Source organism: Centruroides vittatus, unplaced genomic scaffold (genome assembly GCF_030686945.1).
Source record: "Centruroides vittatus isolate TY-2023 unplaced genomic scaffold, ASM3068694v2 scaffold_996, whole genome shotgun sequence".
NCBI classification, from domain to species: domain Eukaryota; kingdom Metazoa; phylum Arthropoda; class Arachnida; order Scorpiones; family Buthidae; genus Centruroides; species Centruroides vittatus.
The window spans coordinates 207,329-351,507 of NW_027122724.1; the positions used below are offsets into that span (position 1 = coordinate 207,329).

Here is a 144,179-nt window from a genome sequence, read left to right on the forward strand (position 1 = left end):
GCAAAAGAAGGCTATGGCTATATGGATTTGTTTACAGAAGAGAGAGGTACTGCATTCGAAACAGAGGGCTTCGCGCTAAACAGCTGTCTGTCGCTGGCATTTGGTGCACGCGTACTTCTTCTGTAGCAGCGTCAGTCTCGTTATTTAATAGCCACACCTCGTATACTCAAAATCCCGAAATTCTATAGGAAGTAATCTATAGTATATCCTTTTCTGTTCATAATAATTTACAGAAATTACAATGTTTATATTTAATTTTAGATAAATTCTTTTTTTCGAGCAGCACACAAAAGAAAGAAATTATCAATAAATATCTTTACAGTTTAATCTACTATTTCAAACGGATATTAATTCATGAAGTATTTTTGAGAATACACAGAATAATGATAAATACACATATTGGGTTATAATAAATTGTTTTTACAGTACTAAATAAAACAGTTGTTTTTTTTAATTTATGGTTTGTTATTTCATTACATTTATGATTACTATAAATTTATTTAGTATATTTATAAACTTGTCTTGCTGGAAAACGCTTAATTTCAAGTCTATACTTCTATTGTCATGCTAACTCTCATCTTTTAGTCACGATCCTCAGGGGGAAAACGCCACATATCAGTTATCAATTACATATTTGAAATTTTATTTTAATTACAGAAATAAAACTGCTTTATTAAAAGTAATTAAGTGAATTTATCATTAAACATCCTACACACTTCATTATTGTATTTAATACAAGCGTTACTTTATTTTTGAACATTTACAAATAAAGTCCAGAATTATAATTTTTATAAACTACTAAAATTTATTTATTCGGGAAATACTTTATACAATCACTTAAATTTTATATTATATAAAATGAACCATGCAATAAAAAAGTTTTACTTCGTGATACAAAACAATAATATAAAAGATAATGATTTCAGGTAATGGTAAAATATATTTTCTTCTAAAAACTATGCAAATAAAATCTATAGAACGGTGAGGAAGGAGGACGTGTGTATTTAAACTATATTATTGCACACGAACCAATAATGTTGATTGCAAACGCGTGAAATTAAAAATGCACAAAAAGTTGATTGATCCAATCTAAATCCACAGCACTCTATCTGCAGCCACCCAGATTTATTAAACTGCGTGTGTCATTAGAAAAAGTCATTCTGTAAAAATCATTCTGTAACATCCTTCTATTCAAAAAATCGCATTGAACAAGTTGTTATCATGTGTAAATTTGTTTATGTATATTACTAAAAAAACCACGCTGAAAATACATATCAAACTGTTTTATTTGTAATAAACATTTTCTTTGCTATCCAGCTCATTTTCTAATGAAAGTATGGTTTGTTTAGCTTCTTCGAAAAGAAATTCATAAGAACACATACAGAAAAGTAAAATTGTAGCGTGTACTCGTGTCTGTAATCATAATCACGTTACGTACTAAAGAACAAACCTTGTCTAATTAATGCTGCTAGTATTGTGAAATGGTAATAATGCATTTCCTGAAATGCAATGCGAACGTTTTTCCTTCATTATATCTCGAATTTGTAACATCATGTTGAAAATAGTATACAAACCATTATACACCTGAAAAATTAAAATAGAAAACATATTTAAAATTTCGCAATGTTTTTAAAATATAAAGATTTGAGGCTCTGGATTAGGTCCGAACCTCACTGAAATTCGCGTTAAAATCATTTATTTTTAGAAAAAAAATTATTTTTTTTAGAGGAAAAAAAAATAGAAGTTAGAAATAGTTTTTCTTAAGGAAAACGACGCGAACTGTTAAACAATAGAACAATGGGGAAACGTAGATCGTCTATCTCCGAGTGGGAATCGAATTTAACTTCGATTTTGACCTCTCCCGCGCCCCCGAAAGGTTTCGAATTGTCACCAGGTGACGAGAAGAGACCAATCGGAAAGCGGAATCGGAGGAAAACAGATAAAACCTGAGAATTCAAGGACGCGAGGGCTTCTTCTCCCGAAAGTTCCAAGTGACGGATCTATTGTTGTGTGTGTGTCTGGTGCCCATCTTCGTCTCCGTCTCCCGACCTCGGATCGACATCTTTCCATCAACGGAAGTCGACCGCATCGTCCTGGAGTCGCGGAGTCGTCGAGGGAACTGGCTATTCGCGACCTAGGGACACTCCTTCAAAATGAGACTATATTCGAAAGGAGAGGAAGACCCAGAGGCTGCTGCCGACCTAGAACTTCCAAGATCGCGGAAATCTTGTAAGCTTCTTTCGTGTCAAATAAACGGTTTCTTGTAACCGTAGAGTCTGTCTCAGTGCCGATCGCCCACATACGACCCTTCGCGACTGCTCGACCTTCTTGACATAGTCGGCACCCTGTCGGCAAACTCACAAAGATAACTTCAACATCCATAAATTAATACAGGAAATGCTTAACCTGAACAGGAGTTTCTTTGGACATTAAGAAACAACCTCCAATACTGGCACCGATAGAGTTCTCTCGAAATCTCTTCATGAAATCTAATATCTGTTTATAAAAAATATAATTAAATTAATTTATCTCGAAAAATTAGAAAATATTTATCAAAACAAAATATAATTTTGTTGTAATACTTTGAGCTTTTCTGTTATTGAGAGTGGTGGTAACGCATATGACGAGATGCAAGAAAACTGACATATCAGGAAATACAGTGTTGTAGATAAAGAAACATACCAAATACAGCAAAATGCCGTAAATAAAAAAACCATATTCGCTCCACTTATCGTTGACCTGGTTGATAAAATCGCACAATTCGACATGCTTGCCAATTAAATTGTGGATATCTCGCTTCGAACATTTAACGAAAAGCCGTTGCAATCGACGTGACAAAACGTTGAATCTTTCGATAATTGCAAATGCCGCCACAAGAACAGTCGACATCATCCATATGAATATAGCAAATTCGTAAATGAGGCAGACATTAATACAAACGGCGCAGAACACAGCTCTTGCGAAACTCGATTTTTCTTCCACGCGATTGCTAATTACAATTGTGAATAGGATTACAAAGAAAACTAAAACAAAGCAATACATTATTAAGATGAAGTTTCGCATTGTGATTTGATTCTTGCAGATTTTTTCTTTTTCTCCGACGTAACCAGAATTTCGGAGATCGAATATAACTTTATCTTTTCTTCATTTCGTGCCATTAATGCTATACTCAAAGACAAGCAGGCAAATATTCCCTTCACGAATAGTGCGTTGTCTTTTCCACTTACATCTCCAATAGGACTACATGCGATGATTTCGTCATCGGGAGAAAATGTGTGAATACATACCATTGCCGTATGACTGAAGAAAATTGCTTCTATTATTCTCGCATAAACAGACATAATTTTGGTTTCTCTGGGAGATAATCGATGATCTTCGCATCGTTCGGCAAAAATATCTCCGAAAATTAGCCCAATTCTGTAAGACAGATAAAGCATACAATACAAGCGCTCTTCCTCCATTTTCTATGATCAAAATGGCTTAAAATAGCATGTGTTATATAAATGAAGTAATCACTAAAAATTTATATAATATGCATCACTTATATAATGCAGATAACTATTAAGATTATACGATCGTTTTAGTGTTTATAAATTGAAATGATTTCTCTTGGAATTCAGAATGAAACATTTATATTTCAATAAGTTTGGCTGTAAAGTTCTACGTGCAGAATAATACTTAATCGATAAGCAATAAAATTTATTCAGCCCTATACATCGAAATAAAATGGTGCATAACTCATTGAAACATCAAAATATGTTTACTGAAAGACATATTTCTCATTCGTGCATTAAATTATATTATAAATTATAAATCTGGCTCGTGCAGTAAATCGTAATTTTGTTTATTATTTAAATTAGAGCGTATGAATATTAGCGTATGAATATTACGTATTAGCGTATGAATATATATTGTCGTTAATTTCATTTGCATTATTATTATGAAATGAAATAAAAAACATGTAATTGTATCGAGAAAATTTACGAATTGTCGTCGATTTTGCATTCGATATTATTAGCCAAAAATGTTAAATTGTTTATTATTATTCTTTAGATGAAACAATTATAAATTATTAAATAATTTTGCATACACATCAGTACAACACATGTTTTTGTTTACAATGTATTTTGTTTTTTTTTCTTATATGCAATATATTCAAATATAATTTCGAAATGAATATTTAATAGAACAATTAGCACTTGCATTCAATTCAGTACACGAATTAAAGACAGCGACCATACGTAAAGTGTATAAGATGAAGAATAATAAGAGTGAGTAATCTAATTTAAAAATGTAGTTAGAAAAAGATAAGTTTAATGTTATAAATTAATATCTCGCCGTTTATCTCTATTGTTTATCATTTATACAATTATGTAAGTATTTCGTTACTGTTTTTACTTTTCCGGCTGTTATATATAACAGAGGGAACATATGGCAATCGGTCAGAAAATAACCCCCTTTTTAAGACTTTTGCATTTTTAGACTTAAATCCCTTGTAAGGTCAGAAAATACAAAATATTCGAGGGTATGTATGTGTGTGATAGGCGCCATTTTATTCACGCTCTTCGAAGCTTAATAACTCCTGTGCTTTTTGTGAAAAATATCTGAAATTTTGCAGGGCGGTTTGTTTGTTAAAGAAGATTGAGGCTGTTAATATGAAAAAATGCAGATTTTCGAAGTGATTTTGATAAGTACAGACGTGTTCGTTTTGTTAGGAAGTGTGTTACTTGATACCATCTTTTTAATATTTTTGTTGTAATACAACAGAAATTAACTAAAACCTGACAGAACTATGTACACCAAGTGTAAGATGAAGCAGTAACAGACGAACAATCAGGGTGAATCCCTCTCCCTTTTGATCGAATTCGAAGTAAACACTCCTATAATTTTTTTCGAGCTGTCGAATATAAATTGTCGTCATAGTCTTCACCATTTGACCGCGCTATTGTGAGCCTGACTTACTTATATAAAGGAGTGCGAAAAAAATCTTTCGCGTTCCTAAAATACTGAAGGTATTTAAAAACGCTCAGTTATTCCCATTTTACTAGAGGATTTTACCCAGTAATTAGTGCGATATGTACAACTTTTTTTAAAACAATTTTAAACTAATACATAAAATACAGTAGAGAGTCGGAAATTGGCATCAATTGGGGACTGGGGTTGTTCAGATTAGGGATTTGTGCCGTTTACGGTCTATGTACGAAAAAATATATTAACCTGTCCGATGTTCAAATTTTTCTCTGTTGCGTGTCGCTTCGTGTTGAATTTTTCTCCGTTGCGTGTCGCTTCGCGTTGAATTTTCGTCGATTTTAAGCCTAACGAAAATTTTTATAATAATAATCGAGGCTATCGTATCGTTAAAAATTATTTCTTTATTTTGGACAAACGAAAATAAATATATTGAAGAATATAAAAACATGAAAATTATACTTTAGAAGTAAATTTAGTATCAAAAACGTTCGATTCAGCACGACACAGTCCGACTGAAAATCGTGACGATTATCGGGCGATTCCGATTACCAGGGTGCCGATTTTCGACTCTCTACTGTAAATAGATAACAGCTATTTAATATATTATTCACTCATTATAATGCAATTTCAAATTATATTAAAAACACACTGGCCAAAAAAAATTAAACGACTAAACAGTGCTTCTTGTGAGCAGGATCGTTTCTAATTAACAAAGGACATGCATTAGGTTTTCCAGTTTTTCACATATCTAACAACTATATAAAGACAACTTTTCTGTAAAAGTCTCAAAGAGGAACGAGACATTTCCGTCACAAACTTGTGAAAGTTGACGATTTACAAAAAATGCACGAAAAAAAAAACAAAAAACACGCGATTATTTTTATTTGTTTCATACCGGAGATTATTGATGTAATGAATGTGGCTCAATGTCCGCTTCATTGTAACACTTAAAAAAATAAGCAATTAATTTTTCTCGTAATTTTTAATATAAGAAATAAAAATGTGACGCAAGATTAGTCTTTACCATTTACTATGTTTTGTTTCGTGTACTTTCGTATTATAAACGAGAGCATTACATTCTATGTGCTTTTATTATACTTTTTTCGCATTTTTCGCTTAGTCGGTATTTTTGTATCAATTCTCATACCGGTTATACTTACAGAATGCTCAGAATACCAAAACTTTAACTATGGCAACACTATTTAAATTTTTATACATATCTATGTGTAAATGTTGCCTACAGAAATACAACAGAAAACATACATTAAAGTAAAATGTTAGCTTCATTAATGTTATTAATCATAATTACATCAATCACTAAGAAATAAAGCTTGTCTAATCGGTGCTGCTGGCAGTGGCGTGCCGAGACATTTGATGACAGGGAAGCTGTGTTTCTGTAAGAAGCCGACTTCCAGGGGCAATCAGTTAATTGCGCGTCAGTGATGGTCTAGGGCAGTGGTTCTTAACCTTTTTATACTCGCGGCTCACCAAATATTTCATAATTTTTTTGTTACCCCCATTTTTTAATAATAATTTATATTTGATAATTTGATAATTTATCTATAATAAATTGATTTTTTTATTATTGCTTTATTTTTTATATAATAAATGTAAATCATAACTTTATTATTTCATTATCTATTTAAATAACATTCAAACTTCACAATTAAACACGAAAACTCATTAATTTTTAACAGAAAATAAAATAAGAAACACGTCGATAAATCGATCCAATGTCGATGCTAAAACTAAACTAAAACTAAAACGCCCAGTTGTCGTAAGGATTTTGCATAACTTTTGCAAAAATATTTAAATTTTCAAAGCCTACTATTTTTCCTAATTATTTTTAAAATTCCAAGCATTAATAGTTTCTTAAAATTGCTTTAGAATAAAAGAAGTAAATACTGCGGTGTAAGTAGCATATTTACATTCATTTCTTCTGTACTAACAAAGTTGTATGTAGGAAGAAATACAAAAATAAAGTTTTCCTATTTAGTTTTTATTTATTTATCTTTCTTATTTCACTTTTCAATACGATATTCGGATTACACATCAATTTTCTTTTTATTATATTCTGAAGGAAATTTTGCATAATTTGGCGGCCCCCGGCAAACTTCTTATGGACCCCCAGGGGCCGCGGCCCCCCTGTTAAGAATCACTGGTCTAGGGTCCATTCGGACGGCCGGATGGCCGAGCGGTCAAGGTGGCAGCCTACCGCTCTGGGGGACCCGGGATCGAATCCGAACGGGTCGAAAATCCCCAGGAATTTTTTCGGGGGGTGGTCCGTTCGGATATGTCAGGCCCCGTCCCTCACCACCCGGTCGCCCCATTGTGGGCCTGGCCGAACCCATAATGGGCCTTCTGAAAGAGGCCCTCTTAGTGCCCACAGGGCGGAAAGAGTTAAAAAAAAAAAAAAAAGGGTCCATTCGTATTCATTTGTTCGATAAGCCAGTAAAAACTGTACACTTCTCTAAATGTATTTTTAATATCACAATTACATTCCGAATCGCTAGCCACGATATAAAAGCTAAAATTAAAAATAAATTATAAAAACTTACTCGGTGAAATAAAATGTGCGGTGGATATACATACCTGGTACAATGTATTGTTCGATTGTATTAATATACTTTTAAAGAAAATTATAATTAAAATATAGCTTTGTAAAGAAACGTACATAAAAATAACATAAAATATTCTTTACTTTTTAAATCTTAAAACAATCCACTTAGTCAAATATCTTGATACGAGTAGCTAATGGATGGAACTAGTGACGGTCCAGGTAGGTGTGTAGTGAGTGTGTGCGTGCCAAATCCCGAGGGTGCCGATACCGGTCAATGTCAAATGCCTCTTTTGTCGCATCACTAGTATATCTGAAAGGACGCCACAGGGCTGTTGTAAATTTTAAACGTTTCTCACCGTAGCTGTAAAAATCTAACTATGTTAAACTTAATAGTCATTCGTTTTCTAACTAATTCGTTTTAATACCAGGTGTACACGGAAATCAGTTTCCCACTGTACTGAGCGAATGATTGGTTCTGTTAAGCTTTTGTTGAAGTAAAATTCTGGCTCTTTCAACAGGGTTTTATTTATGTCCCCATTCCCTAATCTCTTAATTATTTAGTCACTTCTTAAGTAGAAATAAATCGAAACCGGTTACTTTGTACCTGAATATCTGTAGTCTTGGGAAAACAGTGGAAAGACAAATTTTTATGACAACGGATATATAAATCTTAAATTTAAGGAAAATAAATTCTAGAGCTTTTTTTGTACCATTGTATGTACTGTACATTTCATTCATTAAATTTGGTTGTAAGTGATGCTGCCAAAGTAACAGTTAATTTTTAACACTGTACTAGAATTGTACACGTTTTTTTCTGCATCCCCTTACAGATGGGACGTACTTAATCGTAATATCACCGGTTTAACATTGAAATCCGTAAGTAATATAAGATGGGAGAGCGGAATAAACGCAGAATAAGTATATCAAATATTTTCATGGAGTTTTTTTAAACTCCTGTCAACTATACAGAACTATCATAAAAACGTGCCAGTAAACTCCTATCGGTTGGGTTGTTATAAATCTAGTCTAGGGTGGGCAACCCTTTTCATAACGTGGGCCAGGATAAATTTTACGTTTTTTTCCTCGCCGTAGTAGTTAATTGACGCCTTCTTGTAACTCGTAATTTTTTTAGTCTGCAAATATGAAATAAATAAATAAAAAGTTAATTACTACATTTATTTCTCTTATCGTTTTCGAAAATTACAAAGAATTGGAAAAATAACTATTAATTAGTTATTTTTCCAATTTAATAATCATTAAAGATCTCGCGGGCCGGATAGAAACTTTTCGCCAGCCGTAGCTGGCCCGCGGGTTGTCCGCCGTTGATCTAGTCTCGTCGTTATTCACATAATCGGGCGAGGGTGGCCGAATATCTAGCAGGCGGCTAACAGCCCACAACCGCTCCGGGATATAAAGTCGCGTACTCTTTACGAGTGTGTCGCTTCTACCAGCTAAACCGGGTGAGGTTGGTGCACTGTAAACCGCATGTGCTAATGCCTATTTAATCTGGCTGATTGGAGACTGACCCGGTTTTGACATTCCTTCCGCCACCGAATTATTCGAATATACAATAGCAATCTTATCGTTTTTTTCACATGTTGTATAGAAATTTGATAAAAGATACATAATGCAGTTATAATAAAATATTAATTTTAATTAATTCAAAGTACGTTAAAATATGAAAATTTATATTTTATAAAATTCAAGGGAAGGTCATTGAAAGGTGGAATCGGCGCTTCCATCGCTTCCAATAACGGCACGCCACTGGCTGCTGGTATTGTCAGGTTGTAATGATGTATTTCTTGGAATGCAATATGTACTTTTTCCATTCATTAAATCTCGGATTTGTAACATCATGTTGAAAATGATATACAATCCACTATACACCTGAAAAATTAGAATGGAAAACAAATTGAAAATTAAGCGGTTAGACAGAAATTCATAAGCATTCTTGAAAATTTCATTCTTTGTAATTTGTCACTAAATTTTAAATTTTAATTTCGATCGCATTTAACCAAACTTTATAATATTAATATTATTTCAACATCTAATAATTAATATGCAAATTTTAAACCTCAACAGGAGTTTTTTTGGACATTATGAAGCAGTCTCCAATACTTCCACCGATAGAGTTTTCTCGAAATCACTTCATAAAATCTAATATCTGTTTATAAAAATATAGTAAAGTAAATTTATCTCGAAAGATGAGAAAACACTTAAAAAAATATAATTTTGTTAAAATACTTTAAGCTTTTCTGTTATCGAGAGTGGTAATGCACTCATAATTCTTATTTCTTGAAACGAGTCATAAGCCTATAAAATACAAATGAACACATACATTAAAAATAATTAACAAATAGCTATGTTTAAGAAATTAATATTGGTAAAGCACATGACGGCATACAAGAGAACTGGTATATCAGGAAATACGGTGTTGTAGATGAAAAAACATACCAAACACAGCAGAACGCCGTAAACGAAAAACACATATTCGCTCCACTTATCGTTGACCTGGTTGATCAAATCGCACAATTCGACATGCTTACAAATTAAATTGCGAATATCTCGCTTCAAACATTTAACGAAAAGCCATTGCCATCGCCGTGACAAAACGTTGAATTTGTCGATAATCACAAATGCCCCTACATGAAGAAACGACAACATCCACATGAATAGAGCAAATTCGTAAATGAAGCAGACATTGAAATAAACGGCGCCGAAAAGAGCTCTTTTATAACTCGATTTATCTTCTACGATATTGCTAATTACAATAGTGAATAACATTACAAAGAAAGTCAAAAAGAAGCAATACATTATTAAGAGGATTTTTCGCATTATGATTTGATTCTTGCAGATTTTATTTTTTCTCCGCGATAACCGGAAATTCGGAGATCGAGTACAAGTTTAGCTTTTCTTCCATTTCGTGCCATTAATGCCATACTCAAGGAAAAGCAGGCAAATATTCCCTTCATGAATACGGCGTTGTTTGTTCCACCCAAATCATTAATAGGACTACATGCGATGATTTCGTCATTAGGAGAAAATGCATGAATACATACCATTGCCGTATGACTGAAGAAAATTGCTTTTATTACTTTTGCATAAATCGATATAATTTTGGTTTTTCTGGGTGTTAGTCGATGACTTTCGCATCGTTCGGTAAAATTATCACCGAAAATTAGCCCAAATCTGTAAGACAAATAAGACATACAATATAAGAACTCTTCCTCCATTTTCTATGATAAAATTGCTTATGTAACAGAAATTAGAAGAACAATAAAAATTGATAGAATATCCGTCACTTATATAATGCAAATATATATTAATATTATACGATCGTTTTAGTGTTTATAAATTGAAATGATTTCTCCTGGAATCCAGAATGAGACTTCATATCATATTAAGTTTGGTTTTATAACCGAACTTAATATGATAAAGAGTTTTATATGCAAGATAATAGTTAATCGATAAGCAATAAAATTTTATTACGGCCGGAACATTCAAATGAAATGATGCATAAATCATTGAAACATCAAAGTATATCTATTGAAAGACATATTTTTCTTTTACGTGATATCGTAAATGATAAAATCGGTTCCTACAAGAATTTGAAACTCTGTTGTTAGATTTAAATTGGTATTATTAATGTATAAATATATATTGTCGTTAATTTACGTTGTATCATTATTACGAAACGAAATGACAAGGATCTTATTTTAAATAAAAATTTATGATTAAGTACCATTTTGTTTTTTATTTACGTAGAAATCATGTATTGAGATTAATTTTGCTTACGACGTTAGAAACCGAAAATGTTGATTTGCTCATCGTTATTCTTCAGATAAAAAATTATAAACCATTAATTTACCATACATGTCACTACAACACAAGCTGTTTTTTTACTGTATTTTCTTCTTATTTCTTTTATGCAACATACCCAAATATGATTTCTAAATCAATATTTAGTAGCACTATTAGCACTTGATTTTCGCGTTTTGACTTACGACACCTTGAATCATCGTAAAATGCAAAAAATTCGACAGCTGTTTCTGTATGTACGGATGTTAGTATGTTTTAATATGTATGTTTATGGGGGGCGTGGTTTTGTAAGCTCTTTAAAGCATAATAACTACTCTTTCCTGTTTTTGTCGAAAATATCTGAAATTTTGTAGGGCGGTCTATTTGTTTGGGAAGTTGGTGCTCTTAATGGCAAAAATGTAAATGTCTGAAGTGATATTGATAAATTCAGATGTGTTTGTTTGGTTAGGAAGTTTGTTAATCTGACATTATTCTTAAAATCTTTTTATTGTAAAACAACAGAAATTAACTTAAACTGACAGAATTATATGTACCAAGTACAAGTTGAAGCGAGTGACAGACGACCAATTAGGATGACTTTCTTACTTTTTTTAGGACGCTTGATTGAATATGGTGTAAAGACTGTAGGAAATTCTCGGGTCATCATTCATAAATTTGTCGTAATATCCTCTCCATTTCACTGAGGCATTGTGACATTGGCTTATTTTATAAGGGTTTGAAAAAAATAATTTACATTTCTCTCACACGACAAAACTAACATTTGAAAACGCTCAAATAACTCTATTGGATCTAGGGATGGTGATCAGTCCGATATTTGCGACTTTTGTCTGAACAATATTTAATCCAATACAAAAAATAAATAGATAACAGCTTATAATGTGATTTGAAATTTCAATGGAGACGTACTGTGGCCAAAAAAGATGAAACCATTAAACAGTGGTAGTCCTCGCAAGGATCGATTTTGATTGACAATATACCCGCATAAGGTTGTCCAGTTTTTCACATGTCTAACATCTAAATAAGAGCCACTTCTCTGTATGTGTTTCAAAGACTAACGTCTGTTCTGTGTTGGCTAGTGTAGCGAGGCACACACGGATGAATCCGTAAAAAAATGAGTTATTCCCAATAGTGACTGCTTCAATTCCAGGACTAGAAGGATTTGTGTTCTTACCCTTCTATTGAGAGAAATACATTTTTAATGTGAAAAAATAAGACTGTTCATTATAAAAACAGTTTCGGGACAATACCAGATAACAGACACCTCTGTCAGTCTAACTTTTGGAGCATTGCCTACTGTCGCATCGTCTTATTTTATCAATTGTCTTAATGCAAATTGGAACAAAAGCTTATTAGTTCTGTATTAATTATATAACACGTAATCTTTACTTTTTTTGTAATTTTAATATTTCTTTAGAAGTGTACTTATATATATGCCTACTATATTTTAAGTGTTGGCACAAAATCTGTTCTAACGAGTAAACAACGACATGTTTGTCATGTTCTGTTTAAAGGTATTGTTATAGATACGGTATTTTTTAACAATTCGGTCACATCGTTTTTATTTTCTTAGAACACCACTTATTTCAATTAACGAAGAAAACACGGAATATAGTTTGCTTGACACTTAAAAATAGAAACGTATTTAATCTCCCTTCATAATTCTGTATTTTAAATAATTCAGTTACCTTTATGACGAAATGTTTCTTAATGTACAGGTCGCCCACTGATATTCCTACAGTGGCGTGCTGTAACATTTGATGATAGGGAAGCTGTGTTTCTGTAAGAAGCCGACTTCCAGGGGCAATCAGTTAAGTGCGCGTCAGTATGGTCTAGGGTCCATTCGTACATGGGTGGTGGCTGTAGAGTCAAAGACGACAAGTATTTGACAAAAACCGTTTATTGTAACATAAAATAAACATATACTATGTAGAAAATAGTTTGCGTTAGGACAATCATCCGTTCAGACGTTTTGAGAGTCGATGTGCTTCTTCGATGGTCGATCGATGGTGGCTCCGGGACAGTGGCGTTGACGAATCTGTAAGAGACAGGGAGACTTCGTCCGTTGGAGTCAGGGACACGGTCTAAGTCCGAAGTGGCACGGGCTACAGGTTGGCACAATAGACGAAGAACTGTTTTTTTTTTTTTTTTTTTTTTTGCGCGTTGACACGCGGCGTTTTGGTTATTCGGAACGTTAACCGAGTGCCAGGTGTCTTCGATTGTCGGAGATTATATCAATCTCCGTTCTTACTTTCATCCATTTTGATTGATCCCTCTCCCTCAATCACGCTTCTCGAGTGGTTGATTTTTCGTTACTGAACGTAACGAGACTCTTACCCGGAGAGTGAGAAAAATCAAAATCGAAGACGAATTCGATCTTCCGCCGATCATAGGACGACTTCCTTCCGCGATTTATGGTTTCTGCCTGGCAGTTTGATATAAACAACGGGTGTCCGACTACAAACGACTTTTACCTATGTTTTTTTAAACTAATAAATTTTTCTCTAAATTAACCGTTTTTTCGCGTCTTTCGTGACGGGTCAGACCTGTTCAATACATGACATTTCCATAAAAGTTTTAAACAAATAGTGAAAATGAAAAAATAAACAATTTGTGTATTTTAATTCTAAAATAAAAATAATACATACATAATACAAATTGATATGATACAAAAATGATAGAAAAACTTGTTTTTTTAATTTTTTATAAACTAATTCTAATCGGCGATTTTTTCCGCAAAGTCGTTAATTACTTTATCGTAAAAGTCGCTGGTCGTCGACTGCATCGACGTATTTAAAATCTTTTTCCTGCTGTTTAAAAGCAACGCTAGCGACGACAATCTTTCCTTCGACCGAGTGTTCCTGGCCAATGTACGAATTCGCTCCGTGGTCGAAAAGCTGCGCTCGACAGACCGACAGGTAGATGGTACCGTAAAAATTAACGATATTAAATCATATAATTCTTTTATGACGTCTTCGTTCGGATCGACATGAATTATAATACTACTCTCTATGTCTAAGAGTTACTTGTCAATATACTCCTGACACGAATATAAATATTGCGATTCGCTACGTAATTTAGATAAATCAAAAAATTAACCATAAAATTTACTTAATTTAAAGAATTAAAAACACGCTTTGAAAAATTGTTAATAATTTTAATATTATGAAAAACATCTAAAAGTGAAACTTAAATTATAATTTTCTTTTAATTATACAGTAATTAAATATAACTTTTCAAAAAGACGTACATAAAAATACAATTTAATACTCTTTACTTTTTAAATCTTAAACAATTCACTTAGTCAGATAGCTCCCTACCAGTCGCTAAGGGATAAAATCGTTGGAAGCGTTTCGCGTGTGTAGTTTCCACCAGCTAAACCGGCTGAAGTTGGTGCTCTGTAAAGCATATGCGCCAATGCCCTCTGGCTGCTTTACACCATTCAGTTATTCTCGCCGTGAAAGCTGTCTGGTAAGCGCTTCCATTCCGCCACTGACATTCGAATATACAATAGCAATCTTATCAAATATACTAGTTACATCTAATACACCTTATTGCTGAGAACATACATTTATTACGTATAACTAACGTTTTCGGCCCACTTTATGGGCCATCCTAAGGTTACAGTTGTTCGACTCTAATACAAAATCGAACACGTTCAAAATTAAACTAAATTAGAACATACATTTTAAATTTAAACAAATAGAACAAGTATAACACCAAATAATAAATAAGAAAATCCAAATAAAACACAAATGTAAATGAAAATAAAATACGGTGACTGGCCGTAAACATTAAGGAAAAATCTTATCGTTTTTTTCACATATAGTATAGAACTTTTTAATAAGATACATAATGCGGTTATAATAAAATATTAATTTTAATTAATTGAAAGTACGTTAAAATATGAAAATTTATATTTTAGAAAATACAAGGGAAGGTCATTGGAAGGTGGAAGCGGCGATTCCACCGTTTCCAATGACGGCACGCCACTGTATTTCTAATAAAATTCTTCCAAACCTGTTCATAAAGTCGATTATCTAATAATATAAATATTCCATTAGTATTTAAAATTCTAGTATATAATGAAAAAAATACGTTAAAAACACAATTGCAGCTGTAAACAAAGGCCACTTACTGGAACATAAAATAATGTTGTTTGGATGTGGCCGCTGTTATGTTTTCAATTGCATTTACCTTGAACTTAAATTCTAGAGATAGGTCCGCACTAGAAAGTTTTCTAATAGAAGTGAAATTGTCATACATCTGGAATCAGAAAGAAATCTGCTTTCATCGATAGAAATAAAATCAAAATGAAGCAATAAAATTTACTTTTTAAAGAAACTAAAAACACTTTTCAGACTTATGAAATTATTACAAATGACTATTATTTCTAATTCTAGTGGCGAATCTGCAATTTACAGACCGTATTCGGCGTTTATGTTGCAGATTTACCACTCATAGCTTAAACATAAGTAACTCTAATTATAGTCAAGCCTCTGTACAACGGCTACTAATAACAACGAAAAAACCCGCTGTTGGCAAATGGCCATTGTTTGGTTGTTATGTTGTACACATTTTATAAGAAACATCCATAAACCAATAGCTGCGGTTTATAGCTGGTTGTTACTGAAAGTTCGACTACATACAGATTTTGTCTAATTATTTAAACATTTGCTTACTAATGACGTGAATGAAGCTACCCTCCAGCATACGAGTATTAGCACAGTCAAGGAAAATGCCGACATAACACAAATAGCCGTTTTTAAGGCAGACTGCATTTTCACGAACAAACCAGCATACAGAGCAAAACATATGATGTATACCGAGCGAGAGCATGCCAAAGTAAGAAAATTGCCCCAGTTTCCATTAATGTCTTCAAAGAACTGCGAAAGTTCAGTATCTTTCTCTAGTGTATTTACTACGTCATATTTTAACCAATGACTTTTCAATTTTAATTGGTCAATTTCTTCGGACAGTTTAATTAATTTTCTGGCTAAAACAACAAATGTGACCGTAACTATTACAATTAAATACTGGATCTGGCCAATTTGGTAGATGAACAGTATTGTGCGAAACACGGAAGAAATGAATGCCTCTGTATCTGTTCCATGTAATTTCTTTATTTCCGTAAAATACGAGTAACTCGGAATGATCGGAATTGTCGAAAATATTACTAAACTTGCAAAAATACACGACTTTATGTATTTATGTATTTTATCGCACAACTTGAATTCCCCATTATACGCGCTTTTCACACAGTGAAAGGAGATTTTATTTCTATTCAATATACTAAACTGCGTAGCAACATACTCCGATGAGAAAAACGTAAAAACTGCTGCTGATATTGAATGATCGTTATATGCTTTGAGCTCGCGGAAAGCGTAAATATTAGGCTCGAATATTCTGTACAGGCAGAGAACAGCCGCGGTCCAGAGAAAAATTTCAACGAAATGTTCATATATCTTAAACAAAAATGAAATTTTATCTCTTCGGTTCTGCTGAATGATGCATTCACAAGGGATGTATATATCCAATTCGAATACTTTTATAGAATTTAATAATGGAATTAACATGTAGGATAAACAAGAATATTTGTAGTGTAATGGTTGCATCTTTAGTAAATTCTTTAACTGTACTTTTTTCTTCTAAAGTGATTATAATACAAATAATATTTTAAATTAAGGTGTAACGGATTAAGAAATAATAAAGACTGTTTCGTACAAGCATACAGGCTGAGGAATGAATTTTCTCTGTTTACATATTTATACGAATGTTTTATCCGAATGTTAACGACTATATCATGTACAAATGTAATATGATTCTATTTTCGTAATATACAAAACACCTTTTTAAAACGTAAATATACAATTAACTGTATATTCTATTCTGCTATGTTTTAGCTGAAGAACAAATTGTAGTTTCGTTTCTTTTCACACACTCAGTCAAACAGAGAGAAATTGGCAGCAAGAACTGAGATGAAACTTTTCTAATTCTCGAAAGATTTTGGAAATAATGCAATAAAAATCCTATATATACATTTTTTTAGTGGATCCTACGTTTATATAAGTATTATTATTACAGTTTAGATTTATCTTCGAACAATATTTGATTTTTACGTAAAAATTGTCTTGCTTCTTCACCGAGCGAAATGTTCTAAATTTCTAATGAAATGCCTGCGCGTGCAGTATTGCAGTTGTAGTAAACTATGGAATTTTCATGCATTTTAAACATTTTCGAACACGTATTCAGAATAAAATAAGGAGCTAATTTACATAGCTTTGTGTAATTAATTTGTAAACCGTCATAAATTTACTAGGTTAACATAATAATAATCATTAAAATTTATTTTAAGCTTTTAATTTTATTTATTTTAAGCGTTTTGTTTAATATTTTAGCGTTAAAAAATAAAATCTTATTATATCTGGAGAGGAGATAAATAATTTATATAAAGTACGTTTAATAGCTATTTACTTTGTCGATATGGACACGTGGAGTCTTTCTCCGCGTGTCCAATGCTTCATATCAGCAGAGAAAGATATCTAGTGCTGGCTACGTGGACTTTCATGTGACTGCATCGGGTTTTTTCACCTGTTCAACAACCTAAAGGGCCAGTTTCCCCGTACAAAATAATCTGCGAATGCATCTCCTTAGCAGATGGCCGACAGGTTACGTCACTGCAAGTTATTTCCCTCCTGGAGACGTTTCCAAACATAAATAACTTATGCATTACCGACACTTACATAAATGCATCAACTAAGAATGTGAAGTGCATGCATTTATGTTATTTATAGTGGTGCATTAAGTCGTCAATTTTAATTATAAGTGATCAATAAAAACATAAATTAAGCAATATTAAATAGTTTAATTTATTAATAGCATGATGTCTTGGAAACATAAAAATGCTCCTAGCCATAATGCTGCTACTTAATTAGTTAAGAGTGTAAAAAATTTTATTCCTTGCATTTGGTATCACACGCAGACTCGTTAATTGTAAGGGATTATAGTTTGTACAGAGCGATTCAAAAGTCTTTAAACATTTAAAAAATCGATGTATCTAGTGAATTTTGGAGCGAAGTAACGAGATTAGCATGGAAATGTACAGAATCGCGTAGGGTTTTCTTCCAAAAAAAAGTGAAAATTAGTTTCAATTATTCTTATCAGGTGGCGGTTTACAACGAATGACCTCATGCATAGGCTTACCAGACGTCCCGTTTTGAACGGAATTGTCCCGGTTTGATGATATGGTCCCTGCTTCCCGGTCCGTTTTCATTTTGTCCCGGTTATTTGGTAAAATTTCAAAACTACCGAATATACAAGAGGGAAAAACAGTGCAGCCTCGGGTAAAATGGCGATTTGGCAACTAAATAATCTCCTCTGTTACACTCACCGTTGCCAATCTAAATATTTTGTATCTAGATCTAAGTACTTTTAACGTTGTCTAGATGAACAGACCACCCATCTAAACCTTAAGTTGCTGAGACAATTTATTTAAACGTAACTAACCTTTTCAGCTTATTTAATAGGTCAGATTAGAAAATAACGGTGTTCTAAAATAGTATATAAATTCAAATACATAAATAATGAAATATAAAAATATAACGAACTTAAATACAAAAAAACGGGAGATTACAACAAAATATATGCAGTAAAACCCGTCTATTGCGACCACCAACGGTTCCTTCAAAAAATGGTCTTTTAGACAGGTGGTCGCCCAATACAGGTAGTGCAGCAATACCGTATTTCCGTACGTACTTTGAGCACTTTTTAGTCATTTCTACTAAACAAAACTCGAGGTGAGCATTTATAAGTGATTATTTTAACGAAAGAGCTATATTGGTATTGTATTTTATTCTTATCGGATAACTCGATATACAGGAGTCGTCGTGATTTTAGGACAGATTTAATACCAATATTTTAAAGATTAATATAGTACTTGCATTTTCTCAATTGTAATGCACATTTTCTTTTTTCCGAGATAATTAATTCAAGTTGTTTCTCTTCGTTTGCTCCTCAGTTACGTGTATTACGTCATCGATATAAAAGCGCGTAGTATCTCTCTATCACTTTTGTATTTATCACACATATACTGTATATGAGCGTAAAAAATAAATAAAATAAAATTTTTTAAACGATCAGATCAGCCGATTAATTGTATCGTATACAATATTTTATACGTCAAGACAAATACTGTAGGTCTACAGTACGATAAATTGACAGTAAGGATACACTATGTACTCTTGTATGTAAGTGCATGTACTGTACATGTATTTACATTTGTGTAAAATACGTCACCGTTTTAAAGCAAATTAAAGCAGAAAATTTAATAAATTAAATTTACATGTACAGGCTAGACAAGACATATTTACATGGGCATATTAAAAAATTCCGTTACCTTAGTCTGTCTAACCTGTTTTAACTTTTGCTTTAGGATAACTTTCCGAAGCTCGTTTTCAATTAAATCTGTGCTTTCCAAAAGACGTGGTCTTTCATGATTGACGAACGTTGCTTTCAAACTTGAAATTGTGAAAAGCATCTCTGATAGTGGAAAAGGTTCTATACGAACATCACTTTGTTCTTCATTATCATCGTCGTGGCCATTGTCTTTTGTTGTTTGTAACGGTCGTTAATTAGTTTTTCCCCAACCATAAGTTGATCCTTTCAGTCCTCATCCAAATCTAAAAAAAATTGAATATCTTCAATAGCTACAATGTCGTTAATTTGTGCAGCAGTACATAGCTCTTAAAGTTCCGCTTCTAAACTATTTTCAGCATCCGGAGCATCTGCAACACCGGGAAAAAAGCCACACCTTCTAAAACATTTGCTCATCGTTTGAGAATTTACTTCCTACCAGGCATTTTTAATCCATTTGACTGCATCCAAAACAGTCAATTGTTTAGCAAGTTGTGTTGCGCTTTCAACAGTTTCCATCCGAGCAAACGAAAATTTTACAAGTTCTTTTCTGTATAGTATCTTAAACTCCCGGATTATACCCTGATCTAATGGTTGAAGATGGCTCGTAGTGTTGGGTGGAAGAAATTTCAATTCAACATTCTAAAGAGAAATCTTGGGGATGACAGGCGGCATTGTCCAGAAAAAGAAAAATTTTCCTGTTTTGGTTCCTCATATTTTTCATTTAATTTTTCTATCCGTTCTTAAAAAATGTCTGCTGTCATCCAAGCTCTGGAGTTGGCTTTGCAGGTCAGGCCCAAAGTTGCGATGTCAATACCTTTAAAGCATCTTGATCGAACTGACTTAGAAATGACCAACGCTGGTTCTTTCTCTTCGAATGTATTACAGCAAAATATTATATTCCGGCGTTCTTTCGCCATCTTGCCTCGTGAACACTTCTTTTACTTTTCGATTAAAGTTTTATCCGGAATGGCACAAAAAAGTCCTGTTTCGTCTATGTTATAGACATCGCGAAAATCATATTCATCTTTCATCGAAAGAACGTGTTCTTTCGATGATAGATGTTTCCAATTTTCTACACTAACTTGATTATTGATGTAACCAGTGTAACGAATTACACCTAAACAATGGAGCACAACATTGAGCCTGGTGGCTCAATGTGTGCTCCATTGTTCACGTGTAAAATTTAAAGAAAATGAGCTATCGATTTTTCTCGTAATGGTTAATGTAACAAATTAAATTGTAAGATAAATCAGTCATTACCATTTACTATGTTTTGTTTCGTATATTTTCGTATGTTAGACACACTAGCAGAAATTTTAAACTAAATTTTTTATGCAAAATCTCTTACCGCATTATTCGCATAGTCTGTATTCAAATTTCTGTGTTAATCCGCAACTGGTTACAGTTACAGAATATTCTGAATATCAAAACTTTAATTAAGGCAACATTGCTTAAATTTTTTATGTATCTCTATGTATAGATGTTGCCTACAGAAATCGAACAAAACACATACATTAAAGTGAAATTTAAGCATGTACTAATGTCACTAATCATAATGACATTAATCACTTAAAAGTACACCTTGTGTAATCTGTGATGCTGGTATTTTAAGCCAGTAATAATGCATTTCCTGAAGTGCTATGTGAACTTTTTCTCTTCATTATATCTCGAATTTATAACATTATGTTGAAAATAGTTCAGGTGTGTAATGGATTCATTATACACCTGAAAAGTTAAAATAGAAAACAAACTCAAAATTACGCAATTAGATTTACATGTTTAAAATGCTTTAAAATATAAAAATAACTTCAACATCCATAAATTAATATGGAAATGCTTAACCTCAACGGGAGTTTCTTTGGACATTTATGAAACAACCTCCAATAAACGGATAATAGATTTTAAGAAGAGATTTCAAGAGAACTCTATTGGTGCCAGTCACCGATCGAGTTCAAATTCTCTTGAAATCTCTTCTTAAAATCTATTATCTGTTTATAAAATGTAAAGAAGTAAATTTAACTAGAAAATTTATAACAATATTTATGAAAACAAAATATAATTTTTTGTAATACTTTAAGCTTTTCTAGTAGACAGACAGGCAATGCACTCACACGCCTTATTTCTTGAATCGAGTCATAAGCCTGAAGAATAAAAATAAAAGCATTTATTAAAAAATAATTAATACATATACAGGGTGTTTTTTTAAAACTGACGGTACTCAGAGACATCTGTAGAGCAATCTAACAGCCGGACTGTCGCCAAATTTGAGAGAGTGACTAAGGACGACATGGGAAAGAAATTCCGCGAACAAAAAAGTAGTACCCAAAATTGCCGGTAGGGTGGATTTGGCGCTGTTGTAGCGAAACAGCTAAGAATTTCTTGAAGGTTCACAGGGGACCGTTGTTGGTAGTTAGCAGTGCCTGGGGAGTGGCACGACAATCGGAAATGACGCCTTCGACAGTATGGCAAGTTCTGCGAAAAGTTTTCAAGTTCTATCCATACAAGATAAGCCACCTGCAAGAATTAAAACCAAACGACCATGCTACACGGTTGACATTTGCTCTGACATTTCTTGCTGTTTCACTGCAACAGCGTTAAATTCACCCCTACCGGCGAATTTGGGTACTAATTTTTTTCTTCGCGAAATCTCTTTTCCATGTTGTCCTTAGTCACTCTCTTAAATTTGGCGACAGTCCGGCTGTTCGATTGCTCTACAGATGTCTCTGAGTACCGTCTGTTTAAAAAAAACACCCTCTATATGTTGATGTAATAAATATCATTAAGTTACGGATCCAGAAACGTCAGAAGTAGAAAAAGAAGCAACAATAGTGACAACAAGAATGGTGGAAATGTAAAGTACATGACCTCATACAAGAGAACTGACTCATCAGGAAATTCAGTGTTGTAGATGAAAAAGCATACCAAGCACAGAAAAATACCGTAAACCAGTGTTTCTCAAACTTTTTGAACCGCGACCCCCCTTCTGCACTTAAAAATTTCAAAGGACCCCCGAAGAATAAGTATGTGTCAAAAAACATCCCGGAGGGAAGGGGTTAGGTTCGTATTTAAATATTTATATTATTTTTATTATTTATATGCGCAATTTATTTAAGTAAAAATTATTTTATATATTTTTTATTTCTATTATTTCTAAACGTGAATCCATAGTAAATTTATAAGATATTTGAAAAAATTGATCTGGCATCAATTTTTCAGCGACCCCCCAAATATTTTTCACGACCCCCTTGGGGGTCGCGACCCCTACTTTGAGAATCACTGCCGTAAACGACAAAAATATATTTGTTCCACTTATCGTTGACCTGGTTGATAAAATCACACAATTCGACACGCTTATAAATTAAATTGTGGATATCTTACTTCGAACAATTAAAGAAAAGCCATTGCATTCGATGTGACAAAACGTTGAATCTGTCGATAATCGCAAATGCCGCCACATGGAAAGTCGACAACATCCACATGCATAGAGCAAATTCGTAAATGAAGCAGACATTGAAATAAACGGCGCAGAAAAGAGCTCTTTTATAACTCGATTTATGTTCCACGATATTGCTAATATGCAATATCGTGGAACATGCATATTGTGGATAAATGAATGATGCATAAATCATTGAAACATCAAAATATTTTTACTAAAAGACATTTAAATTATAAATACACACTCGTACAGTAAATTATAAATACCGACTCGTACTGTACATTAAATTGAAATCTTGTTGATAGTTTTAAATTAGTGTTATTAATGTATAAATATATATTGTCTTTAATTTATTTGCATCATTATTATGAAACGAAATGAGAAGGATGTAATTTAAATTAGAAATTTATGATTAAAATGCATTGGACATGGATGTGAAAAATGTTTATTTGTATTAACTGTGCATTCATTCACTAATTATAGAAAAAACATATTGCATACATTAATAAATCAAATGTTCTACATAACAACCAACAGTATATCGAATTTTATTATTTGAAAACAAATTAAATAGGTTTAATTACCTTTAAATTTTAGAAGTTATACAAAGTAAAATTAAATTCACAATGATGTTATTGTAAAATTTAAGCAAATAAAGAAAATAATTGCTCTCATAATTAAAAGATCATATATATTTAGGGACCATTTTTATATGTGCCCGAAGGTTCTAAAGTTGTTTCTATGCATAATATTTCACTTTCCAGACTATTTTAGAATATAACATAGAATGTATGATGATCGGGAAAATTTTGATTCACTAATTTTGCATTTCTGGACGTTTTGTTATTCTTCGAACCCAAAGATATAAAATAAATCCTTACAAAAATCTGCGGTTTGTGTCGGTCGTCATCTAATTTGCATTACCTTTCAAGACTAGAAAATCCAAAATTTGTGAAACAAGATGATATTATATTATTTCTATATATAAACAAATGACGCCATTAAATTTATGTAATGTAAAATCAAGAGAGTTGATTTTACATTACACCAACACGTTACCCCGTATTTATAATTGTAATATGATATGAAATTACTTTTGATTTCTATTGATAACAGCCACTACTAATACTGGTTTGATGTCTGTATTCATAACTAAAAACAATAAATTTCAGTTAAAGAAAAATAATGATAAACGTATGTAAAAACCCATTTTTAATAGATGAATGTTTGCTTGAATTTGCGTGTATTACTGAATGTGATGTACAGTACGTAATTATATTATTTTTCAAAGTTATGTTTCATTCATGCCCATAAGTCAGCATTTAACGTAGGTCTAAAGATCTAAAATTCTCTATAAGTTCGTTTAGATTTGTATTGCGTGATTCAGTACGCAATTTCTCTATAAATTTTGAATCTAACGTTTTCAATTGAAAGCAAGTCGATGGAATTTGTTGTACAGTAATATCTTCATAAAGACCACACAAAAAGAGCAATGCATAATTTGATAACTTCGGAGATAAATCGGAACACTCCCTGTAAGAAAGAGCACAAAGAAATTCGTGAAAAGTTTCGTGAATGATATCGTAATACGCTGAACACTTGTACAGAAGTTGAATACTTTCGATGAATTTTAATTTATCTTCATCCTCTAGACATTCTTTTAAACTCTGTTCTGTGATTCTGTTGTTATAATTAAGCGGATAAGGGAATTTGTTCGCTAATTTAATTAGTAAATCGATTATTTCTTCGGGAATGTTTGTATCTAGTATGTCGTGTGTGCCATATTTCACTTGAAAATCTTTAGTAATTTGAAACATCATTCGATAATATAAATCAGTCAATCTTTCGATCAATCTGATACCTTCAACTTGATATAAGCCGCATATTATGTTTAACATAAGAGGGCATTCGGCAATACCTTTTAAAAAAGAATTATGATTGATGTGATTTATGAGATTGGCACAACATGAATTCTGACCTTCGAAAATCGTACGTATGTAAATTTCTTGTTTATCTTCAGGAAATCCTTCAATTGAAATTCGTAAATCCATGTTTCGCGTTATGGATTTCACATTGTGTGGGCGACTTGTGATTAATATAGTGATATACTCTGAAATTTCTACTGATTCCTCGTTGAGGAGCTTTTCGATGACTTTGTTATCTGCAAATTCATCGTAGCCGTCTATCATTATAAGAATATTCATTTTGTAGTCAAATAAGTCTGGTCTTTCCTCAGTTTGAACATTTTGAAATATGGTGTCCATGATTGAGTCCGACAATGTCCTCTCATCCACTTCGTGTAAGTCAATGATGACAACGAAATAAAAGTGATTTAGATAACCTGTACATTCATTCGATGCCCAGTCGAAGGCTATTTTCTTGCAAAGCGAAGTTTTACCATATCCAGCATCTCCTATGAGGAGAATTGTCTGATTTTCATCTTTTTTTGCAAATACCTGGTCAAGACGAAGGATTTCTCCTAATTTTTTTCTTGAAGCATATTCTTCTCTTAATTTCAATTCTAGAAAGTATTCCTTAATGAAAAGATCATTATCCTTGCAATTGTTATTTCTCACTAAAGATCTCATATAAGCATTCGGTCTCTTGTAATGATTTCGCAGTCTGGTCCTTGATTTCCGAAGAATTTCTGTAAGAATAATATTATAAACATAGAATGTGATAATGTATACTTAAATTAGAATGTCTACATTTCAATGACTTGCAGTAGCTCAGAAAGAAAAGCTATTAATTTATTATTAAGGGGAAATGGGAATAGTTTCGACATTCAAGCTGCTTTTATAGATGTATTTATACATCATAATTACATCAAAATACTGGTTTGTATTTAGATATTAGACCTGAAGAGGACATAGAAAACTCCACGTGGCCCGACTTCTAGGCGCGAACCTATATCATATACCAATGACTAGTTGGTTGATCCACTAGGCCATCTGTGAGCGTATCCTGAGTATCCAACTGAAAAGATGAAAAGACAGAAAAGTATACTATGATACAACAGTTAGGTATGCGTGTCAGTAGCTCAACTACAACTGATATTGAGGGATCCGAATTAGAACGTGCAAAGTCCTGTATCACTGTAGACGTACCACTAGCGTTGTGGATAAAGAATAAATTCTTAGCTGCTGTATTTTCATATGTATAAGAGCATTTGTCACATTCAAATTCCCCACCAGTGGCCGATTGGATGAAATAACTGAACACTGGTAGTAGGTCGAAGATTTCCGCGCCTAATCAACGGGCTGTATACTTTAAGTTTTTCGCGTTTACTTTACGTGATTAAGCTCGTACTTTCCTTCCTTCCTGCTCCAGAATTTTGTAACTCTATTTTTTCACCATCATTTACTATAATTCAATACTACATATTAATATATTTGTGTTTTCCATTAAATTACCATGAGTTATTTATTATTGATAAAGTGTTTAACACATCAATAATTTCCTTGCAAAGAATCGGTTTATGTTCAGCTTGTAGTTAATGGTCTTCAGCATGTCATTTTCCATACACATAAGTGAAAACCAGTAAAAACATTGCCCGTGTTAAAAATGAGTTCTCCTGCACGGATGGACATTATTGTGAAACGGGGGGTCCGAAAGAGTCGAAACCCCACTCGAGTGACACCAATTTGTAAGGTCGGGGGGGAGGTAGGAGGAAGTCGTAGCTCCCCTTTCCGGTAACTGGTTGTTGACCTTTATATGAATATCCTCGATATCCTCGATGTGTAGATTAGTATTCGAAATAGGCACAGTTTTATATAGTCGCGACTGAGCGCGGAGATGTTTGGACAGTAGGTCCGAGTCGGTGACGACGAGCAACGGCGTTTTGTCGGCAGATGATAGGAGACTCCCCCGAGGGGGTGGAAAGAGTGGCTTTTATAGTTTTTGCCTGGGAAATCGGTCACGTGATCATAGGTGGATGACGATTTGTGTCATAGGTGTTCCCGGGATTCAAAATACATGACGAATTCGAACGTTAATTGTAAACTACGGTTGCAAGATGATCTGTTTAAAGCTTAAGAACAAAGGATTGTTGACAGTTATATGGCCGGGGACGCATATTTTCTCGTCCAGGGCCGTTTTTCGACAGGATGTTTATATTAGGGGAAAATTCCTAAAACTAATTATTACAAGTTAAATTGTGAGGGAAAGCCAGATCTCACATTATCATTTACGTGAACACATTGAGTATAATTTTAAAATTGAGAATCGCAGATTTCAAGTAGTCCGAAGTTATTTTTGTGTACAATATACGGAATGTCTCCCAATGTTTGTGAAGTAGATGAGCACGTGGCTTCTATGCTCGTGGACCCCCAAGCCAACTGCCCGGAGTGCCCATGTGTTAAGATTGCCTGATGCTAGTTTGTAAACACGATAAAGCATTCACTTTCATGTTCAGCAATATTTTTTTACTGTCATGTTTATAGAATGATAAATGTTTTGAGGTTTATATGAAATTTTTGAGTTTAAATTTCCATCTCGGAATATCTTTCGATATTGCTGTAAATTTTCAAAGGCTTATTGCTGAAAAATAATTCAAGAACTTACTGTTTGTTTCAGGATCGCATATTGTCGTGAAGTTTCGGGTTCCAATATGTAATCCCCGAGGATTGTTCACTGTAATTTGGTACGTTTCTGTAGCCATACCTATAAAAGTAATGCTAATTTTTATACAGAATTATCAAGTCTAACGAAAATTACATATACATAGTGTAAATGATAAGACACAGTATAAAAATTTTAGTTCTTTATGAAAAAATCAAACTTTAAGGTTACTAAACCTTCTTATATGTGGATAAATATCTTTTTGGTTTCTCCGTTCTTGTATAGCAGTTTGGCATCTCATGAACAGTGTTGAATTTTCAGAGAGTTGATGTCAGATGTAGGCGGTAAGGAGGGTGAGGATAAGCAATAAGCTTTTTAGTAAAAATGAGAAAAAAGAGAGGACCTAAATGTATGGGATATGCCTCAAAGATCTAGGAATAACTAAAATGTTTTTTCAAACACCGAATTCGAATATTTCTAAATTCACTAAACCGGATAATAATTCGGCACTCGCAAATATTATTATTTGATTTTAATAATCCAGCAAGGAGGGGCAATTAGCTACAGTATCTCTTTTTATTTTTATTTTTTCTCAACAGGTGATGATAACACGTAATCACTTTTTCAATTGTTAGTTATCAGTTAAGTTTTTTTAGTTATTTTATCAGCTGTCGTTGCTATTCTTGATTACTTCCTTAAACACTAAAATATTCTATCGCTATTTGCTTGCCTTATAGTTGTTTAAATTATCATTTTCCTTATTTCATTTATAAATTATCCGTTTTTTTAAAAACGTTACTGGGTAATACAGCGTATGTTCAACACTGGAAGGATTACTAATAATTATGATTAAGCCTTGAAATCCTACGTGCCTTTTTAATATCTCAGTCAATAAGCTAAAATTTTCATTATTATAGTTTTACCCCACTCACAGCCTTATTCACGAATAGAGGTAGTACGTCTAGGCCCTGAAAGTCATATAAGATATAATTTATGTAAGTGTTTATATGACTTTTAGTACTAAGATGCTCTAGCTCAACCAAGGATAAAAACTTACACTGCGTTCAGACAGACACAAGTAACGTAATCCGCCACTTTCTGGCTTATAACAGCGTGAATTATTACACGTAAAAGTAGCCATTTTAAAGAAGCAACGTCATTACGTCGATTTTGAATCAGAAAGTGTTACGTTCAGCCAATCAAAATTATCCCATCATTCCGTTCGCGCTAGGGAAGGACGGGAGGAGAAAACATGGCGGAAAAGCAAGTTATGGGAGGATAATTTAAGTAGAAAAATATCCCGTTTTCATAAAATCTTAAAAAGCAACGTATAGAGTGAAAAAGTATGTTTACAGCTCTCTCAATATACTGTACGCTATGTTAAATATTTAAAATACGTTCAATACTTAATTCTAAAACTTAAATTATAATCTTTAAAGTAAAGCTTAACAATGTATTTAAAGTATTAAGACTGTAATATCCACTCACCGTTAGATTTTATTCATTTCGTTTAGTGAAAATGTACGAAATTTAATCGTAACATCAAGGGAGGATATCACGTGGCTAAATTAATCATCGATGTTTTCCATACTCTCGTATCAGCTGTGTTTAAAAACACGCGATTGCACAACATTTTGAAATTAAAACAGGAGATTTTATATGTAAATTTGCTTTCATTTTCCTGGACAACGAATGCTTATATTTTAGTTATTACTTCATAAATCCCTTTCGTTGTGTGTTGCGCATTGTTCTTTACATTACGATTAAAAAAATGACCTAAATTAAAGGAGGTTTACGACTCGTCTACTCACGTGATTATCCTGTCCCCTTGCTACTTTACGCTTCCTTATGATAAAGTTTTCACTCGAAATATGAAGGTACTATGGAAAAATGCGTTTCGTATAACGGACGTTTCACTTAACGGACGTGCACCTGGAACGGATTAAGTACGTTATATGAGGCACCACTGTATATTAATGTAATTTTTGAAACTTTATTCTATTTTGATTAATGTATGAATATTAATTATTATGATAAATATATTATGGCGAAAGAATTTGTTAATGGTATGTGAATTTGATTAACAATAAAAAGTTCGAAGTGACCTTCAAAGTGACAAGCAACAAACACCCAAACAGAGTACTGTGTATCAAGGGCGTCGCCAGCCAATGGGCCAGGGGGGGCGAGATGATATAAATTGATAGAGGATATGAATTGTATGTAGGTAAAATAAAAACGATTCATAAATTTTAAGAAGCTTAAGAAGATTATTTTAATTAAAACAATCTTCTTGGGTTTTTCGCGCGGGAATTATAAATCGGGCAATAAATGACTTAGCATTTAAATAATTTTTTTCGCATGTCTAGGGAGGGGCAACTGCCCCTCTGCCCCCCTCTGGCGACGCCCTTGCTGTGTATTAATTTAGGATACTTCCTGTGTTATACAAGCTTTCGACAGCCACGCTTATACCCATGTATTTACGTATGTAATTCTTATTTCACTTAAGTAGTATCTAAAGCTATTATAAAGCACTATTGCCTATATTTAGGGTGAATTTAAGTTTAACATTACTTACGCTATTGTATCTGGCCAAGATAATTCGATTCAAACATGTTTTGAATTTATTACTTATATTTTATACATCGTCTTATCAACCTTTACCAGTAGAATAAGAAAATGTGCTACTAATTTATTTTTGTTACGCATTAAGTTGTATTGTGTCTGTAAAGTACGTCAACTAACTCATTTTATAAATAAAATATTATAAATGTGTTGATACTCGATTATCTAACCACAACGTAACGTAACGGAGTAAGTAACGTTATGTGACGTAACCTAACAAGTGCCCCTCTGAATGCATATTTTACACATTAATTACTATTCACTTTACGTTTTTAGTACGCGAACGATTATTAGTTAAAGAAATAAAACCATGATATACACTCACCATTAGATTTATTCATTTCGCTTGGTGAAAGCGTAAGAAATGTAAACGTAACACCACGCGATATCAAGTGGTGAAGTTAGTCATGGCCCGATTTGCGCATACTCTTTAGTTCAGTTTTTTTTCTCAATGTTAATATATGTGATTACACGACAATGCGAAATTAACAGAAGTTTATTCTATAGAAATTTACTGTCAATTTGAACGTGGATATAGATTTACGAATTCGGACGGTAAGGAGCCAAATCGTAGTATTTACTTCACAAATGTCCTTGGTTGTATTTTGTGTAATGTTTTTTACACGTGTGACGTCAAGCATGAAAGATATTGTGCGGTTCATGATACTCTACTGACGTGATTATCCTGCCTAGTTGCTAATTTACTCCGCTTTACGATAAATGTCTAATTATTACGGCGACAGAATCTATTAATGGTGAGTTAATTTGGTTAAGGATTTAAGACATGTTCTTGTTCTCTTGGTTTGTATGCAAACTAATACAATATTGTTATTGTTATAATTTTAATACGCTTATTGAAACATATAATGGAAATAATAGGATTTTACAAGTCACTACGGTCTTGACTAGAACTATGTTGCTATTGTTTTAGTATGCTAAAACAACAGTAACATAGTTCAAAGTGTGCTTCTAAGTGAGAAGAAGCTAAGAGAACTAGTGACATCGTGTATTTTATATGAAACAAACTATAATATTAATTTTTACATTTCTGTGTAATACTTGATTATGTATGTGTAAATAATCTGTCTGTGCCAAGAGCTTGCCTAGTTTCTGGCATGACGTGACATTTTCTGCATTTGCCATTTGTGAGTGTTGCATCTTTGAGTATGTGTTTTCTGTAGTTTGTAGTATTTATGACCTGATCCTGATATGACGATCATGAATCCTTCCGTTTCCCCAAAGAGGCATCCCCGAGCTAACCAGCTGTTTGACGCAGTTTTGTCAACAATATCCTGGGCCAGATCATAAGGATGCCTGCCATGGAGTGCCTGTCAAGCCCACGATTGCTTAATGGTGTCTATGCTTTTATATGTTGCGTTGTGTCTATATTAGTGAGTGTAAGTTTAACGGTGTGTTATTCGAGTCTGCTAGAGTTACTGCTTTATGTAATTGTGATGTTTCTTGTTTTTTGTAGAAAAACTCTCGCAGTGACTGAATTTGTTTGTAGTGAAGGTTAACTATGTCAATCAGGCCACGTCCGCCATCTTTACGTGGAAGAGTTAATCTTTCTGTGGCGGATTTAGGATGATGTTGTTTATGCTTAGTAAGTGTTGTTCTTGTTTTCCTTTGGAGTTGCTCAAGATCTGTGTGAGTCCAATGTATAACTCCAAAAGAATATGTGAGTACTGGGATGACATATGTGTTTATTGCTTTAACTGTGTGTTTTGCATTTAACTGTGTTCTGAGAATAGCATTTAACCTACTTTGGTATTCTTTAATTAATCTTTGCTTTATTTGTGTATGTTCTGTTAGTTTGGCCTGTTGGAATCCTAAATACTTGTAGAACTCGCCCTCTTCTATAGATTCAATAACGTCTCCATTTCCAAGTGCTTTTATTATTATGTTATGTTATTATTATTATTATAAACTCGTCTCTATTATATATATAGATTTGCAGAACTTGGAATCTCGATTATCAAATTATCGATTATGCATGGAATTTTAAGTAATTTTTTAATGGACAAGCAAATATTTGAAGAAACAGAAAATGCTGCTTCATAAATTTGATTATTCATTAACATAATTTCTCTAAAAATCTATTATCCACAGACTTTACACGATTGTAATTTATTGTATAAGATTTTTGAATTATTTAAAATATGTTTAAGGTGGACCAAGCATTCAAAACACAAGCATACAGACACAAAAAAATGTGTTCAAGTAAAACAGATAAAAATAAAGAATCGCTGTTTAAATGTTGACTAATGCTTCCTCTTTATGTTCAGTTCATCACACTACTATATTTTCTACTACACGGAAGTACAAGTGGAAAATAATAATTTATAAATAAATTTATAAATAAATTATTATGAAGGTATTAATATATATATGACATTTTATGTATTTAAACAATCTTTGTTGTTTTCATTTCCGTATCTTATAATATAATCGAGTTGGGTTGATAATAATAATGATGATAATAATAAGCGCAGAGCCCAGATGGTTAGAAGTTGAAAGTTGAAATTTGGTACACAGGGTACGTCACGAGAATGTACACTAAGAAGGAATTTTTCAAAATTCCCCTCACGGGGGAGAGGGAGAGGATTAAAGCTTACCGTGAAGAACTCCACTTCTATTATACTGTTTTAGATGCGTTTTTGATTGAGTTTTAATAGGGTATGCCATGAGAATGCACATTAAGAAGGGATTTTTCGAAATTCTCACCGTGGGGGGAGATTTAAGGATTACCTTAAGAACTCGGCTTTTACTGTACTATTGTAAATGTTTTTTCTGCGTTTATGCGGGAAATCGAACATATTTTTAGATCATTCCAAAAATTCTCAACGATATTTAGTGTTCCATCATATATAAAGTTGATACGGGAAACGCACGCTCATAAGTTCGCTTTATTCGAACTCTTCGTCTTAATGTTCGATTTTATGTTCGAATTCATATTTATGAATGATTCGGGAAGATTCAGCTAATTTTTTGAATTTACCCGAATCTGAAGAAGAACGCAGAAAGAGTTACTAGGTCTTCTTTATCACTTTATTATTCTTAACTTAGTGGTACTGCTCACCTATTAGCGATTGCTGGGAATCTTAATTTTCGTTATCCCGGTGTGGTAACCAGATATCTAAAAATTTTCTAATTAGTCTCGGAAGAGAGGGGACCTAATTCTTACACTCGGTGTAAACGGGTAAAATCGGCTATAATCTAATAATCTTAATCTTCGTTATCGTTACTTTTTGCCCGAGCAATGCCGGGCTCATCTGCTAGTATATTACATTTTTCTTTATGTTATGTGATTGTTCTGGCATTATGATTATGTTATGTTTCAATACTTTTAATATTTCAACTTAACAAATTTCAGTTGTTCTACAGTTTCTTTTTGACTTATGTCGTCACCTATAAATTCCCACTGCTGTGCGTCTGTCCTCCTGTCCTTTCTAAATCTCGAGAAAGGAGTTAGATAGATGAACGTCGAGACAAGAGGCAGAAAGATTAGGGACAGGAAACCCCTATTATCTATATACGGATTTCTGCTACTAACCGGAAGTCACGTTATTTCAATTCAAATTTTCGCGTGAAAAGAATTAGATAGATGATCGGCACAACTCAGTTGCTAACGAAAGAGTATGATGAACAAGCGCATGACACCTAATTTGAGATGGAGAAAGTGAAGATCCTTAGGTAATCCATTACGATCTTTACGATGATTCGTCTCGAGTTTGGTTTTATGACTCGAGAATGTCCGTATGATGGTTCGAGGAAAGCTACACCTCCACACTCAGTCCAGTGAATATTTACACTTTATTTACAAAACAAATATTTACAGGATGTACAAGTTCGACAACATTACATACACTATGCAACAATGATGTGGTATCTCACATCGGCTTGTCTATTGGGGACTGTTATACTCCGGGGAACTCAGGTCGCTTTTCGGAGATGGCTCAACTGCGTGGCCGTCCTGTCTCTGCACTAACCCTTCTCAGAGGACTTTCTAAGAGGAGAACGCTCTCTCTACACCTCAAAGGCTTACCTAGTGTCAGAGACTACCACGTATCCGGTCTCTCGCCCTTTCTCACCGTTTCTCTCGCCACCCTTACCTTTTAAGGGATTCTACGGCGACCACTTGCGCCCAATCAGGTTCTTCTTTTCCCCTGGGGGCTTCCAAAGACGTCCGCCCTCCTCCGAACGACGTAGCTTACAAACGCGTCCGTCCCTTGTTTACGTTTTACAAGTCGACCAACACGTGGCAAACACATTTACATGTACCATAAACGGAGACGCTACTCCCTTTGTTGTTCCCGGCCGTTTATAGCTCCAAACCCCAGGTGGGGCTAATTATCTCGGTCGCGTGGCTTTTCGACCTACGACGCTAAAAGCGGACCTTTTAAGGCCGCCACACACGTTCAGGAAATCCTTTGAGGAATAACTGTGCAGGCCTGGCCTTGAGGAAATTCAGAATTTCCTGTCGCCCACATACGAGGAGGATAATCTCTCAGTTAAATTGTTTTATTGCCCTGTAAACAAAAGCTCTCTCCCCGATTTTAAAAGTCGGTGTTGTCATTTTATTGCACTTAGAAGGTTCGATTCGTGGAAACAGTGCACGTGTTCAAATCAAACTGCCACTTTGTATTCTTTCAATTTGTCGTTCGACATCCGTTTGGTTTCTCCTGTATAAATCTTTTTTACATTATCGCAAGTACAATTTAATCCTCTTAACAGTGGAACAGTCAGCCGTAGCACTTTCACTTAGTTGTGGAGCTAAAGCGTGGGAAATTTTTTAAGAATTTTCCCACGCGTTTTTCTCGTTTCCGTTTAGGAAAAAAAATTTTTAAACAGTTACGTCTTGTAAAGAAAAAATCGTTCTTTATTGTCACATAATTTTTTTATATATGAATTTTTTTCGCGATAATTTTTTGCTAAAAATTTTTTTTTCAAATTTATATTAAATTCTTTTTTGATTTTTTATCCGATACGATTTTTTCAAAACTTTTGAATTTATTTTCAATTTTATAAAATTTTTTAAAGTTTTAGGCATTTAAGTAATGACGATTTTTTCCAACCTGCGAATCAAATTCAAGAAAATGTAATTGACAGTTAACGAATTTCATCCACAACAATAGAAGACGTAAAGGTTGTTATGACTACAACTGGCGGCCTTTCCCCCCAGACTGAAATGTGGGTGAAGGTCGTCTCGTGTTCTACTTTCTGTAGAAGTGACGTAATCATTGTAAATAAAAGAAAATTTCAGTATATCTTTTATTTAAAATTTTAAAATTCCTTGTTCAAATTTACGCCGAAATATTAAAGCGAATTAAAATATTAGCATTTTGTAAATAAACTTACTTGACATATAATAAATTTAAATAAATTAATCTTTAAGAAACAACAAAACAATAAAAAAATGTAGAAATATTTTTATATTCATCTTCACATTTATAACATATGTTATCGTCATTGACCGATATTTAATTTTAAAAACAATTTTCATCATTGGCATGCATCAGAAATGAAAGCATAACTTCCCTAAAACACTTCACTGAGTGGGTTCGCTTCACTCTGAAAAAGCTGACAGTTTTATCTCAGAAATCCAATGTGTGACCTACTTTCTCGAACATAGTAAAACAAACTAAGTTACAGTACAACAATACACATAAACACAAATAAATTAGTAGCCCAATAATACATACTTTCATGTAAATCCATATGTTATATCCAAAAGTCAGTTTTCCCAAATTGTCGAAAAATAAATTATTTTCAACTTTTCTTTCTGAATTTAGAAGTAATTCACAGTAAACTTTATGCCTTAAAATATCCATTGCAATCAACGCAAAATGTATGAATCCACGTAATAAAAAATTATCGCAGTGAACTTCGAATAAACGAGAAACACAGAATTATCGAACCGCACTTTACGAAATCTGGCGCGAACTGTCGTATACAATAAACAAAACGAAAATGCTCTTGTCCAATGTCATCACGTGACAAAAAGTTTCTAAATAAACGCTAAAAGTTTTAAAGAATTCTTTCACAAAAACCGATGAATTTAATTAATACACAATAACTAAATCTGCTTAATAAAGGTTAATAATTTTCCATTATAATTATGCAAATTAGATATAAAAAAGATCATCGCGCAAATTCTCCCGCGAACCATGGATGACTCTTACGTCATCTGGATTGAAGTTTCCTGCAAAATACTGAAAATTTTTATATAATTATTTTACTAATCCAGCCAAATTTAAATAATATAAAATGTCTAGATCTGTTTAATAAAGATTAGTAATGTACTATCATTAATATGGAAATTAGATATGACAAAGATCACTGTGGAAAAATTCCCGCCAAGATAAAAATAGCTTTCGGTCACGTGATCACCAAGAAATACGCCTTAAATTTAATGTTTGTGTACAAATTAATAGATTTTAACTAATGTCATCGTTTAAAATTTGATGTTTCTGTAAAAATTAGTAAATTGTAACAAATTTCATCAAAGACAACAGAATAATTTTCAGCTTATAAAAACTCTACAATAAATGATTATTTCTTCGAAAGACGTCGATATGCACGAATAAATAATAAATATACAATAATGCTTTTATCCATTTTAAGTGGATATTGTAAACATTAAGCTATTTAATTTGTTTGGCTTTTATAATTTAGTTTCCGAATATTTTACTGTGAAATTCCATTTAGTAAACAGAAACAAAGACAAGCTATTAGTTATAAACAGGACAATAGAATAATTTTTACGTAAATTGAGTGTAAATACAGAAAAAAACGAATTATATCAAAGATGGAGACAAACAAGCTTACATCCCCAGAACAGAGCTTATAATTTGTTGTCAATTTCAGCCTGTTCCTACTTCGACTGTTTTTTGTTGGTAAAAAGTTAATGTTTTAAGATGTTCTTAGTGAAGAAACATAAAAGTATCGAAATATAATATTCACACACACAAAAATATTCATGTATGTTGACATTAGAAATTTAAAATCAATTATAGAATGTCCTGGATAGAGATATCGTGTGATTGTTTCTTCTGTCTTATTTTGTTTTTCTACGTGAAAATAAGATATCTTTTATAACTATTGATAATATAAACATTTTGTTTCTTTATATATTACTTCAATTACAGCTGCAAACTTTAACACATGGAGCATGTGAGAAAGTATTATTGTATAGATTATTATATTTTTATGAATACAACTGAGACTCGTGACAATATATATTAACCTACTTTAAGTGTCAATATTTTATTTAGAATCATTTTAAACGTTATTATTACATCAAATTATGAAATGGAATGTTCCAAGTATAGGATTAAGAGGGAGGAGAAAGAAGCCATGCGTGGGGAAAAAATGAGTTTTTATCTAAATTATAATAAAATTTACTTATATTTACGAGAAATATCGATAATTTTCTTCTGGAGAAATGTATCTTGATAAAATTAATTATCTATATGAATGAAACTTTCAATAATACATTAGTTACAATGGCTGACATTCCTTTCTTACCCTTTCTGTAGTATGTCTTGTGTATTAAACATAGTTTCCTAGATTATAGCATAATAATGTGTATAAAAACGGAAAATTCTGTTAATTTGTAAACGCAGATAACTATCACATAACAAGCATACTGTAACCTCTGTATATTTAAAGTCAGGTATTCGCGATTGAATGTTTCTAAATAAGCCTGTTTAATCCGTAATTTATTTGACAGAAAGAAATTGTTTATGGCCGTATTTCATTTATATAATGTTTTTCTCGTGATATTATTTCTAATATCGGAAAACATTTCTAATATGGACATACATCAATATTTTTAATTCTGAATATTATATTTCGATACTTTTATCTTTATTCACTAACAACAAAGTACTTTTATTTTAAAAAAATAAGTGTTTACCAACAGAAAACAGTCAAAGTAGGAACAGGCTGAAATTGACAACAAATTATAAGCTCTGTTCTGGGGATGTAAGCTTGTTTGTTTCCATCTTTGATATAATTCGTTTTTTTCTGTATTTACACTCAATTTACGTAAAAATTATTCTATTGTCCTGTTTATAACTAATAGCTTGTCTTTGTTTATGTTTACTAAATGGAATTTCACAGTAAAATATTCGGAAACTAAATTATAAAAGCCAAACAAATTAAATAGCTTAATGTTTACAATATCCACTTAAAATGGATAAAAGCATTATTGTATATTTATTATTTATTCGTGCATATCGACGTCTTTCGAAGAAATAATCATTTATTGTAGAGTTTTTATGAGCTGAAAATTATTCTGTTGTCTTTGATGAAATTTGTTACAATTTACTAATTTTTACAGAAACATCAAATTTTAAACGATGACATTAGTTAAAATCTATTAATTTGTACACAAACATTAAATTTAAGGCGTATTTCTTGGTGATCACGTGACCGAAAGCTATTTTTATCTTGGCGGGAATTTTTCCACAGTGATCTTTGTCATATCTAATTTCCATATTAATGATAGTACATTACTAATCTTTATTAAACAGATCTAGACATTTTATATTATTTAAATTTGGCTGGATTAGTAAAATAATTATATAAAAATTTTCAGTATTTTGCAGGAAACTTCAATCCAGATGACGTAAGAGTCATCCATGGTTCGCGGGAGAATTTGCGCGATGATCTTTTTTATATCTAATTTGCATAATTATAATGGAAAATTATTAACCTTTATTAAGCAGATTTAGTTATTGTGTATTAATTAAATTCATCGGTTTTTGTGAAAGAATTCTTTAAAACTTTTAGCGTTTATTTAGAAACTTTTTGTCACGTGATGACATTGGACAAGAGCATTTTCGTTTTGTTTATTGTATACGACAGTTCGCGCCAGATTTCGTAAAGTGCGGTTCGATAATTCTGTGTTTCTCGTTTATTCGAAGTTCACTGCGATAATTTTTTATTACGTGGATTCATACATTTTGCGTTGATTGCAATGGATATTTTAAGGCATAAAGTTTACTGTGAATTACTTCTAAATTCAGAAAGAAAAGTTGAAAATAATTTATTTTTCGACAATTTGGGAGAACTGATCTTTGTTTGGATGTAAATGAAGGCATGTAAATTTATTTGTGCATATAATTATCTAGTTCTAATTTCGAAACATTTATGGCATTTAGTGTTTATAAGCGTGTTATTTAGACATGTCTACCAATTTAGTGCTAAAACGTAGAACTACGTCAAAGAAGAATACAAACTTTAATTAGCAAGTAGTATCTTTATTAGAAAACTTATTTGTTGGTAGATTTTTTTACATTTAAAGTGTAATTAGATGAAACTAAATGGATGTGAACATAGAAAGTTGAATATGGCAAGAGTAATAGATAAAACTATTATTACATATTACTCGATCAGAAAAATTTACACTTGAAGAATTTTGTTTTGATAATTATTGCCTAGGGTTTATGTCGAAAATATTTTTCAGTTATATTTGTAATTACAGTTAATTCGAATAGTAATGGCGCTTAAATATTTATAGAATTAATTGAAGTTTTCGAGTTTTGTTTTGAGGAAACTGAGGAAGGCAAGAGTATCTACAGTTGTATAATGAACTGAATTTAAGTAAATTAGGTGACTTTGTATGTTTCGATGTAGTTTTTTATAATATTACGATATACGAACTTTCGATTTTGTAAATTGTATTATACTAAAAAATAAAGTTTTTCGTTATTCTCCTACTTAATGATGTATTTATAATGTTTCTGAACTAAATAATACTTATTAAATTGAAATCCGAGCTTTACAAAGTACTATGAATATTAGAGAAGACCGTTTTACTATAAACTACTACGCTTTTACTACAGCTTACTCCAATGTTGATTCTACGAAAAGTAGGTCAGACAAGGACCGTTAGACTAATGACGTAGGCTGTTTACTTTTTCCGGTCGCATCGGTGCACTCCCGATAGCGTCATTTACAGAAGTCACACCTACTTTTTTCTGACGCGAGCCAATTAGGAATATTAATTTTTTTAACCAATCAGATGACGGCGGGAGATTTAAATTCGATTTATGTCGATAGATGGCCGTCTAAAATTTCATATTTATTTTAATTTTCTTTCTTTTATTGTAAATTCTCGAGAACTAAAGGATATTCCAAAACAAAGTTGGAGAACCCAACTACTCGTGAAAATTCTACGACTTCACGAAATGGTCCAGGTATTTTATAAGAATTTTTGAACGGCTATTTCCGTCCTTCACCACTGCCACTCGATCGCCTTGGACGGCTATTTCCGTCCTTCACTGTTAAGAGGTTAATCATCTCTCAGTTCGTCAGTCGGCCATGGCATCTGATGACGACGTACTGGCTATTCTTGGGTGCTTATTGGCAACGAATTCTATTAAAACTCGCAAGAAAAAACATGTGCGTAGGAGTCTATGGTGTAAAGAGTGGCTTAAAAAAAGAGGATCGTATTCTCATGTGAACCTGATCTCAGAATTGAAGTTAGTACCTAAAGATTGGCACAACTATTTAAGAATGGACGAAGAAACGTATTTAAATCTATTATCATTGGTTACACCAATTATAAAAAAACAAGATACTGTAATGCGAGCAGCAATTTCACCACACGAGAGGCTCACGGCGACCTTAAGATATTTGGCAACTGGCAGAAGTTTTGAAGATCTCAAATTTTCAACAGTAATATCACCTCAAGCTCTTGGCTACATCATACCTGAAACATGTGAAGCTATTTACAAAGTCCTTCATAAAGATTATTTAAAGGTAAGAACAAACTTTTCTTTTTAATAGATATTTATTATCATAACGTACAAAAATGCCAAATTACACATTAACATATACAAATTACATATATTAATTATTAATTAAGGTTATCATGATGAATTTGGACGGAAGTGCTGGAAGGGGGACGACTAGTAATACCGAAACCGGTAGAAATTGGTGGATGATAACGAAAAAATTGATGTGGCAAGTGTTGCTGTTCATACACCAATTTATGCGATAAACTTAAAGTTCCCAACTCCGCTTGAAATAAAGTTTCGTTTATTAACTTTTCGGCAATCAGCATTTGTTGCTTTGGGAGTTCACGCAATTTGATTGCAACATTCTTGCCGAAAATATCGAAACGATCATCTTGAACGTGTGGTTTGTTAAAATGATCTTTCACGGTTAATAAAACTTCGTTCGTCAACGATTCTTGGTCTACTCGACTTCGTTTAGGGGGACGGCTGCGTCGCGTCTGTACTGGTGTACTATCCGAAAGTTCTATTAAATCCTGTGTTGCGATTATTGATGGAGTAATAATATCGTCGCTGCTATGATTCTCCTCCGTTGTATTATCCATAGCGTTATCCTAAAATAACAATTTTATTAATGTAGTAAAGGAAATTGATTATCTTTTAACACGGTTCGTCACACAAAATTAAAAACAGTCAGATATTTATTTATTTATTTATATTTTTTTGCTTTTTAGTTTCCACGAACAGAAAGAGAATGGATGGATATAGCGAAACTTTTTGAAGAAAAATGGAATTTCCCGCATTGCCTTGGAGCAATGGATGGAAAGCATATCAACATTATTCCTCCAAGTGGAAGTGGATCAGAATTTTATAATTACAAAGGAAGACACAGCATGGTTTTATTGGCTATTGTGGATGCGAAATATCAATTCATCATGTGTGATTTTGGTACCAATGGTAGAGTTTCAGACGGAGGTGTTCTAAAAAACACCAAGCTTTTTGAAAAACTTGAAAACAATAAGTTAAATATTCCTGTTGAAAGTAAAGTCAGAAACAGTAGTAGAAGTATGCCCTACGTATTTGTAGTTGACGATGCCTTTCCTTTGAGGGTAGATATGATGAAACCGTTTAGACAAGGAAATCTAATTTCCAAAGATAGAAAAATATATAATTATCGCGTATCACGAGCAAGACGCATTGTCGAGAATGCGTTTGGTATCTTGGCATCGAGGTTTCGAATATTTCATACGGCAATTAATTTACAACCTCGTAAAATCGAATCAATTGTGATGGCTACTTGTGTTTTGCACAACTTTTTAATGAAATCGGTGCCAAGTTTTTATTCTCCTCCAGAATGTTTTGATCACGAAAATACTGATGTCGGAACTACTATTTTAGGTTATAACACAGACGACTCAAAAATGACGCAACTGGCTCGAAAAAATCCAGGAAACACAAGTTTTTTAGCAAAAAAAGTGAGAGAAGACTTTATGGATTACTTTGTAAATGAAGGCCAAATTCCGTGGCAATTGAACTTCATTTAAACATTATCAACGTTGTAATTGTAACCAAATATTGTATTGCCATTAAAATAATAAAAATTTTGTACTTTTAACTCAGCATATATACTTAAATGAACAATGACATATTAATTTATTTAACAATATTTATATTTCAATTTTTTTCTTATGACACAAAAGACACAAATATAAGTATTATATTAAAAAAACAAATTTTACAATACCCCAATGTCGATATCATCGTCACTATCTATGTTGGAGCGACTGCTTCGAGGCGTATCTTGGTCATCTAAAAACCTAATTTAAAATACAAACAACTAAATAAATTGCTTAATTTTTCGTCGTATTTTATTGTTAAAAATTTAAGCTTACCTTAATAATTCGAAGTACCACAACTTTGGTTTGTATATATCTTCAGTTCCTGCTCCTGATTTAATTGACGCTTTAATTTTTTTAATTTCTTTTCTGTATGCGCTTCTGATGTTGTTTATTTTTTTTACAACGCTTTCTTTATTAGCGTTTGGCTCTATTTCTTTTAGTTTTTCAATTAAACGTAAATAAGCAGCTTCTTTCTTGCTTCTATCGTGGTACTCTTTATTTTTTACATGCCAAAGGCATGGTTCGCTCTCGTAAATTTTTAAAAATTCCTCCAAAAATTCACGGGACATTGTTCTCACTACTCAGCGGCCTCACAACTGAACGACACGACTCCACACACGTTCCGGTCGGCCTGCGCAGTCCAAAACTGTGCAGGAAAATCAAATGGTTTTTCGTTTCTACTTCGGTGGACTGTACAGGCCGCCGAAACTGTACAGTTTTCCCCCACACACATTCAGGAATTCCTCAAGGTCAGGCCTGCACAGACAGGAGAAACCAAACGGATGTCGAACGACAAATTGAAAGAATACAAAGTGGCAGTTTGATTTGAACACGTGCACTGTTTCCACGAATCGAACACTTCTAAATGCAATAAAATGACAACACCGACTTTTAAAATCGGGGAGAAAGCTTTTGTTTACAGGGCAATAAAACAATTTAACTGAGAGATTATCCTCCTCGTATGTGGGTGACAGGAAATTCTGAATTTCCTCAAGGCCAGGCCTGCACAGTTATTCCTCAAGGATTTCCTGAACGTGTTTCGCCTACGACGCTAAAAGCGGACCTTTACAGGGAACATATCTGTTAAGTTAAATAAATTACAAATATGATTGAAAATTGTAGCCCAGCATTGCGATGATGTCACAATAAATAATTGTTTCTTTGTATTTACATGTTCTTTTTCACATGTCATTTTTGCCAACTTTTTTGCCAACTTAGGTGCATTTTCTTGGTACACGCGTTAATTAACAATACATTTTTACTAAATTTTACAGAACAAAGCCAATAAGTTTTAACCGGTAAATTTCTTTTTTTAAACACGTATTTATCGACACGATAAATTTGATTTGGTCAGTATTTTTTTCTGTGAAACTTGAAAATCAAAAAAGAGAAAACTTCGAGAAGTAATAGAACAAACCAATTAATGTCTTTAAGGGAAAAGTAAAATTTTCAATAGAGTCGGTTTTTTTTTAACTCTTTCCGCCCTGTGGGCACTAAGAAGGCCTCTTTTAGTAGGCCTATTATGGGTTCGGCCAGGCCCACAATGGGGCGACCGGGTGGTGAGGGACGGGGCCCGACATATCCGAACGGACCACCCCCCGAAAAATTCCTGGGGATTTCTCGACCCGTTCGGATTTGATTCGGGTCCCCCGAGCAGTAGGCTGCGACCTTGACCGCTCGGCCATCCGGCCCTCAGTGGAGTCGGTTAACGATTAATTTGAAAAACTTCGTTCAAGAACCTGTGGCTAACAATTAAACGATAAACTTTAATTTAAACAATAAGTGAAATGGTTTTGATGTTTAAACTAACAATTTTATTTACGTTCAAATGGCAAGGTTTTTTAAAACTTACCTCTAAAATTCGAATTTCCTTCAACACGTACAGTACTTTATATTTAATGTTTTCCGGTTGCATGTTTTAAAATACTTGCTTAATTTATAACTTTTTTAAAAATTAAACTGAATTATTACGAAAATTTCGTGTTTTAATTATTTCGATTTGGTTTAAAAATGGTAACAAAAACGTCGTTATTTGTTATTCGTAATGCTATTAAACGAGAGTTGTGATGCTTATAAAAATGTATTGTAAAATATAGATTTGTGGTCTGTATGACAAATAATTTATGCTATTCTATATTTATATATTTATTTGTAAATATTTAAAATTTGGATAATCATAAATATCAAATCAGCTTTTTAAGATGTTATGTAACGTGCAAATTTTCAGGAAACAAAAGATAAGAATTTCGCCAGAAGTGGTTAATGGTATAATATGTAATCACAGAAAAATTAATTTAAATATTTTCGTAAAATTTCCTCGAGTTTAAAATGATAGAATTGATTGAAATCATAGAATGCATCAATTTAAAATTTAAGTGAACATGATGCATTTTTCCTTACATTAGTCCATTAACTCGGAATTTTTCATATAGTGTATTTTCGAATTTTTGATATCAAATTATGTTGTGAAATAATAAAAATTTTTACTAAAGTTAAAATTTACAAAACGAACTGATAAAAAGTACTTCTAAAACGTAAGGCAATTGCCAAGTAATATTTTAATACGTCGGTGATTAATATTTTAATTAATAATCATCGCTCATAAAGTAAAGTAACGTTATAAAATTAACATATTTAATGTTTAAATCTTACATTACAAGTTGGGCTAATTTGAAAACAATAAAAAAAGTTCTTTTAAATATATTTCACAAACGATAGAAATTAAAGAAATTGAATGTGTCTAAGAGTGATATTTATAAAGGCGTATAAACTATAATAAATTCAATATACTTTAAGTTTAACATAATTAAATTTAGCAGACATTTGTATTAAACCTACTAAACTATTGTCAATAATATATAGTAAGATATTTAAAGCTTATTAAAGTAATTTTTTGGTAATAAACCCTCTGATTAACTGTTCGTAATGTGAGGTTGCCGACAGGGTGCCGACTATGTCAAGAAGGTCGAGCGGTCGCGAAGGGTCGTATGTGGGCGATCGGCACTGAGACAGACTCTACGGTTACAAGAAACCGTTTATTTGACACGAAAGAAGCTTACAAGATTTCCGCGATCTTGGAAGTTCTAGGTCGGCAGCAGCCTCTGGGTCTTCCTCTCCTTTCGAATATAGTCTCATTTTGAAGGAGTGTCCCTAGGTCGCGAATGGCCAGTTCCCTCGACGACTCCGCGACTCCAGGACGATGCGGTCGACTTCCGTTGATGGAAAGATGTCGATCCGAGGTCGGGAGACGGAGACGAAGATGGGCACCAGACACACACACAACAATAGATCCGTCACTTGGAACTTTCGGGAGAAGAAGCCCTCGCGTCCTTGAATTCTCAGGTTTTATCTGTTTTCCTCCGATTCCGCTTTCCGATTGGTCTCTTCTCGTCACCTGGTGACAATTCGAAACCTTTCGGGGGCGCGGGAGAGGTCAAAATCGAAGTTAAATTCGATTCCCACTCGGAGATAGACGATCTACGTTTCCCCATTGTTCTATTGTTTAAAAGTTCGCGTCGTTTTCTTTAAGAAAAACTATTTCTACCTTCTATTTTTTTTTCCTCTAAAAAAATAATTTTTTTCTAAAAACAAATGATTTTAACGCGAATTTCAGTGAGGTTCGGACTATCCAGACCCTCTGATTAACTGTTCGTAATAATAATCAGAAGTTTTTTTTTATTATTATTCAAAATTGCTTAAGAAGCCTCATTATAATATAACTGCAACTATTTTTCCATGTCGTTCATAGACATCTGCACTGTTAAACTGCATAAACATTTCCTTACAGTAGTAAATTAAAAGAAACAAGTAAAACGGCAAAACCGTATTTGGGACAAGGTGAGTCCCAGATATAAGGCTATGTCTGGGACTCACTACTAAGCGAGGTCACTTTGACGCTCAAGGCGGATCTCGTTTTCATTCTCCAGTCTTCTTTGATATCTCTGGTTTTGATCGCGATCGTTCAAACTTCGCCCACGATGCATTTTCGGTGAAATTAACCTATCCAATGCAGAAATTTCTTTCCGTTGCGTATCGGCACGTGTTGAATTTTGGTAAAAGATTATTTTTTATTTTGCACAAACACTACTGGGTTGCATCCTACCTTGTCTGTTGACCTCGACCACGTGTTCTGCGTCTTTTGTTCTGCCGGTAAAAATTAATTGAAAAACCGATAATTTCCTTAATTTGGATTGGTTACGCGATATTTATAATAGTGTCGAGATATAATATAAATCGAAGATCGGCACGGCTGTCGGTAATTCCAAACTTTGGTGTGTTACTTTACCACCTGACATTTAACATATTTTTGATGTTGATGTTTATAATTATTAGAATTTTATAAGTGTGAGATTTTACAAATTGAATACGAAACCGGTTGGAAATGTCGTACTATGTTAATTTATTATTAGCCTAAACGTAGGTTATGTAGTTATATTGTCATTATATTGTTGATGTCATATTTATTAAAAAGTATGAAGAGTAACTATTTATTTCAATAGAAACGTCGCCAGATTGTCGCTTTTTGAGTCGTGACGATTCTAGTAAAAGAGCCTCAGTAGGGCCATGCTGTCTACTTGGACCTTGTTCGTTAATAGAACTTGTTATACTGGTGTAGTTTCTAGTTGCTAATCAGAAACTACACCAGTATAATAAGTCTTATTAATAAACGAAGTCCAAGTAGGCAGCATATACACAGAAATGTAAAAACAATAAGGTTATAGAGGGAAAAAAAATATAATATTAATTCCATCTACCACCAGACCCCATACAAACCTCGACGGTTCTGTTTTATACCTGTATATACAATATGTAAGAAGCCACTCTTCATCTCAAGCTCTAGTGCAAACATCTCAAATTTTGCAGTGACTTATCAACGTTTCCCTTATTTAATGACACCAGAGTGAATATTTCTATTTAATTCTTGTTTATTTATTTAATTTACTTATTGTTTACTAAATTGAAGTAAAATTTTATGGAGTAAATTTACATAAAATCGAAATATTAACTTATTTATAAGAAACGATAAAGTAAACAAATTTATATTTCAGATACGAATGTATATATACTTGGATAAATAAGTAAATGTATTAAGTACAATTTCATTAGTTAAAAGTAAAAATTTATATGAAAACATGGAGGAAAATCAGGAAGAAGTAAGTTCTCTTATTTTAATAAATTATTAAAACTAATTTTTACTTTAATTATAAATTTACTTAAATTAAATAAATTTAAATTAAAATTCAGAATGCATTTTCTTAAGTCGAATTGAAATTTCAAATCGAAAGCAAGACGGAATTTTCTCTGTAAAAAGTGGGCTCGAATTAATTAACTATATAGGAACTTCCGGTTTTAACCGGAAGTGACGTTATTTCAATTAAATAAATTTCTCCTGAAAGCAGTTTATGGATGACCTGACGACTATATTGCTAACGGAAAAGTATGATGTATAGGGTCAAAACACTACTAATTTAAGCTGGATAGCATAATTTTAAACTGCAGTTCGGCATTGTGACTAAGTCACAATAAATAATTGTTCGTCTATAGTATAAATATTTCAGCTATTTGATACTCTGCTGCAGTATTTAGCGAAAAGATTTCAGGAAAGAATATAAGCATTTCACGAAAATTTTACGATTGACGAAGGAAATTTCACGAATTCTCAAACTACCTTCAATTGTTTTTACGAAACACGTGACATTATGCAGAATACAGGTGACAGATTTAATAAATTAAAGAACACTTTTTAAAAATCTGACACTACCACCTTTGTTTAAATAATATCATATTTCTAATATTACGCCAATTGTTTGGCCTTTTTTCGTTGTTTTTCTTACTTTGCGTATTTTTCATGTGTTTTCATACCGCAGTTGACACAACAAATACAATAGCGTACGATAATCTTGAACCTGCTGGTGTTATACGTGTACGGACAAGCAGATTTTTAAAAGTAAATATTATAAAATGTAGTTTAAACCCACAATAACGAGAACCATTTTTAACTACCGTTAATCCTGTATACATGAGCATGAGGAATATTCTACAAAAAAAATATAATGGCTAGCATCTGTTGTAATCTGTCAGAATGAAATTATTTATTACTTCAGAAAAATGCAGTTTAGTGAAATAATTTCTAGCTTATTCTTTATACCGTATACACAACGTAGTTTATTACAGTGTATTATTATATATAACAGCCATTTTCTTTCATTGTTGTAATACGTTCACCAATTCGTGAACTGTTCACGTGAAATCAATGTATGAACAATTCCAAAGGTCTTGTTACTTTCCCAGCTGTTATCCACTGCATAAGAGAAAAAAGGTAAAAAGTGATCCCCGAAGAAATTTACATTTTTGGACTCGGACGTTGAAACGTAGAGAAATGCAAAAAAATTTCGGGGTTTCTTCTGTATGTGTGGATGTTCGTGTGGGAAACACGATTTTGTACACCCAATTTAAACCTTAATAACTCCTATTTCTTTTCTCGAAAATTTCCGAAATTTTGCACGAAGTTTAGTGTATTAGATGATTTATGCTATTAGATTTTGGTGGTTATAGGTCAAGGGGTGGGAGTTAGAGGGGGAGGGTCATTTGTCATATTTCGAGTGTACCAGGACTTAATGAAAATTTTACTACATTTGCATTTTTATAAAATTTATCTCTACCCTCAAAATTAAGTTTATGCCATTTTATAATAATAAATAATAATAAAAGTTTTTAAGTAATACAATATATCATAACAGGTGATGCCATCGAAACTTCATATTTTTTGCCTGGAAAGTTATGCAACTTGTTGGATTTTTTGAAATGCATTTTTTTATTTTTTATTTTTTGTGAAATATTTTTGCTAAATACTGCAACAGTGTATATTACGAATATATTAAAATTAATATTATTACATTTTAATTAGTTTATAATAATTAAGTGTTAATTATTGAAATATTACAGGCGGTATCACAATTAAAAGCTCCAGAAAATAAAGCAATAACAGCAGTACCACAAAGTGGTAAGTATTTTTAGATTTAATTATTAAAGTTTTATATTAAATTAAAAATAGCATTTTTTAAATTTTTTATTACACGTAGCGATATTTGTAACACTCGAAACACTCGAGACGTCAACGTGGAATGTCTGTTAGACGTTCTCAAAGCAAATAAATCGCTTTGGAGTTCAACTGTTAGAAGTAACACAGGCAATTTAAATGAATACAAATTAAAATATCACTTTTAGTATAACATTAAAATATAGGAGTGTATATGAACCTCATGTAACCGCATATAATCTTAAGTTTAGCTATATGTATCGTAGGTTAGTGTATAATAAACGTTCTTTTGTTAATTGTTCCAGTAGTCCACCTGTCTTAGCCATCAAAAGGACTCCTGTCGACTTGCTCACGACCTCCCCACTCACTTTTTGCCCTCCTAGCCATCCGAAAAGACAAGGAGATCGGGTTTTACCAACCTGTGCAGTGTAAGTGGTCAGGTAGGATTAACTCCTGACCCTCTGCTTATCTCACACACGTATCCATGTATATCATGACTTTCTAAACGCTAGAAACTAAGTATTACTACAAAATAACGTCTGATTTAGTTGTGATATTACTTTATAATTTAACAAAATGTTCAAATTATATTAATGTGTAAAAAATTTCTGTTATGATTTGCCCAATTTTTTGAAAGTAAAAAATGTGCACACTTGAACATGAAAAGTGACAAACTTTGCATTTATTTCATTTCAGAGAAATCAAAGCTCTTTCGTGACATGCTGATGAACAGATACAGGACAAATTCCACATGTAACAAGTCTTTCCTTTGCAATAAGGAAGATCAAGATTTCTCAATAGAAAAATATTTCGTGGATGTAAGACTCATAAACTACGATGATTTTGAGCAAGGAAAAGAAAAATTTATTGAAATTAAAGATATTTTCGGTAAAAAGCGTTGGAAGCATCGAACGATTCTGATTACTGGAGATCCAGGATATGGTAAAACGACAATTTGTACAAAAATCGGCTATGATTGGGCAATGCATGAAAGATCAGATTTTAATGTCGTAGTTATAATTGAATTACGTAATTTAGGAAACAGAGATCTAATTCAGGTCGTCCACGAATATATTTTTACGCGTGGACACAGCTCCATAGAAATAGGGAATGCTCTGATAATCTTCGATGGGCTCGACGAAATTCGTGACAAAGAACGTGTAAAACAATTTATCATTAACGATTCTTTTAAAATTTCTGAGGAAATGACAATTATTTTTACCAGCCGTCCACCCGTTACACATACAATTAGAATGTACTTCGATGATCATTATTGCATCGCAGGATTCTCCCCAGAGCAGAAGGTAAACTTCATCGATTTTATGATTAAAGAAGACAAAGATGAAAGAGATTATTTGATAAATCTCACAGAATATGATGCTTCGGAATTAGCAAAATGCCCGCTATTATTGCATATGTTATGCTGCCTTCCTAAGAGTAGTGTTGATAGGGAGATAAAGACAAAGACCGATCTGTTTATCTCTATTTTTCACTATATCATTCAAAGATATAAAATTGAGAACGGAGATACTCTGAAACTTAAAAAGGGAAAATTTTTTGATGGAGAAGATTTGATCATTAAATTAGGCAGTTTGTGTTATAGTAAAGAATTTCAGCAACACAATCAGGCTTCTATTTTAGAAACACAAAGAATATCAGAGGAAGATTTGAAGAATACTTTCAACGATGAGGAAGAGTACGAATTTATCCTTTATCTGAATGTATTTGTAAAATATTCGGACCAATACTTCGAATTTATTGATAGAATGTTTCTAGAATTTGTCCTGGCATTTTATGTTTTTCATTCCTTAGATGACGTTGCTATTCCAGAGTTAGATGATATTTTAGTTTTCATTTTCGGTTTGTTTCAAGACAATCGTTTTCCAGAAAACTTCATAAATTTTCTCAGAAGGAATCTCTTTCATCCTGTAACGTGGTGGAATTTCTACAGTGAGATAATACACGAAGAAAATAAACAAATATTTCGTGAAGAAACGAGAATAGTTTTCTATTACGATTCTTCCTACGACATGTTAAAGTTACATGAAGTTTGTAGGTTCGACCCAATTTACATCTGTATTCCGTCTTTGTCTGATTTTGATAAGTTGTCTGAAGATAGTCCAGTCCAATCACGTTTTTTCGAAGAATATGATACTCCAGGATATATTTATTATAATGTGAAGAAAGAACTGATTAAATTATTTAAAAGTCTGAGATTGATGTATTATCCTAAACTAAGGTTACATGTGCTAATTGAAAAGATGTTTTGCCACTACTCTTTTCGCTTTAGTCATAGATTTAGAAATTTAAACGAGTCCGTTGAAGCTTTAAGACATTTATTTCAGTTTGTTAAGCGCAAAAAGTTTAGAGTTAATTTATATGGCATTATTCATCGTATTAATTCACAATTTTCTATTTTATGCGAAGAAAATATTAAAACATTTAGTAAAGTTGAGGAATATGTTCATGCGCCAGAGAAGAATAAAGTTTTTTATCCGAAAATTAGACCATGTAAAGCAAGCAGGCAAATGTTAGAAATGCAGATTGCGGTTGATAATAAGGAATTAACACCTGAAAGCTTTGAGGATGAAGTAGAGAAGAATGAAGATTTTTCTCTGCAAATTTTTCGACTCGGAAGACAAATGTTACAAATGGAGTTTGCTTTTGATAATGAAATGGAATTTTCAACACCTGAAAGCTCATTTGTTTGCTCGAAGCTATGTGCGGCCATTGATTTATCTTCTGTCATGGTTAGTTGATCAACGGATTCAAAAACTTTTATTTTTTTAAAATTATAATTTTTCACATATTAAGTAATACATTACAGGATAGAATTGAACTCGGAGAAATGTATAAATATCGTGAAAGTTTGATAGCTAAAGGTAAGTATTAACTAACGTTTAACTATGTTAAAAATTATCCAAACAGGTAAACTTCGCTTTGTGCTATTTTAAAATATCTAGCAACGAGTTTCATAACTTTCCTGGCAAAATAATTTAAAATTGAGGCGGAGACAATCTGTTGTTATGATATTTTATTTAAAAATTTGTTTTTATTATTAATTATTATAGAATGACAAAAAGCTTAATTTTTAGGGAAAGACGCGTTTCATTAACAAAATAATAAATAAATACGAAGAACGGGTAAAATGTTCGTTTGATTCGATCTCATTCGAGATATGTATGACACGTTACCTTCAGTATCTGCTCATTTCCTCGACCTTTCACTGCCAAAATTTAACTGTGACCAGTGTCCCTAACATGCAAACCAACCTGCAGAAATTCGGAAATTTATTACAAACGTAAAAGAGCGATTGCGCTTCATATTTGGTGAAAATAATCGTGCCCCCCCACACACACCACTATCCATATATACAGAAAAACCTACGAACTGTTTTGCATGTCTAGACGTTTTGAATGTCTTTCAGTCCAATAATGTGGAAATCTTCTGGTGGGGGTTATTTTTGACCGATCGCCATACTTTACCTCTGTTATCAGAAAAGTAAACATTAAAATAGAAGTAGACCGTAAAATAAATTACTGTGTCTGTGTGTAATCACCACACACGCAATGTTATTGTAGTAACAATAACATTGCGTGTGTGGTGATTACAATCTAGATACTATTCAGATACTATAGAAGATACTATTCAATCTTTATGAACAGGAAATTTCAGAGCGCAATAAACGAATTTTTTTTAATTTCACATAATTTTGTACTGGAAACATTCTCACATTTACGCCATGTAAAATTTAACACAATTTACCAGGCGCTTTCATAGAACCAGTTAACTCGGAATACCAGAAGTACCTGTATTTAGAAACACTACATTATGACCAAATGTATGTATATATCTTCTATAACATCTTTATAACGGATTTCTTATTATCGAACCGAATTTCACATTTAGTTGCATAATAACTACTGTCATGTATTAATATACATTACAACATTTCTTCTCACCGCAGAAACCAGTGGCTGAGTAAATAGGTCCACTGAACACTGCTAGTTCGGGCTTTGCACGTGGAGTTTTTAGTGTTTGCTTTAGATTACTAACACCTAAATAAAGGCCCTAAATGATCGCCTGTCAGGCATTGGCCATTATTTCGTTATTTTACCGGTTGAATTTTGGCAAATTTTTTTGAAAGTAAAAAATGTGGATATTTGAACATGGAAAATGATGATAAATTTTGTATTTATTTCATTTCAGAAAGATTAATGCACTTTCGAGACAAGTTGATGAGTAGATACAAGACAAATTGCGCATTCTTCAAGTCTTTACTTTGCAATAAGGAAGACCAAGATTTTTCAATAAAAAAATATTTTATGAATGTGAAACTCAAAAAGTACGAAGATTATGGAAAAGAAACAGGAAAATTTATTCAAATTAAAGATATTTTTGCTAAAAGCCCTATGGAGCATCGAACAGTTCTGATCACTGGAGATCCAGGATATGGTAAAACGACAATCTGTACAAAAATCGCCTATGATTGGGCAATGCATAAAAAAAGATCAGATTACTTCAGTTATTTCAATATTGCAGCTGTAATTGAATTACGTGAATTGGGAACGAGAGATGTGATTGATGCTGTCACCGAATACATTTATAAGTTTCACAGCTTCAAGAAACTAAGAGAAACTAAATGGAATGTTCTGATCATCTTAGATGGGCATGACGAAATTCGTGACGAAGAACCTGTAAAACGATTTATCATTAACGATTCTTTTAAAATTTCTGAGAAAATGACAATTATTGTTACCAGCCGTCCACCCGTTACACATACAATTAGAAAACACTTCGATGATCATTATTGCATCGAAGGATTCTCCTCAGAGCAGAAGGTAAACTTCATCGATTTTATGGTCAAAGAAGACAAAGATAAAAGAGACTATTTGATTAATCTCACAAAATATGATGCTTCGGAATTAGCAAAATGCCCGCTATTATTGCATATGTTATGCTGCCTTCCTAAGAGTAGTATTGGTAGGGAGATAAAGACAAAGACCGATCTGTTCATCTCTATTTTTCACTATATCATTGAAAGGTATAAAAATAAGAAAGGAGATACTCTGAAACTTAAAAAGGGAAAATTTTTTGATGGGGAAGATTTGATCATTAAATTAGGCAGTTTATGTTATAGTAAAGAATTTCAGCAACACAATCAGGCTTCTAATTTAGAAACACAAAGAATATCAGAGGAAGATTTGAAGAATACTTTTAACAATGTGGAAGAGTACGAATTTATCCTTGGTCTGAATATATTTGTAAAATATTCGGATCTATACTTCGAATTTATTCATAGAATGTTTTTAGAATTCGTCCTGGCATTTTATGTTTTTCATTCCTTAGATGACGTTGCTATTCCAGAGTTAGATGATATTTTAGCTTTCATTTTCGGTTTGTTTCAAGACAATCGTTTTCCAGAAATCCTCATAAATTTTCTCAGAACGAACCTCTTTCATCCTGTAACGTGGCTGAATGTTTACTATGAGATTAGAAACGAAAAAAATAAACTGATATTTCGTGAAGAAACGAGAATAGTTTTTTATTACAATTGTCTGGATAAAGTGCACAAATTGTGTACTATTTATAAAATTCGATGTATTTACTTTAGCATTCTGGATTTTTTATACAAAGATAGTTTGAGAAAACTGAAGAAATTTCATAACAATCTGAATTATTCGCATCCTCTTGAAATACGTGTGTTACTTTATGAATTGTCAAATTATCCTCTCTCTGACTACTCTGTTGCGAACACAGATATAGTAGAATCTGTACGACATCTTGGATATTTATTTAGATACTATAGCTGGTATAAATTTAAAATTCATTTTTATGGCATTGTTTACTATCGCAATTTACCATTATCCCTTATATGCGAGAAAAATATATATTTCTTTAGAATATTCGAGCGAGAAGAAGTAGAAGAAGAGTTTTCTTTTAAAAATGAAAGACCTGTTTATTTACGTATCCATAGCGAAGCTACTGGAGTAGATAAAGATTTGAGAATTGAAGATCCGTTTGATTGTTTAAAACCATTCCTCATGACAGAACATCTTCAAGAAGATATCTTTTGTGGCACGGTTGGTTTGTTTATTCATTCGAATATATTAACTTTTTATGATTTCTTATATGATATTCAAAATATTTTATTTTAGGTTTTAAAAGGTGTATCCCAATCTAAATCGAAGTTGGAAGAACTTAGTAGTTCCTGTTTGGAAGGTGAGTACTAAAATACATTAACTACATGAAATAAATCATAAAATGTTCCTTATTCTCTATTATGTACAAATGTGTGATTTGATACAGAAAAGGATTTATAAATAATATAAATTAATGACTATACGAGGTCTCGTTTTTACCATCCATCTGCCTTCATTGCGAACCTGGCAAGTCCATAATGGGCATGAAAAACAATATTTAGTACCCGCAAGGTGAAAAATTATATTGGCATATTACTGATATATGTGGTATAACAATAGTAAAATATTGAGAGTAGATGTATGGTTTAATGGATACTTCCAAGCAACGTATGAGAAAATATGACTGCGGAGAAAAATTTCTATAAATATCTTTATTTTGTTTATATATTTTGTTTTGACTTCCTGCTATTGCTAATCAGAAACTTAACCAGTATAATAAGTCGTATTAATAATTAAATTAATTTATTTACACAGCTCATAGAGGATATAGCATAAATATACTACGATTCCTTATAAAAATATTTATAATATCCTCTTTGAATAGATTATCCCAACGATACTGTTAGTAATAATAAATAATTATGTAAAAGTAAATAAAGGCAAATTGACAAATAAAAAAGTGTTACGACATTTTGTATATAAAACAGCAAAGTAATTTGCTACTTTTGAGAGTTTTGTAACATATTTAGAGAAGTAGATGTATCTAAATATCTGCACAAATCTATAAAAAACTTAGAATTTCACCCAAACATTATAATTAATAAAATGGACAGTTATGTTATTCTTCGACAAATTTCAAACTATCTCTCAGTATTCTATGTGCATTTCCAAATAATTGACTTTTCGTCTTTACCCTTCACTAAGTGACAGGGAATGTTACTTTCCTGTCATTAATTTTTTTCAAGTTGAATAAAACAATATGTAATTCCGAAAACTGCCAAACATTTTCAAAAAGAGCCTTCTTTCCATGACTATAACTCAGATTAAATTCTTTTTTGACTTTTCGATTGATTCTTCTACAAATTATCAACTTAAGATTTATATTTAAAAGTTTTAAGTATATTTTACATGAATGTATTGTAATTGTTTTTATAGGAGATTCTCATGTAAACAGAATGGAAGAAAACAAAAGACTACATTCCTATAAAAATATGTACTTGTTTAATGTCAATAATAGGCCACTTGATGAATATTTCGTAATGTTACAAATCGAAGAAACTGATTCCTTTGGAAGAAAGAAGGGTAGAAACGTCACACTAGAAGAAATTTTTACAAAGAAAAATGGACATCGAACAATCCTTCTCACCGGAGAACCAGGTTATGGAAAAACTACTCTTTGCAAGAAAATTGCTCACGATTGGAAAACAGAAGAAAAGAGAAAAAATTATTTAAATTTCTTTTCTTCTGTTGTCCTCATTAATTTATCCAATATTTCCAAAGAAATGCAGTACACAGAGATTAAAGACGCCATTTTACATGACCCAGAAGTTAAATCTTTATCTAATACTTTCGAATGCAACATCCTACTGCTTCTTGATGGCTTTGATGAGTATCCAAATAAATCTGCCATAGTGAAATTTCTCGATACAGACTCGGTGGAAATTTCTCAGCACCTGACCATATTAATCACCAGTCGTTCACACAATGCCGAAGAAATTCGCAAATATATCGATTCTAGATATTGCATTCGAGGATTTTCTCCGAAACAACAAGAGACTTACGTTAAGTTGCTTCTAGAGAACAATGATGTCGAGTACAGAAGTCTTATACAACAATTAAAAATTCATGATTATTTGCGTGATTTAGCTGAATGTCCATTGATGCTGCATTTTATTTGCTGCGCGTTTAATAGCGAAAATCTTCAGGTGCAAAAGAAGGCGAAGTTTTATGTTAAGTTATTCAAAATGTTAATAGAGAAATGCTTACAAGAAAACGGTGATTTAATGAATAACATTTTAAAACAAGGTGAAATTTTTATCGGTGAAGACATATTAGTCAAATTAGGGCAGTTATTCGAATCTTATCCTTTGAAATGCAAAACGTTGAAAGCGAATTTCAGTGAAGAAGAAGTTGTTTTTATTCATAAACTTCATATTCTTTCCGTTTACTCCGTATCAACAGATGGTGACATCACTTACGACTTGGTACATAAAACATTGTACGAATTTCTCGTTGCATTGTATATTTATAAACGTGAGCAATACCAATTTTATCGTGGATTTATATCAAACACAACGCTGATTTTTATATTAAGTTTTGTACACAATTCTCAGTTACCATACGGTTTAGATAATGTTTTCAAACATAGAACATTCTACTGGAACTTCCTGATGGAAGCTAATAGAGAATTAAGTGAGAATAATTGGAATCAACTTTGCTCGAATATAAATATAAACTTTGATGCAGAATATTCAGAATGGATTCTGAACTTCTTAAAGAAATATAAATTCACAAAATTCGTATTAAAATTACGAAAAGAACAGGAAAAGTATAATGAGATAAAAGAGAAAATGATGAATTTTTACAACTCCTGCACATATTCTGATATACTGATTTTCATATTTCTTGATCTAAACTTTTATGCAAGAATATTAAATTATTATGATTTTCGTAAAGAAATTCAGAAACTGATTGACATTATGTCGACAGAAAAGATTACTTCTAAACAGATTTCTTTTTCTGGTATTTATTGTTACGAAACAGAATCATATTACACGATGAAATGTGTCATTGAAAACAAGAAATTTCCTGAAAATGTGAGGAAAAAATTTAAATTTGAGGAAAATGAAAGTATTGTTGGTTTGGCAATTCAAAATGACAAGGAAACATTTATTCTTTTGATTAATTCACAACAATACGAAATTATTCGGAACAAAATATCAGATATTCCCTTGTATAATCCCCGAAAAATTTCTGGTGATTAGAAACAGAGCTCGCTTTTGTTTTACTTAAAATCGACAGTTTAATATTATAAATATAAATATTTTTTATACTTGCGGCCTACAATGTTTGGATGGAAGCATTCTGCATTCGTGTGGAACCCAACCGAGTAAGTGAATTTATTATATAATTGTCTACTTGAAACGAGCTTATTAATAGGACGTATTGAACTAGTGTTTGGTTTTTGCAACTGAGGAAAACTTATTTAGATAAAACTAACAATCTTTATTGTTCACCCTGTGTTATGTCTGTAATACAAGGTGAACAATAAAGATTGTTAGTTTTATCTGAATAAGTTTTCTTCAGTTGCAAAAACCAAACACCAGTTTAATACGTCCTATTAATAGGCTCGGTCCTAGTAGTCAATTATATAACAAATTGTAGTAAATAAGAACAGACAGGCATATGAATTAATGAATAAGTGAATTCTTCTTAGTCGATCTGTCTTGGACATGACAGGTGACCGCTTCACTCACTATAGTCTTGCAATAAAGGCCTTAGTGTCAACAGGGCTGAAAGAGCCAAAAATGTAAACAGTAGCAAAATGGACTCATAAAAATTCTATTTTTTTTAATGCATATATACCTAATGCTATTATATTATTGCATAAATCTATCAACGAAATTATATTTTGTTACTTAAAACCAAAACTATAATCTATATTTTTAAAAGTTATATAAATAAAAATATTTTAATCCTGTTTCTTGCTTAATGATATTTTTCCAAATATAATCTGATCGCTTAGTGCAGGTTTCACTCATATATTTACAGACTTATGCAAAATTATATTATTATATTTCCATAGATGACTGACACGTGCATTTTGCAAGATTTTCTTTCAGAAATTTTTGTTATAGCCATACTATTCAATACTTACAATGGAAGTATCCAAGAACTCCGAGAAGCTAAACAGTCAAGATGATGATGATGTCACAGTTATTGGAACAATTATAGGTACTTTCAATATAGTATTGTTACCATAGCAGTCCTTCGTAGCTATTTCCATTTGATAGTACAGTCGGTAGTAGCTTTAAATATTCGTGAAGTTATGAAGGACACCGGCTATTGTAGGTTTATCTGTTCCTTACTTTAGAAAATATTGAAGTTGAGCATTATGTAACTTTCTGCGTGCTGGTGTATATGATTTAATAACAATATGTATGACGATAAACGGTTATTGACAACTTAACCAGATTAAACTTCTCTAAGAGATAAACAATATTCTAGTTGATATAACCTGCCCTCCTCTTCTATTCCTGTTTTATGCCAATCTTTATTTGACGTCTACGTCAAACTTCGACGTCTGACTGATCATTTGAACCGATTCTTGTAATTTTAAAATATTTCGTACGTAATTAATTCTTTCGGAGTATCGAAGACGTAACTACGTTTTCCTAAGGAGGGTTATGAACGACGGGGTCCGTTATTTAGAGTGTCCGCTGTTTAGAGGTGATTATAATGGATGTCATATTTGAAGGGTCTGTGGATTGTAAAAAAGTCCGTTAATTAGAGGTGCCCGCTATTCGGGAATGTTTATTAATGAAGGTTTCGCCGTATTTGCAATCACATAAAAGATGATATATATTAAACAGGGCCGGATTAACCAATAGACAAATGTCTGGGCCCATAATTCGGAGGGGCCCGGCTTCAGTGAAGAATCTTTCTCTGTTTTAAAACTATTTAAAAATTATTTAAGAAATTCGGTAGGACAGGAAAGGCTGTCTTTAACAATGCTTACTAAAGAAAGAAACACTCTCAAACGGCTAGATTGATCAATTTTCTGAAATGAAAATCCAAAACGAAAAATTTAAATATTTTAAAGGCTGATTAATGACTAAAATTATATACATTTTTCGTTGTACCAGAAACTCTTGTTGTACAATTTTTATTGTATTAGTGTTTGTATTCTATATTATTAATAAAAATTTCAAGTGATATTATTTAAGATTTGTTTAGAAGCGACTTCTTTAAATGGTGCCCCCAATTTAAATTTTGTCTAAGGCCTGCTAAAGGCTTAATCCGGCGCTGATATTTAAAACTTACATTTGAAAGAAAATTAAATTTAAATCGAGCGTGATACAATTAATCATAGGAAATCTTAAAGGAATGTGAAAAAAAAATTAAAAATCTGTGCTAAAATTAAAGGAATAATAAAGATAACGAACAATAAAGACACGATGAAAATTAATTAACATCGTAATCATATTTTAAACTCTTCTAACATTACATATTATATTAAATATTAAGGAAAATATACACTACAATGCTTGTTTATAACAGAATAATGCCAACTTTTCTTATAATTTTTTTCGGGTAGTATTAATAAAAAATCATTTTATTAATCAATTTGTTTAGTAAATATTTAGAAAATATTTTTCGCGTTTCCGATAAAAATATTTTAGTTCCTTCGTCACAAAAATACCATTACATTGATTCCAAAATTCTTCAATTGGTCCCTTTAATGATTACGATACATTGGTAATTTTTTACGGAAGACTTATTTTGGTCCCATTAACAATATGAACAAGGCAACGAAGTTTGGACATCCGGACCCAGCGAATAACGCCAGAAGCTATTATACGTGAAAGGAACAAAGGCATGGACGTGAACAGAGGAAAAGACAGGGTCAGCGGCTGTCTAAACAATGGCAAGTGCCCAGGCGTCACCTTCTACAATGGCAGTTTTGGAGAAGAAAAATTAAATTAATTCTAAATTACTTATTTGATTTAAAATTATATCATAAATCGAACATAGATTAAACGCAAAATTCATTTGTGAGGCGAAGTTACTACACAAGTCCTAATGAACATCACATATAATAGGACTAATTATGGTAAAGTTTAAAGCAAAAAACTCAAAAAAAAAAAAATTATAGTTTATTATACACTGTTAAAACTTCCACCTTCCAATTTTCGAGCTAATTCACTTACGACATCTCTGAAATTTAAGGGATCCAAGTTTTTGCATAGGAGATGTATTAATAACCAATCGCCTTGATCACATTTATTAATTATGACTTCCAAATAATCCCTGTTTGCCGAACGTCCTCTAGATCTTGTGATGTAATATCTGCTCCTCAAAGATAACATGGTGACCATTCTATAAGCCAAAGACATAGCCGATAAGAGAGCCAAAATTACAAACCAAAACCACAAGAACAGATAAATCTTGTCATTGATATTGTTGATAGGTAAAATGCACATGGCATCGTAACGTTGGACATCTCCCGAAGAACCGTATCTATGGAAGATACACTTGGTTAAACGGGGGAAGACTCTGATCATAGGATCGTAACTAATTTCAGAATTCCATTCGGTAAATTTAAGTACTTCAACGCCATATCTGAGAAATTCACCTCCCAAAAATTTATCCATAAGAAACATCTGTGCTACTACATTAACGAAATTCATAACTTCGGCTAAAAACAATGACAAGAAATAGGTTTTGTTGTTATTCATATTCATGGCCAAATATTCCACAAGGAGTTTGCTATTATTTTCCTTGGTTTCTTCGGGCAGAATTGGTGAATTTAAACCCGAAATGAGATTCTTCACACGGTGACCTTCCATTTTTTTCCAAAAATATCTTGGTATGAAAAATAATAAAGCTTGTAAAAACAAAACAAAACAAACCCACTGGTAGTAGGCATGGTAAACTCTCTTTTTGATCGGGAATAAATTTATTTACACCAGGATAAGGCACTTCATCTCCGACTTTTTTCTCCCAGGAGTCGACAACACTAAAAGTGTGATGGATCCAGCAGAAAGTGTTCAAAACATTTGGGGGTATATCATCCCTTGATATGCAATCTATTGGGTCACCTATATATTGTCGACCCGTTACCAATATGCAAAATGCTATCAACACAGTGAATGTTACTTTGTAGTGCATACGGAACACACTGTTATCTATATTTGTAGTATCTTCTTTAAACAAGTTCTTCAAATTTACGAATAGTTTATCCATGCTTATGGTTTAAGCCGGACCTAATGTAAAAAAATATACTATATTAAATATATTTTCTATATAATAAAAACATATATATTTAAATAAAAAGTACTTTTGCGACATACATTTGAGGCGCGACTTTATTATACATAGGCCTACGATATGTATATTATATAAAATTAAGCACGACACATTATACCGTACAGTAAACTAATGTCATGCGCTACCTAAACGTCATGACACTAGCGGCATCTCGTGGTTAAAACCAGAACTACGAGTACGGAATCGTTCTGTCATTAGCCGCCTGTCAGGCACGTGTATCCTTGTTTGTAGATCACCTGCAATCACATAGTTCACAGTGTATAGGGTATGTAAATCTGTTCAGCATAAACAAGTAGATTTTGTCATGAAGATAGCATGAAGATAGGTATGTATGTTCAGTGAATATTTAAATTTACTAGACAATGGTGACAAAACAATACACACAGCATCAACTACAACGCAGTTACCCAGAGTCCAAAAATTACTCTTTATGTCATATTATTACTTAAGCAGACAATATATACAAATACAGATGTTCACTTCATTAAGATCTACCAAACCATTTAACATTTTATTATTTGCTAAAATTGCAGTTAGCCCCTATGGCACGAAGGTCAGTTTTTAATACGTATCAGTCTACTGCCTGTTCTACATGCTTCTCATGTAGATGCTAGTCTTGGTGCTTTCTATTGCTTGCACCTCAGCACCTAGGTGGGGTGAGCCCCACACCCCTTAAAACTAACATCAACTACTCCACTAACAGTCAAGTGGGCTACGCAAAGCCGGCATAGTTATGTGGGCTAAATAATTAAACGCCACAGTCTTGGAAGTATCACCATTGGGGGCTACCTAGATGCGCTTCTACCTTTTATTTTTATACATTAAAAATACAAAATGCATATTCCATAATGTGCCTTTGAAGACATTTCTATCAGAGTGAATTACTGTACAGAAAATATTTATAAATTAGAGGATAATACAAGCTTTAGAGTTGTCAAGTCTCCTTTTCACACCAGAATCACAAAACTGTAGATAACATAACTAAAAGATAACATAAACTTGTCTTTGCATTTTAGCTAAATTTCTTTGAACTTTAGCTAAAATGCAAAGACAAGTTTATGTTATCTTCTAGTTACAAAATATACAGTTTTTACTGTTATACAGGTTGTTTTGTAAGTCTGAGACCATAGGGCTTATGTTAATTTATTCCTTTATAGCTAATGGTCTTAACTAAAGAGGAATGAATTTATTTTGATGGTGGAGAACCACAAGATGTCACCAAACAATTACTGTAACAGGCTGAATCCAGACATCACATTGAAGTCCAGGTATAGCCTGTTAAACCCCTTAGCAACTTTATACTGGCTGCTGCACACCATCATCTTCTTCACCCTACTAACTTGAAATTCATTCCTTCTGACTTAGTGTCATGCTTTACTTGTAAGAAAACAAAAATCAGCATACCAATTTCAGACTAATGGGACACCTTGTGTAACCACATGTTAACACAGTTTCTTCTAGTTAATTGTTTACATGACAAAAATATGTTTAGTTCTTAATATAAAAGCATGCATAACATTTCCTAATATTTCATTTCTCAAATCTACACATTCTAGATCAGTGTTCCGCAACCGGTGTGCCACCACAAGGTGATAAGTGTGACATGAACTTTTATATATTCTATTAATTATCGAGTATTATTTATATATGTTTATCACAGTTGCTGTGTTTCTTATGCTTGTATTTCAATCTCTGCCGCAGCACTGATGATCTTATTTCATTGTTTGTCGGTATATTTTTATTCACCGACCTATTATTAGACTTCCCTTTGAAGAATATAGATCCGTCTTGCAAATATTTCAGTTCTATCTCAGCTGTGCTCCAAAGTAGACCGAAAATTGTGATTGCTAGACAGTCTTTTTTTTATCTATTATTATTAGACTATTTAATTTTTTTCAAGATGGACAAATTCCTTCTAAGGAGTGTTTCGTCGATGAGTATAAGTAGTGAAAAGCATTGATCCAAAAAAAAAGAAACAAAAATTAGTGCAGAACAGTGATAATTATTTATCTTAGGGTTTTTTTTGCTGTGGTAATAAAACATGCCCAGTCCCCGAGTGTATCGTTTGTGGTGAAAAACTTAGTAATTCTGCTACGGTTCTCAGTAAATTGAAACAACATTTGTCAATGAAACATTCTTCTCTGTCAAACAAAGATGTCATTTATTTTCGTTGGTTGTTGGAACAAAACAAAAAACAAGCAACATTCATGACTACAACAGTATGTGTTTCTGACAAAGTACATAAAGCTAGCTATAAGGTAACCGAACTTATCATAAAGGCCAAAAAACCACATACAATAGCTGAAACGTTATAATTGCCTGCTTGTAAAGAGATGGTAAAAATAGTCCTGGGTACAGTAGCTGCTAGTGAAATGTCAAAAATTCCCCTTACTGTTGACACAATCAATCTCCAAGATATTGAGATGTCCAGTGACAATTCTATTAATGGTATATCATACGTTTTTGAGGGGAATAATATTTTGGTGTGCCGTGTTGAGTCATGTCGAGTCATGGGTGTGCCGCATGTTCAAAAAGGCTGCGGAACACTGTCCTAGATTAACACAAAGAAAGACTAGACTGGTTAAATTATCTTACAGTAGATAGAACCATCTTTCAAACCAGTGCAAATATTTTTAATTTTTAGTATTTTCAACTTTAAAAGATCATCAAATTTTGAAAAATCGAATACAAAATTATATAATAATATGATCTTGTGTGAAATTTAAAATATTCTTAAAAATAAACAATTCTAATAAAAAATAAATCTAGAATACTAGTTTACATATAATACACTATTTTTTTTAATAAATAACATAAAGATTTAGATATTTAGAAAAACAAAAACATTTTAGAGAGTGAAGATTTGTCATTTTATACATATCTAAGGATGCTTCAAATGAAACATAACACCAGACTGTTTTAAGATGTAATGTTACCAATAGGTAACCACTAAGATTCCTCTTTCCAAAGCTATTGTATAAGTCCAGTTATGGTTTGAGCAAGAAATTAAGAATGATAATGCACTGTTACACCAATATAAATATTTATTGTTTTGTTTCTTCTTACAAAAATATATTTCGGCTATAAATATCCCTCTTTTTAATAGTAACAAATAAAATAAAATGTTACTCACAGAAAGCTTTAACCTGTGCATAACAGACAATATCAGTCACTACAAACGTTTTCAAAACATTTGTAGTAACTAAGGGTTTGGCACATGATTTGGTTCCTTTTTTCATCTTTGAAAATCATTCCATTTAATTTTTTACCTGAAGAAGAACCCAGGAGGGGTTTTGAAAACATTTCTAGTGACTGATATTGTCTGTTATACACCTCGATGTGAAGTTGTTCGTTATGTAACTCGTGGTTGTTTTATTTTTTACTAATAAGACTTCTGTAAGAACATAAAAATAATAATACTTATTAACAATCATTCTGCATATTTATATTTACAAAACTAGTTACATAGTTGCATACCTATATTTAAATTAATATTATTTACAATTTTTATAATTGCATAATGCTCTTTAAATATGCACATGCTTCTTTATCTCTTATTTCTTTTTTTAGTTGTTCTACACATTATTTTTTTAATTTCCATTATGAATACATTTTTCTTTATGTACATTAGACAATAATATTTAAAGGGAATTGTTCTCTTTATAGTACAGAACTTTTTATATTTTATAATTATTAACTGATTATCTTCTCTTCAAATTGATACATATAAATAATTAAGATTGTAATTAATTTTATTTTCTGCTTTACATTTAATATAATTATTTAATGTATTAACTAATACTAATAAGGTATTTTGTGTATTTGTTATTTTATCATAAATATCACTGATAAATCATCTACATGACATGTTAAGTACTCTATCCCTTCCATATTCAATATTTGCTGATCTGTTTTTTCCATACAAATCTCAATCTTGGGCCTCTAATAAAGACCCATAGCTATACCATACCATACATTCTGTTATCCAAATAACCTTACACTGAATAATTTTTGATACTGACTCTGGAAGCTCCATGGTCCTTAAAACTTCTGTTAGTTGACACTTAAAATACTTGATATTCAAAATACATCATTTTTAATTCGCTGGAGTACCACAGCAAAGTTTCTTATGGTAGCTTTATGTAAGTCATGGTTTTTATTTGCCTTATTTGTTACAACTGAAGACGACTATTTACAGCTGATATGCATCATGAAACAATAAATACTTGTATTGGTGAAACAGTGTGTCATCATTCTTAATTTTTCACTGGAATCACAAATGGACTTACTAAAAAAATGGCTTCAGAAACAGGAACCTCAGTGGATACCTATTGGTAACATTACATTTTTAAAATATTTACTTAGCCACCCACAGAAAAAGATTAACTGTTCATGATCTATTTTTAATGGATTTTTAACATAGACAGGACTGTATAAAACATATGGTGTCAACTGGTCACCATAGCAGGATTGCAGTCTACACAAGATAATGACAAAGTTGTATTAGCTACTATAGGAAATCACCTCCTGTATTCAGATGCATATCACATTCTGGTATAAGTTTGTATATATCTATCACATAAATAGAGGAATGCTGATGGATGAACCAAGTAATTACAGCTGTTCTGGTTTCACTGTCAGACTGGAATCTGCAACCTTCAGAAACATTTTTAAGGGCCTGAAAACATGGAAATTGTAAGGTTGCAAATTGAGGGTGTGAGGTGGATGCTGCAGATCTTCCCATCCAAAATACTGCCGTATCTACCTTACTGTTTTAAAATTAAAATCAATTATGCACATACTGGATTTCAATATTAAGCTGAAAAATCTTATTTAGGATATAAAAATAAACAAATACTATACATCTGAAAATTGTTTCTTCTATGAATTTGTTTAATATATTATTGTTACTTGAATAGAGAGCAAAATCCATATTTATAGACTGTAACTATGCTGTTAGTTAAACAATGAAATTATGTAATATGCTCTGAAAATGAGTGGTTGAGACTATCTTGTGTTAATCAAAAATTACTCTGAAATGAAATAAATTAGAATCTTCTGAAAGAAAAGATTGATTTGGGATGGGACTCAAATCCATGGCTTCTGCATACATCATAGATATGTTACCAGTTATCCCAGGTTACAGATCAATCTTTAATTCCAGAAATGACTTTGAACCTCATTTCAGATTGGCCTTATCTTCCAGATACTTCTAATTTAATTTATTAACTTGTATTCCAACCTTAGAAACTGTTGCCCAACAATTTACCCTTTATTGGGTCTTCCAGCACCTCATAGCTATGTGATATCTGATGGAAATATTTTATATTCATCAGACAGAATTAATTCAAGTACCATAGATATATGCCAGGTTTCCACTAGACAGAATACATCCATTTTTTGTATTAAATTTCAGAGATTAGGAAAACAATGTTTATTATTTTATCCTGCCATATTGAAATAATGAGTTTTTTATGTCATTGTTATACAAGTACAGGGCTTTACAGTTATTGACAGGGCACGCACTTGAGTTTAGGGCAAGACATGCATTTTACACTCCTTATCTTCCTATTTAAAAGTGAAAAAAATAAATTGTTTTAAAATGTCATACCTATTAGAAGTGGAAGAAATTTTTGAATGTTTTTAAATGCTAATTTTATTTAAAATAGGTTAATTTCACTTAACATTACTAAAATAATTTCACTGTTTGTTATTTTCACTCAGGAAAATTAGCTGTCCTTGTGGCAGTACCTAAACTTTTGTGGGGTTTGGGGCCGTCAAGATGTTTTATTACGTACGTTTTTGATAGGGTCCTGCCACCAGGTGTGTTTTACCGGACACACCATGGATTGGGATGAAGTAAATGACTAAGGCGCGAGGGTAAGAGTCACTCTGAAGTCCAGGAATGAGCCTCTCAGGAGGAAGCATACAGAGTCAGATGTAATCAATTAAAAGGGAATTTATTATATTATATTATAGAAAAAAACTGAAAGTTCAGAACAAAGTTATCAAATCCGATGTTTGGAAATTTGCCTATCTTTATCTATACAAGGAGGGGGGTTCCTAACGGGGGATATTCAAACTACGCAACTCACAACATACCATTTAAACAAGATGTCTTCTTTCGTCTATTTCGACAGTTGGTCAATCTCTTGATCCTGTTTCACTCTCGCTCTTTCTTGCTTGTACTGTTCTGGTACTGTCTGGACTGGACTGCACTCTCTGGCTGCTTAAGTCCTGTGTCTGTCTGACCGCCTCTGGTCTATTCTCTCTTATCTGTTGTCCTGAGTCTGCTCTCACTTACTGCCTGTCTTGAGTATTCTCTGTCTCTCTGAGTATGAGAATTATACTGTGAGAATCTCTGTCTCTCGAGTATGAGAGTTGATACTGCCTTTTTGTCAGACTGGAATTCTTCTTTTTAAATATTTCCAGCATGAAAAGGTTTGTCATCCGGTGATGATCCATTTGTGGTGTCATCATTAGGTGACGATTTATTTGCGGTGTCGTCATCGCAGCTGAGATGATTGTTTTCTGTTGTTTTTACTTGGCAATCACATCTAGCTTTTGTAGAGTCGTCATTGAGTCGATGTGGCTCATCTTGTTTTTGGGGCAGTTCTCATCATTACTCATTGATTGCTTTGTCATTTTTCCCTTGGCATGTTGTGAGATTTGGATAATAAACCGTTTTATTCTAATTGTTTTAAGTTAATATTAAAATTTAGAAAAGGCGTGTCCCTAGATTGGTAAAATAGGCAAATTTCCTCTTACAACTTCGGTTGTTGTTTAAAATACAATTAAAGTTCACGCGAATACATAATTATCAAAAAAAGGTAAAAATAAGTGATTAAGTAAATATTATTATATTATAAATGTTGTAAGCAGTAGTTCACAAAATGTTAACATGGAGGTAGGGTAGATGTACCAGTTTTGGCCAGTGTAGTACCAGTTCTGGCCAGAAAACAAATTTAACTTAAAAATATAATCACAAATGAAACAAACTTTTATTGTTAACTGTGTGAATAGTTTACAATAAAAGTTTGTTTTGTTGGACAGATTTGAATATGTGGTGATTATATTTTTAAGTTAAATCCGTTTTCTGGCCAGAAATGTTGTAAGCACTAGTTCACAAAATGTTAACATCGAGGTATTTTTGGAGGGGGGGAAATGGTGGTCCTCACACTTGGTTATCTATCATCATTGTTCTTAAATTTTGTCATATTGTTTATCACTATGTGTGCACCTTGTGTCACATGGCACACATCCAACTGAATTCAAATTCTTCCTATGCCACTAGAGCAGTGGCATAGAAATTTTCTATCTAATGGCATACTTGAAACTATAATTAAGTTTCCATGGAAAAAGTTGAATGATTTAAAGTTGTGTTTGTAAACATTCTGTCGCCATATTACTTGCCACTTCACCTAATTCTTTTTGTCTATATTTTTTGTGAATTAAATGAAACAATATTGTGGTTTTTTAAAATAGCAACAGGTTACAATAGTTATTTAAATAAATAATTTTCATCTACATAAGAAAAGCAATTAACATTGTCTTAATTTGCATTTAAAAGTGGCGTGATAATTGACTTCAGCAAACTTCCCAAAGTCCTGCTATTTCTAAATTAAATTAATATTTGTCACTCGGAGGTTTACACCCACAAGTGACTAATATTTTATATACTTTTAATTTATCTTAAAAGTTAAACAACTCACAAATAACTAGTCTTTGCCTTTAGTTTAAATTTTCCAATCTAAAAGAACACTTAATATTCACAACTGTAACCTGTAAGTATACATTGCCCCATATACTTGTATATATGTTATTTAATACATTGAAAGAATATCACTAATTGGTAATCATTATCCAAATTAAGTTAAGTAACTTTTGATTATTTTTAAAATAAATGTCTGATTTCTTTGGTATCCTGTTTGAACTTTTACTTAAACTGTTTTGCAGGCACTAAGAAGACATCATTTTGCTTTCATCACGGATTCAGGCAATTGATAACAAATGAAGTATACCCTATCTACATGAAATTTCCTCGAAAAGTTGTATTCAACCCATACAAAATAATAAAAGGTTGAAGCCTTAAATGTTTTGGCTACTGTAAATATTGGTTTATTTTATGTTGTCTGATTTCCTGGGTGATGTATATAGTTTCACAGATGATGAACAACAATAGTTTTTTTTAACTTTTAATATATATATATATAAAGAAAACAAGTGTAAATTAAGTGTCATGTTTTGTTTATACATACAAAGACATCTGATGTGATATGGCACTGGCTCAATATGACACAAAAAAAATTGCATGTGCGTTAACTTTATAAAAGACTGATGTATACATGAAAAGATCATCATCATAATTTCAACTTTATCATATATGCATAGAGATATCTTTTGACATACTGCATCTAACATATATAAATTCCTTTCTAATGCTAAAGAATAGATTTATCCACTAGTTGCAATGTTTTGCCATCACCACACCACAGCTTTAGTTGTGGCATTATTCTTCCATTATTACTATATTTTTGACAATTTATCATCACTACCACTATTATAACAGCATTATTTTCCTTTTATCTTAGTCAGTGGTGTAAATAAACTGTTAAAAGATATTTCAAAACAGTATCATTTATCACTTGTGTCATTATGATGCACATGTCTACAAAAGTTTTAAATTGCTTTCTTTCTAATATTTCTTTCAAATTTCAATAACAAATTAAAAACAGAAAAGTTGACCAAGTAGATAACATTAAATTGGTTCCAAGTATTCCAATTTAGAGAAAGATAATTTATCAATTGAATTGAGAAAATTGGTGAAAGAGCAAAGCAAAATTCTTTTACATAACTCATGGTTCCCAAACTAAGGCCCCTGGGCAAAATGTGCCTGCCAACATATTTGACACTTCATTATATATGATTGAAATAGGTATACCTTATGCATGTACAAAATATTTGCAGTCCAGATACCTATGATTTAAGAACAATTTGGTTTTCCAGATGAGCACCATCAATGTAAACTACTAAGAACACTCCATCAAATGAAATTTTCATAGTTTCACTTATGATTTTGAATTGTAACTATGTTTTTCTAATGTCTAATGCAGACCCTTTTATGATTTTGTATCCTCTGAATCATAAGTGAAATAAAAACTGAAAGATCAATATGTCATTCATACCTTTTAGCCTTTGAGATAAGATTTCATATTTCAAATAGTTGTTACTGTTACCACACTGTTAGTAGTAATATAATAGCTCATTCCTACATATATGGAAAAAAAAGATAAAATAATTATTGATCCAAGAGAAAATTTTGGCAAGAAGTTACTCTTTTCATCCGTCTGGTTAAATTCAAGGCCCACCACTGGCCGAGCAGTTCCGTTGCTAAACACTGGGAGTTCAGTCACAGGCTTACGCCACACTTGGATGGCCTGGTCACGTGGAGTTTTCCGGGTTTTCTCCACGTTTGTAACACCTGAATAGGGGCCAGTTTCCCTTACAAGACCTCCTGGAAGGCATTTCCTCTTGCGTAACATCACGCCCTAGAGACGGCAATGGGAAACCACTCTGGCTTTAACCTTCCCTAGAAAACACCTTGGCATATTATTAATCTCAGTACTAACCTACGTCTGGTGTAGCCGAAATCTGGACCTTGGATAGATATGGCACGTAGAGAGAGAGAGAGAGATTAAATTCAATACTAAAAACATGCTATATCTTTCAAAGGATCATGTCTGCACTTGCACCTTTGCTGACATGACTACAATACTAACATTTCTACCAAATTTACTTCATATTGGCGTTGTTATCTTTCATATAAGCATTTTAGCCACTTGAAAAACAGATAGTGTACAAACAAATTGTTCAGATTATTTTTTATCTTCAAATTTATGTGTCTGTGAATCATTTGGCACTGTAAGATCAAATTTTGGGTGAGCCATATTTTGTAGACTAACTCCTAGGTCTATGGTTTCCATTTGGTTTCGTATATTGCTATGAGGTTGCTGATCATGTCTGGAGAAGATATCAATGAAATCTTACCTCCACCAGGACAAAATCTTAATGAGTATAGATGTAATATCAAGTTATTTAGAGTGAGTAACAAGGAAAAACTTATTTATATTATTTTTATAACAAAGGGTACTGTTTATTTAAAACGTTCACTACCATCATATCGACGCCATGTTGGAGTTGATAACTGCTACTTACGAAGGACAGCTTTAATAGCTCGACGTCTAGTCACACGAACGTCGTCGCATTTTAATTTGTTGCCACGTCTTTCAGCGGCTGTGTTAAACATAATTCATATAATTTTACTTCAGATAAAGGTAATTTCAGCTAGCGCTTTCATATCCAATATGGCGTCGAAATGATGACAGCGTATTTCTCATTTACCGGTAATCTTTTAAAAGAATGCATTATTTTTTAATTGTCGTTAGAAATATTCTCGCTCATTGTACAAAATTGCAAAATGACTTAAAGGTTGTGATTTTTAACCTTTCTAAATATTACAACAAATGTTTTTTGTATACGTAAAAAGGAATTTGTCGATTACATCATTGCGTGTAATCCTACGTGACTTCACTTCCACGTGGGGTGTTATTTACACTGAACACGTCATTAGTTTCGGTTTTGTTTTGTATTTCGTTGTAATTCTACTGTCACTAATTATTAACTTTGCTTGTGACTGGTGTAAGACTGTACTTAACATGCCTAAGCGGACACAGAGAAAACGAAAGGGAAGAGGTAAGAAAATTATAAATTAATTTATTTTTATATAAATAGTAATGATGTCTGTGGAGATAGAAAGCTGGGGATTTTACCCCAGAGTCCAGAGAAAAATTAGCAATCCAAAGCGATTCCAAATCCTCTAAAATTATTAACGTATTCATATTTTTTACAATAACTGTATGAGCTACACACAGTTACTTTGATGTAGTAAACTGAAAAAAATTTACTGTATAATAAAACCTGTCTAATGCGGATCTGTTACAAAGCAAAAAGTTCTGCATCTCCGCGGTGTTTTTATAAACGTAATTAGTACTTTATTAAGTATAGCTTTGATATTTAAGCGATATGTACAGTACAGTACGTTATATTACTTTCCCGGCTCTGTTATAAGTTATATAATAAAGAGAAAGTATGGTCGAAAATTTCTGAAATTTTCAAAAGGGATTTGTGTATTTGGAATTCGATGCTATTAAATTTTGATGGAAATGGTGGGGAAATACACAGGTCGTGTGCCATATTTCGAGTACAGTCGGACTTAATGAGGATTTTCCTGGTTATTAGCATATACAATTTTGTATAAAACTCATGTCTGTCCTGAAAATTAACCCTTTTTACCATTTTATAATAATTAATTATACAAAGTTTTCAAATACAGTAATCTTATAACAGATGACGCCACATGCAGTTTAAACTGTTCTTGCCAGGAAAGTTATGCAACTAACTGTTGCATTTTTTATAAAGCCATGCTCTATGCATATTATTTTTGTCTCCCAATAATGATAATTTTCAATAAATTATTTAAAAACTTATTATTGAAGCCGTTATTTCTAATTCTATTTGAATAATTTTCCAAACAACTGAGTCCAAATAATTTTTAATTTGGGTTAATATTACCTATGGTAACTAAAATGGCCGCGCATTCGACTGTTCCTGCTCCCGAGCGACCTCCCGGAGGGGGAGCCACCGACAGGCCGCCGTGTGTTTAACATCACTAGTTATTCACGGTAATTCTCGAACACAGTAAAAAAAAAAAATAAAAAAAAGGAAACGTCTACTAATAATATAGTTAATCTAACGGAAACGAAACGAACCTAACTGAAGCGCCGCCATTTTAGTCATCATAGGTAACATTTACGAAAAATTTACTTATAAAATGTCAATTGATCAGTAAATTTATATATTTCCTTTAGTTTTCGATGAAATTAAAATATAATTACACTAGCAGATGAGCTCCGGCGTTTCTCGGTCAAAAGATAACGACAGGAAAGATTAAGATTATAAATGATAGATTATAGCTGGAATGTCACGTGTCAGACTTTAAACGAATTACAGTGTAAGATACATGAAACAATGAATGGTCAAACCCTACGCCACTGTTTTAACTTTAGTAGTAGTGGTTTGGGTAGCAGTGATCACAAAATTAATTGTTTAGGGAAAATGTTGGGCCTACTGATCACAAATTTTAAGTAAATTAAGTTTTAAGGGTAAATCTTGATCACAAAATTAATTTTTTCTGAAGAAGTCTGAAATTATATTAATTTTTCAGATCACAAATAGTTTTTCAAAATAAAAATTTGTCGAGTAAATTAAAACAACTTAAAATAATATTTTAACAATAAGGCAAGGTAAATTAGGAAAGTAGTTTAATATAATAATTAATGAAATTATATTTGTTACTTATTTATTAAATATCTATACAATATATTGATTTTGAAAATAGCTGTCTTTTGTTTGATTAAGAATTGTTCGTAAGATAGAATATTGCAAAAAGAAGAATGCATTTTAAAATATCTATGGTAATAACAATTTTTTAAATGTTATCCAATCTTCCGATTACTATGTTCCATCCAGCCAGTTATATCCGATGGATTTTCGTCTTTAAAATTTAATCCATGATTTTTTTTTTGGCAGTAAAATCGACTTGCCATTGATCTTTCGCTGATAATTGATGCTTTTTAACAGAATCTATACAAATGTCTATTACAGCTTCTATGCGATTGTGTGATGTTTTTATAAATAATCGATAAATAATTTCGTGATCTTTCACTCGAAATGCTTGAAAATCTATTAGCATTGCATTTTGTAATTTTATATAAACAAAAATTAGGATTAGTATTATTTTACATTTAATAAGAAAATACCGAAGAGATTTCATACATAAATATTTTTTACTGACCATATAGAATGTTCATTGTTATACGAAATGTTGTCTTGTCTTCCTATTTTTGATATTACATCACGATTATATCAATTATTTCACTCATTTTATCAACTTGTTAATGTGAAATTTATAAACGTTGCGAACCAGTTTATTAGATTAAGTATTAAGGGACATATTCTAGTTTTCGATGAAATGGGTGTACTAGACAAATACATCATGAATCATCCTTGAAACTACTCAAACATTGTGATCATTTAATAATTACTCGATATAGAAGAATATAAATTGAATTTCAGTATTCCATGAGGATGTGACCTTGCTTCAGAAAAAAACTCACAGTTTATGTCATTTAGTCTATGCAAATCACCATAAAAATATTTGTATAGATACACTGCTTCTACTGGTTCGTTATAAATATATGAGGTCGCCAACTTGCGGAGGAATCAGTTAATCTCGCGTCGGCATGACAAAGGGACACTACACAAGTGTATGTGGGTCGTGGTGAGGAGGCAATGAAGACAAATTTTGAGGATGTCGCCCTGAACAGTGGGAGTTTATGTCCTAACACTGTGTCCCGCCATCCAGCCGTTATTCGAATGATCTTACATGTTTTTGTTATGAACCAAGTCAGAACGTAGGTCATTTCAGAAACAACAATTTGAAACAATAATTCATTTATCGCATGCAATTTATAGGTTTAAGAATTAATTTACATTTTTAAATGCTTTATAAACTGTTCTCTTTTTAGGTCGAGGAAATCTTAGCCAAGACACACTTCAACAAATAAGTAATCTGGGCCTTTCTTCGACAGATCAAGAACCATCAAGCAGTACTGTCACATCTCCCGTGGCCTCGGCTCATATTATGCCACCTGTTGTAATGGAAACTTCTACACCAACAGATGATCCAATCCCTTTGTCTCAATATTTATCAGAGAACTGTGCTAAATTACTAAGAAGTTTCGGACTGGAATTAAAATACAGCGATAAATTTCGTCAACGTTTTGCCGAGCGACCGGGAATTGGAAAAGAAGGAGAACCTATCAGATTATTGTCAAATTACTATCCTATTGAATTTCCACGAGGAGAAATTTTTCATTACGAAGTTGAAATCAATATGGAGAATACAAATCAGTCTACTAAGAAAAAATATAAATGTCAGAATACCAAGATGAGGCGAAAGATAATGGATACATTGTTCACTGCTAATGCAACCTTTTCAGATTTTTACCCAGCATTTGATGGGATGAAGAATATTTATACAAGGAATCCTCTACCTATAGTTTCTGAGGAAAAATGTTTTGTAACAGTCAACAACGAAGAAGGAAGGCAACTTGAATGTGAAATTAAAATGAAGCCCGTTAACAAAAAAGACGATTATGGGAATATAATCGGGAATTCCATAAGTCTGGAACCGTTACATCAGTTACTCAAAGGAAATTACCATGATATAACACCGGAAATCATTATTGCGATTATTGCAATGGAAACCATACTAAGACACGGTCCTGCGTTGCGATTGGTTCCTGTGGGAAGATCGTTTTTTCAACAGTCTGAAAGACAAGATCTTTCATTGGATGGCAGTCGAGAAATATGGTTTGGACATTATCAGAGTTTAAAACTCACGAAGTCGGGAACAATGATGAATGTGGACAGATCGGCCACAGTATTTTTTAAAGGTGGACCCGTTATTGAATTTATGCTGGATGTTTTGTTTCGTGGTAAGAGGAGAGAGGAAGCTTTGAGAAATATAAGAACTTTAAATAATAAGCAAATTAGGGATTTAAAAACCGAATTAAAAGATGTGATGATTAAAGTAACACATCTTCCTTATCCAAGAAAGTATAAAATAAGTGATATTACAGAAGAGAGTGCAAGTAACACTTATTTTGATAAAGAAACCAACGGGGAAGAGGAACGAATTAGTGTATCAAATTATTTTAGAGAACAATACCCTAATCTTAGATTGAAGTATGATAATTTGCCTTGCTTGGTTTCTGAGAGACCTCCTTTAAAAAAAGGAATGCCAAAGAAAAAAGTTTATTTGCCCTTCGAAGTATGCGAAATTATACAACAACATTATAACAACAAATTATCAGATGAACATAAAAGAGTCATGATTAAAAAAACTGTTCAACCGCCAAAAGAAAGATTTGAAGAAATTAAAAATTTGCTGAAAAGAGTAAAAATTGATTCTAGTGAACTTTGTAAAGAATTTGGAATTGACATACGTTTGAATGAGCTTCAACTTGTTGGTCGGATTTTAAACACACCTGAACTTACCTATAAACACGATATAATAATAAAACCTGAGAATGGCAGTTGGAATTTAAAAAGTAAAAAGTTTTACGAAGGATCTCAAATTGATAAATGGTGTGTAATTAACTTTTCTGCTGATTGTCACATGAATACAGTACGTAATTTTGCACAGAGTCTTCTTAACGAAGGGAATAAACTGGATCTGAATTTATCTCGTATATATGACGTAATAGATGGTAATGCTCAATCACCAGGAGATGTTATTAAGAGAGAGAGAAATAAAAATCCTCTGTTAAGACTAGTAATAATAGTAATACCAGCTAAACGAAATGATTTATCACGCAAAATTTATTCAGAAGTTAAAACTGTCGCAGAAACTGAATTGGGACTGAAAACACAATGTGTTAGAGACACAAATATTCAAAAATTACCTGTAATTTGGAATATTTGCCAGAAAATTAACGTGAAACTTGGAGGAATAAATAATTCTCTACGTCAACAAACAAAATCGCTTATTTTGAGTGAACGCGTGATAATTATTGGTGCTGATTGTTCCCATCCTTCTCCAGCAGATGATATTCCATACTCGATTGCAGCAGTTGTTGGGAGCATCGATAATCTTCCTAGTAAATATACAGCGAGCATACGACTTCAACTACCGACAAAAATTGATAATATTAATACTGGGAGAGAGATCATTGTCGAGTTGAAATCTATGTTAATCGAAGTAATCAAAACCTACAAACAAGAGAACAAAACAACGCCCAAAAAATTCATTTTTTACAGAGATGGCGTGGCCGATGGGGATTTTCATAAAGTGGTCGATTATGAATTGAAACAGATTAGAGAAGCTTGCAGGGAATTGAATATGGATAATGATGAAAGAAAAACTGCAGTTACTTTCATAATTGTTGGGAAACGTCATCATACGAGATTTATTCCTGTAGATCAGGAAGAGGAAGTAGGTAAACATGGAAACATACCACCCGGAACTACAGTTGACACTGCTTTAGTACATCCGATTTTCTTCGATTTCTTCACATGTAGCCACTTAAGTATTCAGGGAACAAGTCGACCTGCTCATTACACAGTTTTACATGACGATAACCGTTTTACAGCTGACCAACTTCAGTCTTTAACTTATCAACTCTGCCATACATATGCGAGTTGTACAAAAAGTATATCAATTCCGAGTGCTGTAAAGTACGCTGATCTCGCAGCATACAGAGCGAAACAATATCTAATTGCTAATAAATCAAAAATACCGGGAATACAAAGAGAAATTTCCAATACAGAAGTATATCAAATACCAGAAGCCGTGAGAAAGGCCATTGAAGTTGATGAAAAAATAAAAAAGTGCATGTTTTTTATATAAGAAGGAACGAAGATTAAATCGAAATTGCTAAATAAAATTATTTTATCTCAAATTTATTTGCTAATTATTATAAAATATACTTAAAGTAATCTTTTATATTAAATTTAACAGAATATTAAGTAATTTACTTAATTTTGTTTTTTCAATATCGAACATTAACCTACTTTGTATGCATCTAATAATGATTAAAATTATTTCTTTTTTGAATTTGGGAATTTTTATTTATTAGGTGTCACAAAATTCACAACTGTTTGAATTAACATGGCAATTATCCAAAAGTAACTCCACTGAGTAATTTGACACAAGTTTAGTCGCGGGTTCGTCTCTCACCATTGGTGTTCTCCGGGTTTTCTTCACCTGTCTAATCAAATAGAGAGCAGTTTCTCACTGAAAGAACTTGGCATATACGCATGCGCTTTGTATCCATATCCCATCAAACCGTTCAACCAAGAGACTAGAATCCATATTCTACTGTATTAAACACAAACACTTAAATGATAACGATAATAAATGGAGGATTCGAGATTTATGTAGTGATATACCTAAACATAGTTTTATGGAAAACACAAATTTCTTTATTGTTTGTAATTTAATAGGCAAAATTACAGGATTACAGAAAAAAAGACAAAAGACTAAGTTGTGGAAGGCGTTGAAGTGTTAGCAGATAGGCCACATACTTCCTTACCAGTGACAACGCTCAGAAACTTAGCTGGGAAACGTAGAACGAGTTGTCATTGTTGGGTAGACAGAGAGGTAGTTGTGTCCTTCAAGAAAAATGCGGTCGATTGAAATAGTTTACTTCCCTATTGTCTAAATTAAAGTGCTTGTTTGAGTGTCGTAGGACACGAAAAGAACCATCACAGATTAGTTGGAATGGTTTGCGGGAGGCGTCGTGGTGTGCAAAGATGTGTGGAGCAGTCATCGACTCAAGGTGCAAAAAATTATTTTTGGACGAGTGGTGGACGTCTCTGACCGGGCAGATCGACCTCATATGATCCATCAGCCTGCAGATCAAGGTAGGTAAATCATTGACAGAGGTGGTCTCGTGGTCAGTAAGAAGTTCGATGGGTTCGCCGTATGTGATCTCCGCTGCTGTAGCATTGTAGTTAGGGATGGCATTGGACCTTAGCCCCAAAAGAATGGTCGGAAGTTTAGTAACTCAATTGTCGATTGGTTGACCTCTCAGCGAGGACTTGAGCTAACGATGCCACTGTTCGAATTTTTCGTTTGAGGCTGGATGGTACGCCGTTGTGATAATGTGATTAGTTCCCAGGGCTTTGTACGATCAGCAAAAAATCTTTTTAAAAGTTTTTGATAAAACAATTTTTGAAATTTCTGCCTAAAACAATTGAAATCGGCTATGAATATTTAGAATGGAATGAACTGTAATTGAAGCACTTCTATATATTTCATACTTTTCGAACCTTTTTACTTTCCGATGTATGCAGATGGATTGCGATGATATCTAGTTTATTCCACATACGAAGAAATCATAGTAATCATGACAGAAATTACACATTAAAGACTTTGTTGTAGAATATTCTTCACAATTACTTTCAAGTCTAAGATATGCCTGTGATATATCCAAAGTGTTTTAAATTTTGATCTGATTGAGGTAAAATTATTTAACAATTTTTAAATAAACTTAGAATATAATTATATAATTGGAAAACTGCAGTAGGCGCTCGATTATCTACGATAAATACCGGTAAGTATAATTGCATTTCAACAGAAGAAAAATTCCTGTATGATTTTAATCTCAAAACTTAATTTACTGCGTATTAACCCCAGTGAATGGTACGGGTAAATTTTTAAAGAAACAAATAGAAAATAACTCATAAATGAAATAGTGATACATAGGTTACTGATGATAAACTGTATTGCAATGTGTATTGTATTTTTTCTCACTTTCTGGCCTGCAAAGTATAGTGATTTGTGATAACTTATTGACTCGTTCATAAGCATTCCTATTAATCCGCTTCCCGGTTAATCGATAATCTGTATTTTGTTTCTGTACGTGAACTTGGAATATACATATTTTGCTCTGATAGTTTGGCAAGGAAACACATGGGGAAAGAGCCAAGGGGAATTCCTTCTTGAAAGACTTTCCACGGGTGATTGGCCCTTATTTAGGTGTCAGACACGTAAAGAAAACCCGGAAACTCCACTTGCGCAGCCGTTTCGTGAGTTGCGAACGGGAGACCAAAGTTCGCAACTCACGAAATGAAATAATTTAAAAAGTCAGGTGACTTCCGTTCCAGACCGGAAGTTTGTATATAGGTAATCGGGGCTTTCGGTTCCTAGCTTTCCAAACTTGTCTCAATTTTTATCTAACTAACTCCGTTCTCGCGTTTAAGGAAGAACTGACAGACAAGCTGCCAACAGTGGGAATTTACAGGTCTGCATACTCAACAATTATCTTTGGCTTATATTCATTCGCTTATTGGAAGTAAAATATACTAAAACGAAATAATATATTAAAATTCTAAATTTAATAATTTTAAAATTAAATAGAATGGAAAGAAAATTTGAAATATTTAATAACTAAACTTTGAATGAAAATTAAATAAAAATCGCGTCTAAATATGTATAATTAAGTATTAAAAAATGTACGATTTACCCCTTCTGGACTGATAAAAACCGTTGATTACGTTAAGATGGCGATTTGACATCTCTAATGAGCTTGCGTAAATGGAATTTCGGCGCGATTTCGATTCCAATACTTCGTCTGTTATTTTTGTTTGCGTATTCGTTCAAATCTGAAAAATTAAACTTGCATAAAAATCGGAAAATTCAACTCGAGTATTAATTTTGAAGAATTGTAATTAGATTTTTGTAAAAGTCATATAATAATAATAAAAATTTAAATAACGCTTCGGCTTCGTTATTCGTCGGTAGGTGGCGACGATGCGATACATTTTTAACACGGTCTATACACATACGGACAAGACACTGGTCGAGTGAAAAAAAATCTCCATATTAAATTGTGAAGAAGTTGGAAGTTGCATGTTGGTTGAGTGGACTCCGTCTCCGCTCATAGCGGCGTTGACTAGACCCTAAACACTGGAGTTCTGTCGTAGTTTCGCGCCTCGATTGCACAGGCTAGCAGATTGGAGTTTTTCCGGGTTTTCTCCTTGCAGATGAGGCCTAAATAGGGCTCAGCGACCCATAAAAGGTTTCCCAGAAGGCATTCTATTCCCCTTTGTGTCTCTTCTGGCCTTCGCCTTGCGATCCATCTTCTGTCTGTTCTTTCCTTAGGAGTAAAAGCGAATAGCAATACATTCCTCTATAATAAGGACAAGACACGATACCATGATGCATGTTGGGGCCCTTTTGGTCACCATGTTGGGGCTCTTTTGGTATCTACAGTGTTTCTAGAGTGAAGCTGATTGTTTCTTTCGATCTCAAGCAGTTGGATTTCTTGTTATATATATATATATATATATATTTAAAATTTTTTGGACTTCACCACCGAATTGTAAAAATCGATAGCTTAAGGTACGGTACATATAATTACAGTCTTTAACTAAACTGGTTTCAAAATAATAAGCTATGATCATCTTTTTCATAAACAATTAGCTTCGCTCTAAAAACTCCGTACCCACCAAAAGATCCCAACATGGCGACTGCCGCGATGTATCACAGTATCGTTTCTTGACTTTATGTTTAATGTTAATTTTTAAAAGATATTCATAAATATAAATAATTAAAGTTTAAGTTTACCGGAAACAGAATATACCGTATACCTGACTTGCTTTACCAGCAGTTTGGAATGGACAGCCCGATGGCCGAGCGGACAAAATGGCAGCTTACCGCTCCGGGAACCAAATTGAATCCGGACGGGTCGAAAAGTCCCCAGGCACTTATCGTGGGGTGGTCCGACCGGATATGTCGATCCCTGTCACTCACTATTCGGCCGTACCATAATGGGCTTGGTAAAAGAAGACCTCTTAGTGTCCACAGGGCGGAAAGAGTTAACAAAATATATAAAAAGAATCCTAGTCCAACGTATTGCCATGCAGAAAAACGCTCAAAACTCGTGTAGTAGGCGTAACCTACTTGGTGTCAGAAGGAAAAATTGTAGTAGAATCTCACAGTGGTGACAGAATTAACACTCTCTCAGAACCAATCGCATAGAAAGTTATGTTGAAAACAGGTATAAACACTCAGTTTGTGCGGTTCGCAATTTATTAAATTAACCAGAATTTCCTGCTTAAATTAATCGGAATAAGTGCAACAAATTTATAACTATTTAAATGACGAAGTATTAGTGTACTAGATGGGAAATGAATTGTTTTTTGGGGGAGGTAAAGAAGGCCCTCCCCATATATCGGTATCACGGAGTAGGGAGTGTTGGTCAACACATTAGCTATTAAATCGGCGAACAATTTGGTTATTTCTCAGTCGAGCAATCCCAACACATTTTGATATTTCGTAACATCTGCAGTAATATTAGAGGCAGCGAATTGTAATTCCATCTGTAAACCACACTTTAACGTTTTTTCTCCAAAATGTTGGAATTTTCACCGATACTCGTGCTAGTCGACGGGGTCTTCGCTCTTGACCATGACGGAAGTATATAAATAATGAAGATACAGAATTGGGCAAATAATTCCTTATGATCACGTCCGGCTCACCACTTTGAAAATATGATCAAATAAAACGATAAGATTATGAAAAAAAATTTTTTTATTTGTAACTTGGGTACAAGACTGGCAAAAGCACAGCGCACGCGACAAAAAGACAAAAGATTAGATCGAGGTACAAGCTGAAGCGTTACCAAGTTGGCTACACCTCCACGAGCATAAATTGAAACTTCTATTCATTTTAAAAGACGGGCACTCTTTTTACTCTTTTCTCCCCACTGGTACTAATAAGGTTTCTTTTAGCAAGCGCATTATGGATTCGGCCAAGCCCACAATAGGGTGACTGGGTGGTGAAGTTCTGGGCCGACATATCCGGTCAGACCACGTTCTGTTCGAATTCGATTCATGGTCCCCAGAGCAGGAGACTGCCACTATGACCGCTTGGCCGTTCGACCGTTAAGACGGACACTACAAACATTCTCACCCAAACCATTCAAATGAAATCTTTTGAAAGGTTTTCGGATAAAAGTTTGTGATTTGATCCGAAAATCGTTTCGACAGACGAATATCTGTTCCTTAACGTGAAAATATTTTATTTTATTTTTTTATTTTCAAGCTTAAATTAACTAAATCGAATAATAGAATAAAGAAAGGAAAAGAATTAGTGGTCATTTTTACGTCAATTTTTCTTAAAATCAAGTCATTCGTATAATGCGCTGTAACTTTATCTTAAATAAGTATTTTGGCTGCAAAGTGCGGTATTATTTTGTCACCTCGTTGAGGAAACGTTGTTTTTTGTATTACGTCTTTACATAGTCACGTGTGATGTCATCTACGTCGAAGCATATCTCATAGAGGTGTGTAGTGTGAATGTTTCGCTGTGCTTCACTGTTGTAATCAGGTATTCGCTGTGGTGAAAATACATACTTATTTTGGTGTAATTATGTCAAGTCCTGGACGTGAAAAACAGGAGCCAGATGATAGAGGTACAGGTAGAGGCAGAGGTAAGATAAATATTAATTATTATAACAAAAATTAAAGTAACTAGTAAAAGTAATAAAATCATTTCTTTTTATTTTGTCGTATTACACCAAAATATGCAAATAAAGAATGGAATTTAGTTGTAAACGATTGTTTTACGCACGCCTGAATAATGAAAATACCTAAAACTCCCTTCCATCGATAAGTGTTTGTGAAGGAACTAATTAGTATCTTACAGTTTGAATACCTGTAGTTATGACAGAACTATGCTGGTATAGTAAGCCAATATAATCTATAATGGCTTACTACAACCCCCGACTCACAGCTTCGACTGCGGCAATGGCAAGGCTAAAGCAGCGTGACTTAATGCAAATTAGGCGAGCCGGGCCCTCCGTTTTCGGGCTTTTTCGGGTCTCCCTAACCTTTGACCTTTGCTATCCTATGGCGGCCGTCGTCGGGGATGTTACCCCTCGCGTTCTGATGCAATTTAGGCGGCCCCGAATGTAAGGCCATTGTTTGGGTAAGGTGGAATCACATCGATTTGAAGTTTTCTGTGAAAGTTTGTAGATATTCCGTTTATCAAATTTTCGAATTTCTACAATGTAAGTGCTGCGTTAAGTATAATTCACACGATAAATGTGTTTGTCTCTATTTTATTTCGGAAGTGAGAAAGCAAGAACCACTTTCTGATGTTAATATAAATAGAGTATTTCTTTAAAACAATTGTTAGATTATAAGTATGAGGAAACAGGATACTAGGATTAGTGGGTAACCATGAGCATGCCTGCCAAACGGGACACTTCGTGTAGCTTATTCTGCCTTTTTCAGGAGTCTAATTAAAAATAGATATCTTTGTATAACTATTTATACTTGTATATCTTCGTGTATATATATATATATTTTTCGTGTTTCCTAAATAATTTGTGGGGTTTTTAAAGTATGTTCGTGTGGACTTTTGATTATTTCAAAAGTTTCTGTCAATAGTTAAGAACGAATTAATATACTACAAAAGTTTCAGTTGCAGGTCAGAAAATTTTACTTTATAAATTTGGTAAATCTGGCAGGCTCACTCAAATATTGCCTACCTTGCACTATTTTCTAACTATAAGTCAAAGCAATACGGTCATAAATTTGAATCTTTTTTTCCATTGCTGACAATCATGTTGTCCATCCACTTTAAATCTTATCCTTGTTACTGTAGTAAAACAATTGCATTAATGTAATTTATACTGTATTTATAAATGGCATTTTCGTTACTTTTGTGAAATAGTTATCTGTCATCCTCCGTGTCCGCAATACGGAAAAAGTGGTTCCTAACTGTTAAAAATTGATCTGCTATCCAAAAATGGATATAAAATCATCGAAGGGTCAATTTTCAGTCTTAAAAAAATACTATTTTCTTATTCGAGAAATAAAGGGGGTTAATTTAATTAACCATTTCACGTTCATTCATTCACAGTTTCAGAATTCGGCTATTTATTATCAAGTATATCCGGCTGTTCAATTTTTAATTTGGCTAATAACTTAACTGTGTATATACTGAAGACTATTCACTTTTATTGCTAGTACCATCCAATCCAGTATTTGTGTATGCATTGTATATCACTTGCCATATTCCAATGGTTATTAGCCAAAGTACCTTATAAAATTTCCGTGAAGTTAGTGGAGCAAATATAATGAATTTGTACTTCAATTTCCTAATTTATACTAAGCATCAAATCATATATAAGTTCCATAAACATAGAATGGATGCGTAAATTTGGAGAATTTGCCGCATACTATTTTGGAACCAAAAATGCATTTGCATACCTACTTCGTTTGTATGTATCTCTCCGCAAACAGTAAGGAGAAATTCAATTATGTTCATAAATGGTCTACATCATTTTCAGATATAGTGAATAAGGTATCACATACTAATGTGATAATTTACTGTTCAAAGAGAACCTAGTACAACGCAATTTAATATAAACAATAAAATCAGATACATTCAATATTACGCATTATACCAGAAATTCACACTAATTCCTTTCATATGCCCAATATATTATGAAAATTTTACTTCATATGGTTTAAATGCTAGCAAATTGCGACAAAGGAGAATAATTTACTTCTATCTTACTTTTACTCCAACAGAAGAAAAAATAAATGTGTACAGTACCTACAAATACTGTAGGTATTTGTGTAGGGAAAAACAATGAGGAACACTCCTCAACTTACAACAAACGTGCAAATTTCCACACTATTTTTTGAGGTATTGCATTATTGGTGCGTTAATCATAGTTTTATATGGAGATTTTTTCCATTAGTTTTATTTATCATGAATCTTAGAAGGCCTGTTATGTATTGAAAACGTTCCATTTATCATAATTATCAGATGATTCGCAGTCTCCAGTGTTTATAACAAACAAACTAACCTGTACTATTTGTCAATATTTCTCCCAACATATGAAATTTTGAGAATTTTACAACCATTCTTCCTCTTCGTAGGAACCTTCAGATATTAAAATTTAAGAAAATATGAATAATATATTTAATGAAAATTTAAGAAATAAAGAAATTATAACAAGTAAGAATTATTTCGTAAATTTTTTTTTAGGTCGAGGAATTCTTGATAAAAGTTTACGACAAAGTTATCTTTCCTACTTGCAGTCAATCTCCGTTGCTGGTAAGAAATTATTAAGCAATGTCGTTGATAAATGTCCCGCAGATTCAATTGATATCGTAAAGCCAGTTTCAAGTTCCTTTGTTGTTGCATCAGACGTTATGTCGAGCTCAGCATCATCAACACATCAGGCTTTGTCTTCAGCGGCAACTTCCAAAACTGATTCTTCAAAACAAGATGAACGTTTTAAGAAACTGATGAAAAGATACGGTCTAGAATTAACATACAGCGACGATTTTCACCATCGCTTCGCCATGCGACCCGGACATGGACAACAAGGAAAACCGATCAAGTTGTTGACAAATTATTATCCTATTGATTTTCCGAGAGGTGATATATTTCATTACGACGTTGAAATTAATGTTCATAATGCAAGCACCCGTGAAAAATTTAACAGAGAGATTATGGATAGATTGTTTATCGTTGAGAATATCTTTCAAGAGTTTTTACCAGCGTATGATGGAATGAAAAACCTCTTCACACGTAACCCTCTACCTATAATTTCTGAGCAAGTATTCGCATTAACTGTCAAAAATGAGGAAGGAAAAGAAGTTGATTGTGAAATAAAAATTAAACCAGTGATCAAAAAGGGTGATTTCGGAAAAGCAATCAGAAATTCCATCAGTTTAGAACCACTGCATCAATTATTCGATAAAAAATATCAAAATATGACACCAGAAATAACTACTGCGATTATTTCAATGGAAACCATACTAAGACACGGTCCTGCATTGCGATTGATTTCCGTGGGAAGATCATTTTTTCAAAAACCTGAAGGACGTGAACTCTCATTAGATAACAGTCGAGAAATCTTCTTGGGGCATCATCAGTGTTTGAAAGTCACGGAATCAGGAGCGATGATCAATGTCGACAGATCGTCTAAAGTATTTTTTAAAGGTGGACCCGTTATTGACTTCGTACTGGATGTTCTGTATCCCGGTGAAAGATGGGAAGACTATTTAAGAAACGTAAGAAGTTTAACTAATGAACAAATAAGAGTATTGAGAAAAGAATTATGTGGTGTAAGAATTAAAGTCACGCATCTCCCTTATGCTAGAAAATATAAAATTTCCGGCATCACCGAAGAGAGTGCAAACAACGTGCTGTTCAATAGAGAAATTAATGGAGAAACTGTGCCAATAAGCGTATCAGATTATTTTAAATTAACGTATAAGACGTTAAGGTATCCGAATTTACCTTGCCTGGTATCTGAGACATCTCCTATACAGAAGGGAATGGAGAAAAGAACAATATATCTGCCGTTTGAAGTATGTGAAATTGTACAGCAGCACTACAGCAGGAATTTATCCGATGAATTTAAAAGAGTTGTGATTAAAAGATCTGTTCAACCTCCGACGGAAAGATTTAAAGCAATTCAAAATTCACTGGAAGAAATAAAACGTGATTCTCGTCCTTATTCCGAAGAATTCGGAATTAATATAAGTTCGGATCCATTGAAAGTAGTTGGACGAATACTGAATGCACCTGAAATTCTTTATTTTGCAAATCAAAAGACACAACCGGAAAATGGCAGATGGAATTTAATGAATAAAACGTTTTATACAGGCGTTAAAATAGAAAAATGGTTAGTGCTAAGTTTTTCTAACGCTTATGATCAATCAGAATTGGAGTATTTCGTGGAGAATCTTATCAGTGAAGGAAGAAATTTAGGACTGGATTTCTCTGCACAACTCGATATACGAAGTTTCGATCCGAATACCGAATTAGCAGGAAACATACTTAGGAAAGCAAAACGAATTTATCCCCAATTACAGCTAGCGATGGTAGTGCTGCCAAGTAAACTACGTGAACTAAACATTCATTCACAGGTAAAAACAGTGGCTGAAACCGAATTGGGAATAGTTACGCAGTGCATTAAGGACGTGAGTCTTAAAAAAGAAAGACGTTTGCTTATGCCCTTAATTCGCAATATTTGCCAGAAAATTAATGCGAAACTTGGAGGAATAAACAATTCTTTACTTCCAGAAGCAAAACCAGCAATTTTAAGAGAAGACGTAATGTTAATCGGTGCTGATTGTTCTCATCCTTCTCCGGCAGATGATATTCCATATTCGATTGCAGCGGTTGTTGGAAGTGTTGATGAGTATCCGAGTAGATACAAAGCGAGTGTAAGACTTCAGCTACCGATAAAAATTGATAATATTCATAGTGGAAGGCAGATAATTGTCGAATTAAAATCTATGTTAATTGAACTATTCAAAGCATTTAAAGAAACAAACAAAACAGCACCCAAGAAGATTCTTTTCTACAGGAATGGCGTATGCGATGGCGAGTTTAATAACGTAATGAATTATGAATTGAAAGCGATTAGAGAAGCTTGCAGGGAGATGAATATGGATAATGACGAAAGAAAAACTGCAGTTACTTTAATAATCGTTGGAAAGGGTCATCATACAAGATTTATTCCTGTAAATCCGAGTGAGGGAGTAGGCAAACATAGAAACATACCACCCGGAACTACCGTAGATTCTTCTGTTGTACATCCAATTTTCTTCGATTTTTTCACATGTAGCCACTTAGGTATTCAGGGAACAAGTCGACCTACTCATTACACAGTTCTACACGATGATAATCAATTTACTGCAGACGAACTACAATCATTAACTTATCAACTGTGCTACAATTATTCCAACTGTACAAGTAGTATATCGATCCCTTGTGTTGTAAAATATGCTGATAGTGCAGCGTATAGAATAAAAGAATATCTGATTGCTAATAAAGCAAAAATACCCGATAGAAGACATGATTTACAAGAATGGCATATTTCAAAAGCTATTAAAAATGCCATTAAGATTGACGAAAACGTGCATAATAGCATGTTTTTTATATAAGTAGCAATGAAGATTGAACTCAAGCTGCTTCAAAGCATAAAGTAGTTTAATTTATTTTCTTAATTTAAAACATCTTAGTGACTTAGAAAATTTCTGAAAACTCATTATAAATTTCATACCAAAAAACAAATATCGTCAAAGTTTTATATGATTTTCGTTTGTTTATTTTTGTATTTTAAGAACTTCTTGAAGTAACAAGCAATCAGATATTAATATATGTTTAAACTTATAAAATTTGTTAAAAATCATATATTTTACTGTTTTATCTGATAAAATCACATTAAACTTCCTGAAAAACAAGGTAAAAGAGTTGATTAATTTTTATAAATTTATAATTAACATGGGTTAGTTGATTTTATTTTTGATAATTGACATAAAGTCATAAATAGATGAAAAATGATAATTAAAGTTATTTCCCTAACGCTGTGTTTTTAAATTATTTCATAACTGCCTAACGTATTATCAGTAGTTTTCAACTATAGCTTAAAATATAGCAAATAGTATCAAAGAAAATAATTTTCCATACGTTATTTGAAGTTTAGGAATATTCCTTATTAATTATTCCTCACTTTGAACATAATGATCTGAATTTAGCATCGAATATTTTGATCGGCTGTAATTATACACACGATATTTTGCTAACCATAATAATAATAATCAAAATAGTAACAACATACGCTGTCATATTTACCCTTATCAAAATTCTAAAATCTAATTCCTCTTATTATAGAAAAATCCGCACATCGATATTACAAATGGTCTTTCTCCGAATCTCTTCATGAAACAAATAATCGGAAATGATTCAACAGATTGAAACAGATTAATATATTTATTACACAATCGATAGCTCTTTCATTAATTAAATATTTTTGTGATTGTCATCCAAAGAAACAATACTCACGTGATAGAAAATTGATAATGCTTATTGTTCCAGACAAAAGACACAGCAGTTACTACGAGCGCCGCACAAAATGTTCTATCAATCGGTACGAAAAGGATAACGTATGTGAAGAAGCTACGATTGATTAGGCTTGACACTAACATAGGATCAATTTATGAGAAAGCATTATTTTTATATATTTTTATTATGAATGTTATTATGAAGTTTAAAACAAGTTTCTAACAAAGCAGAAAAAACTGTGCTCTGCAACTTTGGTTTACACTGATTTTTTTCTGTTTTATTGTCTCTAGTAGTTTAACCTTATGTATTATGTAGAGTTATTTTTCTACTGTATTTTATTGTTTTTATAATTTTATGAGTAATGTTATTATAACACTTTGATCTATTTTATCAGAGCATAATTTGGGATTTATAAGTTTATCGTAGTCAATTGTATAACCGATGTTTAAAATATTTCATACACGACTTCTTTATACATCTTAGATAAAAGTGTTTCATTGTTTTATTAAAAAATAACATGTCGTTAATAAATTTACAGAAAGTGACTTACAACAATGCACTTTACTTATGTATTTTATATGACTGACCACCGTACACAGAATTTTTCGACATGAAGATGAGCGCCCCCTTAAAACTTCCAATAGCTTGTTCCTATTGTGTCAATGAGTCACTCGACTTATTGATTCACTTTATTCAGTCAGCTTACAATCAGTTCACTAATGTGCTACCCAATCGTGATCCCTACAGGAACAGTAGGGATGGTCCATATTAAACATAAATTGCTTGTTTTTGATTTATGTCAATAATACTTTTTTCTTTCTGTGTAAGTCTGGTTCGTCTTGACAATACTTTTCAAATCATTGTGTTTTTTTACAAACATGAAATTTTTAACACTTATCTGAAAAGTGGACCACTGTCATCACGTAATTCTCACAAGAACGATAAATGTCCAGAATGCATTCACCGGGCCGACAGCACAATCGGACAATAGATCATTTCAGAAGGTAGCATTTAGAATAATGGAAACAAGATTATAAAGCAATTTGTTTATAAACAAATTTATAAAGCGTTTGGCTTCTCTACGTAATGAACATTTCTACACCTTTAACGATCAAAAATTATTTCAAACGTTTAAATGTCTAGGACAATGTGCAAAATATAAAATCAAGTAAAACTTCGAGACATCAATCCTTCTCCTGATTTCACTAACATAACACTGTGATATACATAGTAAAGGTTAAAATAACCAAACCATTAAGATGATTTTTATCATTTCAATAATAATATTGAATATTTATATTGTTGTGAATACGAATATCACAGCATTTGATGAGAATCGAGTAATTTTTAGAAATTATAGTCGTAGAGCGTATGATTCGACTGTAAATTTATATTTCATGTAAATTGATTAAAGATATTTCTTCTTTTATTTCAATAATAATAAAGACACGTCATGAAATATAACGACGAATAGTCAATTCCGATTGGAGCTGGACGATAATTCGAATATTAGTGTTTAGATTTTGATGGAATTTAAATATCTAGTGAATTATTATTGCAAATAAAATGCCAAATACTTTCAAGCGGTAAGAATTTTATTTGAAATAATTTTCTTAAGAAATAGAAGATGTTTATAATTTAGAAAATTCGGTTAATGTTACCTTAGGTAGCCAAGATGGCGGCTCGTCTCTGATTCCAGCAAGGAAACAGTGGGACGCACGTTCTAACCTAACCTATTCTAATAAATTACCATAGTTATTAGCAACCAAATTATTAGAATGGGTTAGATTAGGTTAGAACGTGCGTCCCACTGTTTCCTTGCTGGAATCGGAGACGAGCCGCCATCTTGGCTACCTAAGGTAACATTAACCGAATATTTTATCATTGGTATTTCATATTTGGTATTAGAATTGTTATTTGAAATGTTGAAATGTATTTAAAGTATTTTCAGTAATTTCAGTTACGAGATATTATAAATATTCTGTGATACTTGGAACGAATCGAAGTATTTCCAATATCGTGATGTATTCGAAATTCCGAATATCTATCTTAGTGTTTCGATTAATACTAGAATCATTAATACAAGCGACTAATTTAATTCATTTTCTATTAATAAAATTAAAATAAATAACAATCAAAAGAACATTGGCTAATAGACTTTAGTACGAGTACAATCTAAAATTTTATTTACTAAGAAATTACAAAAGGATTACTTGCAAGTAAACAATACATGTAGCTAGCGTTCTCTTTGTTCTACTTGTGCTCTGGAATACCATTAATTGTTTGTTGATTAAAAATATGTAGCCAGAGGGTGGCGTAATGTTCCCGGCTGTTATTATTATTTATTTAAAAACGTTTTATATAATTAAGCAAAAAATAAAATTGTGTATGGAGCCATCTGTTACCAGATTTTGTTATAAAAAGTTTATATTTTTTATTAGTATACAATGACAAAACGCATAATTTTCAGGGTAAGAGTGAGTTTTACGAAAGAGTGGAATTGTTAACAACAAACAAAATATTTTTTAATTAAATCTTATTCTTCTACGGATACATAGCCCCCTGTTTCTCCCCACTCACTCGACCTTTTGCCACCGAAATTTAACAGCATCAATGCCTCTCCTATACAAGCTACCTCGCAAAATTTCGTTTTTAAATCTTTACCCCATCCTCAGATATTAAGCGAAATACATGCCAACGCACCCCTTCCCACACACACAAATACATGCATATCCAAAAAACTGTGGTCTTTTTTTCTACTTTTTGCATTCAGGACTTTTTAAAACGTGGTGATTTGCGAAACCTCGACTGGTCAAATTTGACACAATTCCTATACTACCCCTTATCATATATACATAACAACCGGGAAAGTGCAATGCATCTACAAGAGAACAAACAAACCATCGAATATAATATGCTATTTAAAGAATACATCTATGCAATATCCTTTCCCACAACTAACAGTATAAATGCAGTGTTTTAGAAATTCACCGATAATAACAAATTTGCATTAAAAGATTATTACATATTCCAGAGTAAATATTTAAAAAACTGTTTCGTTCTTAAATGTGAAATTTTTTATTCTTTTTGTAGAACATCTCTTCTTATCAAGAACTCCGGTTAATTGAATGAGAGTAGAGAAAACAGAATACAATCCACTGACAACCTGAAAACAATTTAAAGTGTAATAAATATAAAAACATAAACATAAAACAAAGTTTTTCTCTATGGTATTTTTCAGTTCAGATTTTATTTCTTTAAATATGATATTAAATAAGAAAAATACAATAAATTAAACCATTATGAATTACTACTTTTACACAATTTTATATTATCGTATTATGCGATATTGTATATAAAAAATAATAACATACGCCTGAATATTTACACTTATCAAAAAATTTCTTTTAACGTAGAAAAATCCCCACATTGATATTCCAAAAGGTCTTCCTCCAAATCTCTTCATGAAACAAATGATCTGAGATGATTCATTTATTAATTCAATCATATAAATATTGTGTAAATTGAAAGAAAGAAAATACTTTAAATCTATATTCAGGCGTAAATGATGATGAATATTTTCCGATGCTGATATAATTGTCGTAGATCTGAAACATATCAATATATTCACTGCTAAATCAACAACTCTTTCATTAATTTAATAACTTTAATTTTGTGTTTTTTCATAAAATCAATACTTACGAGTGATGAAAATATTGATAATTCCCATGAAACAATTAATGTTCCAGCCAATAAAACTATTGAAATTATTCCGATTACTATACGAAAGATTGTATCTATTTCTACAAAAAGAACAATGTATATATTGAAACAATTTTCGTAGAGAAAAATAATATAAATAAGAGGAAACAAAGCCTTCCATTTTTGGTTCATCTCATCCAATATTTGCCAAATTCTCCAAAGTTTGTCCGTTAATTCATCAATGAGAGATCTCGTTGCTCTAGTTGCGTGTTGCAATTGAGTAGAAATGTGCATTAACCTTTCCTCTATTAGAGAGAAAATAATTACGAAATATAAAACTGCAAAATATATGTAAGAGGTAATATAAAATAACCAAAGCTCTGATGCACAGATGCAAAAATAGGATAAAGTATAATGATGATATTTTGATTTAAAAGCAAAATAACCGAGACAGAAAATCACTGTGAACTAACAAAGAAGAGTAAAAACATATAAGTACAAATAATAAGGCAAATAATGTTCGTATTTCTCGATGAATAATTCTTCTTCGTTGAAATCTTTCATCAAGTGGTGAATATTAAGCTTCCTTCTTTTCAAAATGCCGAAGCTTACTGCTGTGAACAAAGAACAACACCACGCAATAAATATAATGTACAGTTTGTTATTACCTAGTGCCATAGCTACGTCGTTGCAATAAGCTTCGGGTATTGTTATCATAGCTGCAAACAATAATGCCATCGTCCATAAAAATAATTCGAGTAAAGTCGAGTAAATTACGAAAACATTCTGATTAAGTTTTGATTTTTTCTTTCGACATTTGCACGTCTCCAACACTTCCAAACCGAAAACTTCCATAACAGAAATCACCGGTTGAAGTTTTTTTTGCTATACAATTGCTGTATGATGACTGCATTTCTCACTACAGATGTGCAAGGCTAATTTCGTTGTACAGTCTCGAAATACATCAGTTATTAAGTTTTACTGGTTCGTTTGAATATACACCAGAAATTCAGTAATATGCACGTTTATGCAATTAGAAATGTAATGGTTAGAATAACGTTTGTAGTCGTATGCGCACTATTCGAGCCTTTATAAAGTCGACGTATTAACTATAGAAACGGTTTCTGATTGAAGTATATTCAACGTTGTAAAGAATATCTATTTTGTGACGTTTACAAACGTATCAACGAATCACGTTGCACAATGAAGAAGAGAAAACGTTGCCTAGAAACAAGTGTGATCAATAAAATGTCATTTCTGTCATTTGTTAATATAATTTAAAAATTCTTTTAAAACCTTTTCAAATTCGTGTTGTTTTATATACACGAATTTCTTTATGTAATTTTTAAAACAGGACCTATTTAAAATGCATTTGAGATTTTTATATTAATTAAAGTGTTATGATTCGGTAGGCTTTAAAATGCAATCAATAGTTGATATGATCACGAAAAAGCAATTATCTTTTTTTATATTTATATTATGAGAGTATAACAATAATCAGACAATTGAGTGTTCAAACATAATTAATGTCTTTGAATCACTAATGATCTAACAATATATTACCTTATTAGTTTAAGAAAGAATCAGTACTAAAAGTACCAGAGTATCCATCGACATTTTTCGTCAAATTCTTTATTGTAAATAACGTGTTGATGAAGCTTGAATAATATGTAAATGTAGTTTGATGAATGAATATAAATCGCTGTTATTTATGAAATATTATTTTCATTATGCAAATACAATTCAGAGTAGCAACTAACAAATATGAGATGTACTGTACAGTACGATATTTGACAAAACGATCATTACTCTCTTAGATTCTACATACTTATTTAAATTAATGTCTTTCTGTTTATGTGTTTGTTCGAGTATCGGATAATCCGATTTCAATGAATTTTTATGCAATTATTTAACAAAATGTTTTGAACAATAAAAACTATTTTTCATCTATATCAAACTTCCATATATATAGATTTGCATGCATAATTTCACATGAGCGTATAACGCCGACTTACTATAATAAACCACACCTAAATGGAAAAGTTTGCAAAAAGGAGAACCGTCTATGTCAAAAAACACATGTGGAAAACACCCTAACAAAGCGGAAAAACTATTTTATACCGTGCAACTTCGGTTTACACAGATTTTTCTGTTTTACCTTTTTTCGAGCCATAGCTGGTTCCTAAACAATTAATTCATAAATTTATTTTTGTCATGAATTCACTATAGATAGAAAGCTTATAACGCAACGATGTCTCTAAACACTTCAGGAAAAGTTGTAAATAGACAATTGCCGTTTCTCCTAGAAAAAATTTACCATTTTTCATGTTATAAAAGTTGATTTCGTAACAATAGATGTACCACAAACAATTTGATAAACTTTGTAAAATTACGATTTATTATTAATTGTGTGTGTTTATTGATGTAGAGAATGTTTGATTGCTGTTGGTACCATGAAATACTTTCAATTTGCACAAATTTGAATTATGGCATACCCAATCATTATTAATAGAAAAGTTCCTACAGAATCAAACTTTCCGTGTTAGGATAGTTACCATCTTATTTAGGCTGACCATGCAAGGTGTTCTATAAAGTTCTATTTTGAATGCATCTCACATCCTTTTTCATATTAACAGTCTATAGTTAACTGTGTTTCTTCTAATATCGACGTCCCTATAAGTACTTTCATTTTTCTTGTTAGTATAGCAACAAGAGTTTCATGGATACTCTATATTGTTTTACTTGATTATCACTGAATTTAACTTATCTTGGCGAAGTTTTCGAAAAGTTTAAAAAGCTTTGAGGAATTCAAGGGTATTTTTATCAACTCCTGGGTCTCCAGCTTTCCGTAATTTACACCGCTGTGTAAGATTAGGTGATTTTGTGGGGCCACAGAATCCGAACCGAATAACTTGTCATTTTTTTTTTTCTGCGGTGTTACGTGAAAGACAAAGCGTAAATCTCATCGTTTCCGAATGATGAAATAAAATAACGATTATATTTAATGAATAAACTGATATAAATAATAAAGAATATCGTATTCATAAAGTAATGCCATTGATGTAATAATAGTAACTTGTGAAAAGTGAAGATAACGTCTTTAAAATTGCTCACTTTCCTCCCCGTAGTAGTACTATCCTGTTATACAGCAATATTCAATTAGTTTAATAAAGATTTATATTTACACATGGTAAAAAGAGTTATAATTGCTCTGGGATTAAATTAAAATAAATATTATTATATAGCGGCCATGCGTTTATAAAGAGTAAATAAATGTTTTCAGCAACATCTGACACAAACGTTTAAAATAGATAAAATGAATGGACTTATAATAATAGATATTGTAAATTCTTTCGGTAAGTTCAGTGACAATGCAACACGACACTAATTAAAACATCTCATTATATTTGGCATGGAATTTAATGTGTAAAGAAAACCTTTCACTGAGATAATACGAAAGAATAATGTATTTCGATAACGATATAGTGAATAATAATAGAATAATATTTTTCTGTTAACTACTACTGTTGAATATGCATAGTGTTATGAATACAAATCCAAAAGCCCTTCATGATAATTGAGTCGTCTTTTCGAAAATCATCATGTTGTGAATATATTCTCGTTAATCCGCTTAAAGTGGGATTTAATTCATTTGTGGATTTATAATATATGTAAATTGATCAAGACTATTGCTTTTCTTCTCTGAATACTGACGAGGTAATGTAATGAAATATAAAGACAAATAATTCAATACAATTACATCTGACGTTAATTTAAATATTCATATTTGCATTTATTTGCAAATACTTTTAATCCAGTTTGTGGTTTAGAATACTTTGTCGTTGGTATTTAATCTTATGTATTTGAATTGTTATTCGAAATATCAAATTGTATGAGAAGTATTTTCAGTTATTTCAAGTAACAGATACTTTAAAAATATTTTGGTGTGTTTCAAATATCAGAGAATATTTAATCACGCGATTTATTCGAAATTCCAATATTTATCTTAGTCTTTTAAATACTATTAAAATCATTAATACATAGGACAAGTTTAATTGCATTTACTATCAATAAAATTTGTTAAAAATCAATAACATTGAGAACAATGGGTATTTAAAGTATGGTCATAAAAGTAATTCTGGTTAAATGTAATCTTTATTAATTACTTTGTTTTACTTGTTTAAGCTCTCGAATACGATTAACTCTTTGTTGATTAAGAGATAAATTTATAATCAGGTCATCCTATCTTTTAACTAAGTCCATTTAAATTTTTCATTAGTCTAGGTTTTTACCTAGACTAAGTTGTGGAAATTTTGCAAATAAAAAGTATAATTAACTCATAAACTGTCAGAATACATTTGTATTTATTAATTTAAGACCTACTTACTAGTTTTATTTTAATTTTTCCTCGTTATGGCATATCACAAATGATCAATAATCAATACGTATCTTATTTGTTTCAGGACTCTGAAAATTATTTACTTGTCAAAACCCGTAGTATCTGGAATAATTGTGTAGATGTTGTCTTAATTTTTAACCATGCCCAATAGCTTCGATAACTGCATTATGCCAGGTTGTGGAAATTGGGCAAGGAGGAAGTCTGCCCAATTTCCACAATCTGGCATACGAGTTCGAAGTCTGCGAGTATGAAGATTTTCCATAAACCTAATTATTAAATAAACTTAATAAAGGATTGGAGGAGTACCTCGAAGAGACGGAGTGTGTTAGGACCAACGATAAAATCGTTGAGAATATAGATAGGAGGCTCAAGAAACTCGAAGGAAGTAAGCTCTCGACGATTTTACCGTTTATCAAGAAGTGCCGTAACCCCAGACCTGGGGTCCCAAGGCTATTTGCGTTTGCTAAAACGCATAAAGAAGGCAAGAGAATAAGGCCAATTGTGGAAAAAATTAAAGCCCCTACGTTTTTCTTAGAAAAAAAATTGCACGGTTATCTTTCCTCTCTACTGGAAGACGGTATATTGGTTGCAAAGGATCCTACGATAGTAGTTAAAGAGTTGCAAGACATAACTCTGATGGATGAGGAAGTGGGTACTATATTAGATTACGAGAGTATGTACCCATCCGTAAAAATTGAGTCCTGTTTGGAAGCGCTAATGGAATCCTTATTTAAAGTAAACCCAGAGTTGTTACACCACAGGGACGATGTCTTGGAGATGGCTAACCTGGTATGCTGTGAATCCTTCTTTGGCTTCGAAGGCCATACTTACAAACAGAATAGGGGAGTTCCTATGGGAAGCCCTATGTCGGGGCTTCTGTGCGAATTAGTGGTTAAGAAAATTGAAGAAAAGGTTCTGCACAGCTTCAGAAACAGTATAGTTTACTACAAGAGATATGTTGACGATATCCTTATAATTTGGAGAAGTAATCGAGGAATTAGTACCTTTATAGAAAGGATTAACGATAACGATACGGCCTACGTCTGAAACTAGAGCAAAAAAGTTCAGTAGAGGTACACTTCTTAGACATCAATATCACTTTTAAGAGAGGGCATCTATCCACTAAAGTGTATACTAAACCCGCACATAGCCCACTCTACATCCCGCCACAGTCAAATGATCCATTTCGTTATAAATTGGCAGCCTTTCGTGCCTTAGTCAGGAGGGCTTTTACTTATTGCGATAACGTTATGGACAGGGTTAACGAGATCGACAGGATCATGCGAATAGCAGAGAGCTTGGGCTACAGAAGAAGCGTAATTAATGGTATCGTGAGGAAGTTTGAAAAGAGTGACACAAGAACCTCTAAACAAAGACCTAGTGGATATACCAAGTTTACTTTCAACAAAAATGTACGGGGCATTATGAAGGAGATAGCGGACATTAAAAAATCAACATTGATCTTCAAACGAGCCCCGAACCTCTACAAAATTCTGAGAACTGATAAAAGGAAGATTAAGAAAGAGGATAGAGCTGGGGTCTATAGGATCCCTTATGAAAATCAGCAATTAGGACTAAAACAGGAGTATATAGGGGTTACAACAAGGAACCTAGGTGTAAGAATCAAAGAGCATAAATATGATGTAAGGAAAAGTTCTAACGCAACTGTTCTGGCCCAGATGGCCCAGGCCGAAGGATCCGTCGTTGGATGGGAAGAGGCGGAAATCGTCAAACAAATATATTCTCCAACTTTAGCAAAGACGGCGGAAAAAATAGAAATTTACAAGAGTAGACTCGAGAATAGATGCATTAACGCCAGGGAATAGATGCATTAACGCCAGGGACGGCATTACCGTCAGCTTGGAAATTTGCAATTAAGAGACTTACAAATGGCTCATGATTTGCGATGTGTTTCGTATTTGGAGAACCTTAATATTTTATTATCTGTTAAATGATTTTTAGCGTGTACTAATAACTTTAATATTGTTATGTGTTTGTTAATTTACATTTGGGTATTTTTTGCGCTTTAATTCTAATTTTAATTAGTTGCTCCGTTGTCGGGTTTTTTGAATTTAAATATTTTGTGTTCCATTCTTTGGAATTATTTTTGTTCGTCAGTTTAAACCTGAAGATGATCTATGGAATAGATCGAAAACGTTTGTTTTCTTAATTAAAAATTCCCTCAGCAACTTATAAGGTGGTGGTTATTGGAGTCTAATTATTAAAGCCAAACGAATTGCCGAATTATCCGACTATAAGCTTGAAGCTGCTATTCAAGCAGCAGAGGTAGAGAAATCAAGAATACTAGAGAGAAAAAGGAGTACTACAATCTCGTAAACAAACTAGAAATCTTCCAGGCTACATATAAATAACACAACATCTGTCTTCTCTTAAATGCTTTAAACACGATTCCACTCACGTCAATTGAATCGAAAAGGGCATTCTCTGAAGCGGGACTTTTCATTACTAAAATAAGAATCAGATCGAGTGATGGGAGTATTGACCGTCTTGGCTTTTTAAAATGTTATTATAAAAATTTACAATAATATTTTGTATTATATTTTATTTTTATAAAAAAGAAAATTACCTTTTACGTTAGAAGTTTGATATAAGTTCTTTTTTTTTTAATTTTCAACTCAATTCAAAGAGTTTTTGTTGTTGTTGTTGTATGCAGTTTCCAGCAAACTTTAATAATTTTTTTCTATTTGCGAAAATTTCTACGAAATTCGAAAGTAATTTTAACATATATTTTACATGGCATTATTATTAATATAATTTTGGAGGTTGCGGAACGTATTAAATTGCTTTTAAAACTGAAAAATAATTAATTCTATCCCGGAATTCCTTGTGATTTCGGGAAAAAGTTCACTTTTATCCTGGAATCTCATGACAAGCAAAAGACCGGGAAATGAGAAAACCTAGTTTGAATAAATGTGAAATTTTCTTAACAATGCTTACAAGAATCAGAAAAATCGATTTTATAGGCAATGATATTAACTCTTATCAAAAAGTTTATTTTAATATAGAAAAACTTCCACGTTTATACTACAAAAAGTCTTTATTGAAACGTCTTCATTCGACACATAATCTCAAAATGTTTGATTTTTAATGCAATTATATCAATATCGTCGTAAATTATAAGAAAGTACATACTTTAAATTGATAGTCAGGCGTGAAAAGTTAAGGAAAGCTATTTCGCGATGTTGATAAAATTACCGAAGATCTGAAATAAAATTGATTGAATAATTTTAATTTTCCAGTCGCTATCCATAAAAACAATACTTCCGATTGATGTAAACTTTATGCAACAAGTAATGTTCAAGCCAGATATGTTACTCCAAATTCTCCGATCACAACACGCAAAATTATAAATATCTGCATGAAGAGAGCAATATATATTTAGATGCAAGTTTCCTACATATGAAAACTATAAAAAAGAGGCAATAACGCTTTCAATTTTTCCTTCATCTCTTATAATATATTCCAAAACATCCCCAAAGTTATTCTATGACATCGTCCATAAAAGCTCTTTGTCGTTTTCAGTGAAAGTAATCAAACGACAATCTGAAAAATTCTTGAAGCTTTGTAACAAGTGGTGACCAGTAAAATTAATGTTATCTTTAATACATTATTTGTTAATATATTTTACAGAACATATTAAAATCTTTTCGAGAACGTTTTTTATTGAAAGAATTGCCAATAGTTTTATCAAGGCTACGCTAGAAGTATTTGAAATGTATCTGATTTTATTACTATTTGCTTTGTATTAACCTGTTTTATTACATATATAATCAACTTTTCAAAGACCGATACATCCCCAAACGATCGCCTTAATTAATCGGGCTATAAATTTGCGATTATTAATTATCAGATAATAAGTAATTTGGGTTGAGGTGGGCGTCAGGTGTCATTTTCTTTATTATTTCGATGTAATAATGCTTTACAAATTTACATTTCCTCTAATTAATTCACAACGGAATAAATTATAATCACAATATGAATAAATTTGTGTTATTTTTATGCATTCATTAGCAATTGAATGCGTGTTTGATAAAAGATGTTATCTAAATTACAATTATTTCAGAAATCTCATAAATGTATTCATATTAAAACGCGTGTATCAATTTAAACATGAAGTAGAAATCAACTGTATTTTAAGAATTTCTTGGTGTTTGAAGATACATTGAATTGCTAAAATACACGTCAATATATTCCTAGGCAAAGTTACAGCTTATGTAATAGATATTTCTACTGCGTTATTATAGCAAATAAAATTCCAAATACTCTTACAGCAGTAAGAATTTTATTCGAAATAACTTTCTTTAAAAATTCTACAAATTTATATTTCGGAATTGGTATTTCATCTGTTATTTGAATTATTATTTGACATAATAAAATGCACTTATGATAATCTTAGTTATTTCAGTTACCAGAAACTTTAAAATTTTCGTAATATTTGGAATACATAAGTAATCTGAATGTCGTGATTTGTTCGAAATTTCAATATTCATCTTACACTTTGAACAATATGACGATGGTTAATACACGCAACTAATTTAATTGCATTTTCTATTAATAAAATTAAAGTAAATAGTAAACAGAAGAACGTTAGGTTCATACACTACGTCTAAAAAAAGTCTCTCTCATTGTGAATTAAATCTAACACTTGATTTCTTAGAAAATTACAAAAAATTACTTATTAGTAGACAATATTTGTAGATATGTTCTCTTTGTTTTACTTGCGCTCTTGAATACAATTAATTATTTTTTGAATAAAAATCAAGCAAACCGTCGAAAGTTATAACTATTATTTCCTATTAAAACTACTATATGCTGATTAAAGAATGCATCCATGCGATATCATATCGCACATAATTAACAGAATAAACTGCGTGTTTTAGTATTTTACGAATAAGTACAAATGTGCATTAAAAGATTATCATTAAATATTCCTAAATCAATATTTAAAAAACTGTTCCGTTCTTAAATGTGAAATTTTCTAAACTTTTTGTAAAACATCTTTTCTTATTACGAACTCCAGTCAATTGAATAGAGAAGAGAAAACAGAATACAAACAATTAAAGTATAATTAATGAATATAACAAAGTTTCTATTTCTAATATTTTTCATTTAAAATTTTATTTTTTAGATATTATATTAAATATTAAAAATATAAAATTAGACCATTAAAAATAGTTTTATATTACAGTATTATACAATGGTATATAATCGTATTACGTGATAGTATATATGTTACAGTCAAAACCTGATTTTAGTTAGAACGCGTTTTAACTAGTTGAAACTAGTTTATACTGAACGTCTTTGTTAAAACCCGTTTTGTCTAGTTAATTTACTGCTGTACATGGTTTGATTTTAGATAAAGCTAGTTTTAACTACATAAATATGTTTGGGAGAATTAAATAAAGTTATGTATCGTGATTCGGAGGAAGGTGCCTAACATTTTGCTTATGAAGGAAATTATAGCGATAATTTGGGTTTTGGAGGCCTCTAACGAAAATATCATATTTTTGAGAATGTTTTTCAAGTAAAACTTTGGAATATATGAAAAATAATTGTAAATTGTGTTTGCAATGAGGACTTTTTTATTGTCTGGCATTTTAGGCATTTCACCCCAAGTATCCGGGTGAGATGCCAAATGCCATTAGGGTAAGATAACATATATAATTGCATAAAGTTAATTTTCGAATATCTTAACTAACTTTAATTTATTGCATATGTAGTACAAAGTATTTCATAGTAAGTATAACAGCGCAGTATAAGTATTGTTAAGTTTTCGGCCGTTCTAACGTGCTGCATAGCTAGCTGAAAGCTTCTTTTAGTCCGAAAACCTTTTTGAGAAGTTTTTATATAATTTCTATGCATATCCTGCAATAAAATAAGAAAACAATAGCATATGATTCATTAACAAATAGGCATGTTAACCCATGAAAAATGTGGGATCTTTTCCTTTTGTCGGGGTAAGATGCCTACGTTGTACGTGTTCTAGCATGTCTGATCGGGATCGGCGGTAGCTCACAATGGAAACTTTAGAACCTTAACTACATCACGCATTAATTCCGCAATTTTTAATAAATTCTATTTTAACTTTTAAAATGATTTTAGAAACATTTCGCTACAAAAACTTCGTTCTTATCTTTCTTTTATTCTTCTCAGATGTAGAAAATGACGTTACGGTAGCCAACTACAGCTTTTCGCACTCAATATTGGCCCAACGATTCATCATACAAACACGTGACAATATCTGACGTCACTGTTTGAAAATATCAAAATGTAGGCATTTTCCCCCGCTCACCATCTTACCCCGAATCACTCTATATGTTGCAGTCAAAACCAGTTTTTAGTTAAAATGCGTTATAACTTGTTTATACTTGATGTCTTTGTTAAAACCCGTTTTGTCTAGTTAAAACTAGAATTTACTGCTAGTCAAAAATGTATTTGAGTTAAAACTAGTTTTAACTAGACAAAACGGGTTTTAACAAAGACATCCAGTATCAACTAGTTTCAACTAGTTAAAACGCCTTCTATGTAAAAACGGGTTTTGACTGTAACATATATAAGTAAATAATATCATAGGCCTACATATTTACCCTTATTAAGAAAGTTCTCTTAACGTAAAAAAATCTCTTCTTCCAAATCTCTTTATGAAACAAACGATCTAAAATGATGTAATTATTAATTTTATTATATAAATATTGTGGTAAATTGAAAGAAAGAACATACGTTAAATCTGTATTCGGGGATGAATGATGATGAATATTTTCCGATGCTGATATAATTGTCATAGACCTAAAACATATAAATATATTCATTGCACAATCGACGGCTCTTTTATTAATGAAATTATTATAATTTTGTAGTTTTCATTCATTAAAAACAATACTTATGAATGAGAAAGAAATTGGTAATTCCCATGCAACAATTAATGTTCCAGCTAATAAAGTTACCGCAATTATTGCAAGCACTATACGAAACATCAATGTATATACAGAAACAAGTTTCGTAGACATAAAAATCGTAAATAGAGGAAATAAAGCTTTCCATTTTTCGTTCATCTCTTCAAAAATTTGCCAAATTCTCCAAAGTTTTTCCGTTAATTCATCAATAACATACCTTGTTGCGCTAATTGCAAGTTGGAATTGAGTAGAAACGTTCATTAACCTATTTTCTATCAATGAAAAAATAATTACGAAAAACAGAAGTACACAAAATAAGTAAGACTTAACATAAAGTATCCAACGTTCGAATGCGCAAAGGAAAAAGTAAGATATCGTAGAATGGTGATGTTCCGATCGAAAAGCAAAATAACCGAGATAGAAATTCATTGTAAACCAACAAAGAAGAATTAAAACATAAAAGTAGAAATAATACGGGAAATAATGTTCATATTTCTCGATGAATTTTTCTTATACGTTGAAATCACTCATCAAGTGGTGAATATTAAGCTTCCTTCTTTCAAAATGCTGAACTGTACTGATGCTATCGAGGAATATATCCATGAAATGAATTTAATGTACAGCTTGTTACTTTCAAATAACATAGCTACGACATTGCAAAAAGCTTCGGGGATTGTTATCATAGTAGCAGACAATAATGCCATTGTTCATAAGAATATTTCGAGTAAATTCACGTAAATTGTTAAACATTTCCGAATTCGTGTCGATTTTTTGTTTCGATATTTGCATGTCTCCAACACATCCACACTGAAGACTTCCATAGTAGAAATCGCCTGTAGAAGTTCTCCAGCTATACAATTGCTATATGACGGCTGCATTTTCGCCACCGAATTGTGAAAGTTATTTAATTGTACAGTCTCGAAATACAACAGTTATTAAACACCCGGCAAATTTTTTAAAAGTTTACTCTTTTGTTATTTTGTATTAAGGTTGAGGAAATTTTATAAATAGAAAGTAGGCCTATAATTAACCCATAAAGTATCAGAATATCTTTGCATGTATTAATTTTAAGCGCGCTTATTACTTTTTTTAAATTTTTGCATGTTATACCATACCATACACATGTCATAGATTGCTCATAATCCATATGTAGCCTGTTTGTGGCAGGAATGAAAATTCTTTATTTGTCAGAACCTGTAGTAACTCTAATAATTGCGCTGATGCTGTCTTAATTTTTAACCATGCCCAGTAGCTTCGATAACTGCATCACGCCAGGTTGTGCAAACGTGGCAGGGATACAAATGAATAAGAAGTATGCAATTATAAAGTTTTTCTTCATAAACCTGATTATTAAAGCCAAACGAACTGCCGAATTACCGGGCTGTAAGCTTGATGCCGCTATTAAAGCAGCCGAAGTAGGCAAATCAAGAATACTAGATGGCAAAACAAGTAGCCTACTGCAAGTCCACTTGATATTCACGAAATTTTTTCTTTTTCTTTTTCATTTTTTAGATGAAGGAAGTATCAAAACTTGGGATTTGCAAAAACTTCGTATAGTCAAATTGGACACGATTCTCATACTTTCCCTTGTTATGTAAACGCAACAACCGGGAAAGTAAGATACCTCTACATGAAAATTATTAAAAATTACACCTAGTCTATGCTTTTTTAAAATTTATCTGTGCTATATCATTTTGCAATATAACATAACAGTATAACAATATAAATGCAGTGTTTCGACATTTCAAAACTAGTAAAGAATGGGCGTTAGAAGATAATCAACAAAAGTATATTTAAAAACGTGTTTCATTCTTCAATGTGAAATTTTCAACGATTTTTGAAGTACATCTCTTTTTATTATAAACTCTAGTTAATTCAATGAGAGAGGAGAAAACAGAATACAAGCCACTCGTTACTTGAAAACAATTTAAGGTATAATAAATATAACAACAGAAAGATAAAATATAGTTTTGTTTTTCTGGTATTTTTCAGTTCAGATTTTATTTCTTTAAATATTATATTAAAAAAAACCATTAAATTAAACCATTAAAAATGTCTATTTTTTACACAATTCTATATTATCGTATTATGTGATATTGTATATAAACAAATAACATCATACTCCTACATACGTACCCTTATCAGAAAATTCCTTTTAACGTAGAAAAATCCCCACATTGATATTCCAAAAGGTCTTCCTCCAAATTTCTTCATGAAACAAATGATCTGAAATGATTCAAATATTTATTCAATTATATTAACATTGTCGTAAATTGTAAAAAAGGACATACCTTAAATCTATATTCAGGCGTGAATGATGATGAATATTTCCCGATGCTGATATAATTGTCGTAGATCTGAAACACATGAATATATTCATTACTAAATCGACAGCTTTCTCATTAATTAAATAATTTTTATTTTGTAGTTTTCATTCATAAACACAATACTTACGACAGATGAAAAAATCGATAATGACCATGCAACAATTAATGTTCCGGTCAATAATAATATTGAAGTTATTGCGATTGTAATACAAAATAATTTATCTATCTCCACGAAAAGGAAAATATATATACAGAAACTTGTTTCGTAGACACAAAAAATATAAAGTAAAGAAAACAAAGCTTTCCATTTTTCGTTCATCTCTTCCAAAATTTGCCAAATTCTCCAAAGTTTGTCCGTTAATTCATCAATGAAGTACCTTGTTGCCCGAATTGCAAGTTGTAATTGAGTAGAAACGTTCATTAATCTCCTCTCTATCAATGAAAAAATAAGTACGAAAAACAGAAGTGCAAAAAATACGAGAGACGAAATATAAAATAACCAAAGTTCGAATACACAAAGGCAGAAATAAGATATCGTAGAATAGTAATATTCCGATCGGAAAGCAAGATAACTGATAACGAAAATATTTGTGAACCAACAAAGAAGGATGAAAACATAAACGTAGAAATAATAGGGCAAACAATGTTCATATTTGTCGATGAATTCCTCTTCTTCCTTGAAATCACTCATCAAGTGGTGAAGATTCAGCTTCCTTCTTTTCAAAATGCTGAAGTTTACTGCTGTGGACAAGGAACAACACAATACAATAAATTTAATGTACAGTTTGTTATTTCCACACACCATAGCCACGTCATTACAATAAGCGTCGGGTATTGTTATCATAGCTGCAAACAATAACACCATCGTCCATAAGAATAATTCGAGAAAAGTCACGTAAACTACGAAAACATTCTGAATAAATTTTGATTTTTTCTTTCGACATTTGCACGTCTCCAACACATCCAAACCGAAGACTTCCATAATAGAAAGCACCAGTAGAAGTTCTCTAGCTATACAATTACTATATGACGGTTGCATTTCTCACCACAAAATTGCGAGGTTTATTTTGTTGTACAGTTTCGAAATTCACCAAACTGTTTTTAAACTGTGGTCTTTTGTTACAGTATAATATACTACAAAATCAGCTACACGAGCGTTTTGCGGATTAAATATTTGAAGGGAAACTTCCAAATTTCAGAATAATCTTTCCACTCCACTCAAATGTTCTTATGGTGTATGTGTACAGGATGGTTTCTGATTGGTGTATATACAGAGTTGTCAAGAAAATCGATAGAGTGACGTTAGCAAATGTAAAACTGAATCATGTTAGAGCCTGAAGAAAAAAACACGTTCGAAGAAACAATTTGTAATCAATAAAATTGTAATTTATTTGTCATTTTCCATGTTTTATTTGTCGACATATTTCAGATTATTTTACAAATTTTGAAATTTTTATTAAGTATGTACTAACAAAGAAATTTATACATGTAATATATACTTTATAGCTGGAAGCATTCAAAATATACCTGAATTTTTATATATTATACAGCATGATACAATTGAGTGGGCAAGACATAAAATACTTAATAACGATTCTACTGGTTATGTACAATTTCTTATGAAACCCATCCTGACCCTTAAAATTAATTTTTTTTCTTTTTGCTATTATATAAGAATTAAAAATATAAAAAGAGTTTTAGCGAAACATCTTAACAGACGGCGACACTAAAGTTTTGCCGGGAAAGTTAATCAACTCGTTGCGAAGTCTTTAAATTTGCTCTAAATAATATAATTATAGTATAATCTCAATTAGTTGTATTTAATGATAATAAATTTATTGCTGATGAGTTTACCTTCACATATACAAATATATACTGTATTTAATAAAGGGTCTGATGTAAATGAATGTTAATAGATATTTTTTCATGTTGCTTTGTGTACTGAATTAAATTTTATTTTTTATTTATAAATAAAATACAGAAATTACGCAACAAGCATTTTCAAACATTTTGTTTCTCATAAAAGGAACTTAGTTTAGTAATTTCTAGTCTTAAAATTATACAATAATATTATTAGCAATCATTATACTTCACGTTATTGTTTTGCATTACTAAATAGAAATTTTATGTTTCATGCTTCAGCATATATAATATAAAATTTAAATCATTATATAAAGTTTTCGAAAATATACTTCTTCAATACTTACATTTCTGATGTAAATATACTTTAATTATTTATGAAAGATATGATCTGGGATATTATTCAGAAATGTTTGAAAATCAATTAATAATCCTCTCGATAACCGTAATGAACTGTATTGCTGTGTGAATTGTTAACAACTGACAAAAACACTAGTAAATTAAATTTAGTGTTAACTTTTTAAAGTATCTCAACATTTGGTGTAGATAAAGCAGATTTATTTGTTTATTAAGTTTCGGCAACGTAACACTTAGGCTCTCTGCTAGGGGGGATGCATTCCTGGAAGTTTTTGAAGAGTAACTGGTCTCTATTCAAGCGTTACGGACGTGGAGAGAACCCGGAAAACTGCACGCGAGCAGCCTGTCATGAAGAGGTGTGAACCCACGAGAGAACTCCCTGTGTTCAGGGAAAGAAATCGATTTGGTCCAAGGTAAAACAAATCAAATATTTTTAGAACGGAAAGAAAAAATTGTAAGTTACAAAGTAATAATCTCTAGTAATTACAATAAAACAGAACAGAATGCTCAGTTTTCTTGCAATTGATGAAGTTGACATTATTCAGTTTTTGGTCCTGAACTGTCAAGGAGGAGTTAAGGATAATATTCAAGCGGTTACATATAATAACAGTGTACAATATAATAACAATATTATAGTTTAACGATTTGTTTTCAGATAATAAATATATTATAATAGACAACATATTCATTAGACATTGAAAGAAACAATAAAAAGTAGTATCGATAATTTACGAAGTGGAACAATTGTTAAAAAGCACATTAAATCGGGGGAAAGTGAATCTAAGGAATCTTTACAGTAGATGTAAAAGAAATGTAGCTGTTTATTACGTCGCAACAAATACGAAATACTAACCAATAAACAAATTAACAAATTGCTTGTTTAAAATTAATTTTTTTTTGCAACTGGTGAATGTTCAAATATCAGGAAATTTTTATCGGATCAGTCATATATCTGTATATACAATCGAATTTTAAATAGCTCACGAATATAACTGTCAGTTGTCAATGATTTGCAGATGAAGCCATTATTATAACTGACAAAGAAGAAACTACTAAAAGTAATATTATAAAAACGTAGATAACTCATGTAATAATACAAAATTGAAGATTAAATAATGTTGTAATTTTTTAAAATATACAAAGTAACGAAATATAAAAACACTTCTTCAAATATTAATAGAACGAACAGTTATTTAATGTAACATCTTTACAATGCCCGGCTACAATCTTCACAATGCCAGGACTAAAACGAAAAGAATAAAGTTGTCCTTGGCCGTATCAGTTTTACACAAATGTCGTATATATACATATACAAGCAGAGGTGTTAGTTACACATAATTCAACAAATTAGACAGATATTCTAGCGACGACGAATCTGAAGTAGATGTACTGTTTTAGCTCGAGATTGTCCAGCTTTCGGATTGACATAATGCCAATAAGAAGAAAATCAGAAAAAGCAGACAATTTCTCCTTCCAGAATATATATTCTTGCTGATCCACCTTTTGGTCTTTTCACTAAATATATCTCTGTATTTTCAATGTATAATTTGTATACACAGTTAAATAAGAGACTAAAACATGATGTTAGGAAGCAGAAGGAGGCATACGATTTCAGGAGTTAATAAAAATTTTAATTTCATTGACTCCTCAAATTGTATTTTATAATTTATTGTCAACAGAAACTAAATATGCTAATTGCTAAACACAGAAACGTACACGTGGAGAAAAATGAGATTTACAAATTGTTTAAAAATTTAATACGCAATGGAAATGAATGTTTCATAAGCTGTATAATTTTGCACAAGTCTCATAAGGAAATTCATATTTAATCTTATATATAAAATTCTCGTGTCACAATGTTAGTTACCGTACTCCTCCGAAACGGCTTTACCGATTTTTACCAAATTTGATATGCATATTCAGTAGGTCTGAGAATCGGCTACTATCTATTTTTCATACCCCTACACCATCTCCCCCCTTTCAAAAATATATTTATATATAAATTAAGGCTTTTATGTCCAACAGATGGCGCTACCTTCCGACGAACTAAGTTTGCTTTTCTGTCAGGCATTATGCTTTTCTGTGAGAATGGACTGAAGCAGATCATTTTCTATCTATCTATATAAATAATATATAACGTTCGTTTGTTCTTTTCTATGTTGTTTATATTAGTTTTAGTTTACGTTGTTTAGCATCGCGCGTGAGTTCCTTTGTATTTTATTTAAATTTGAAATTGGTTATTCGGAACAGTATTCGAATGTTGTTAGCCTGACGATGGCCATGGAATGGGCCGAAAACGTTTGTTTATGATTAAAGTTAAAGGTTCTCAGCATCAAGGTGTTGTTGTCTTACAGTGTAATAGAGTCTGAGTGAGGTTAGGAGAATAACTATTAATTATTCCTATTTTATTAAAATTATTACTTAATATAAATATTAATATAAATAAAATATAACGTTCGTTTGTTCCTACCGATTCCTTTGAAATTTTGACACAACGTTGCATTCGAATACGCACGTGTTTTTATATAATATACATGTCGAAATTCCCCCCAGTGGGGGGAGATGGACGGGATTAAGGCTTACCGTGAAGAACTCGGCATCTATTATACTATTTTACATGCGTTTTTTGCGTTTTTAATTGCGTTTTAATAGGTTACGTCAACAGAATATACACTAAAAAGGGATTTTTCGATATTCCCCAGCGGGAAAAGTGACGGGATTAAGGCTTACTGTGAAGAACTCGGCTTTTATTATACTATTTTAGATGCGTTTTTGATTGCGTTTTAATAGGGTACGTCAAGAGAATGTACATTAAGAAGGGATTTTTTGAAATTCCCCCCACGGGGGAAGTGTTATACATTTATAATAGATACATTTTGAGCCACAACAACGAGTGGCCGGGTCAGCTAGAAATTACCTAGAAATAATTTATATGGCAAAACAACGTTTGCCGGGTCAGCTAGTCAGTCAATAAAAATTTTTAAATCAGACGATAAAAAGTTCTTAAAACCGAATTAATTTCTACTTTGTATGTCAATTCACAATCAGATTATTAGAATATATTTATGGGATTTTATAAAAATTACAATATAAGTACACTCGTATTTCTCACAGATTAAAAGTGCAACAATAGTTTGTTTGTTTTGTATATAAAATTAAAACTGTAAAGACGATATAACGATCATTTCGCATCGCCAACTACGAACTAATATCACTGCAGCTGTTACAAGTAAATCCAAGTGAAATCAAAGTAAAAGTTTCTAACTGCTTGGAATTTTTATTTTAAAATATTTTTAACTGTACACCATTTTATCTTGTATTATCTCGTTGCCAGAAAGCATATTTTAATTATAATTTGTGATCATAACACTTAAGACAAGTGAGTTTATTATAATATCCATAATAAACACTCTTAAATGTCATGATCATAAATTATAATTAAAATATGCATTTCGTTATATTCTCTTAACGCACTGTTTAGATTAAAGCTGATCGATCACTTTAATAATGCTCGAGAGATTCGATTGTTACGTAAATTGGAATTATTAAAATATCTCATAAAATGCATTTCAATCACTATACGTTTATCAGTTTAAATTCGAATTGGTAATATATTCTGTTTTATGACTTCCTTATTGTTCGACGATAAAATTTATTGATACCCTTAATTTTATTTACTGCTTATTTAATCAATGAATTTAATCAACCAGATTAAATATGAATACTTTACTAAATATGCGAAATTATAACTAATGTACAAGTTATTTCTCTTGGTTATCCAATTCATAATCAATATTAATTACAAATTACTGCACGTTTAGATTATTCTGTTTTCTACTTCCCTCGCGTACTTTGTCTCTCTGTGTACAACTGTGTATACAGTTGTGCAAACGTTATTTAAAAAATAAATAAATTTTTTGCATTAACAACAGGACGACATACCCAACCTTCGAGTTAATTAATGTTAAAATTTTAATTGCTCACGAGTTAAATAATACAATAAACATTATACAAAAGATTATATATGAAAGCGTTGTCGTAACTTACCGATGAACACGATGAACGTCATTAAAAATTTTATCTATTTCTATGGAATTGAGTTTTTTATCACATATGAAAGTAATGAAACTAAAGCATTTTCGATAAAAATTTCTTGCAATTTTATATGTTTCTAGTATATGCTGATTGGTTAATACTTATATAAAGTCCATATTTGTGTGAAATACATTTATATGGACTTAAATATGGTTACAAATTTGGACAAATATGGACTTCACGTATTTATTTATCTGCTAATTCATATTTACCCGTTATTTTTAACTAATTGCCGCTTATTGTGATCATTCTTAATGTTATCGAGCAATGAATGAAATCAGAATCCTTTTTCCCAAATTAATGTAGTTTTAATTTATTTTTAAAATGCTACTGTTTCATTTAAGGATGTCCCTCAGCAGATTTCTTTCATTTACACGAAGTTAATCTAAATCCATTAATTTCTTTAATTAAACTTAATGTATCATGTAATTGTAAATTATAAGAAGAGGGAGATACGTTCGAGTCTCCGATTCCAACTAAACTTGGTGAGCACGTAGCCCTAAACAAGAACAGTTTCTCGACCACATGATAAAATCCATTCCTCAAACATTTCCGAAATACGGGCCTTTCAAAATACAGTGTTTAGCTTGTAAATGTTTGGACATTTTTTTTGTAATAGGACTAGCCGAGTGGATAAGGAACTAAAAATAAATTATAATTTTGTATAACATTGCCGAGTTTTTGTGAAATTCGGACGTAATCGTTAAGCACGTTTTAAAAACCCACAGTAACTTTGTCTCTGCTGATTGACTCTTGAAACTTAATTGAGTCACTCAGTTACTCGAATCAGTTCACTTTACTGTAGCGACTAACTGATTCACTTTGTTAAGTCAGTTCTAATAATCAGCTCTCTCTTGGGTTACCCAATTCTAAACCCTACTGGGACTTTAGGGGTGGTATTAAACATAAGTTCGGAATTCGCTTTTTTTCCAATTGATCTCAATTTTTTTTTTCTTTTGATATTCTGTAGAGCCATTGCATTTCTTTTTCGCGTCATTGATTCTCATATTCTCTTTCATTTGAAAATTTATTGATAATTTAACTATAGGGTTGTCCGAAACTCACTTGACGATTGTAAAGAAGCCTGTTTTATTTATGTCCTAAAACAGTTAATTGTATTTCGTTTCCAGCATTTTTACACCAATTTTGTAAAGGAAACAAGTTGTTGTAAATTCAGTTTATGTCCTATACTGACAAGTGGTTTTGGAAAATATAAAAATACAACTGTGGGGGCTTGGGGAAGTTTAGGGTGAGACCCTGCCACTGGGTATGTGTTGTCGACACACACTTGGTGGCAGGGTCACTCCGAAGTGCAGAAATGAGCCTCTCGGGAGGATGAATGCGAAGTCAAGTAAATTTACAAATAAAAGAGAAAAAATTATTATAAAAAAACGAAACTTAACATTTGGACTTAGTTTATTATTGTAGAAAATTTTGTTTTAGGAAGTAAGCCTATTTCTATTTGTAAAACGAGAAGTACTTTGATATCCGAACTTCGCGACTCACAACATACCAGGAAGAGTTGTATCCTCTTCAAAGACCTCTTCTGGTGAGGATCTTCATGTTTGTGTTGGCTCTCTTTCCGAATGTTGAGTTGTTTCTTCTAAAATAAGCGAATGTCAGAATGCCTCAGTGAAATGGGGGAGATATGACGACAAATTTATAAATGATGACCCGAGAATTTCCTACAGTCTTTACACCATATTCAATCAAGCGTCCTAAAAAGAGTAAGAAAGTCACCCTAATTGATCGTCTGTCACTCGCTTCAACTTGTACTTGGTACATATAATTCTGTCAGTTTAAGTTAATTTCTGTTGTTTTACAATAAAGAGATTTTAAGAATAATGTCAGATTAACAAACTTCCTAACCAAACAAACACATCTGAATTTATCAATATCACTTCAGACATTTACATTTTTGCCATTAAGAGCACAAACTTCCCAAACAAATAGACCGCCCTACAAAATTTCAGATATTTTCGACAAAAACAGGAAAGAGTAGTTATTATGCTTTAAAGAGCTTACAAAACCACGCCCCCCATAAACATACATATTAAAACTTACTAACATCCGTACATACAGAAACAGCCGTCGAATTTTTTGCATTTTACGATGATTCAAGGTGTCGTAAGTCAAAACGTGAAAATCAAGTGCTAATAGTGCTACTAAATATTCATTTAGAAATCATATTTGGGTATGTTGCATTAGAGAAATAAGAAGAAAATACACTGAAAAAAGAGCTTGGGTTGTAATGACGTGATGCAAAATTAATCATTTATAATTTTTTCCTCTGAAAAATAACGATAAGCAAATCAACATTTTCGGTTTAGAACGTCGAAAGCAAAATTAATCTCAATACATCATTTCTTCGTAAATAAAAAACAAGATGGTACTTAATCACAAATTTTTATTTTAAATTAGACTTGTCATTTCGTTTTGTAATAATGATACAACATAAATTAACGACAATATATATTTATACATTAATAATACCAATTTAAATCTAACAACAGAGTTTCAATTTCTTGTAGGAACCGATTTTATCATTTACGATATCACGTAAAAGAAAAATATGTCTTTCAATAGATATACTTTGATGTTTCAATGATTTATGCATCATTTCATTTCAATGTTCCGGCCGTAATAAAATTTTATTGCTTATCGATAAACTATTATCTTGCATGTAGAACTTTATGACCAAACTTAATATGATATGAAGTCTCATTCTGTATTCCAGGAGAAATCATTTCAATTTATAAACACTAAAACGATCGTATAATATTAATATATATTTGTATTATATAAGTGACGGATATTCCATCAATTTTTATTGTTCTTTTGATTTCTGTAACATAGGCAATTTTAAGCCATTTATCATAGAAAATGGACGAGGAGTGCTTGTATTGCATGCTTTATCCGTCTTACAGAATTGGGCTAATTTTCGGTGATAATTTTGCCGAACGATGCGAAAGTCATCGACTAACACCCAGAGAAACCAAAATTATGTCGATTTATGCAAAAATAATAGAAGCAATTCTCTTCAGTCATACGGCAATGATATGTATTCACATATTTTCTCCCGATGACGAAATCATCGCATGTAGTCCTATTAATGATTTGGGTGGAACAAACAACGCCCTATTCATGAAGGGAATATTTGCCTGCTTTTCCTTGAGTATGGCATTGATGGAACGAAATGGAAGAAAATCTAAACTTGTATTAGATCTTTGAATTTCCGGTTATCGCGGAGAAAAAGAAAAAATCTGCAAGAATCAAATCATAATGCGAATCATCCTCTTAATAATGTATTGCATCGTTTTGGTTTCGTTTGTAATTCTATTTACTTATGTAATTAGCAATATCGTGGAACGTAAATCGAGTTATAAAAGAGCTCTTTTCTGCGCCGTTTATTTTAATGTCTGCTTCATTTACGAATTTGCTCTATTCATGTGGATGATGTCGATTGTTTTTGTGGCAGGATTTGCGATTATCGACAGATTCAATGTTTTGTCACGTCGATGGCAACGGCTTTTCGTTAAATGTTCGAAGCGAGATATCCACAATTTAATTTGTAAGCATGTCGAATTGTGCGATTTGATCAACCAGGTCAACGATAAGTGGAGCGAATATGTGTTTTTCGTTTACGGCGTTTTGCTGTGTTTGGTATGTTTTTTCATCTACAACACCGTATTTCCTGATATACCAGATTTCTTGTATGCCTTCATGTGCGTTGCCACCATTCTTGCTGTCACTATTGCTATTGTTGGCTCTTTTGCTATGGCTCACTTTTCTGGATCCGTAAGTTAATAAACAATATTAATTACTTAAACATAGGTATTTGTTAATTATTTTTAATGTATGTGTTCATTTGTATTTTATAGGCTTATGACTCGTTTCAAGAAATAAGAGTTATGAGTGCATTACCACTGTCAATAACAGAAAAGCTTAAAGTATTTCAACACAATTATATTTTCTTTTAAGTGTTTTCTCATCTTTCGAGATAAATTTACTTTACTATATTTTTATAAACAGATATTAGATTTCATGAAGAGATTTCGAGAGAACTCTATCGGAGCCAGTATTGGAGACTGTTTTATAATGTCCAAAGAAACTCCTGTTGAGGTTAAAAATTTACATATTAATTATTGATGTTGAAGTAATATTAATATTATAAAGTTTGGTTAAATGCGATCGAAATTAAAATTTAAATTAGTGAAAATTCAAGAATGAAATTTTCAAGAATGTTTATAAATTTCCATGCTAACTGCTTAATTTTCAATTTGTTTTCCATTCTAATTTTTCAGGTGTATAATGGATTGTACACCATTTTCAACATGATGTTAGAAATTCGAGATATAATGAAGGGAAAAAGTTCACATTGCATCCCAAAAAATTCCTCATTGCCATCTTACAATACCAGCAGCACCGAGTAGACAAGGTTTATTCCTTAGTGATTAATGTAATTATGATTAATAACATTAATGAAGCTAACATTTCACTTTAATGTATGTTTTCTGTTTTATTTCTCTAGGGATCATTTACACATAGCTATACATTAAAATTTAAACAGTATTGCATAGTCAAAATTCTGGTATTTAGAGCATTCTATAAATATAAGCAGTATGAAAATTAAGAGAAAAGTTTGCATACCGACGAAGCGATAAATGCAAAAAAGTATTTTGCACATAAAATGTAATGCTCTCGTTTATAATACGAAAGTACACGAAACAAAACATAGTAAATAGTAGACTAATCTTGCGTCACATTTTAATTTCTTATATTAAAAATTATGAGAAAAATCCACTGCTTATTTTTTTTAAGTGTTTCACCTGAACAATGGAGCACACATTAAGCCACGTTCATTAATCTGTCTTATGAAACAAATAAAAATAATTGCGTGTTTTTGTTTATTTTCGTGCATTTTTCTATAAATCGTCAACTTGCTCAAGTTTTTGAAGGAAATATTTACTTTGCGAAATGCTTTCCGCATACTTTCCTTAATCTGTATTCAAATTTTTCACTAATCCACTTATTGCTTACATTTATTCAATGCCCAAAATAGAAAAGGTACATTTATGTCCAATCTCTATTACAATTAAATAGTACTTCGAACGTAATACTGTATATGTTATAAGCGGATCTCAACATTTTTACTTTGGAAAAGTACTTTGTAGTGCATTTCTTTCCAATTTTAAGGTGGTACACTATGATTTTATATCATTCGTAAAATTTATCGAATTAACTGAATTATACTAACCTTGTTATGACTATCTTTTGTAGATTGATTATCAACCATTCTGTTTTTGCCAGTAATCATCAATATACACATTTTATGCTTGCACATTCACAGTATATTTGTATGTAAAAATGCTGTTTTTAAATAAATGATACGTTTATATAACGGTATGGTTTCTTCTATTCAGGGTATTTTTAATTAGCAATTAATTAATTAAAAAAACTGATTCGTTTCCCGTAGGCCGGTATATGGCGTTTAATGAGTGAAAAATACGCGGGAACAAGGCGATCGTGTAATCACCGTCTCTTGTCAGGATTGACGACACCAGTTAAACTATTTTTTCGCGGTTTAATTCGCAATCTAGATAATAATGCATAAGTTTAAATAGGAGGGCTTTTTTTTACGTGGGGAGTGTCGCAGAACGTGTTTCGTTGGAGACTAATCGAAAAAGCCATTATAAAACAATAATGTATTTAATAATGCTAATGGAGTAGAATACCCTATTCGCTAGTTTACATATACATTAAATCGTACTATTTTAAGTGTAAAGCTTGATCCTACTTCGAATTGACGTCGAAGCGTCGATATATGTATTCGGGAGGAGCACGTAGATCTCGAGCAGCAATCTTCAATAAGCACAAGTTACAATATTATGGAGGAAAGATATTTCTATGAAAATCTATGGAGAGACTTTTCCGAGAAAACTCTTGTTTTTTCGTACTAGTCGAAAACTCCGTCTCGTGTTGTATAGAGTGAATCTTCTCTCTTTGGAGATTTGTGTCGAACTCTCGACGAACTTTTTTTATCGAGACTTGTGAATATCTCTTTGCTCGCAGCAAATGGTTCTTTATATTCGAACATGCTTAACTAATCATTAAAATAAAGGATTTTCTGTATGTCAACAAGATGTTCTGAGATATTCGAAGGGGGTCAATATACAGATGGACACCTAACGTAGTAGATAAATGGCTTGAGGAAGGAAGTTGATTTTTCTCTTCTCCAAAACGATGAATGTAACTTCTTTTCCTGTGAATAATATTTATAGAAATAATATTTTTTTATCCAAGATTTTAACCAAGTAAAATTGTAAAAATAATAATAAAAAGCAGAAATTAACGCTTTCAGTCTGTTATATAATATCAAATTTAAATGAGTGTATAAAGTACTTCCCGAATATATAAATTTTTATAGTTTATAAAAATTATAATTCTGGACTTTATTTGTAAATGTTCAAAAATAAAATAACACTTATATTAAGTATAATAATGAATAGTGTCAGGTGTTTAATGATAAATTGGCTTAATTACTTTCAATAAAGTAGTTTCATTTCAGTAATCAGAATTAAATTTCAAATATGTAATTGATAATTGATATGTGGCCTTTTCCCGCTGAGAATCCTGACGAAAACGTAGGAGTTGGCGAGAGAATGAAAGAAAACACTTGAAATTTATTGTTTTCAAGCAAAAAAGGGTTTAAAATAAACTAAATAAATTTAATACTATACTATAAATTTATTATAACTTATTATGTGTATTTATCATTATTCTGTTTATTCTCACAAAATACTTCATGAATTAATATACGTTTGAAATAGTCGATTAAACTGTAAAGATATTTATTCGTAATTTTTTTCTTTTGTGTCAAAGCTCAAAAAAGAAAAATGTATTAGTGTTGCAACGAACAGTATATTCGGCCTGAGGCCGAATACCGAATATTCGGCCACGCTTCTGGCCGAATAGCCGAATATTCCACTTGATTAACGCACGTTTGAAAATTGGCATGCAAACCGCATTATGACGAGGACCCTGCTTTCTATTGGCACGCTGTCACTACGCTTAGCCAATCGCGTTACTTCTTGACAGTTGTAGCGGACAGACAAGAGCGTCATGACAGTATGTGATAAATGATGATATTAAATGTGGATAACAATGAAATGCCCTACACGTGTAAATAACAGAAAAAGAACAGAAAAAGACCACAAAGGGAAAATGTGAATATAAATATGAAATTGAGTTGATAACATAATCGAACAACTCCATGCAGCTTGTTGGCGCGAAATTCGCGGCAGTCAATGCAAATAATTCTTCTCGTAGATTTCGGAAAGCTGAATGCTTGTAATGAAAGTCACAGCGTGCGCGGGCGAAAGCCTGTGGCCGTTAGGGCTACCAAGCTGTCTCGAATCTGTGAAATCATAACTGTAACTTACACCGACGTTCTATCTCTCTTTTCTCCGTTATCACCAGAGTATCAGTCACGTAATTGTAAAATGAAAAATTCACGACAGTAAAGTGATGATTCGAAATTATCGTGCGCGCACATTATGACGTATGCATAGGTATACGTGGACTAGAGCGATAGAGGAAAGAAAAACGGAACAGCAAAGACGAGCGGTTAAAAAGAACGATAGGCAAGGTCAGACCCTCGGATGTGCGATGTGCGACAATTCTCAAACGAATAGGTGTGTACGTGTGCTGATGTTTCTAATTATAAATTGTGAATACGTGTTACTAATATTATTCTGTGCAGATTTTAAGTTATAAATAAATATAAACAAACAACACTACCCCGTTAACATTAAATGTAAATACCAGAATGATTAATTTACTGTGTTTATGTTATTTTTTACTACTGTTTTTAGGTATTCGGTATTTGGCCGAATACCGAATAGTAACCGAAAATTCGCTGCAACATTTATCTTAAATTTTTTTAAATTCATTGTATACAGAAACTAAAGTTTTTGATTACAAAGCGCGTACAGTACGTAACACCGTCTGACCAGCTACAAACCCGACTATTGGTTTCTTAATTTTTTCTGCTTTCACAAAATGCGTAACGTAAAGGTTATAGTTACAAAACACAATGACGTTAATGTTAGCAAGGTTGAGGCCGAAGATTTCAACGCGAAATCCCGGACCCCGGACGTTCAGCTCCGCTTTTTTGTAAGCCTAGAAGTTTGACCATGGCGTTTGGAACGTCAAGCATTATTCCACTAACTTTGCAAACGCGTTGAAAACTTCGGCCTCAACCTCGCTATTGATAAGAAATTTATTGCTCGATGAAAATGTTTCATAAGATCAATTAGATATATTTTTGAAAATTTGGAAATTGTCTTCACTTATTCGTTTTGACAGTTTATTTAGACTTATTTAAAGTGCATAAAACATATTTTGCTGTATAACACGGTAACACATTGTAAAAGTATTCCACTTAATGAAAACCCATTTTACTCTTTGAAAAAGAAAATGCTGTTTTCAGTTCATAGTATTGAAATTGACAATCCTTATTTTAAGCATGCAAGATTTTGAAGTTTTTGAAGCGTTTTTCTGCGATGGAGCCTTAATCCTTATTTCATTGTGCTCGTAATGTTTTCTTATTACAATGGGATCCTTGGTGCATATCCTCTTGAGATCCACTACTTGAAAAAACTTTTTTTTAGTTGAAGTTTTGTTATATTATTGACCTTTGGGTGTCACTTGTTAGAAAATTATCATTTTTTTTAATTTTTTTGTTTTCGGTCATTAAAAAATGGTATGTGTCATATATGACACAATGGATCTCTACCTGTACAAAATGCAAACTTTCCTGTTCATGCAAAAATGGTTTATTTGACTGTTTTTGTACAATAATTGACATTTTATATTTACATATGACATGCTTTGAAGCAATTTTTATTTGTCACAAGGCACAGATGGATTTTGCATTTGATACAGTACACTGTAGCTCATACACTTTTATATCAGTGCATTTGGCAGCAGTGATTTTTGACATTTGCAATGATTTCTGGTATGTGTTTTGCTCCACTTTTGCATTGTATTTTCTGGAATGTAGAGTTGGAGTATTTTTTATTATTTTCTTTTTCTTTGTCATCTTCACTGTTTATTTTTTTATTTTCTGTACTATCTGAATGGAATAGCCATTTTGACACTTTTACTTTAAATTTTAAATATTGAAGTGTGTTTTTCTTCCTCCTCTTTTATTGCTCTGCTATCTCTTCTGCAGGCTATCCAAAAATTGTTTTCATTTCATCAGCAGTAAAGTTCAAAAGTTTTTCCAGGTGAATCAGTGATATTTGATTTGTGCATGTCATCATCAAGCAATGACATCAAAGAGATTCTCAGGAATATAATTCAAGAAATATTCTTCAGACTCACACTTCTTACCCTTTCAGGGTTCTTCCTGAAATGCAGCAGCTGGTAGCAAGGGCTTAAATCTATCTGTATGGCACCATAGTGAAGTCTGTTACTGCACTGATGTCAAGAAATCTTCTTCTATTTACATAGCTGAAGCATCATTTTCATCATCGTCAAATGTATCATCTAATGACTTACATTCTTCAGGACAGTTTGGTTGATAAATGTTCTGACTGGTTTAAATGTTTGGTCACTGTCTTCATCACTGGACCAGCCTTCCAGTCCACACAAATTTCTATCAATATCAAGTGTCCTATCATGTTCCTTTCTTATTTCATCTGTTGTCACTAAAAAATTTATAATAAATGTCAATGATTTAGTTTTAATATATGACTTATCATATTAATAATTTATAAATTCTTAACAAACAAAATCCTGCAGACCAGATAAATAACTATACAAAAACAAATCACAGAAATTAATTTAATAAAAAATGAAAATAAATAATAGAATACATATTGCTGACTAAATGACAAAATAACTATAAAAGTAAATAACTTGCCAATATGAAAACAGTTCATAGGCTGTAATGTAATTATTGTAACACTAAGAACCAACGTGTCATATACGACACATTCAAAAGTTAGCTCATCTTATGAAATATTGTTATTAATAAAAGTTTAAAAAAATACTCTTATATAATCTTAGAAGTCTCCTGAACAAAACCACGTTTAAATTGTAAAATTATAATCAATAGTAATAGAGAAAAATGAATACTTACATGAAACAGTCATACTTGTGATCACTTCCAAAAACATGTGCTCAGACAATCACTTATATTTTCCTTCATCTCTATCACATTGGGATGAATGTAATCTAATAAGATTCACTAAACTCTAGTGATGAAAGGAATAACTAACGTAAATGTTTAGCAAGCAAAAAAAAAGAGCTGCTTCTCATTCTTTGGAAGGAAAATTGTGTGTCATATACGACACTCGGCATCCCAAGAGGATATTAATAAGACAGGTCTTAGTAGCCATTTACATACTAAACTGTATAATAAGGACACAAAGGGATATGAATTAATACAATATATTACAATAGATAAAGTATATGTAAAAACTAGATTTTAAGAAGTTTTAAGTTAATGTTTTGTATTTTCCGCCATTGATTAATTTACTATTTTAATTTTCCTGTCTATCAAAAAAATTTCACTAGCAGCTCTGCCGCCGATGATCAAGCTTAAGTTATTTTTTACATTTTTTGTTAGTTAAGTTATTCTTTAACACGTTGACTGCCATCTACGAGATGACTCGTGTGCTAAATGTGAAACCTTAAATTTTGCTGCATATTCAGAATAACTAATTGTCCAGATTAATATTGAACTTTCACATTAGTACAACTAATCAATAAACTATTGCAACAACTGAAGTTCACCTAACGATTACTGAGAAAATTGTTTATTTAAGAAATTTACACAGGTTTTCAATTTATTTCTAAAAGTCTTGTTTACGCTTGCAGTTTAAAATTTGAAAACGAAGAAGTAATTAGAAAAGCCTTACTGTCCTTAAAATTTATTATTATTTAAAGTCGTCTTCGTGGACGTTATTTATTAATAGGACCTTGTACTGGTGTATTGGCACAGTAATAAAAGTTAATTCAGAAAAATTTCTTTATTTTATCACCTGTAGTAGCAATATCCGCGAATAATAAAACGGATATTGCTACTACAGGTGATAAAATAAAGAAATTTTCCTGAATTAACTTTCATTACTGTGCCAATACACCAGTACAAGGTCCTATTAATAAATAACGTCCACGTAGACGACTTTAAATAATAATAATTGAAAACGAAGAGATTTCGAGAGAACTCTATCGGTGCTAGTATAGGAAAGTGTTTCATAATGTTCAAAGAAACTCCTGTTCAGACTTAGCATTTCCGTATTAATTTACAAATGTTGAAGTTATCTTTATAGTTTCAAATATTGTAAATGTAATTGCGTAATTTTAAATTTTTTTCTATTTTAATTTTTCAGGTGTGTAATGGTTTGTGTTCTATTTTCAATATGATGTCACAAATTCGAGATAAAATGAAGGGCAAAAGTTCACAGTGCATTTCAGAAAATGCATTATTCCCATCTCACAATAGTAGCAGCACTGATTAGACTAAGTTTACTTTTCAGTAACGTTATGATTAATGACACGAGTACAAAATTTCACTTTATTGTGTGTGTTCTGTTAAATTTCTGTAAGCAACATCTACACATAGATATAGATAAAAAATTTACATACAACGAGATCATAATTAATTTAAAGTTTTCTTATTCAGAGCATTTTGTAACTGTGGGCACTTTTACTATAAACACAGAAATTTGCATAAAGACTATGCGAAGAATGCGGAAAAACATTCTGCAGAAAAATGTAGTTCGAATTTTCTGCTAGGGTTCTTAACCCTAATATACACAAAACAAAACACAGGAAATAACGAAGTCTAATATTACATCACATTTCAATATGTTATATTAAAGATTACGATAAAAGTCAGCTGTTCGTTTTCTCTTCGTTCTACACCTAAACAATAAAGCACATATTGAGCAACATTCGTTACATCAAAAATCTCGCCCATGGAAGAAATAAATGCGTGTTTTTTTCTTTTGTTTCGTTCATCTTCGTGTAAATCGTGCACTTGCAAAAGTATTTGAAGTACATTTTTGCTTTGCAAAATGCGTATCCGCATTCCTTGTACATCAATTTATGCATTAATCCGTTTATTGCTTACTGCTGTATATTTTTTCCTCGTTAAAAATAAACTACATTAATATTAAATCTCTATTACAATTGAATAGTACAATTAAATAGTACATAGAACGTGGTTTATATTATAAGCGGTCCTCAACGTCCAGACATTGGAAAACGTACTTTGGAGTCCATTTCGAGTATGTTTTTATATCATTCGTAAAATTTGTCGAATTAACTGGATTATGCTAAGCCTGTTATGGCTATATCATTTCTAAATTGAACATCAACAAGTTTATTTCTGCCATTAATCATCAATAAACACGTTTTATGCTTGCACGTTGACAGAGTGTTTATATGTAAACTGCTGTTTCTAAATAAATAATACGTCTAGATAATAGTACGTTTATTACTATTAAGGGTATTTCTAATTAGCAATTAATTAATTAAACGAACTAATTTGTTTCCCGTAAGGCAATATATACCAATCTATGCTTTTTGAATTGCTTGACACTTCAAAGCACTGTGTGGTTACCACAATTTGTAAATCAGTACATTGTGATATACCATTAGTTCTTTGATTTTCACATTTTTGTATAAATATCGTGGTAAAAGTTATGATATCATTATTAGTTTATCTGTTGTGAAACTTTAAGAATATTTTAGGAAAAGCAAATCCAAAAAACAAAACATCGAGACAAATCTGTTTAAATTATGTTTGACTGATGAAAATTAGAATAAAAATTCACAGTGGTGCTGAAAGACTACGATTGCAAAACACACGTCGATTAATGCTTATCGTTAATTTTTATAATTTACATTAAACCTTTATTAATATATGGCATTGGTGTATTTTACAATATATATAAAAATTAATATACTAAATGAAGATAGAATGTTTTAGGTCACTCTTCGATTTATGTTACAGTCTTATCCCAGGCTATTGTCAGCAATAAAAAAAAGGGATACGTAATTAAAAACACTAATTTTTATTAATTATCAGAAAATTATGGCTAAATTACAGGTAATATAAAAGCGTTTAAGATGATCTATATACTAAATTTAGATGTTTTCTGTAGAAACGGACTGCGTTTTACGAATTTCATTGCACTTCGATATGGCCAATTCGGAATTTGCTTTCTAATTAAACACATTAACTACATTTTCAATAATTTGAGAGTTCATTTTAGTTTTAATTAACAATTGGGTTATGGAGCTGTCGTTTACCAGAATATTTTTTGGTTTAGCTTTCAATAATTTCATAAACTCGAGTTAAATAGAATAACTTTATTTTAATGATTTCACAGCATATAGTTAACGTTTAATCACAACTATATATTCCTAAATGTATGCGTAAATTGACTAAAAGTATAGTTATTCCGTGTAGCAAGTAATATTATAATAAAATGCGCGATTACTTTATTTCTGCAATATCCCTTTTTTTAATTTCTTTTGTTATGCCGATTATAAGTATGCATTAATTAAGACTAAACGAAAGTAATCCAAAATGTAAATCTTATTTACACGTCGAATTGTTTAATTTAATTGTTCTAAAAAATACAACACGTGATTACTGGCGGGAAAAATTTTCACACATATGTGAGATCTGGAAACCCCCTTGAACGAAAGTTTTAATAAATTATATCGAATTAATAATTACCCCTTTCTTATATCCGGATATAATCCGAATATAATACGACTTATAATAAAATTGTTCCCTATATCGAATCGAAAATTTTCCTATTATAAACATCTTGCCTAAAAACTGTCCTGGATATAAACATCCTGCCTAAGAACGGTCCTGGACGAGAAAATATCCGTCCCCGGCCGTATAACTGTCAACTATCCATTGTTCTTACGCTGAGTACAGATCATCTTGCAACTTAAGTTTATAGTTAGCGCCCGAATTCGCCGTATTGTTTCCAATCCCGGGAACACCTATGGCCTAAGCACATGCACGTGACAACTTTCCCAGCAAAAAGCTATATAAGATGCTTCCTTCCACCCCTCACGGGAGTCAATCATCGATTTAGATCGAGTCGCGATCTCGTCCATTTTTGTCCTTTGTGCCTAAGGGAATATTTTACATTGTGCTTCAAGAGTTACCGATCCTTCCCTTTAAAAGAATTATCGATCCTTGTGACCGACAGAATATTGGAAATACTGATTGTCTAAGAGGTATAGAACCCATTTATGTGAACTCTCTCTCTCCCCCTTCGCGTGATAGAGATATATAGCTTTTTATATGTCACCCCTTTTATGTCAGATTTTTGTAACGTATATTTTGTTTTCCATTAAATCGTTGTTACCCTGTTAAATGGTGTCTTGTTTGCTCGAATATTCGCTTATCGCCTTACCACGACTCCACCTTCCCTCCTACACTCGACCGGATGAAACGTAGTCCCGTCCCTACGGGATTCCTACCGACAAATAAGCCTTCTCTGACACGTGGGCAAGTCCCTCCGACTTGTTAGCCGAAATTAGACAGAGGTCTGACCTCGTCGTCCCTCCTCGGTACCCACACAAACTTCCCAAAAGGTTAACAACGTTGTAACGATTTTGCTCTTATTTCATCTGCAGGAAAAAAGCTTTTTGTTATTTATGAAATCATCAATTAAAAAAACATTATTTTATACTACGTATATGAGGAACCGGTACTTAAAACTAGTAAATAAACAATTTTTAATCTCAGAAGGAAACAAATGACAATTGACATCTTCACATATTTGCATATTTAGATCTTGACGAATTTATTGTTTGATCTTCGATGGAAATTTCAAGGCCAATGGTAGAAATATGAATTTTGTTTTTTGTTGCAAATAGATATTTAATGTCAATTGCTAATTTAAAATTTATTGACGCGAGTGCTTTTAAAATTTGGAGGACCAAAAAAACAACTTTTACTGCTATTTTGCTGAGTTATCCTTCAATGTTTTCACGTTGTTTTGTCACTGTTTCATTCAGTTTTTAATCACTATTTCTGTATTTCAACTCACTTTTCTCAATTTCTAGGAGAAAAAATAGTAATCCGAGGCCAGTTATTGCATTATTTGCAAAATATTTCCAGAGTTAAAAAAGTTTCAGTTTAATTTTTACTGCCAATTTACTCTCTATATGAATCATACAAATCGCTGTATGTGAAGAGAAACGAAACCAAAGTTCGTTCTTGAGTTAAAACATAGCAAAACACAACACACAGTTAATTGTATATTTACATTTTAAACAAGGTGTTTTGTATAATATGAAAATAGAGTCGTATTACATTTGTACATAATATAGACGTTACCATTCGGAGGAATCATTCATATAAATACACAAAGAGAGAAGAATCCATTCCTCAGTCTGTATGCTCGTATGGAACAGGCTTTATTATTTCTTAATTATTGACACCTTAATTTAAAATTATATTTGTATTATAATCATTTTACAAGAAAGAAGTTCAGTCAAAGAATTTACGAAACAGGCAACCATTACACTACAAATATTCTTGTTTATCCTACATGTTGATTGCAATATTAAATTCTATAAAAGTATTCGGGTTGGATATATACATCCCTTGTGAATGTTTCATTCAGCAGAACCGAAGAGATAAAATTTCATTTTTGTTTAAGATATATGAACATTTCGTTGAAATTTTTCTCTGGACCGTGGCTGTTCTCTGCATGTACAGAATATTCGAGCCTAATATTTACGCTTTTCGCGGGCTCAAAGCTTATAACGATCATTCAATATCAGCAGCAGTTTTTACGTTTTTCTCATCGGAGTATGTTGCTACGCAGTTTAGTATATTTAACAGAAATAAAATCTCCTTCCACTGTGTGAAAAGCACGTATGAAGGAAAATTCAAGTTGTGCGATAAAATACATAAAGCCGTGTATTTTTCCAAGTTTAGTAATATTTACAATTCCGATCATTCTAAGTTACTTGTATTTTACGGAAATAAAGAAGTTACATGGAACAGATACAGAGGCATTCATTTCTTCCGTGTTTCGCACAATACTGTTCATCTACAGCAGGGGTCCCCAACCTTTTTGTACCTAAGAGCACATTCCAGAATACCGGCTGGACGACGGGCACCATTTATTTTTTCAAAATGAATTTATATTTGGACATAGTTAACAGCGCCGGATTAAGCCTCTAGCGGGCCCTAGACAAAATTTAAATTGGGGCCCCATTTAAATAAGTTGCTTCTAAACAAATCTTATATAATGTGACATTAGCGTAGCTAGCATGGGTGACACCCGGTGCGGATATCTTGGTGTCACCCAGGAATATTTCTAGATGGTGCGAGAGATCTCGTGGCGTAGATTACTTCTGACGCACGGATGGCTGTTGACCTTTTTTTTTTTTTTAGGCAACGACTACTCAAATGTCCAGCACCCTCCGAGTTACGAGCCCTGCACATTTCCCTACATTCATTTTATGCTATTGAGAACGGACCGGTTTACTTCATTTCAGGTATAGGAAATTGAATTGGTGCAGATTTGGCGGAGGGGAAAAAGAGATCGGTCGCATTTCGCTTTGTGCTTTCATCTGTGTTGGATGCCATATCTACTTTTGAGTGGTTAATCATTAAAAATGAAAAACTTTTACATTGCATTTTATTGAAAACCGAAATATTTTTATTTTTATCGTGGTCGCACAGTGGCGGGCACACGTAAAACGATTGGCGGGCGCCATGGTGCCCGCGGGCATAGGGTTGGGGACCACTGATCTACAGAATTGGCCAGATCCAGTATTTAATTATAATAGTTATGGTAACATTTGTTGTTTTAGCCAGAAGATTAATCAAACTGTCCGAAGAGATTGACCAATTGAAATTGAAAAGTCATTGGTTGAAATATGATGTAGAAAATACACTAGAGAAATATTGAACTTTGGCAATTCTTTGAAGGCATTAATGAAAACTAGAGTAATTTTTTTACTTTGGCACGCTCTCACTCGGTATACATCATATGTTTTGGTCTGTATGCTGGATTGTTCGTGAAAATGCAGTCTGTCTTAAAAACGGCTATTTGATTTATGTCGGCATTTTCCTTGACTGTGCTAATACTCGTATGCTGGGGTGTATCTTCACTCGCGCCATAAGTAAGTAAATTTTTAGTATTTAGACAAAATCTGTGTATGGTCGAACCTTCAGTAACAACAAGCTATAAACCGCAGCTATTAGTTTATGAATGTTTGTTATGAAATGTGTACAAAATAACAATCAAACAATTGCCATTTGCCAACAGCGAGATTTTTTTGTTGTTATTAGTAGTCGTTGTTCAGTGGCTTGGCTGTAATTATAGTTACGTATGTTTAATTTGGAGGAGCATGCAAGCCGATGGTCGCATATAATGGAGCAACATGCAGACTAAATATTGCTATTGTTTCTGTTGACTCAGTTCTGCAATTTTATTCGGCTGACGTTTTGTTATAGCAGTAAATAAAACTGATTAAAATGTAAACGAACAAAAACCAGCGGTCCTGTTTTTTGCTTTATATTCAATCGTTAGTTTTTATTCGTCTACGAAATAACTTGCTTGTCATCTATTGTCATGAGTGGTCCATTCGTCATGTCGTTAACTTTTACCAAATTAAAATCAGTTATTTAATATCTATTCATTTTTGCAGCTGATGATTATGTTTTTTTATAATAACCAACATTTTCTTTTTACATAATTTAAAAAAATGCTTTGGTTACAGTATTGAACGTAGTACAAGTTAGAATAATGTAAAATTTCCCGCGAAATTCTTAAATTTACTGATAACAGATGGTAGCATTAAAGACGAAACTCTATCTACATTAGTTTTTAGTGTGTTTATGCTTTGTATTTATTATCATAATAAAAACAAGCCAACCAGTGTCCAAGAGGTTCTTTTCCCTGAACACTAAGAGTTCAGTTGTAGGTTCGCACCTGGCCCGTGGAGTTTTCCGTGTTTTCTTCACGTCTGTAACGCCTGAATAAAAACCAGTTACCCTTTAACGGATTTCCCGGAAGGCATTATTCCCCTCGATACGATTATCAAAACGCATACAACAACTATTACGTGACAATGACGTCACACTTTACCACGTGGCGATATATGCTAGAAGCTCATGTGCAACTAACATCTACTAGACAAGATATTACCCTGCGCGTCTAGTCGAACAATTCCATTGCTTTCATCTTAATGCTAATGATCTTATCTTTAATCTTCATGTTTTTATCTTTGTGCTAATTACTTTTCTATGTTGATTTCTTATCGATTTTAGTACTTAACGCTATATTGTCTCTATAAAATGTGTTTTTCGTATGTATTTTGGAGTTTCTAGGTCAAATTAATTGAATTTACATTGATTCATTTGGAAATAATTTCCTCGATTTTCGTTGGTTTCGGATTTCGCCGATTGTTTTCGTACAGATTATCTATGAAAACGGAGGTATCACTGTATACCATGTTTCATCAAATTATGTCCGCGAGAATGGGCTCTAGACAGGTCTGAGTAGTATAACTTTAATTATAACCACCCTGTATGTATTAAAGAAAACAAAATTGTTTTGTATTTCTCGATGTTTCTTGGACTTCTGAATCATAAAAATCTTCCATGGTCATTTTTTCACAATACTTTCTTTCTAGTATACAGGGTGTATGTTTTTATCTTAAGATAATGAAAAAACTTAATTGGATCTCGTTGTTTGTGGGAAAAGATATAGACAAAAGTTGTAGGGTTTCGAAGAGCCAATCAATTGGTGACCTTGTGTGTGACCTTGACCTTAACTTTCAAAATCATTTTGAGGGTAAGGTCTGTTTTTGTTTCAAATGGCGACACATATTTTTGACTCTGGAAATGAAAAGAGCGGGAAATTTCACAACTGGATATACCTTTGACCTTATGGTGTAGGTCAAACGTCAAGATTACGTTCGGGTTTAAATTATAAACTTTTTCTAATAAACAACCACACTTATTATTACTGGAATGCCAGCATGTTAAAGCGCGAATAAAGCGTTCATCCCCATTAAACAGTACATTAAGAGCACTTTTGATTTTCGACATATTAGGAAGTGTTTTATCTTATAACACAGCCTGGCCTTCTCATGAAGGCTACCATGTTCATTTATCAAGACATCAGTTTTCGTTGGTCACTAACACGTTTTCCAATCAACGAATCAGAGTCTGCCCTTCGACTCATGTGGTTCGTTTCTACTAATCCGGCATGTCCCATTACCTTCAACACAGCTGGCTCTTTTGCCATTCTTCTTCTTTATACTGCTGTTTTTTTCCTTAATTCCGGAAAAATATATAATATTCTTTTTCGTGATACTGCCAAGTATTTGTGGAATTCAGACATAATGGTTGAGCGCACTCTCAAAACCCACAGTAACTTTGTCTCTGTTGACTGACTCTTCAAGGTCCACCAGTGGCCAAGCAGTTCTGTCCCTTGCTGAGAAAAAATAATTACATTTGCTTGCTCAAAATACATTCACACTGAATTTTTCCTTCCATTGTTACTATAGTTATTGTGATATTCTAATTCGTCTTGAAAAGCATTATAAATTTATTTGCAATTACTTAAATGGAATTATTTTTTCAGAAGAAAAGCCACTGTATGTAAATCTTTGTTTACTTTAGCATACGTCAAATATTTATCGATTCCATTAAACTAATTTCGATTATAATTATCTATATTGAAAGGGCTTTATAAATTTATTTCATTAACATCATAACACAAATCAATAAGGTAAATTGTGCCTGTAACGTAAAAGCTTGCTCTCATTACATCTCACTATCTCTACTTCTATATCAGAAAGCATTTTCCCTTTTCAAAATGAAGGATACGCTTGGTGAAGACGAAGAATTATAAAAATGGATAGTAAGTTGTTTTAGTAAAATTATTGATAGAGATATTATTAATAACATTTATATAACAAACTTTCCGAATTCTGTATAGGGCAATCGTTTTTGAAGTGCCACCAGCAGCTCCACTACACTGTAAAAAGCAATTAGCTTTTAACGTTAAGCACGTGATTAACGTTAAAAGCTAATTGCGTAATTTCTTAATGGGATCACTCTATAAGAACGAATGATGCTCTGATCCAAATTATCCATTAAAATAGCATTCCAGATTCGAATCTAGATCCTTCATATCGATCAGGATGATGTCATAGGACCACCTCTAATCAACATAAAACGTATAAGACCGACGTTTCCTTGCTTCATATTTTAATCCAACGTTATGGCAGATGAATGTTTATATTGCATGATCTACCCAACATTAACACTATCAATTATATTTGGCGATATCCTCATCCATCCATGCCAATGCTATCAGCGAAACAACAGACACACCAAAACTCTATCCTTCTACTCAAAATTCTTGCAAAAAGTATTTCTCATTCATGCACTTACCTTAATTGTTCAAAGCATGGCGACTATAGATAACGTTATTGCTTGTAGTCCCATAGACAGAGTATACGGCAAACATAACGGTTTGTTTGTCAAAGATATTTTTGTGATTTTGGCTATAGGTTGCTTTCTTATCATTCAATGCGGAAGAAATAAGAAAATTATTCTCAATTTGAAAATAAGCAGTTACGTGGGAGAAAAGCAAAAAATGCAGAAATATCAACTGTTATTGCTTAACATTTGCGCAGTATCTTACTTAATAATATCTGTCGTATCTTTAATTATTATGGCTGCCATTTGCGTGAATATAGAAATGCAATCGAGCTATACTAGAGCCCTGGTATGTACGGTGTACTTCTTTCTCTGCTTCCAATACGAAATCGCTCTATGGCTGTGGTGTTTCATGGTACTATTGCTAATAGGCGTTGCAATAATCGGAAGATTTAATGCTATATCAAATCAGTTACAGCACGCCGTGGCAATTTGGCCAAAGACTCAAATCGATAACTTAATTGCCAAACATGTCGAGCTGTGCGATTTCATACATCAGTTCAATAGCAAATGGAACGAATATGTCATGCTCGTTTATGGTATTGCCATATATTTAGCAGCCATATTAACTTACAATGCTATTTTCACCGATCTTCCTAGCTATTTTCATGCTATCATGTTCATTGGTGCCACCTTCTGCATGTTTCTTCTAGTTATAGCAGCTTTCGCATGTTCTCGTTTCGCTGCATCGGTAAGTAAAAATGAAAACTTCAATGACTAGCATGATTCTCACATATGAAATCTTTATAATTTTATGTATTTTTGTAGGCTTATGATTCGTTTCAGGAGGTGAGAAGATTGGGAGCTTCAAGTCGTCGATTACATGACAAAATGAAAGTTAGTTTTTAAGAAAATTATCGGTGAAAATACATTAAATTATGACGTAGTTTAAACATGACACTTTTCGTTTTCAGTTACTGGATTTCATGAAAAGATTTCGTGAAAATGAAATTGGAATTAGTTGTGGAGGTTGTTTCGTTCTTTCAAAGGAGAGTCCTGTACAGGTAAATGTTTGTATTCTAGTATTAGTCATTGTGATATCAAAGTATTAATATGCATTTTTTACAGGTATACAATAACTTCTATACCATGTACAATATGCTATTAAGTATCCGTGATATTTTGACCACAACGCAAAGAAAGTGTACTCTTTTACCTGCGCAATCATCAACTGTTAATTATACAGAATGAGAACTAAAGAGTAAATTCTCTAGAAAGTAGCTTGTTATTAAAACAAAAAAGTAACGTTAATTTATAGTTTTGAAACATGAATATAATAATCGCGAATGAAATAGTCGCAGACAATTTCTTGATCTCAAGTTTAATTAGCGAGTTATCAAGTGTCAAAGCACAGTAAATTGATGTTATTTTCAGTTTTCAAATCTTATTATGCAATTTAATGTGTTCGACGTGTTGCTTTCATGACAGAATCATGAAAACAACATGTCGAACGGTTTTGACGAGTGAAATAATAGGGTTGGTGGAATTTTCGACCATGTTATACACGTAAAACGTAATCGAAAGTGCTCCAGTGTGAAGCGTGTTACATGTTCAATACGCTTCGCATTGAAGCACTTTTCCAATACCACGGTAAGCACAGATCATTACTGTATGGCATTGCTATTGTGTATTCCTCGTAGCATTTTGTGTACGTTCTAAATATGATATTTCACTAAGCATTATAAATCCGACAAGTGTTTAATGAACTTTTTGCTTTGAAACACATACTAATATCTCCTGAAATAGTACACATTGTTACTACATTGGCATGTATATCTTATCACAGCTTCACATATTCACAGAATTTAAGTGAGAATATCTGGTGACAATTACGATCTTATGAACATAAAACAAAGTTATATTTAGGTAAATTTTATACCAAACAAATAAATTACGAATTATATTAACAAACAGAATCAAAATTGATTTGGTAGATAAATCTAAACAGTTTCTAAAAATATGAAAGTGTTTTGTTAAGCACAGAGCAAAATCTACTGTAATGCATATTTAGAACACCAAACAGAACAAAGATTTCATATGTTGGAAAAGCACGTAAAGAAAAGACTTCATATGCTGGAACAGCATGCTGGCCGAAGATTGCATATAATTAACAACATGCAGAACAAATGTTGATATTGTTTCTGTTGAGTCAGTTCTGCAATCTGCTTCAGCTGACATTTTATCATAGAAGTAATAAAACTAATTAAATTTTAAACAAATAAAAATTATGGTGCAGGATGAAGTGGTCCTGTGTACAAGTTAGAATAATGTAAAATTTTCCGCGAAATAATTAAGTTTACTGATGACAGTACTGATGGTAGCACTAAAGACGAAACTCTATCTACGTTAGTTTTTTAGTGTCTTTATGCTTTGTATTTATTATAATAAAAACAGGCCCATTAGTGGCCAAGCGGTTCCGTTCCCAGAACACTGAGAATTCAGTGATAGGTACGCACCTTGCTCGTAGAGTTGGCCACATGTAGTTTTCCGGGTTTTCTACACGTCTGTGACGCTTAAATAGGAGCCAGTTATCTTGAAAGACCTCCCAGAAGGCATTACTCTTCGCATAACGACTATCATAAACGGACACAACTACTGTTACAGAAAACACTTTACTACGGGGCGTTATAGCTTTGACGCTCATGCCCAACTAGCCGATACAAGACGAGATAGAAAACAATTGCATTATTATTCGTTATAATTTAGCAGCTTTTACAAATACTATGATATAATTAAGAGAATTAGTCTATTGTAGTTAGTAACTTAAATGTTATGTTGCCATGTAGTTGACTGGTAAAAATTAATTAATTAATTTTACGATAGTTCGAAAAGGAAAAAATAAATGAAATACAGTACTATCATAAAACACAAAGACGTCTTATTAATAATTTCAGCGAACAGTAGAGAAATGTAACTCGATTGTAATTTTTCTTTTCACAATTACTTATGAATAAGTTCAAAGAAGTATTTAAATAAAGTATATTTCTTGTTAAAACATAGTTTTTAAATTATTCTTTTACTAGGAATAATAAAAGTATGCTGTTATAAAAAAGGTAAGTGTGTTTATGGGGTGTTGAAGTTAAATCTTTTCACTTAGATTGAGAGAATAAGCGGGGGAAAGGTTAATTAAACAAATTTTTATATTAGATCAGGCCTGGCCAATAAAAATTGTTTCGCAAACCACTTTGATCACGTGTAACATTTCGGTGGGTCATAATTTAGGCAAACATGCTTTTAAAAAAGTAAAACAAATACAAAATGAATAAGATTTTATTGTTACACCAAGAGTTCGTACTCGTACTTGCGCATTATAACGATAACACATGCAAATTTTCATTTATTTAATTGTTTCGGTATACACATAACAGGAAACAAAAGTTTTAATAGATATATAATATCACTTAAGGGGCACACAATTTAACGTGACGGGTCGCGGGTTGGCCGGGCCTGTATTAGATAAAAGAAGAAGAATTAGAATTTAACGAATTATCCAAATTATTATACAAATGAGATTAAAAGCTATAAATTGAGACGTGCAAATTACCAAGCAAGATGATTCATTTTATTGGCCACGAACCCTTGGGCCATCTGCCAATGGGATACCTTCCTGCACCCACGACTTATGTTCAATGATTTTATTTACTCAGCCATTGTTGAGCGCAAGATCATTCATCAGTTGCTGAAGAGAATGTAACATTATTTATTACTTGAAATTCATAATGTGAAAACTAGTATTGGTTTAACTTTAACCGAAAAAATCGAATTGGTTTCATTAATCACTAAATTTTGCAAACCATTATTCTACATCAGAGATAACAAACGTGTTGTTTTACACCGATATTTCGGAATCGAGATAATAAACAAATATGGGTACAGTGAAAACTGCTTTGGCGACCACTTGCATTCGAAGGGCACCTGTCAAAACGGGTAAAAATTTCTGGCACGGAATAGTTTATACATAGAGTCTTCGTACAAGTCACTTGTATTAAACGACCACCTGTGTAACGCGACCGCGGGCATCGAGTTTTGGTCCGAAACAACATACAAATGTAATAAACGACCACTTCCGCGAATATATTTATTCTTAACTATTGTTCGAACCCACCTCAACAACGTTTCTCTCTCTTAGTGTAATGAATTAGTCCAAAATCTTGTTCGAACTCATCTCGCACTTCTCCCACACTTGAAATTAGATGCACGTGTTAATGGATTAGTCCAACTTCAAAAAAAAAACTCATTTCTGTTTATTCAAAAATGTCGGAAAAACGAAAGATGCGAAGTGCTGTCGTTGGAAGGTCGTATTAAATTTAAGAAAACAATGAGAAAAAATAATGATAATGTTTTATTATTAGTTAATAATTTTTCTTATTTTACTTAAGAAAATATTAAATATTAAAAAATACAGAATTTTTGAAGTTAAAATAAGATTAGACTAACCAAAACCTGTACAATTAAGAGGCCTGTAAAGTAAGCTAAATGCCATGGCACCAGTTTCGATTATGCTCGATCTGATGGCCGGCCATGTTGTGAAACTATAGCCCTACATCGGAGTTTCCACTGTAGAATACTTCTTTCAAGAAAATTCATGTCCAAACGGTCCCATTTCTCCTTACAGGCTTTCCATAAGCCTGCCATTGTTTTTGGACGACAGCTTCCCAGAGCTTGTTTCAATTGACCAGACGCACAGTAGTGCATTGGAGCCACGTCGGGTGACTTCACGGGAATGCCATCGAAAGGAATGGTATGGATTCCCGTTTCCTTTTCCAATATTTCGGATCGATTTCGAGGTATGATTGGAAGCTTTGTCTTGATGCACCCACACTTTTGTTTGGTCGTTTCTGTACAAAGCAGGGATCTCTTCACAGTATAGAGGTTCCACAACGTTAGTTTGGTAGTACGTCGAATTAATTTTAACATTTTTTCCAAATTCCTTGAACCATTTTTGGTATGGTCTCACATCTGATAATCTATAGTAAATTGCCTGCAATTTTTTACAATTGTCCGTGTATACCCATGCTTCATCTAGCGTGACTACAAACAGCGACGTGTTTACCAAATGATACTTTTCGTACACTTTTCGGCAATTGGTCTTCCGTTTTTGGATGTAAGGAGAGAGCAACTTGTGAACTCGACTTTTACGGCGTTTCTCCAGTTTCAAATTCTTGTGAATAATGGCATAAACTGTGGACTGGGCTATTCTTACACTCTGGGCAATACTTCGTTGGGTTTTTAGATTCGAACCATTGATCAGTCGTCCACTTTTGCTATCACCTCCGGTGTGCGGTTTGGGCCGTTCCTTTTTGTGGGCTGAATTGAAACACTTGACGATAGTCCTGGCTCTTGCGAATCATTTCTTTTGAGAACTGACTGTAGCCTATATCGTGAAACGTTAAAACCACGATTTTTGCACATTTTAATAATTTGAGATTGCGAATATTTTGCGTTAAAAAGCGCCGTTACATAACCTGCGCAAAAGTCTGAAATTTAAATGGAATATTTGCCTTATAGATAAACCTTACTTATCAAGAGTAAAACGAGAATATACAGCAGCACGTGGGCCAGTTACTGTTATTCTACTTCCTACAACTGAAACTTTGGGTAATATGCGAATCGGCATTATGGAACTCAATCAACCTTCTGTACTATATTAATCTTTATAATATTGGTACTAAATCTGTCATAAAATCACGATGACTCCTGTAAATCGAGTTATCTGATAAGAATAAAATACAAACAATACTCTTTTATTGAAAAAATCGCTCATAAATGCTCACCTCGAGTTCGTTTAGTAGAAATGGCTAAAAGTCGCGCAAAATACGTACGGAAATACGATATTACAGCACTACTTGTATTGGCCGACCACCTGCCTAAAAGACCACTGTTTGAAGGAACCGTGGGTGGTCGCCATTGACAGGTTTTACTGTATTTACCAAAAACAGTAATAAAATTCAACTATAGATTTCCTGAAAATTATTGTTTGGATTTTTTAAATATTTTATAAAACTTATTTTAAACGTAGATCTTAGATTTGTTTTTTAGAGAACAAGAATGATCATATGCTGTACATAAGTGTTTAGTGATCATAAAGATATAATATTATATCGAAAACCCCAAATTTACTATAACAAGTTGTCTTTGAAAAATCTTCGTCTAATATAAAAATCCAGTGGCAACTTGCATAACTTTTTGGCTCTTATCAGATTTTATTAATACAATAACTTTTGTGCAGTGGAACCCGGTTAACTCGAACCAGGATAACTCGAAGTCTCGTTTAATTGAAACCAGAACGTCTAACACAAGGATTTACATGTTAAATCAAACCGGCTTACTAGAATTCGTCGAACTGTTTAACTCCTTCCGGATTATTTCAGGACCAAAGACTGAATAATGACAACTTTATCAATTACAAGAATACAGAGCATTCTGTTCTGTTTTCTTGTAATTACTAGAGATTATTATTTTGTAATATTTGTAACTATTCAAGTTACAATTTTTCTTTCCATTCTAAAAACGTTTGCTTCGTTTTATCTGCTATATTTAAACCAATGTCGAGATCCTTTGAAAATTAATACTAAATTTAATTTACTAGTGTTTACGTCACTTGTTACATTTCACACGGTAACACAATTAATTATTGTTATCAACATGAATATTAATTGATTTTTAACAATTCTCGATAAAATCTTTTATAAATAATTAAAGTATATTTACATCAGAAATGTAAGTATTCAAGAAGTATATTTTCGAAAAGTTTATATAATGATTTAAATTTTATATTATATATTCTGAAGCATGAAACACAAAATGTCTATTTAGTGATGCAAAACAATAATGTGAAGTATAATGATTGCAAATAATATTATTTTATAATTTTCTGACTAGAAATTACTAAACTAACTTCCTTTTATGAAAAACAATATGTTTAAAAATGCTTGTTGCGTAATTTCTGTATTTTACTTACAAATAAAAAATAAAAATTAATTTAGTACATAAAATAACATCAAAAAATATCTATTAACATTCATTTACATCAGACCCTTTATTAAATAAAGTATATATTTGTATATGAAAAGGTAAACTCATTAGCCATAAATTTATTTTTATTAAATAAAACTAATTGAGCTTATAGTATAATTATATTATTTAGAGCAAATTTAATAACTTCAGCAACGAGTTGATTAACTTTCCCGGCAACATTTTGGTGGCGCCGTCTGTTGAGACGTTTTGCTAAAACCCTTTTTATATTTTTAATTCTTATATAATAGCAAAAAGAAAAAAAAAGTTAATTTTAAGGGTCAGCAAGGGTTTCATAACAAATTGTAAATAACCAGAAAAATCGTTATTAAGTGCGACCCCATTATCTCCCTACCCCTATACCTTCAGCAACCAAAATTTAATGTCATTGATCCCTTACATTATTGGTCATGATGAATTTACAGTACATGTAAAGTTAATAGGGATGTTAGCGATGATCATTATACGCTCTGTTTTGTAGGGATTGTAATGCAATTGTTTATTAATACAGGCATTCTTGCCTTTTAATATATGAATGCACACGTTCTAAAAGTGTTTATTAGTTAAATGATAACACTATATTTAAAGAAAATTTTATGATGTTTTCAATCTTTTTCATATATCAGCATCGGGAAATATATATCATCATTACGCCTGAATATAGATTTAAGGTATGTCCTTTCTTACAATTTACGACAATATTAATATAATTAAATTAATAAATGAATCATTTCAAATTATTTGTCTTATGAAGAGGTTTGGAGGAAGACCTTTTGGAATATCAATGTGGGGATTTTTCTACGTTAAGAGAACTTTCTTAATAAGGGTAAATATGTAGGCGTATATTATTTGTTTATATACAATATCACATCATATGTTAATATACAATTGTGTAAGAATAGAAATTTATAATGGTTTAATTTAAGGTTTTTTCGTATTTAATATCATATTTTAAGAAATAAAATTTTAAATGAGAAATGCCGCAAATAGAAACTTTCTTATATTTTATTATACTTTAAATCGTTGTCAGTGGATTGTATTCTGTTTTCTCTTTTCTCATTCAATTAACCGGAGTTCTTGATAAGAAGAGATGTTCTACAAAACGTGTTGAAAATTTTACATTTAAGAACGAAACAGATATTGATATAAGAATATTTATTGATAATCTTTTGTGAGATCCGGAAATTCCCCTGAACGTAAATTCGTAAAAACGTAACAAGTTTTAATAATTCTTTCCTTTATTATATTGAAGAATTTTCCTATTATAAACATCCTGTCTAAAAACGGTCCTGGACGAGAAAGTATGCGTCCCTGGCCATATAACTATCAACTATCTATTGTTCTTAAGCTTTAAACAGATCATCTTGCAACTTCAATTTATAGTTAACCTCCGAATTCGTCATATATTTTTAGTCCCAGGAACACCTATTACCTAGATCGCCATCAACCCTCGATCACGTGACCACTTTTCCCAGCCTAAAGCTATAAAAAGCCACTC

At 32.2% G+C, this 144,179-nt stretch overlaps 7 protein-coding genes, 2 long non-coding RNA genes and 1 pseudogene across 10 annotated transcripts; 6 read left to right on the plus strand and 4 right to left on the minus strand.

Annotated features, from left to right (window-relative positions):
- Positions 1–24,505: 24,505 nt before the first annotated feature.
- LOC136990653 (NLR family CARD domain-containing protein 4-like) lies at positions 24,506–30,754 on the minus strand. Of its 2 annotated transcripts, none has more exons than XM_067289043.1 (3): positions 30,706–30,754; positions 27,762–27,860; positions 24,506–25,845 (listed from the first exon to the last, which is right to left on the minus strand). In XM_067289043.1, exons 1-3 carry the CDS (start codon positions 30,719–30,721, stop codon positions 24,521–24,523), a joined length of 1,440 nt encoding a protein of 479 aa, XP_067145144.1. In that variant the 5' UTR covers positions 30,722–30,754; the 3' UTR covers positions 24,506–24,520. The 2 variants fall into 2 exon arrangements, with proteins under 2 accessions (XP_067145144.1, XP_067145145.1); XM_067289044.1 differs by lacking the exon at positions 30,706–30,754 and adding an exon at positions 29,247–29,528.
- A 10,408-nt stretch (positions 30,755–41,162) lies between these two features.
- Positions 41,163–43,350, minus strand: LOC136990660 (uncharacterized). The gene is made up of 3 exons (XM_067289050.1): positions 43,018–43,350; positions 42,870–42,942; positions 41,163–41,739 (listed from the first exon to the last, which is right to left on the minus strand). Exons 1-3 carry the CDS (start codon positions 43,311–43,313, stop codon positions 41,248–41,250), a joined length of 861 nt encoding a protein of 286 aa, XP_067145151.1. The 5' UTR covers positions 43,314–43,350; the 3' UTR covers positions 41,163–41,247.
- Positions 43,351–47,876: 4,526 nt separating this feature from the next.
- Positions 47,877–52,737, plus strand: LOC136990636 (uncharacterized). The gene is made up of 6 exons (XM_067289026.1): positions 47,877–47,897; positions 49,690–49,747; positions 49,799–49,933; positions 50,480–52,533; positions 52,611–52,665; positions 52,712–52,737. The coding sequence occupies exons 1-6, from the start codon at positions 47,877–47,879 to the stop codon at positions 52,735–52,737; spliced, it is 2,349 nt and encodes a 782-aa protein (XP_067145127.1).
- A 1,275-nt stretch (positions 52,738–54,012) lies between these two features.
- Positions 54,013–57,165, plus strand: LOC136990658 (NACHT, LRR and PYD domains-containing protein 12-like). Its single transcript, XM_067289049.1, has 2 exons — positions 54,013–56,005; positions 57,082–57,165. Exon 1 carries the CDS (start codon positions 54,022–54,024, stop codon positions 55,939–55,941), a length of 1,920 nt encoding a protein of 639 aa, XP_067145150.1. The 5' UTR covers positions 54,013–54,021; the 3' UTR covers positions 55,942–56,005; positions 57,082–57,165.
- A 4,640-nt stretch (positions 57,166–61,805) lies between these two features.
- LOC136990662 (innexin inx2-like) lies at positions 61,806–62,907 on the minus strand (annotated as a pseudogene).
- Positions 62,908–63,190: 283 nt separating this feature from the next.
- On the plus strand, positions 63,191–71,087 carry LOC136990645 (uncharacterized). Its single transcript, XR_010883088.1, has 2 exons — positions 63,191–63,301; positions 70,933–71,087. It is a non-coding gene; the product is annotated as an uncharacterized lncRNA (long non-coding RNA).
- Positions 71,088–73,611: 2,524 nt separating this feature from the next.
- LOC136990651 (protein argonaute-1-like) lies at positions 73,612–79,675 on the plus strand. The gene is made up of 2 exons (XM_067289041.1): positions 73,612–73,728; positions 76,623–79,675. Exons 1-2 carry the CDS (start codon positions 73,692–73,694, stop codon positions 79,505–79,507), a joined length of 2,922 nt encoding a protein of 973 aa, XP_067145142.1. The 5' UTR covers positions 73,612–73,691; the 3' UTR covers positions 79,508–79,675.
- Positions 79,676–85,036: 5,361 nt separating this feature from the next.
- Positions 85,037–90,588, plus strand: LOC136990638 (protein argonaute-2-like). The gene is made up of 2 exons (XM_067289027.1): positions 85,037–85,097; positions 87,671–90,588. Exons 1-2 carry the CDS (start codon positions 85,037–85,039, stop codon positions 90,586–90,588), a joined length of 2,979 nt encoding a protein of 992 aa, XP_067145128.1.
- A 3,945-nt stretch (positions 90,589–94,533) lies between these two features.
- LOC136990659 (uncharacterized) lies at positions 94,534–95,393 on the minus strand. Its single transcript, XR_010883091.1, has 4 exons — positions 95,192–95,393; positions 95,032–95,097; positions 94,878–94,967; positions 94,534–94,655 (listed from the first exon to the last, which is right to left on the minus strand). It is a non-coding gene; the product is annotated as an uncharacterized lncRNA (long non-coding RNA).
- A 23,466-nt stretch (positions 95,394–118,859) lies between these two features.
- LOC136990655 (uncharacterized) lies at positions 118,860–119,654 on the plus strand. The gene is made up of 4 exons (XM_067289046.1): positions 118,860–118,941; positions 119,025–119,093; positions 119,176–119,265; positions 119,448–119,654. The coding sequence occupies exons 1-4, from the start codon at positions 118,867–118,869 to the stop codon at positions 119,574–119,576; spliced, it is 363 nt and encodes a 120-aa protein (XP_067145147.1). The 5' UTR covers positions 118,860–118,866; the 3' UTR covers positions 119,577–119,654.
- The last annotated feature ends 24,525 nt before the right edge of the window (positions 119,655–144,179 follow it).

What these genes read in the sequence shown, in the direction of transcription:
- LOC136990660 (XM_067289050.1), bottom strand. Translation starts at nt 43,313, where the DNA reads ATGTCCCGTGAATTTTTGGAGGAATTTTTAAAAATTTACGAGAGCGAA. An exon ending in TGGTACTTCGAATTATTAAG is followed by an intron (nt 42,943 to 43,017) that starts GTAAGCTTAAAT and finishes ATTTTAAATTAG; the next exon opens with GTTTTTAGATGACCAAGATA. An exon ending in ACGATGATATCGACATTGGG is followed by an intron (nt 41,740 to 42,869) that starts GTATTGTAAAAT and finishes TTGTTATTTTAG; the next exon opens with GATAACGCTATGGATAATAC.
- LOC136990651 (XM_067289041.1), top strand. Translation starts at nt 73,692, where the DNA reads ATGCCTAAGCGGACACAGAGAAAACGAAAGGGAAGAG. An exon ending in GAGAAAACGAAAGGGAAGAG is followed by an intron (nt 73,729 to 76,622) that starts GTAAGAAAATTA and finishes TTCTCTTTTTAG; the next exon opens with GTCGAGGAAATCTTAGCCAA.
- LOC136990655 (XM_067289046.1), top strand. Translation starts at nt 118,867, where the DNA reads ATGTGCGTTGCCACCATTCTTGCTGTCACTATTGCTATTGTTGGCTCT. An exon ending in TGGCTCACTTTTCTGGATCC is followed by an intron (nt 118,942 to 119,024) that starts GTAAGTTAATAA and finishes TGTATTTTATAG; the next exon opens with GCTTATGACTCGTTTCAAGA. An exon ending in CAATAACAGAAAAGCTTAAA is followed by an intron (nt 119,094 to 119,175) that starts GTATTTCAACAC and finishes TTTTATAAACAG; the next exon opens with ATATTAGATTTCATGAAGAG.
- LOC136990653 (XM_067289043.1), bottom strand. An exon ending in ATGCGATCCTGAAACAAACA is followed by an intron (nt 25,846 to 27,761) that starts GTAAGTTCTTGA and finishes TTATTCTTACAG; the next exon opens with AAATTCTTCGGAAATCAAGG.
- LOC136990636 (XM_067289026.1), top strand. Translation starts at nt 47,877, where the DNA reads ATGGAGGAAAATCAGGAAGAA. An exon ending in AACAGCAGTACCACAAAGTG is followed by an intron (nt 49,748 to 49,798) that starts GTAAGTATTTTT and finishes AATTAAAAATAG; the next exon opens with CATTTTTTAAATTTTTTATT. An exon ending in TTGATTTATCTTCTGTCATG is followed by an intron (nt 52,534 to 52,610) that starts GTTAGTTGATCA and finishes AATACATTACAG; the next exon opens with GATAGAATTGAACTCGGAGA.
- LOC136990658 (XM_067289049.1), top strand. Translation starts at nt 54,022, where the DNA reads ATGAGTAGATACAAGACAAATTGCGCATTCTTCAAGTCTTTACTTTGC.
- LOC136990638 (XM_067289027.1), top strand. Translation starts at nt 85,037, where the DNA reads ATGTCAAGTCCTGGACGTGAAAAACAGGAGCCAGATGATAGAGGTACA. An exon ending in AGGTACAGGTAGAGGCAGAG is followed by an intron (nt 85,098 to 87,670) that starts GTAAGATAAATA and finishes ATTTTTTTTTAG; the next exon opens with GTCGAGGAATTCTTGATAAA.